The sequence below is a fragment of the Capricornis sumatraensis genome, chromosome 15 (assembly GCF_032405125.1).
Source record: "Capricornis sumatraensis isolate serow.1 chromosome 15, serow.2, whole genome shotgun sequence".
NCBI lineage: Eukaryota > Metazoa > Chordata > Mammalia > Artiodactyla > Bovidae > Capricornis > Capricornis sumatraensis.
The window spans coordinates 48104139-48246693 of record NC_091083.1 but is presented as its reverse complement, the minus strand read 5'-3'; the positions used below and the strand labels follow the sequence as shown (position 1 = coordinate 48246693).

At 50.1% G+C, this 142555-nt stretch overlaps 2 protein-coding genes across 6 annotated transcripts; one reads left to right on the top strand and one right to left on the bottom strand.

The window, feature by feature from the left end:
• The first annotated feature begins 36725 nt into the window (after window positions 1-36725).
• On the top strand, window positions 36726-88644 carry PFKP (phosphofructokinase, platelet). Of its 4 annotated transcripts, XM_068987200.1 has the most exons (23): window positions 36726-36870; window positions 46383-46456; window positions 55884-55961; window positions 64161-64350; window positions 65536-65701; window positions 66637-66681; window positions 66838-66946; window positions 68485-68580; window positions 69831-69923; window positions 70495-70620; window positions 72682-72746; window positions 73181-73250; window positions 73502-73648; window positions 74008-74078; window positions 75630-75717; window positions 76224-76376; window positions 80960-81112; window positions 82539-82703; window positions 83736-83797; window positions 84041-84152; window positions 85664-85763; window positions 88168-88270; window positions 88348-88644. In XM_068987200.1, the coding sequence occupies exons 1-23, from the start codon at window positions 36756-36758 to the stop codon at window positions 88493-88495; spliced, it is 2529 nt and encodes an 842-aa protein (XP_068843301.1). In that variant the 5' UTR covers window positions 36726-36755; the 3' UTR covers window positions 88496-88644. The 4 variants fall into 4 exon arrangements, with proteins under 4 accessions (XP_068843301.1, XP_068843302.1, XP_068843303.1 ...); XM_068987201.1 differs by lacking the exon at window positions 80960-81112; XM_068987202.1 differs by lacking the exon at window positions 80960-81112 and having other exon boundaries at window positions 88331-88504.
• Window positions 87240-114505, bottom strand: PITRM1 (pitrilysin metallopeptidase 1). 2 transcript variants are annotated; one of them, XM_068987198.1, is made up of 27 exons: window positions 114453-114505; window positions 112437-112539; window positions 108805-108911; window positions 108483-108634; window positions 107931-108045; window positions 107756-107852; window positions 106994-107154; window positions 105023-105149; window positions 104695-104783; window positions 104065-104193; window positions 103381-103494; window positions 103128-103224; window positions 102201-102335; window positions 100776-100914; window positions 95808-95924; window positions 94727-94859; window positions 93883-94003; window positions 93707-93783; window positions 93333-93498; window positions 93003-93103; window positions 92365-92485; window positions 92125-92181; window positions 91577-91689; window positions 90863-90988; window positions 90045-90190; window positions 89731-89833; window positions 87240-89651 (listed from the first exon to the last, which is right to left on the bottom strand). In XM_068987198.1, the coding sequence occupies exons 1-27, from the start codon at window positions 114503-114505 to the stop codon at window positions 89552-89554; spliced, it is 3099 nt and encodes a 1032-aa protein (XP_068843299.1). In that variant the 3' UTR covers window positions 87240-89551. The 2 variants fall into 2 exon arrangements, with proteins under 2 accessions (XP_068843299.1, XP_068843300.1); XM_068987199.1 differs by lacking the exons at window positions 95808-95924; window positions 112437-112539; window positions 114453-114505 and having other exon boundaries at window positions 108805-108898.
• Between the last annotated feature and the right edge of the window lie 28050 nt (window positions 114506-142555).

Genomic DNA, 142555 nt, shown 5'->3' with positions numbered 1-142555 from the left:
GGAGCGGACCTCGTAACATGAATTACCCCCAGACCCCCTTGCGTCTGTCTCCAGCCCTCAGACGTGAAGCAGACACCTCCTCTCTGTCTGCCCAAGGGGAGTGTCAGCCATTCCTAGAAGCCTTGTGTTCCTGCGTCTTCTGGTCACAGTGTTGATTTTCCTCTATTTTCCTTGCCGGTTCTCACTCTCCTGTGATTTTATTTTCTCCTTCCTTGTCCGGTGTCCCTCATCCTCTCCTATAAAGTTCACCTTCGCTTTCAAGGGTAAATCCCCTTGTATCAGAAAGACACACGGCTGGTTAAATGGAGCTTAGGTTTTCTCTCTGCAGGAAGACTCCCAGCACCACTGACTAACTTCAGATAATTCCACACCACATCGGGACACAAAGCAGGGGGCTGCCATCCCAGGCCCCATCGTTCTGAGACGTGCACAAGCTGAGGATAGTTGTTTCCTTTTGGGATCACTACCTGTCCTGTCCCCTGTCTTTCCCACCAAGTGAAGCCCACCTACCAAAGGATGAGGCAGAACCCAGAGACGGAAGGGGCGGGAGCTCTGATAGCATCAGCCCAGATCAGCTGCGCTGCACCGGAGCCACCCTGGGCTTCTGGGTGGGAGTCAAAAAAAATAAACAATCAACCACTACCATGTGTTCATCGACCTAGTTCATGTTGCGTTTCTGTGATGCTCAATAGAGAGCCTTTCCTAGTACAGTGACACAGCCTCCTCATCCTTCCTAATTTCCTTCCTGCCACATTTCAGATGGGAATAGGCTCTGTCTGTTTTATGCAACCAAGAAATCAATCGATTGCACACAAAACTAAGTTAGTACACAAAAACACTTCTCATCATGATACTTTAAAATAAAATACTGATAAAGATTTCAACCTGTATTACAGAGGAAAGCAGATGCTGTATTAAAATATCTTACATATGTTTACATATTGAATTAGCTTGCTGACTCTAAATGCTATGTACATAACCTAAGGAATAGACTATGTGTAATGTATTATTTAAAAACTATGTGATTTCAAGTCATTAAGAATATATTTTTAAAAAAGAAAATGTCTAAACTTATCATCAATATCAGAGGTTTTTTAGACAGAGTATCATATTTCTTTAGAATTCCACTGCCAAATTGTCTCATCTTAACATGTGCATGTGAGCTCAACCACTCAGTTATGTCTGACTCTTGGTGACCCCACGGACTTAGCCCACCAGACTTCTCTGTCCATGGAATTCTCCAGGGAAGAATACTGGAGTGGTTGCCATGCCCTTCTCCAGGCGATCTTACCAACCCAGAGATCGAACCCCCATCTCCTGCACCTCCTGCATTGGTAGGCAGGTTCTTTACCGCTGAGCCAGGAAACCTTAATATGCCTTGATATACATCTGAGGGAGACAGAGAGAAAGAGAGAAATGTATATCTGTACAGAGGGTAAGTATTTTAATAGTTTTCATTACAGTGAACATATATGGGACATATGGACTGTGAGGAAAACATAATATGTACTGAACAACAATATCAAACTTAGAAATGAAACTCTCAATATAATTTTCAATTAGCCCATCTGTATACAGGCCACCAAAACACATCTCTGTTTGGAAGAATAGCCCTCTATCACTTTCCTATGGGCTAAGAGAATGTGGTCAGATGCTCCTTTCCACTAGCCTGCTGATTTCCCAGAAGAAATCAGACGCAGTCTGGGGAGTGTGATCTCATTCTAGAAATTACATTTAAGAAAACACTCAGGTTTGCCTGGGACCACCAGCCTTGCAGCTGCCAGGATGAGTGCTTACACAGAATGAGTCCTCGAGTGCCATCTGAAGCACGCAGGCCTCGGAGTCAAACACGCTGCCTTGTGGGGTCGTGGGGGACTATTTCCTACATCCAGCAGGTGCCTTTCAGAGAGTGGAGGGCGCCATTCTTGAATTTTCTGCATGTGCGTGAGGCTCTCCAGGGTCCAGTGTGGCTTGCAAATGTTGATTCCAGCACAGAACAGAGCTATTTCTACCCCAAAACAGGTTTCCATTCCTGAAATGCATCAAAAATCATGAGAAGCTCTTTAGAGTCTGTTCTGATAGACGTGTCATTTTATCATTTGCCAAAGAGAGGCTCCTTTGTATGCTGTGAGTTTTATTTGTTAAATCTTTTGAGTGATCCTGCCCTCTCTGCTCTGTTCTGTTAAAATAAAAACAGTGGTACAGAACACTCTTCTGAAAGCTTACAGTTTGTTTAATCTACTTATCAGTTAAATGTTGCCTAGAGATTTCACATTTTAAAAAAATTTTTATTGGAGAATAGTTGTTTTGCCACATGTTTTAAAATTCCAGTTTCTCATGAAAACTGGAAGTGGTCAGACTGGAACCCTGGTCGTCTGGACTTGAATCTCTCCCCACCTCTCTCCCTGTGTTCACTGCAGACCCCAATAGCTCTGTTTTCCCAAGCTGCAGAACTCAGTCAGTGTCACGTTTACAAAAATCAGCTCACTGTGTATGTGAAAATCCACTTAGAGACCCTCAGTTCTATTCCACTGATCAAGCCTCGTGTCAGCACTACAGTGTTTGGTCACCATCGCTTTTAAGTATGTTTTAAAATCGGGAAATGTGAATCCCCTAAATTTGTTCTTCTTCAGGATTCTTTTGGCTATTCTGGGTCCTTTGCAATTTTCATATAAACTTTAGAATCAGCCTGTCGATTTCTACAGGGCAGAGAGCTGGGGTTCTGATAGGGATTGCATTGTATCTGTAGATCATTTGGGAGTGTACTGCAGTTTCATAAAAATATGAAAATTATATTTCCATCCATTGACTGTCTCTTGAAAACATGATGAAAGTCAAAGTGTTAGCTGCTTGGTCTTATCTGACTCTTTTCAGCCCCATAGACTATAGCCCACCAGACTTTTCGGTCTATGAAGTCCTCCAGGCAATACTGGATTGTTGCCATGCCCTTCTCCAGGGGATCTTCCTGACCCAGGGACTGAACCCAGGTCTCATGCATTATAAGTAGTTTCCTTACCATCTGAGTCATCAGGGAAGCCCAATAAAGTAAATCATAAAAAATTTGGGGCTTCCTAGTGCATATTTTTTGGGCTCCAAAATCACTGCAGATGGTGATTGCAGCCATGAAATTAAAAGACACTTACTCCTTGGAAGGAAAGTTATGACCAACCTAGATAGCATATTCAAAAGCAGAGACATTACTTTGTCGACTAAGGTCCATCTAGTCAAGGCTATGGTTTTTCCAGTAGTCATGTATGGATGTGACAGTTGGACTGTGAAGAAGGCTGAGCGCCGAAGAATTGATGCTTTTGAACTGTGGTGTTGGAGAAGACTCTTGAGAGTTCTTTGGACTGCAAGGAGATCCAACCAGTCCATTCTGAAGGAGATCAGCCCTGGGATTTCTTTGGAAGGAATGATGCTAAAGCTGAAGCTCCAGTACTTTGGCCACCTCATGCGAAGAGCTGACTCATTGGAAAAGACTCTGATGCTGGGAGGGATTAGGGGCAGGAGGAGAAGGGGATGACAGAGAATGAGATGGCTGGGTGGCATCACTGACTCAATAGACGTGAATCTGAGTGAACTCCGGGAGCTGGTCATGGACAGGGAAGCCTGGTGTGCTGGGATTCATGGGGTTGCAGAGTTGGACACGACTGAGCGACTGAACTAAACTGAACTGAGTGCATATAAAAGTCTAGTTTATACTGTAGTCTATTAAGTGTACAATAGCATTATGTAAAAAAAAATAACATACATGCCTTAAATAATATGCTATTACTCAAAAAATGCTAACCATCATCTGAGACTTCAAAATGTCATAGGAGTAACATCAAAGACCACAGATCATAGATCCCGTAGCAAATACAAAAACAGTTGAAACATTGTGAAAACCACCAAAATGTGACACAAAAACATGAAGAGAGCAAATGCGGTTGGGAAAACGTGCCGTTAGACTTGCTGGATGCAGAGCTGACACAAACCTTCAGTTTGTGAAAAACACAATGAAGCAAAGCTGGATAAAATGAGGTGTGTCTGTACTTAGATTTTCTGGAGTTTCTTTCAACACTGGTAGTTTTCAAAGCACCTGCCTTGTACATCTTTTGTTAAATTTATTCCTAGTATTTTATTCTTTTTCAGGCTATTGTGAGTGGAGTCGTTTTCTTAATTTCATTTTCAGGATGTTCATTACAAGTTCATAGAAACACAATTGATTTTTAAATATTGATCTTCTATCCTGCAACCTGGCTGAACTCATTTATTACTTCTCACAATTTTTAGAGGATTCTTTGGGATTTTCAATATACAGGTCATTGATTTTCATTATTTTCTACATTGAGTAAACCTTTCTATTGTGTGTACTGCTTGCCAGCCACCGTTTTAAGCCCTCTGCAAATATGAACTCACCTAATCCTCGGAACAGCTTCTGAGGTGGGATGATTTCTAGCCCCCTTGGCAGACGCAATCCCCGGGCGATCTGAAATCAGGCCGGGGACCGTGACGGTCATTCCTAGCTCATCCTGCCCTCCATCCTGTGCTCACCGGGCAGCACACAGACTCCACTCCCCGCGGTCATGATGCCAAAAGCTTGGCTTGTCTGTGCACTGATGCCAAATCAAATCTCAGGGACAGAGTTTTGGGTGAAGTAGGAAAGGATAGCTTTACTGCTTTGCCAGGCACAGGGAGACACCATGGGCTCAGGCCTTCCAAACCAAATATCCCAACTTGGGGAGATAGCAAGAAGTTTTATAGTAATTGTTTAAAGAGGGCATGACCAGTCTATGGACATTCTTCTGATGGGTGGGTGGTGAGGTAAGTAGGGGTCAGCATCGTCAACCTTCAGGTCAGCTGGTCTGGGGTCTCCGTGCTTGTGGGCAGCCATACCATCATTAATCGTTAACTTCTCCCACCTAGAGGGTTTTCAGTCTTGAGCAAAAGAGCTCAAAGACATGGTTGTATGTATCCATTGATGGGAAACCAGGACCCTTCCCCGAGGCTGCTCTTGACTGCTTCTACCTGGTCTCACCTCCCCTCTTTTCCCTAGTTAACAACTGCTTGAATCTCCCCACTGGGACTCAGGGAAGGTCATGGAGGCTGAATGAAGGCTGTTCCCTGTAATCACAGAAAGGGGGGACACAGAGGCCTTGTGCCAGGAGCTCCTCAGGGCCCGGCTTGGTGTCAGTCACTCATCCAGGCTTTGCTCCCCCCACCCTGCCCTCCCATGGGTGACGCTCCTGCTCTCTGGCACCACAGGGTTCTTACTCCTCCAGTTTTCTGGGAGTCGCCTGGGCGCTACAGCATCTCTCTGAGGGTCAGCATCAGGCGGCGCCCCACCGTCTGTCGGGCACAGAAGGGCACAGGCAATCCCAGGAAACCAGTGCTGCCAACCACGTGGGTTTGAGTCCCCAGCCTGGCCTGGAGTCCCTGTGTCCCTCAGGAAAGGCTCGATGCTTTCCGAAGGAGATGCCAGGAGAACCCACATGGGCAAGGAAAGAGCCACCCTCCTGCTAGACGGTCCTGGAGAAGACCCAAGCATGTCCTCCAGAGTCCAGGAGTCCACCAGATCCCAGCCCCTTGTTTGTATAGGTTTTCTGATGCATGATATCCTTATTTTTTATTCTTCTCTTTTTTAAGCAGATAATCACCTTTCAGAGAGTGTGGTTTAGCCTGTGGGATCTAAAAAAAAATAGAAAATTAAACTCCAAGATTAGAGAGTGGAGGTGTGGTCTCCAGGGGCCAGGGGCAGGGGTCGGGGGGGTTGGTCAAAGGGCACACACTTCCATCATCGGGTGCACAAGCCCTGGGGTTGAACCACAGTTGAGACTCTAGTTAACACACTACTGACCGGAGACATATTAGCTCACAGATTTTGGTTTCTGCAAAAATCCCATGGTCAATAGTATGTTAGCAGTGGTGCATTGTATACTTGAAATTTTCTAAAAGAGTGGAAGAGTGGATCTTAAGTGTCCTCACCACAAAAAGAAAATAAAAACGTATTTATGGAAGGTGGTGGATGTGTTTAATGTGTGTTAATTAGCTCGATTGTGGCGGTCATTTCACAATGTACGTGTATCAAACCACCACATCAGACCCCTTAAATAGGCACAATTTTTATCAAAAATAAATAAGTAAAATTTGGAAGACAAATAATTACACTTGGACCAAGAGAGCAAGTGGTTGTGAGCGAGAGGCAGTTGGAAAGATGCCGTTTAGGGTTATGAAGACAGGGCAGGTCCAGGGCTGCCCGGCTCAGCATCCTGCCTGTGGAAGGGGGTTTCTTCCTAACTGATAACTAAGCTGAGTCCTAGACTGAGTAAGGAACTTGGGAGGGTGACCCAGCCAGGGTTTCGGTCCCGTGGCACTCTCAGCCCAGCTCTGTGCCCCGCTCCTGGCGAGGCCCTGATCTGCTCAGTCTGGGCTCTGTCTGCGCCCTCTGTGTGGCTGTGTGAGGCCCGTGGGCCGAGGGAGCCAAGCCTGGGAACCCTGCTGGCATGTGGGAGGGGATGGCCTGCCCACTCAGATCTCAGCACAACACACATGTCCTGCGTGTCACCCTGCCGGGGTGGGGGGACCCTCAGGGCCATGATGGACCCAACCAGCTGAGACCAGGCCAGACCCAGGTACCCAGGCTTGGGATGAGGGGAGCCACGGTCTCACTGGACCAGGTCAAGGGGTGGTAACAAGTCAGAGGAGGTCTGGTGACCCAGCGATTCCCAGCGATCCCCTGGGTGAATCCTGCGATTCCCAGCAGTGGGCAGTGGGTATGCAGTTCTCCACCCGGGGCAGCATCAACACTGCTCCCAGGTGGGAAAAGTTTGCATTTCTATGACAATTCATGGTGTTGGTGTTGGTCTCTTTTGCTTCCTTGGAGAAAACAACAATCTGTTGCTGGTGCTCGTGATTTGTGCCGGCCCGAGGGATGCTGTCAGCCCAGGAACCTGCCCGCTTCTGTCCCTCGTTCATTTGCATTTTCCTGATTAGCCCTTCATGCTGGACACAGCTGGTGGGGTCAGAGGCTGAGCCGTGGGCATCCTCCTGTGGAGGACGGGATGAATGAGACCAGGCTGTGTGTGCCTGCGTGTCTGGTCCAGCGTCATGCTCCCTCTGGTGGTCTCCTGCAAGTCTGCGCATCAAAGAAATGTCAGGGTGACCCAAGCAAGTGTCCAAGATGCATTATTTATCCAACGACGCTGGACATGAGGAGGCCTTCACCACAGCACGTGATTCTTTGCGCTACAGGAGTGACTTGAAATAAAAGGATTCAAGGAGTCATAGTTTGCCTCCAGAGCTGACTGCCCTCTAGCCGAAAGGGCAAGGTTTACATTCAGCTCAATTCAGTTTCGGTGGCTCAGTCAGGTCCGACTCTTTGCAACCCCATGGACTGCAACATGCCAGGCTTCCCTGTCCAACTCCCAGAGCTTACTCAAACTCATGTCCACCGAGTCAGTGATGCCACCCAACCATCTCATCCTCTGTCGTCCCCTTCTCCTGCCTTCTATCTTTCCCAGCATCAGAGTCTTTTCTAATGAGTCAGTTCTTCGTATCAGGTGGCCAGAGTATTGGAGTTTCAGCTTCAGCATCAGTCCTTCCAATGGATATTCAGGATTGATTTCCTTTCGGATGGACTCCTTGCAGTCCAAGGGACACTCAAGAGTTTTCTCCAACACCACAGTTCAAAAGCATCGATTTTTCAGCTCAGCTTTCTTTATGGTCCAACTCTCACATCCATACGTGACTACTGGTTTGCATTAGTGTGAGACTTTCAAAAGTCAGCGTGGATCATATGAACCAGTTATATCATCTACATCGGTACAAGAGGTCACGGTGCACGGAGCTCGGTACCCAGAAGGAGCTCGGGTGTGTCCAGGGCTGCACAGGGCAGGTGCTGCTGGAAATCACCTCATTTGATGGAGCGAGAGGCTCCCGAAGGAGCAGACTCTAGTGTTCGTCCCTCTTACCGAGAGGCTGAGGGAGGCTGGGCTGTGGAAAACGTGGCAGTGCCTGGGTTCCATGCAGCCTGCTGTGACAGAACACAGACTGGGACGCTTACAAACTACCGACATAGACTTCTCCAGCTCTGGAGGCCGGACTCCAAGATCAAGGCTCCACCTGGAGTCTCGAGGGCTAAGCTGCCAGCCCTCTGGGGTAAGGCTGGAGTCACCAGGTCCCAGCATACAGCCCATAATTGTATCAAAACACAGATTCAGTATCTGAACACGGATATCAGCGAGGACCCAGAACATGGATTCAGTATCCGAAAGAAAGAATTTAACATCTCCAAGATTAATCTACCCAGAAATGAAGTGGAAAAGACATTCAATAACTTAGTCACCAAAAATTGATTTTAGGCTTCCGAGGGTACATGAGAGTAAATAAGAGAGCCTTGTGCCCTCATGTCTAGGGTCATGTGGGCAGCGTAGCAGCCAGGGCTCACTGTTCGAAACCCTAAAGCCATGCACACAGGGCTAAACGCTCAGTGCTACCTCCCTGAAACTTTGAACAAGGCCATTGTTTCTCAGGGACCATAAAACACAACTCTGATCTAGGATTCCTAGACTTCCTGGAAAACATTCCCAGTGCACAGCTGTATTTTTAGCAGAGATGATTAATACATTGGGAAATTGTCCTGTATAGTCAATTTATGAAGAAGCTGCTTTCAGAAACTGAAAGTATGACGTTGTCAGAGTCTAAAAAAAAAAATACAATATCAGGACAAGGAGGTTAAGATTGAAGGAAATAATGTCTTTTTATCTTGGTAAAATATACGTAACATAAAGTTTACCATTTTAATCAATTTTAAGTGTGCACTCAATGGCACTAATTCACATTGTTGTAAACCATCACCACCGTCATCACCAGAACTTTCTCAGCTTCCCAAACTGAAAGTCTGTCCCTATTACTCAACAACTCCCTGTTTCCCCTTATCCCCAGACCCTGGCCCCCACCATCCTACTTTCTGTCTCTATTACTTGATTCTCTAGGGACCTCATGCAATGACTCCTCATGGATTCATACAGCATTTGTCTTTTTGTGACTGGCTTGTTGCACTTAACATAAAGCCTTCATCCGTGTTGTAACATGTGTCAGAACTTCCTTCCTTTTCAAAGCCAAATGATATTCCACTGTGTGCTTCTACCCAGTTTGCTTCTCCGTTCGTCTGCCAGTGGACACTGGGTGGGCTCCAGGTTTCAGCGGGCTTCCTGGTGGCTCTGTCAGCAAAGGGTCTGCCTGCAATGCAGGAGACACAAGAGACCCGAGTCCAGTCCCTGGGTTGGGAAGATCCCCTGGAGAAGGGCATGGCAACCCACCGCAGTGTTCTTGTCTGGGAAACCCCGTGGGCAGAGGAGCCTGGTGGGTTACAGTCCATGGGATTGGGGGAGTTGGACACCGCTTCACCTCTAAACCACCTTGAACACCTGCTTGAGTCTCTGCTTAACATCATTTTGGATAAATACCCATAAGTGGACTTGCTGGATCATATAGTAATTGTATATTTAACTTTTGAGAAGCTATCATTCTGTTTTTATGGTGGCTGTACTGTTTTCATGCCCACCAGAAGAGTACAACTGTTCCAATCTCCACATCTTCACAACACTTGTTATTTTCTGTTTTAAGTTTTGGGGTTTTTTTTGTTTGTTTTTGGTAATAGCCATTCTGACATGCGTAAGTGGTATCTCACTGTGGGTTTGATTTGCATTTCCCTGGTGATTAGCGACGTCCAGCATCTCCTCATGGCCTTTTTGGCCACTTGTGTATCTTTTTTAGAGAAATGCTGTCAGCTCCTTCTCCTATTTTTTATTTGGATTTATTTTTTGTGTTGAGTCAGTAATGTTAATCTCTTAACATACATTGACACCCTATGGTAACATTCCAAATATTCACTCATGAAAGATTTTTATTTAAAGACGTCTCTAAGGGGATTCTCTGGGAGTCCAGTGGTTAGGACTCTGCGCTCCCACTGCAGGGGGCATGGATTGGATTTCCTGGTTGGAAAGCCAAGATCCCACATGCCACATAGCATGGCCCAAAATTCAATAAATAAAATTTTAATAAAATAAAAATTTCTCCAAAAAAAATCTCAGCTGTGAATTATGAAAGCTTACCTTTATCCAGGAAGAATTATGAAACCTCAAGCAAGTTCACACGAGGTAATGTAACATTCAGTCCATTAAATGCTTAATTCCCTGTGTATAAGGTCAAACCTATTAAACAAGTTTTTGGTGACCAGAAATGCTCCTTTTCGCAATACAGTCAAGACAAGGACATTTCTACAGTGGTCTCTCCTGATTCCTCACAAAGGAATTGTGAGGAAGGAATTCACAATTCACAAAGGAGCTCACAAAGGAATTCCAGCACACTTTCTTTCCAGCAAAACCTGGCTGACTTTTTCCTAATTATCCTCATCATGGTGCATCTACCCAGCCATACCTATAGTACCATGCTGGAAACAGCTCACGCCTCTTCACGGAGTCTGTCACACGAGCCACACACGCCCACCCAGGTGGGAAGTGGGAAGTGACAGGGTGGACACTGAGCCTGGCCACCAGGGAGGAGGTTCTGTGCCCCACCCCAACTTCATCACAGCTCAGAGCCCAGTACTGGCTCTGTGCTTGTCATTCCTGCCCCTCCCAGCTCAGAAAGGGCCACCCCATCCTGTCTTCAAAAGCAGGTTAAATGTTTGAGAAAAAGGCCAGGGTTCTCCAGAGAAACAGAACCAAAAAAAAACAGAATCAAAAAAAGAAAAAAAAATTTAAAAAAAAAAATATATAGAGAGAGAAATTTATTTCAAGAAATTGGCTCATGTGATTGTGGAGACTTGGTAAACTCCCTCAGGATATGGGAGGCCAGTGGGCTGGAGGCCAGGGCAGCTGGAGCTCAAGGATGTCTGCTGGACAATTCCCTCTTGGTCCAGGGAGCTCAGTCACTGCTTTATCCAGGCCTTCAACTGATTGGACAAACCCCACCACATTTGGGGGGTGGGACCTGCTTTACTCAGGGCCTGACCATTTCAGCATTGCTGCTGCTAAGTCGCTTCAGTCGTGTCCGACTCTGTGCAACCCCATAGACAGCAGCCCATGAGGCTCCCCGCTCCCTGGGATTCTCCAGGCAAGAACACTGGAGTGGGTTGCCATTTCCTTCTCCAATGCATGAAAGTGAAAAGTGAAAGTGAAGTCGCTCAGTCATGTCTGACTCTTAGTGACCCCATGGACTGCGGCCCACCAGGCTCCTCCGTCCATGGGATTTTCCAGGCAAGAGTGCTGGAGTGGGGTGCCATTTCAACATTACCCTCACCCATAAACAGTTTCATAGAAACATCAAGAACAGTGTTTGAGCATGTTTCTGGGCCCATTTATTCCATCTGTCACAGAAAATGTGACACATGGAATAAACCATCATAGCCGGCTAGGAGAACAGTTCCATCAGAGGAATCACCTGCAAGAAGGGGAAAATGGAACGTAAAAGCAATAGCCATACAAACATGGACACACTGAGTTGTCTTTACTTATTCACCTATTTCTGTGGCCTCTGGTTTTCTTAGCTGGACTGAATGACCACAAGGAAACAAGCAGGCAGGCGTTTGAAAGGAAAGAAAGACTCGGGGTTGAGAGCCACCCATAGCCACATCCTCCAAAGTGTGAACCAAGTTGTTTTTCCATCTCGGAAATGTCTCTTTCCCCTCCCCCACACTTCTAATGTAATTTTCCATAGACTCGGGAAGGCGGAATGAGGAAGAGAAGACAGCGCTGGCCCCTCATTCCAGCTATGTGGGAGGAGACAGGAGAGAAACTCAGTTCTGTTCCTGAGTGCAGTGAGAGTCTGTGTGAGGACAGGAGGAACTGAGGGGTCCAGGACTGAAGGAGAGGCTTCCCCAGCACAGGGCGAGGATGCCCATCTGACTTAGCGCTCGTTCTCTATCCAGCATCACTGACGGAGCAGGTGGGGTGCAGGCAGGGCAGGGAGCGAGGGCGCTCTGCTCACATGACTCACCTCAGCCACAGAATCCACACAGTAAACCTGCATCTCACCTGTGTGAAACTTGGAAATGAGAGAAAGTCATATTCTGCCCCTCTATGGGGTGGGGCTGCCCAGAGCTGGCCAGGCTATTCCTCTGAGTGCATATCTTGGGGGCAAAGACACCCAAGCTCAGCTTTTAATATATCTCACTTGAATATTTACTTTTTAAATTTCTTTCATTCTCCATCAGCTGCTCTAGCAGGAGAGGAAAATAAGAACTTAAAAACGTAAAGCAAAAAAAAAAAAAGGGAAATTGGGTATGAACCAACCTTGCAGAGCATTGTAGATTGTGGACCAGACTGGTTCCAAATAGGCAAAGGAGTACGTCAAAGCTGTATATTGTCACTCTGCTTATTTAACTTATATGCAGAGTACATCATGAGAACCCTGGGATGGAAGAAGCACAAGCTGGAATCAAGATTGCCAGGAGAAATATCAATAACCTCAGATATGCAGATGACACCACTCTTATGGCAGAAAGTGAAGAGGAGCTAAAGAGCCTCTTGGTAAAAGTGAAAGAGGAGAGTGAAAAAGTTGGCTTAAAGCTCAACATTCAGAAAATGAAGATCATGGCATCTGGTCCCATCACTTCATGGGAAGTAGATGGGGAAACAGTGGAAACAGTGTCAGATTTTATTTTTTAGGCTCCAAAATCACTGCAGATGGTGATTGCAGCCATGAAATTAAAAAGACGCTTACTCCTTGAAAGGAAAGTTATGACCAACCTAGATAGCATATTGAAAAGCAGAGACATTACTTTGCCAACAAAGGTCGATCTAGTCCAGGCTATGGTTTTTCCAGTGGTCATGTATGGATGTGAGAGTTGGACTGTGAAGAAAGCTGAAAGCTAAAGAATTGGTGCTTTTGAACTGTGGTGTTGGAGAAGACTCTTGAGAGTCCCTTGGACTGCAAGGAGATCCAACCAGTTCATTCTAAAAGAGATCAGTCTTGGGTGTTCATTGGAAGGACTGATTCTGAAGCTGAAATTCCAATACTTTGGCCACCTCATGGGAAGAGTTGACTCACTGGAAAAGACTCTGATGCTGGGAGGGATTGGGGGCAGGAGGAGAAGGGGACGACAGAGGATGAGATGGCTGGATGGCATCACCAACTCGATACACATGAGTTTGAGTGAACTCCGGGAGTTGGTGATGGACAGGGAGGCCTGGCGTGCTGTGATTCATGGGGTCTCAGAGTCAGACACGACTGAGCGACTGAACTGAACTGAAGTTACCTACATGGGCTTCCCAGGTGGTGCTGTGGTAAAGAATATGCCTGCCAGTGCAGAAGTCGTAAGAGATGAAGGTTCGATTCCAAGGTTGAGAGGATCCCCTGGAGGAAGGCATGGCAGCCCACTCCAGGATTCTTGCCTGGAGAATCCCACGGACTGAGGAGCCTGGTGGGCTACAGTCCATGGGGTCACACAGAGTCAGATATGACTGAAGCGACTCAGCACGATCACTCCTACACATGTTACAATGAGCTGAGTCAAGCCCTGGCCCAGATCCCTGGAGCCTGTGAGTGTGAACCTAATGGCAGAAATAACTGCATCAGCATAATTGTATTAAGGGTGGTGAGATGGCAAGGCTGTCCTGAGAAGCAGTATGACCACAGGGGCCCTCGTGGGAGAGAAATCAGAGAGAAGGGGCTACATCTCGGCTTTGGAGAGAGAGGGGCCCGGAGTGGAGGGGAATGGGAAGGACCAGGTTCTCCAGGACCCTCAGCAGGAACCAGCCCTGGCAAGCCCTTGGTTTTAGCCCCATGAACCCACTCTGGACGTCTAATCGCAGAACTGCAAGACTGAAATGTGTGCTGTTTGGGTTTTTTAATATCTGTTTATTTTTATTTATTTGGCTATGCCGGGTCTTAGTTGTGGCATGTGGGTTCTAGTTCCCTGACCAGAGATCAGGCCCCCTGCATTGGAAGTGCAGAGTTTTAGCCACTGGACCACCAGGAAGTCCTTGTGTGCTGTTTTGAGCCACTGAGTTTGTGGTCATTTGTTACACTAGCAAATAGGAAACTGAGGCTCCTCTGTCCATGGGGTTCTCCAGGCAAGAATCCTGGAGTGGGTGGTCATGCCCTCCTCAGAGACAGCATGCTCACTCACTCAATCACTCACCTGAGACCAAGGAGGAGTTAAACAGCTTCCCACAATCACCTGGGCAAAAAACTAGACCAGAGCGAGGACTGTGAGCACCTTGGAGTGAACCTGGTGAGGCCCTCCAACCACAGCAAGTGCTGGAGGTGACCTCGGGCTGGGAGTAGACTGGACACAGTCCTAGCTCCATCAGCTGCAATGTCACAGTACCTGTAATACCTGTGCTTACCTGCCTCACTTCTGCCTGAGAGGCAATATTGTACTGCAGTTGACAAGACCAATCCAGGGCCAGATCTAAACCCCAGGTGCAGCTCTTCTAGCTGTGCAACCTAGGGGCTTGTTACATAACCTCTCTGTGCCATGATTTCACCTTCTGCAAAACGAGGAAATCAGTGTGATCTGTTGTAGGGTCCAGCTCTTAGCCAAGCACCTGCACAAGACACAAGACCCGTGGGAGCTGGGTTTTATGATGACTGAGATGATGACAGAAATGTTTCAAGGAAAAGCAGTGCTTTATTGATTTAGGATCTGCTGTGAACATTGACTGAAATCAATGGACAACTTCTCTATTTTCAAAACCAAAGTTCACTCTTTTTTGTGATTAGAGCCTAACATTCTGGTTTTGTTTCTGATAAAGAGCATGATTTACTGCATGACCTATTTTTGTGTATGTGTGTGAATCAGTTAAACATCTCAAGAAGAAACTTACCAGGCACCCGGTCGCTTCCAAGTCACTCTTCCCAGGAACAGATTTACTGAAGACACAAATACAAGTTCAGTCCTCCAGGACTGGGGATGTGGCCAAAGGCATCCTGGAAGTTTCCACCTCCCAGGCACTGGAAACAAAATGCAGAGCGAATGTGACACTCCTCAGAGCAGTGGCTTCTCTCGAAGGAGCGTTTATGACCCCAGTTACTAGCTCCCCGTGTCCAAACTACACCATCCCACCATCCCACCCCCAACAAGGACCCAGGAGGGGCCAGGGTCAAAAATAATTGTAATAAAGGAAACAAAGATTTTGTTCTTGCTATCAGATCTTAGTTGGCTGCACACTGCCACTGTATTACATTTAAAGTGTAAAAACGGTCAATTGTTAAGAGTCGATCCAAAAAGAACTCCCTTCACATGCTTGCCATTAAGCCAGACATGTAAGGTTTAACAGGCTTCACTGTCACATTAGAACATCAGATAAGACCAGTGAACAACAATGACTCAGAACACCAACATTTAAATAATTTAAAACCTAAGGGATTGTTTACAGAAGGGATAATGGTATTGATTCTTTATAGACATGAAAGAACTGCTTCTTGACTTAAAACATAACCTACTGCTTTGACTCCCTTGGCATCTTAACCATCAATTTTAAGTTTAAGAAGAAACAAGGACACTTACCTTACTGATTAGTTTAGAGTGACAATTCAAATTACTGAGTGCACATCTTGTGGTTTGTACCAAAAAGCTAAAGACACAACTGATAAACCATTAGTACCTAAAACTCTGTGCTGGGTGATGGTAGAAAATCAAGTTTGCAATGGCCCCGACCTTGGAAAGCAACTTACAAACTAGTATCGAATATGACATGTACATTTTACAGAGTAGAATATAAAATATAACACTGAAAATGCTGCATAGATGTGAATGTAGTTCAGGAAGGGAAAAAAAGGTTAAGGGGGGAGTTATTAGACTTATGTTAACTTCTAGGACTCAAGATGCAGTGTTCTTTCCTTTGAACCTGTCAGAGAGTGAAAAAGATAAAACTTCTGCATCAATACTGTATTATTCCACAAATACCTTGGAATGTACTTTGAACCTGATCAAGAATATGGGACTTCCCTGATGGTACAATGGGTGAACATCTACCTGCCAGTGCAGAGGACACGGGTTCAATCCCTAGTCCAGGAAGATCCATGGGCTGCGGAGCAACAAAGCCTGTGCACCACAGCTGCTAGGCCCATGTGCTGCAGCTACTGAAGCCTGCACACTTAGACACGTGCTCCACAAGGGAAGACTCCACAAGGAGAAGCCCGCACACTGCAACTAGAGAGGAGACCCTGTTCTCTGCAACTAGATAAAACCCATGTGGAGCAACAAAGACCCAGTGCAACCAGAAATAAATAAATATATACATAAATAAAAAAGTATAGGGACTAAACTTAAAAAAAAATAAAGATGTATCTGGGGAGGAAGAGGAGCCCATCAATATGGTACCACTCCGGCTCACCCACACCCGAGAGGCCTGGTGCCCAGAGATGCTGCCTCTGTAATACACAAAGGCTTGTGGACTGGAAGAATAGAGATTTTGTGGCTTGATTATTTGTGTGCACAAAGATGGTTTCCAAAATTCTTTGTTCAGTTCATTTCAGTTGCTCAGTCGTCTCCAACTCTTTGTGATCCCATGAATTGCAGTACGCCAGGCCTCCCTGTCCATCACCAACTCCCGGAGTTCACTCAGACTCACGTCCATCGAGTCAATGATGCCATCCAGCCATCTCATCCTCTGTCATCCCCTTCTCCTCCTGCCCCCAATCCCTCCCAGCATCAGAGTCTTTTCCAATGAGTCAACACTTTGTATGAGGTGGCCAAAGTACTGGAGTTTCAGCTTTAGCATCATTCCTTCCAAAGAAATCCCAGGGCTGATCTCCTTCAGAATGGACTGGTTGGATCTCTTTGCAGTCCAAGGGACCTCAAGTGTCTTCTCCAACACCACAATTCAAACGCATCAATTCTTTGGCCCTCAGCCTTCTTCACAGTACAACTCTCACATCCATACATGACCACAGGAAAAACCATAGCCTTGACTAGACGGACCTTTGTTGGCAAAGTAATGTCTCTGCTTTTCAATATGCTATCTAGGTTGGTCATAACTTTCCTTCCAAGGAGTAAGCGTCTTTTTAATTTCATGGCTGCAATCACCATCTGCAGTGATTTTGGAGCTCAAAAAAATAAAGTCTGACACTGTTTCCCCATCTACTTCCCATGAAGTGATGGGACCAGATGCCATGATCTTCATTTTCTGAATGTTGAGCTTTAAGCCAACTTTTTCACTCTCTTCTTTCACTTTCATCAAGAGGCTTTTTAGTTCCTCTTCACTTTCTGCCATAAGGGTTAGCTGTACTTTTTTCTATGCTTTTATGCCTTGTTGTTAATATTTAATCAATTGTTACTAACAGTTCCTTCTAAAGGGCCCAAGTGCCAGGCTGGCTGGTTAGTGCCCTGTCTCTAATTAAGTCAGTACCCTGACAGGTTGGCTTATTCTTGCTTCATAGATAAGAAGACACAGAGCGAAAGCTCACCTTGCTAGCAAGTGGCTCAGCTAGATGCCAAGCAAAGTCTAACTCCAAAGCCTAAGCTCGTTATCTGTGAATTATTGTTATATTTAAAGGTGTGTCACTATTGTGTGAGGAGGGCCTTGAGAGCAGTGGCAGAACACGTGGGTGGCACTCGGGCCACACTGCCCGCACCCGTTTGTCCCGGCGGTGGTCATGAGCAAGGTCACGGATGTCAGTCACTCAGCACCCTTGCCCGGTTAACTGGAACGAACAGGACTTTGCTCGCAAGGTTATGAGGATGGTCACAGGAATCAGACATGCCTAAAGGGCTTGGCTAGCACTTGGCCCTGAGCCCCAGGATCACTGAGAAACTGTTCCGCTTGATGTGCCCATTGCCAAAGACACACTCAAGTTGACAGCCTGTGACTGAAACCCAGCCCTGCTGTGCTGAGCTTCTTCAACAGAAGCTCCCCAATGGGGGCAATGCTAATCTGACTTGTATCATATTAGTATCTGCACAGTATTTGTTGGCTGTGATTTATAATCATAACCAACACGGGAGGGGGAAGAAAGTTTGCAAAAGACTAAACCCATGAGTTTGTTGTCTACCCTCAATGATGGATACAGCCTGTGTCTCCCAGGATTGCAGCGAAAAAGAAAAAAGAGGAAAGAGTCTTTCTTTCCTGAAAACAAAGAAAATAAAGAGGACAGTCAGCAGGCCTGATCACTCCTACGTTTTACTTTAACTGATCCTCATCTGTAGTCTGTAACTAAGCTTGCTACAGTCCTTTAGCTCTATGTTAATTACATCCTGTATCTGGTGCTCACCTTTACAGCTCTCTTCAAAGACCACCGCTCATAGTTCTTCTCTTTTTGCATTACAGAAAGAGGAAAGCAGTACCACACACAAAAGTCAGTGGACCCAGTTACTGGGCTACCTGACATCAGCCCATGACCATTTTTTCTGAAACAACACAAGAGAAGAATATAAGGTCCTTACACTTTTCTTCCTCATCACCTCCCCCTGACTGTAAGCCCTCATCTTATATAATCCCCCAGACTCCTCATGGTAAGGGGGGAGGGGTGAGGAGGGGTGGGGAGGGGGGAGGGAGTAGGGGGGAGGGGGGAGGGGGGAAGGAGGGGCAGTTGAGGCGAGCTTGCTGTATGTCCCACCTCTGCTGGCTGAGTATTAAAACCACCTTTTTCTTTCCTCCAAACTCTGTTTCCCTAATTTTTTTATTCAGCTTCAGTGGGCAAAGAAAGCCAAGATAGGGCACAGCAACACCAGCACAACGTGGAGCCCTTGTCAAATGTATGAGGCATTAATTCTTGTTCCACAGAGTAGAAAAAAATAAGACACAATAAAGAGTTGTAGTTGTAAGTTCCTCTTTGTTACTGGGCAATTTTAAAATAGCTTTATTTGTTTTGATAAGAGAATTTGAGGAACCCGGAAGCATCAGGTGAGTCAAAATGACCCTTTCCTCCAAGGATTAGGAAAACCAGTCCTTTGTGTATAACTCGAAATTCCATTTGGTCCCTGTGACTAAGAGAGGTGAAGCTGCGAATGAGACTTTTCAGTGTGGACATTCTTAGCTTCCCATTCTAAAAAAGTTAAAAAACTTGAAATTAATAAATCACAAAATTCCCAGTGTTTTCAATGATCACATCAGAACCCAATCACTCCTGTAACCATTAGATTAATTGTTCCTAAGCCTTGGGGTGTTCTTTCTGTGTAGTAAAGTCAAGTCTTTCTTTTAGGAATCTTTCCCCTCTTCCCATTTTAATATTTAATGAATCAATTTTTCTATAAACATGGGAATTTCTGGTCCAGAAGGAGAGCTCAACTCCAAGAGGTATTCATCATGACTCAGCATCATCTTAAAAGAAACTCCTCAGAGGACTCAGAGCCATAATTAATTCATGTCTCTCCAAGGCAAATACTGCCTTCATTAGGCCCAGAGAAACAGGGCTAAGTAACAGTGCAGCATGTACACACAGCTGTATTTTAAATGGGTAACCAACACGGACCTGCCGTGTACCACAGGGAAACCTGCTTGGTGTTATGTGGCAGCCTGGATGGGAGGGGAGTTGGGGAAAGAACAGATACATGTGTATGTGTGGCTGAGTCTCTTCCCTGTTCACCTGGAATTATTACAACATTGTTAATTGGCTATACCCCAGTACAAAATAGAAAGTTCTCTTTAAAAAAAAAGAAGAACACAGTATACTTACATAACACAACAGTCCCAGTCTGAAACCATCTTCCTAAACCCCAGGTTCTGTGCAGGGGGATATTAGCACGATGTTCTACATTCCTTAGCACCAGATTCTTCATTGCCAACAGCCAGTGTCAACCCAGGACATCTAGAGCAGTTTATTCAAGCGGAAGTCCCTGAAAACAAAAAGCAGCAAATCATTCATGTACTCAGTGGAATATCAACCATAGAGATATGAAAGGGACTTTGGTTCTAGTCACTCACAACTTCTCAATAATTGATGATCACCTTTATCTTCCATTATTCAGGAACATTCTCTCCTGGTCAAGGACCTGGATCCCACTTAATTCTCAGACCCCATCACACTGAGATGTCTGCTTCTCCTTCCAAGGCTTCTATTCCAAAATGTAGTCTGTGCCTATAAACTTGTCCAAAGTACAGTTTGTCTGTCCAGTTGATTTATGCTAAACTGTGCTTCTCTCTGGCACGTTCTGGAAGACTCGGCTCATGCCTTATAGGAATGATGCGGCTCTCATCTGAGTGTGTCTTCGCTTCCCACAGGAGGATTTGTTTTCCTCTTTCCACTATGGCAACAGGGGTGGGGTTTTAAACTCATTTTATTAGGAAACCACTTTTTACTTAGAAGAGGGATTGAGAGTGAGTCCTTTGTTTTATTAGCACTGTGACATATTCTGGCTTCCCAAGTGGTACAGTGATTAATAACTGCCTGCCAATGCAGGAAATGTCAAGAGATGTGGGTTCAGTCCCTGGGTTGCGAAGATCCCCTGGAGAAGGACATGGCAACCACTCCAGTATTCTTGCCTGGGAAATCCATGGACAGAGGAGCCTGGCAGGCTACAGTCCACGGGGTCGCCAAGAGTCGGGCATGACTAAGCATCAGAACACACTCACATGACGAGTCCTACATGTAGGACTAACACTAGACTCTCCTTCTCTCTCACACACACACTCACACCAGTACTATTCAAAAACATTGCTGTTTATTCCGAGCTCAATGTCGTGTGGGTTAAACACAATTATAAAGCATCTGAGACTTGATGATTATATTTACATTTTGGCTGACCAGATGTATAATGAGACCCATTCTCTAGAGGACCCCATGCAACATTATTGCTTCAGCATTACAAAAGAGAGCTGCAACCTAACTATGATGAATAACTACTTTTTAAAAACAGGACAACACCATCTGTGCTGAAAAGCAGTTGACTTCTGAGTCAGGGAGATTTTTCAGCAAATTTGAAATTTAAGAATCTGAAATAAAATAGTTTGTCTACATTTACAAGTGACTCATGCGCTGCATTTACTATAATAAATGCATGGCTGTGTGCATTATATGCTGCTAAGGGAAAATATTTTGTACAGATAGATTATCCTATAAACATTGAAGCAATAATGAGCCATTTCATCCTCAAAGCAAATCTGTTGGAGCGTAAGATACAGAATTCCATAGCTTCAGCCTAAACTGTTTCTGTTTGAATATAACACAGAATCCATATTTTCACATCGTACAGAATATATCCCTCACCTTTCTAGGCTCGTTTGCACATATTTCCCTTCGGGAGAAAGATAATTTCTGTAAAAGTGTTTTAAAATGCAGGTTTTATTATTATTCAGGGATGGTGGGGCCAACAGGTCAGGAGACATTGTCCTTGACAAGACGGTTTGCTCCTCTTGGCTCCAAGAGGAGGGGGCCCCTGCCACACCATGCAGGGCTCTGAGGGTGTGGCCACAGCGGGGCCAGGAGCAGGGACTGGGGAGGCAGAGGGAGAAGGGGTACATGAGCAAGAGCCCGCATTGGAAGGGCAAGTAGGTTTAGGATTGGCACTTTGAATAGTTTCTGTGGGTTCAGGGGAGAAGAGGCTGGTTGTCAGATGCCTGGCCCCGTAATTAAGGCAGAGGGAGAGAGACCAGGCATATACAAGCTCAAGAAAGAGGCAGTTTGCAGGGTGGGCTCTGAGTTGATTGGTTTGCATACAAAAAGGCATACCCTCAGACAAGGCCCTCAAAGAGTCTAAGAACAGCTACCCCTGGCTGGGCCCAGGGAAGTGGTCAGTTCCTACAGGACCCTAAGGCCCCAGATGTCAACAGATCAGGAAAAAAAGGCTTGTTTAACACACTAAGAAAGCATGAGTGTCTGAACCAATGCCTGTAAGGACTGCATGATTTCATAGCCTTGGGGAATACGACTTCCAGGGATTTTAGTGAAAAGCAAATGGAAATAGAATACAGGCCCACAGCCAGGGAGGTACTGGAGAAGGAACACAGAACAAACTGACAATTCAGGACAGTATGCATGCATGCTTAGTCCCTGCAGGCGTGTCTGACTCTTTGCAACCCCAAAGACTATAGCCCAGGCTCCTCTGTCCATGGGATTTCCCAGGCAAGAATACTGGAGTGGGTTGCCATTAAGTGTTTCTATAATGGGACAGACTAGAATCTCTTAGACTCAAGAATATTCATGTAGATTCATACCAAAGGTCAGTGCATCAGAAGCCACAAAAATATCAAATACTGGGGACTAAAAAGTTTCATTTTCTATCACTGTCTCATAACAGTAAAAGAAGTAAAGACGGGTCATGAATAAAAGATGGTAATCCAAGTTGCTGTTGTCATTGTTCAGTTGCAAAGACGTGTCCAACTCTTTGCAACCACATGGACTGCAGCCCACTGGGGTCTTTTGTCCATGGTATTCTCCAGGCAAGAATACAGGAGTGGGCTGCCATTTCCTTCTCCAGGGGAAATTCCTAACCCAAGGATTGAACCCACGTCTCCTGCTTGGCAGGAGGATTCTTTACCACTGAGCCATGAGGGAAAAACTGGTGATCAAATACCATCTGTTCAAATACAGATAACTCTGAAATTAATTTTAAGGCTTTCTTCATCAGAAATTAAATAGTGGGGAAGGACTTTTCTAGAATTGCAGCTAGACTTATGTGGCCCAGTAACCAGCGTCAGGAGGAGGGGCCTGGGTGGGATGGAGGGTGGAGGACGCCTGGCAGATGAGGCCCAGCTCTGCTGTCAGGCTGTGTAGACTCTAGTTCTGGTTCCTGAACCGCTGTGTGGCCACCTGAAAGTTGGGAGCAGCTCTGACCGTCAGCTTCCACAGCAATGAAATATGGGTCCTGAGAGCCCTGCTTTATAAGATGGTGAAAAGTGAAGTCGCTCAGTCGTGTCCGACTCTTTGCGACCCCATCAACTGCAGCCTATCAGGGTCCTCTGTCCATGGGATTTTCCAGGCAAGAATACTGGAGTGGGTTGCCATTTCCTTCTCCAGGGTATCTTCCCAACCCAGGGGTCGAACTCTGGGTCTCCCGCATTGCGGTCAGACGCTTTACCATCTGAACCACCAGGGAAGCCCTTAGAGATTTATTTATCCCAGGAGCACGTGATCAGCATAAAACCAAATCTCTTGAAGTGGCTTCCGTTGTTCAGGGACAGGCTGACTTCTGCTAACCTCCTCACACACCAGGAGTCCGACTTAGGGACTTCTTGCACCAGCGGTATGATGTGGCCACAGAGTCCGTACCGGGCGATGATGTACTGCAGGTGCCCATTCCGCAGGGTGACTCTGGTCTGCCCTCCGATGGGCCCTCCAGGGACTGTGCTCTTGAAGTCAGCACCGATGAAGATGGGCTCTGCGCCTGCGATGGTGATGACGGTTAAATACAATCACACACATGCATTGCTGAAAGCAGTGTCTCGCACACATCAGATGCTAAATAAGCTTCAGCTCCCTTTATACGACAATAACATAATTCTAAAACCCTGAGGAGATTGCCTGTGTCTCTCTAGCTGTTCATCTGGTGATTCTGTCCTGTGGTGAGCAGATTAACTAATGAGGAAGGGGCCACGGTGAAGGTTAGTGAACTGTCCCAATGTCAAAGGGAAGAGTGCTACAGGACCTGAACCAGAAAGAGGGGAGAGCCCAGCAAGTCTGTGCCCACCGGCCCAGCAGAGCACGTGGGATCTCCTCCAATGGTTCCTTCCTGCTGAGAGAAGCTGAGTATCTCCAAGAACAAGGAAGGAAAAAAAACAATGAAACCTGGTCCCAGAGGCCATCTATGGATCTGGCATGTAAAGGCGCATTTCGTAGTTTTCATAGAGAAGCAGAAGCAGTAAGTTTCGGGGGAAGAAATTCTGCTTGTTCATGGGGTCGAGACAACTTCTGCCATCCTGGGGCCTGTGCTGCCGCCGTGAACCATCCCTCTTTGTTATCTTTCTAACCATTAGTCTTTTCCCTTAGTACCGTGAAGTTATTTAACTTTTACTATCTCCAAGTAGGATCTGTAGTACAACTTAAGGTTTTTCTGTTTGTTTCTGTCAGTATACAAAACGGTGCCTCATTATAGAGCAGGTGAAATGTAACTTTCAGTGAAATGTAATTTGACTGGTGTGACCCATAAACGAACAAAACCAGTTTACGAAACTAGGAAGCTGGAACTTCATCCAAATGTCCCCTGAAAACTTGTATCATGATGAGTTCACAACATGCTATCTATCAAGGCTTCTCTAGTGGGTCAGTGGTTAAAGATCTGCCTGCCAATGCAGGGGACACAGGTTCAAACCCTGCTCCAGGAAGATTCAACATACGTTGGAGCAACAAAGCCTGGATACCACAACTACTGAAGCCCTCACGCCTTGGAGTCTGGCTCTGCAACGAGAGAAGCCTGAGCCTCTAAGCTGGAGAGTAGCCACTGCTAGCGGCAACTAGAGAAAGTCTGTGTCAGCAACAGAGACCCAAGGGAGGCAAAAAAATATATTCTTCTAATTAAAAAAAAAAGTCAACAGCTTTGATCTTCAAAGTAAAGGTTGGAAGAAATTATGTGTGAAACACATATCTGACAAAGGACTTATACCTACAGTTGACAAACAATTCTCACAATGCAATAATAATAAGAAAAAACCAACCCAATTGAAAAGTGGGCAAAACGTTTGAACAGACCCTTCGCTAGAAATGATACACAGATGGCAGATAAACAAATGAAAAGGTCCTGAAGATTATTGGTGGTTAGGGAGATGCAGTTCAATACCAGTATGGGATTCCTCCACATACCCCCAAAAGGGTGACAATGTAAAAGGCTGACTCTGTCAAGTGTTGGCAAGGATATGGAGCAACTGACACGTCCCACGCTGCTGGCAGAGATGTAAAATGGTAAAATGCGGCCAGTTTGGCAAATAATTTGGTAGTCTATTTTAAAATTAAACATACATGTCCATATCACCCGGTCATTCCCCCTCCCTGGTAATGACCCAAAAGAAATGAAAGCAGACTCTTACACAAAGGCTTGTACACCAGTGCCTATGGTAGCTTTATTTGTACTAACCAAAACCTGGAAACAACCCAACACCCATCAACAAGTGATGCTCATACAAGGGAAAATTGCTCAGTAATAAAAAGGAGAATTTTCAATACATGCTAAGATGTGGTTGAATCTCAAAATCAGAATGCTCAGTAAGAAAAGCCAGCAAAAATAGTGTACATAGCACATTATTTCATTTGTATAAAATTCTAGAAAATGTAAACAAGAGAAGGCCACACTTTCTGTTGAGTAGGTGGGAGGAGGAGGGTAGGAGAGAGGGCTCAGGAAAAGTCTTGGGGTGATGGACACCCCACTGAGTTCTTGCTGCACACAGATCAGAATTCATCAGTACACAGTATCAATAAGTGTAGTTTGCTGTGCTTTAATTACACCTTAATAAGGCTTAAGAAAGAGAAAAAAAGAGAGTGCTAACAGAATGGCAAAAAAATCAAACATACTTTGTCCTATTTAAGCTTTAAATATTTATGATAAAGTATTACGACATTCAAATTTGAAGGTAGAGTCATTTGAAATACTGAGCTCAGAGGTACTTCTGTAAATTTTGGTGTCCTAAAAGAAAAGAATAAATTTATTTCAAATCTACCCTACGTCTAAGAAAGCCTTTTTATGAAATGGAGAAAGGCCATGTGATCTAACTGGAATCTATTAATCCCTGACTACATGGGGAAAAAAATCCTGGGAAATATACTGATTTCAAGTCTATTCTTTAGGGAAATTATTCATTCTCTTCTAACCTTTTATCGAGGTATAACTGACACACAGGAGTAAGAAGAATGCATTCTGGGGACCTAGTGTAGGGCATGGTGGGTGCAGGTAATACTGCACTGTGCGCTCGAAATTTATTGAGTAGAATTGATGTGTTCTCCTAACATTTTAAGCAGGGAATCAGTATGAGGTAGGAAGGGTGGCTTAGGTCTCTGCATCCGGGGCTCTGGGGCCATCATGTGGCGAGGAAGGTGAGGAGATGTCAGAGGCTCATGTATCTGTTCCAGGAAGAGCACGATAAAGACAGAGAATGCTGTGGGGAATGGCGGGCATCCAAAGCTTGGGGGTCTTCTGTAAGACTGGGGGGCTTCCCAGGTGGTGCAGCGGCAAAGAACCCGCCTGCAGGTGCAGCAGACCAAAGAGATGCGGGTCCAATCCTTGGGTCGGGGAGCTTCTCTGCAGGACTGCATGACAACCCACTTCAGCATCCTTGCCTGGAGAATCCCATGGATAGAGGAGCCTGGTGGGCAACAGTCCATGGGATTGCAAAGAGTCGGACACGACTGAGCACGCACACACAAAAAATACATAAATAAAAGCTTAGTGATGATGCATAAAATCATTTGGAGAATGAGGTCTTAGAACCTGCATCTCTATCAGGCCCCGGGGTGTGGATTCCTGGGGCACAGACAGTGCTTTGAGCAGGGGTGCAGAGGCAGTGAAGAGAGATGGAAACAAATCCCAAAGGGTTGTTTTTAATATCTTGAGACAAATCCAGAGAAGAATGTAGTATTGCATTACATCACGTGCGCACACACAGACACACGCACACACACACACACACACACACACACACTCACACACACACAGAGTTTCTCTGACTTCAGTGAACAGCTTTGGCTAAGTTTAGATCTCAGGCTTCCCAGACAGGCTGAGCTGGAGGAGGGGAAGGACTCTTGCCAATGAAATCCCATCTGCTTGGTCAGGATTTTCTCTTCTTAATATTCCAGCATGGTAACACTTAACACAAAGCTTGTTTGAAACCGCTTTTCAGGTACATATATATTCTCTAAATTCCAACCTAAGCTAGGGGACGGAGCAAAGATGGCGTGTCTAGATTCCCATTATTCCCAACAGTAAGGATGGAAATGCACACGGAGGTCATCTCATACTCAGGAAGGATGGTCCAAGTCCAGCACACGCGGGGACCAGGTCCCTGGGACACTGAGCACTTAGGTCCCCGTCCTCAAACTCCCTGTCCCCAGGCTGGGTGGAGGCTGTGAAGATGAAGGGGCATTTCCCCTGTGGACATGGATGTCCTGTCGTCCTGCTCCTTGTCCTACTAAGTGGCCCTTTGGGGCCTGGCCCCAGCCTTCAGGGAGGAGCAAGAAGACCCCGAGCGGGAGAGAAGGGCGGAAGGGGAGGGAGAAAGACCCAGATTAGCGCGCGGCTTTCAAATTATTAACAGATCCACTGACCCAGAACGCACACAAACCACGACCGCCAAAATCTTGGCTTTATCTGCCCACCGTTGCCGAATAAAACATACAGAGACAGGGTCTGGAGGAAGTAGAAAGATGGCTTTAATTCTAGGCTGGAAGAGGGGCAGGCTAGCACCTCAAGAACTGTGCCCTCCCCCCAACTAGGGGAACTGGGGTTTCACAATCTTAGGGTAAATGATAAGGCCCAAAGTAAAGAAGGTCTTGCATTTTTCATGGCGTCAGGCAGCTGGTAATTGGGCCCATTTGTCTCTGCGGGGTTATCTTCTTTCTGCAATGCAGACAGCTACTAGGGGTGATTTGCTGGGAGAGTGCAGGAGAGCAAATACCCGGACAAGATGTAATTTACATAGTATTAGGGAGTGCTAGGTTGGCTCCTCCTAACTGACACTGCAAATCAGCAACAGTTAAAGCAAAAGTAGGAGTGATTAACTCTTTCAGGCCTGCTCACCTTTCTTCTCTGTCCTGTTCACTGTTCCCTTTACTTTCCTTGTTCTCAGGAGAGGAAAACTGCATTTCTGCTTGTACTACAACAAAGCCACGTTTGCAAACCATGAGTCATGCCAAGAAAGGAGCCTCATTTGACCAACACACCTCTGGAAGGGTTTCACAAAGCAGCAGCTACTCTTACTAAAGGCAGAGCATTCGCATATGTCTGTCCTCCTTTGCATTAAAGGAAATACTCTGGTCACCACCACCCTCCCTCCCGCTGCCCGCCTCAAGCTGGTTCCACCGTCCCCCCTCACCCCTGACGCTGGGCCCTGCCACCTGCAGCCCCTCCCCACTGCCTAACAAGAGGCCTGAGTGACCCGGCCTCAGGACTGCCACTCAGGCCTGCAGAGACTGCAGCCCCACCTGTCTAAGCGTTCTCCTCCGCCCACCCTCCCTCTGGAATCTGCCAACCCCACCCCAGATAAACTCCTCTGAAGGGGTCCAGGTTGCGGGCTCACAGCTCAGGGTTTGGCCCTGGTACAAGGCAGGCAGGGTTCCCTGGGAAGGGGGGCTGGGAGGAAGCAGCAGACACAGCCTCCTTGGCAGCACTCCACATTTCGCTCTGATGTGTCTTTTGGTGGAAAGTCACAGGCCCTCACTGAGTGACAGCCCCTATCTGCCCTGAAAAGAGTACAGGAATCCCAAGGTCTGGGAGGAGGACAGGGTGTATTAACTTCAGCATCTCACACCCAGTACTTGCAGACCTGACAGCCCAGGTCTGTCCTGGCCCCGAGGGCAAACAGCAGGGGTGTGTGGGGACAGTTCCAGTCTTGCCAAGAAGCCCTGACTTCACGGCACCCAGCCTAGCACAAGGACAGTCCCTCCTGTCTCCAAGGGAACCCCAGCGGCAGCTCCCTGCAGTCTAGATGCTCAGAGTCCCTCCAGGGCCAGCACCTGCCCAGCTGCCAGCCACTCTCCTTGCCTGCCCCCTCCATTTGCCCTCCCTCATCTGCTCCCCCCACCTGCTGGCTGCCTTTCTCTCCAGCTCCCCGACACCCCCCCGGGCCTTCCCCCAGCACAGCACCCGCACAAACCTCACTTGCTTTGTCCGCACTCACATCCTTCCTTCCCATGGCCTCCGTCTGGCTAGAGCGTCCCCAGCCCTTACCTGTCCCCTAGTCACAGGTCACATCACCCTCCTGGGAGCCAGCTTGAAGCCCCAGGGCCCCAGCTGGACCCCCAAACTCACTACCGCTCAGCATGGTCCTCTTCCTGAGCTGCAGACCCAGAGACGGCGGCAGAGACTGGGCAACACCTGCAGCCAGCAGGCTGCAAGTACTGCAGGCTGGCAGGAGGCGGAGGAGGCCAAGGCCCAGGTAGAGACCTGAGGCCAAGGCCTTGAACAAGGTCCCACGATCCCAGAAAACAGGCTGGCATGTGGCTGGGAGCAGAACAAGGGGCGACAGCTCCCCCCGCTTCAGCCCCTGAAAGCCGGGGACACAGGAAGCTTGTTGAGCCCCCTGGCGGGGGTGGGGGGTGTGCATGCATGTGTACGTGTGTCTGCACACCCTTACACAGTACTGAAGAGACAGGAGTCAGGGAACAGTGAACCTGAAGGCACTCTCAGGAATTCATAAACACAGCCTAGAACCAGCCTCCTCCAGGGAAGATTCCGGGAGCCTGTCTCAGGGAAAGAGATCTGAGTACCACTTGCTAATAAGACTGGAGTCATTCCTGGAACGTCACCAGGACATAGCTAACAAGATACGAAAACAAGCTCCCATCACAGGGCCTCGCTTTCAAAATGGAGAGCGAAGAGAGGATTAATTACAGCCCAAGGGTGGAATGTTCTAGAAAAAGAGCTTCAGCACCAGCCTCTCCCCAGAATGCTGGAGGTGGGGAGGGAGTGGGGTGCAGGGGCTTCCGGTCAACCAGTCAGGGTCTCTGGAGGGGAGTGATAAATTGCTGTGTCTCTCTCTCCCTACCCCACCTGCCCCTTTTCCATTTCATATTTCAGTAGAAAACTCTGCTCAGATAATCCATCATTCTTCCTACTCATTTCATTTATACCAAACGGGCTTCTAATTCTCCTGCCCACGTGGGAAAGCCCACACTGCTCACAAGAGGTCTTGTTGTCTTACTTCCATGACCCCCAGTCTCTAGAAGAAAGTCTATACACTGTTGTATGGCAGAAACCAACACAACATTGTAAAGCAATTATCCTTCAATTAAAAATAAAAATGAATAAAAAATAAAAAGAAAGTCTGTAAAATGCATTTATCAAAAAGTAGGAGCTGACAGAGAATCCTAGCATTTCCTTGCTGTTTACATTTATTTTGTTCACGTGGTTCTCGGTGAGCGGGGAAGCTCACTGCTCAACACGCCCCGAGCATGGTGTGTTTGTCCACGTGCATATTTCATCACCTGAAATTCCCACTTGCATCTGACTCACCTTACTTTAGATATGTCCTTTTTTTTTTTTTCTAGTTGCCTGATTTAAAAAGAAAAAAATCTGAGGATAAGTTTTAAAAAGCAAGTTTCTTAACCCTACACTGAGGTCAGACTCTTGGAGGCAGAGTGGGAGACAGAAGCGGGGCACCTCCTGCCCCAGAAGTGACAGCTGTGGGAACAAAGGTTTCTGTGTGTGGCTCAGGGGCAGGAACCTCGGGAAGTGAGTATGTTCCAGCCTGGGAGGCCAGGTAAGGTGAGGCTCACTGCCTGCCCGCTGGGGACTAGGCGTGGGGCCCTCAGGCCCAGAAGCGAGCGCTGGGATCCTCAGGATCACCTTCCTGGGCAGATCTGAGGCTCTGACACACAGAGCAGGGGGGACCCTGCCCTTCACCTCTGTTCCGTGAGTGCTGGCTTATTGAAGACGCTGTTTTGGGGTTATTTTAACTTTTTATTTTGTGCTGGGGTACAGCCAATTAATAAAGACTGTTGTGATAGTTTTAAGTGAACAGCAAGGGGACTCAGCCATACATATAGACACATCCATTCTCCACGCTCCCACCAGGCTGCCACCTGACATTGAGCAGAGTTCCCTGTGCTACACAGTAGGCCCTTGTTAGTTATCTGTTTTAAATATGGCAGGGTGTACGTGCTCTCCCCAGATGCCCTGTCTAACTGTCCCTTCCTCCCAGAAGATGCTATTTTGAATATTGGTACTTAACCAAGTCCTCAGCAACCTGCAATTCAGAAGACCCCAGTTCGATTCCTAGGTCGGGAAGATCCGCTGAAGAAGGGATAGTCTACGAACTCCAGTATTCTTGGGCTTCCCTTGTGGCTCAGCTGGTAAAGAATCCGCCCACAATGTAGGAGACCTGGGTGCGATCCCTGGGAAGGGAAGATCCCCTGGAGAAAAGAAAGGTACCCACTGCAGTATTCTGGCCTGGAGAATGCCATGGACTGTATAGTCCCTGGGGCTGCAGAGTCGGACACAACTGAGTGACTTAAAAAAAAATTAAAACCGAGTCCTCAGCAACCCCCCATGGCTAGACGAACTATCTTCATGTTTCTAGTGACTAGAAAAGTTTTGCCTTCTTTGCTAAGGGACTCCACCTTCAGGCTGTTTTCTGCCCTTCCTACTGGGTCTAAACTGTGAGCTGGCAGGTATTCTCAGCCCCTCAGAACTTGGCAGGGCAAGGAGCATCCTTGAGGGGCTTCAAGTCCTGTGAGTCAATAATTCTGAGTCAGAGTATGCTAAAGGGCATGGAACAGATTGCATGGGACTAACCAGAGTTCCCGAAGTTTCTTCCTTCCAGAATCTCTGTGACAGAGGACATAGAAAGCACCAAACCAGTGTAATAAAAATTTGAAAAATGGACCATCTGGATCCAAGGAGAAACCTTGAAATACATGCTTATTATCTGGCATTTTATCTGCCACAAAGAAAGTCTAAATGCTAAGGTCCTCATTGTAACTGTGAGGAAGGGAGCCCCAACACGCTCCAAAAGGAGGAGCCCGGAGGATAGAAAGTTCTACGAACAAAACATTCCTGAAGGGCTTCATCTTCTCTTCATTTACGTTCACCATCGTTATCTGCGTTCTCTGTTCGCAACCAAGAAAATCCAATTTACAAAGGGCATTAGGAGGCGGTGTTAGGAAATACCACCATAGAGTTCAGAAAAATATCAAGAAAAAGTCGAGTAATTGGTTTCACAAGCTGTTTTATTCGTTGGTTGTTTGGACCGACCCTTGATGACATTCAGAAGTTTCAGAGGCAGACTTGGGGAACCTGAGGGAACGGCGACTATTTTAAACATTTTTGGTGGTTGTCACAAGCAAACATAAGGAATGTTGCGTTTTTGCTTTCTCTCTCTGCCTTTCTGTATGTCTCTCCTTCTTTGTGTGTCTCTGTCTCTCTGCCCGCATCTCTCAGCTCCCTTTGTCTTCACAGCTCAAACTCTCTCCCCCTGATGAATCAATGACTCCAGAAACGATCCTTCCAATGGGCTCCGGGGTTAAAGGCTGGAGTGGGGTAGTCTTGAGGGCTGGGCTGTGTCCTCTGCCCCTGGTGACCTGGACAGAGGGAAGGTCCCTACAAGACCTGGAATGCAGCTCCTGTGACCAGCTCCCCACCAGGGCCTGGGGAGGAAGGAGGAACAGAGAAGCGGACTGCAGGGCAGAAGGGACTCAGAACAAGCCAGGTGAGAAATGATCAGCCCTGTCTGCTGCAGAGGTGCCTCATTTGCCGAAATATGGCTCTAAATGGATGGACCATTCTGTAATAAGGTTTTATAGACTCAATAATAGTCTGCCCCAGGCAGGATCACAGGACCACATCATTAATGGAAGGAGAGCTGGCGCTCTGAATGATGCTTTCCAAATAGCATCACAGGGTGGGGGGTTCAGGGAGACTCCCCCAGACGCAGGACTGAAACCCCAGGAACTGGCGCTCAGTCCTCATCTGGCCTGGGTCTGGCTTAGGCTCTGAGCTCAGATGGGGCCCCAGGGCTGAACAAGGAGCAGCCAGAGGGAGGCCACTCAGGAGGACTCAACTTTCTGCCCCTGGGACCTGGGGCCAGACTCCATCCTCTGCCCTCTGTCCGCCCGAGTCACCAGGCTCAGGAGTTCCCTAAACTATGCAACATGCAGGGGTTGTGTGCGTACCTGTGTATGTCTGGGTGGAGGAAGAGGTGTGTAGTTTATATAGGAATCTCAGATATTTTATTCACCAAAAAAGCTCAAAACCCCTGCTACAAGCCAGCATTGCCACTGACACACGCATGGTCCTTGTGGGTCTGTCTGCAAACTGAAAAAGCACTATAGTTCATGGCTGTGGTTTTGGGTTTTTCGGCATGTTTGCCCTTGACTGCTGGCCATGAACCACTTCAGTTCTGATGTGGGAGGACGGGTGCTTTCAGATCCATCATTACAAACTTGAACATGTAAAATGCCACTGGGGACACAGGCCTGTGTGTGGACAACAGCATTTCACAACTAAAACACAGAACGAATTCATTTAAGCTGACTGACTTGCCAGGATTCTCCAGTGAAGCAGAACCAGCGGGACTTGTATATTGATACATTTGATAACATCTAGGGAGAGAGAAAGACCACAAGCTCACCTTTACTCAGATCCTCGACGGGCTGGCTGAGGCCCCCCCCCCCCAACCCCCACAGGGAGAGGGGATCAGCTTCACTCAGTTCACTGATTCAAATGTTAATCTCATTGGAAAGATCTTCACAGTCACATCCAGACACAATGCTTTGCCAAATATCTGGGCACCGATGATCCGGCCAAGTTAACTCATAAGATTAACCATCACATGGCAAGACTGCCAAAATCATAATTTCCTTTCCTAACTGGGAAATCCCTATGTAACTCATTTTTCAAAAGAACCATCCATCTCTCCTTTCCTCTGTTTCCTGAAGTAGCTTGGCAATTACGAAGCTCAGTTTATTCCACCTTATCACAACCTGTGCTCTCCTGTTGCAGGAAAAGTGTTGGAAGTATGAGGAAGTCTCCGTGAACCAGCTTTCAACACCACTCGGAGAAGGAAATAGTTGTTCTCTAAGACGGTCCAGTTCACATCAGCAGTGACATTTCCTGGAGCGGTTAAACTCTTAATGGCCACATACTCTGCAGAAATAAATGAGTCTGGCTTTCTTTCCATTTTTTTCCCCCAGTGTCTGGATACTGACTCTAATTGGTCCAGGACAACATGATTCTGCGTCAAGGTCTTGGAAAGCATCCAACTGTTTTATATATAATTTAAAGTTTATCTGCTGGACATAAAGCAGAATTATTTTTAAGTTTGGACAAGGACACTGAAAGACAACTGTACAGCGGGGGAGGGACAGGGGTTGAAGGCAGCATTTCCTTGTTTAGCAAGCCGTTTCATTTAATCTTCGACATTCCCAAGTCTAGGGGAGAAGGGGCAAGAAGATGAGGCACCAGGAAAACGGCAGATGGTGGTGGAGCTGTGGCTGTAGATTAGCTCGAAATAGGCTCTGGGGCGGGGACAGAAGGGAGTTGCTAAGATGAGGGATCAGAGGAGAATTGGGACCCCAGCAACACCTCTGCAGCCTCTGAGACCCCAAGCAGAAGGCCCAGCAAAACCCTCCTGCACGCCCTCTCTGGGATGATAAACGTGTGATATAAGTGGTCATATAAGCCACAGAAGCTCAGGGTAATTTTTTAGGCAGCAGTGGAGAACCAGCACATTGGAGGTAAGCTGTGACCTCAACATGGCATGTGATTCTCCCTCTTGTATCAGAGAAGCCTCTTCTAAGGCCAAACAACCAAAAAAAAAAAAAAAAAACACAAAAAAACCACCACCAGCTGAAGAAATACTAAAATAAACACTGCAAAAGAAAAAGAAGGGAGAGATGGCTGTGTCTTTCCATAGACTGTGTGCATGCTAAGTCACGTCCGACTCTTTGCAACCCTATGGACTATAGCCCACCAGACTTCTGTCTGTGGGATTCTCCAGGTAAAAATACTGGAGAGGGTGCCATGCCCTTTTCCAGGGGATCTTCCCAACCCAGGGATGGAACTAGAGTCTTTTATATCTCCTGCATTGGCAGAGGGGTTCTTTACCACTGCATAGTGTGGGAAGTCCCATAATAAGCAGAAGGAAAATAAAATATCTAAATTTACATGTGTGCGCGTGCATACACACAGTTTAATGGTATTTCTGATCTCCTTCTTCATTTATTAACATATCCTAAATACACCTCCATGTAAATGGATTTGTCTTCATAATCATACCAGCAATAGAAGGCCATGTGTATATTTGCATTAAAATGTACTTAACCCATTGATTGGACTCTTAGTTTGCATCTATTATTTTTTACTGGGTTGGCCAAAAAGTTCATTCAGGTTTTTCCATACCATCTTACAAACTGTTTGGCCAACTCAATACATTACAGACAACTCAGTGACAAATGGCCAATCCTCTAAATTACAAAAATGTCAATTTTATAAGAATATAAAGACTTTGGGGCTAAAATTCAAAGTGCAGAATGCTCCAGAAAGGGGTGGATGATTCTGGAGCACAAATCCTGGAGAGGGAAAACCTTTGGCTGGAGAAACATGAACCTGGCTCCCGGGCCAGGACAGTTAAGGGCAGCCTCCCGATGCCCAATATCTTCTCAGTATCGCTGCTCAGTTTCACTCTGCGGAGCAGGTGCCCTCAGATTCTGCAGTCATCAGAATGTGCTGTGACTTGTTGAAAATACATCTTTTCAAGCAGCATTCCCAGAAACTGGGCTTCTGCGGTTCTGGTGGAGCGGGAAAAACCAGGCCAGGTGATTCCAATGACCACGGGGGGTTTAGAAGTTGCTCCATCGCTTCTGGTCCAGGGTAGAGATCAGAAGTCTGGCCTTGTTCATGGCAGGTATTTGTATCTTTTCTGCAAAAAAACTGTGATGCTCAGAGCGAGGACAGGAGGATAAGGCAAGCGCCAGATAGAAGTGCATAGCGCACACACCGCTCTGTCCAGGGCAGCCAGGAGTAAACCACTGTCAGGCTGCTCCGGGTGGACGGGACGGCCTTGACTTAACCTCTTTTCCCTGTGTCCACTCAACGCACATCTGCTGCGCAAGTAGTAAGAGGATACCGTGCGGTCCCCACAAGGGACTGATGATGCGGCCGCTTATGAAACTCTTTTCTGGGGGTGATCATACCCCAAGCTCAGCGCTGTGCGCTCCGAAAGACTGCGCATCCGTCTGCAGGAACCGACCGGGACCAAGCTCCCTGTTCATCCATCACCCAGCGGACCAGACACTAGCGCATCGGTCCGGGAGTGCCCGGCGGGGCAGCGAACATCCGGCCGGCGACCCCGGACACCGCGGCTTGGGTCTTATCGCCTCGCCAGGACCTTCCTGCCCTTCCCCCGCCCCTTCCCTTCCAGCGCCCAGCCCGGCGCCAGCGGTGGCCAGAGTCCCCGCGCGTCCTCCACGACCCCAGCCCGCCTCCTCGTCTTGCGGCCAGAGCCACTGTGGGGACGGAGCCCGCGCTTCTTCCTCGCCAGCAGGCGACGCCCACCGACTCGACGATCCGGAGGCCGGAGGAAAGGCTGGGGAGCCCGGGCCCCGAGAGCCACCCGGGCAGGAACCCTGTGGGAACGGGCGCGCGCCTCGGCGATGGTTCGGGCCCCACAACCGCCAGTGACCCGGTGCCCCACGTGCGGCGCCCCGCACCCCCACCCGGCCTCCTGGGCTTCCCCTGCGGGATGCTCTAGCCCACCTGCCGCGTTCCCGCGACCACGGTGACCCCGCCCACCTATAGTTCCTCCTTGACCCCCGCACCCTCCCGTCGCCGGGACTCCCCCTCCCATTCCGCCCACCTCGTGGCCAACACTCCCGCGGTGCTCTCCCTGCACCAGGGATGCTCCGCCCACCTGTGGGCTGTCCCCTCCCACCTGCGGGCTGCCCCTCCCTCCGAGGCGCTTCCGGCTCGTAAAACTCCTCCCATCTGCGATGCACACCGCACCCCCCAACCATGTGGCTCGCCCTGGAGTGGTCCTTCCTGCCGACCAGGCTCCCCTGCCCCCGGAGCTCCCCTTAATCAGGCGCCCGCAGCCCCGCCCGCGCCACCGCCCCCGCGGCCCCGCGCCCGCCCCAGGCCGCCCATTGGCGCGCGCCGCGCGGGCGTGGCCGGAGGTTCCCGTGGCGGCGGCGCGGGCGGGGCGCAGTGCCTACTGAGCGCCCTCCAGAGCGCGGTCTCCGGCCTGTTCACGATGGACGGCCACGACAGCCCTCAGACCCCCAAGGGCTCCTTCCGAAAGTTCCTGGAGCAACTCTCCGGGGCCGGCAAGGCCATCGGCGTGCTGACCAGCGGCGGGGATGCCCAAGGTGCGCCACCGGGTCCCCGGTCCCGGGCTGGAGGCTCAGGGAGGGGACCAGTGAGAAGGGAGGTGGGGGTGCCGGGGAGAAAGGATGGGGGTGCCGGGGAGAAGGGACGCCAGAGAAAGGATGAGGTGTCAGGGAGAAGGGATGGGGGGCCCGAGAGGAGCAAGGAGGAGAGGGGCACCAGGAGTAAGTGACGGTGGGGAGAAGCCCGGCGCCCGGGAACCTCGGAGGTGCTTTCCCAAGGCCGGAGCCAGTGCGGCCTCGGAAGGAGTCACTGCGCGACCCGCGTGGAGAGTGCGGGGGTCCCTTACCCGGAAGGTCAGTTTTCCACCTCCACGTTTATTTCCTAAATTACGAGTGGCGACAGGATCGCCTGGACTCCGTTCGGAGGTCCCTCCGCTTCCGCGAGGCGGGATGAAGCCGGACTCTCCTCCAAGGCTTGGCTACAGCGCGGCCACTTCTGATGCCGCTGCGGCCGCCCTGGCTCCATCCCAGACTCCCCACACCTGGGGTCGCGAGGAAGACCGCTGCGTCCCCGCGACGCGTCTGCAGCCCCACTACCCCAGCCCCACTACCCCCGCGCGGCGCGGGCGGGGTCCCCGCTGCTGTCCCGCGGCGCGCGGCGGCGAACGCACGGGATCCCTGCCCAGGTAGCCGGGCCAACCGGCACCGCCTCGCGTTTCCGCTGGGAGATTTTAAAAACGGTTTTCCGCCGCTCTCATCTCCTGTCTCCTTCCGGCTCGTCACCAAACCGAAAACCGAAGCGGGTCACTAGGCCCTCCCCGCCAGCCTCCCCTGGATGGGAAGGACCAGGAAGCGGGGACTCCGGGGTGTTGCCAGCGCCGGGAGAGCGGTCTCGGGCGCCGCCCTCTACCCGCGAGCCTGGAAGCTGGTCTCGGAGGAAATGGGGCCCCAAGGTTGGGGCCCGCGGACAACCGAAGCAGAGATGACACGACCGCGCCCCTAGCGCCGGGCGCACGTGGGGGCCCGGGGATCCCTGATCCTCGTAGATTCCCGGGTGGGGCGAGCCAACCGCTAGAAAGGAGCGGGGTACTGCCCATGTGCTCGGAACCTGGAGGACCGCAGGCCAGAGACGCCTCCCGTGCCAGCTTCTGGCGTTTCTTTTACCCCCTTCCTACTGTCTAGATGAGCTGAAAGGCCCCGATGCCTCGTTCTCACCTCATCTCACCACGCGCGGTGCAGGGATGCTTAAGTGGCTGGCCGGCGCCCTAGCCTCCGCCCACGCTGCTGGTGACCTTCTCTTCGCCCTTGAGAGGGGCGGGCCGGGAGGGGGGCGCTGCAGGTGGGGAGCTGTGGCCGCAGCCCCGCCTGCCCCGCGCGCGTACGTGATGCCGGGCCCGTCGCCGCCCGTGCGCCCCGCGCCCCCGACCCCGGACACCCGGCGCCGTGCGCCGGCAGGAGCCCAGGGGACCCCGGGTCCCTGGAGAGCCCCTCCCTGTCCTGTTGAAGGTGGTGCGCGCCGCATCTGTCGCCGCCCCCGCCCCACAAGCCGGCTGAGCCCGAGCAGGCTGGTCTAATTTGGTATTCTAGTAAAGTGGCCCCAGTGAAGAGAGAAAACGTGATACAGCAAAGACTGGGGGCGGGGAAATGGCAGAGTGAAACTGATGACATAGCCCACGTTACTTACCTGCTGTGCTGGATTGGGTCCCAGCCGAGTCGCTACTGGGCTAAGAGGGGCTTCCCGGTCAATGCGCTTCAAAAAGCACCTGCGTCCGGAGACGTGGGCTACCCAAGTTAGGAAGCATCCTGAGTGACTCTTACCATGGGCTTGGAAAAAGAATAAAATGCTGGCACAGAAAAAGGAACTGGTCTCTTAATCCTCCAGCTTTCAAGGTCAGAGTTGCAAAGTCATTTAGAATTAAGGTGCTGTGTCTGTTCAAAAAAAAATGTAGGTCATTCACTTGAATCCTTTTCCATAAATTTGCTCAGCTACCTGGTAGCTGGTGTAAAGGCAATTGAGGTGATGATGCAATAGACAGAATCAGCATTTTCTCTGCTACATACCTGCTACTTATCTCTGTCAGTTGTGAGCAGTTATGAATAATAGAGGTCAGTAAGTCCACACCTCTTCTCAGTGGAAAAGCATACTTTGAGAATCAGAATTATATGACAAGGTCAGACGGCTTGGTCGGTGTATGGTCAGGTTGATGGGAGATGTCCTGATGCCCTGAACTGGCTCCTCTGGGTGGTCTCTGCTGGAGAGCCCCCAGTGTCCTGACGTTTGGGCATCTTCCTTGGGGCAGAGCTGAGACTGTTGTCTGTTTCTTCTTGGACTTCATGCCAAGTGCCACCTCCTGTTCGATCCTATCTGGGACCTAAGTGAACAGGGGCATGCATTTCTTTCTGAGAAAGCTCGCCTCGCTATGTGCACCAGGGGGCTGGTCTCCGAGGTAGCGGACTTAAGCTCCTTGAGGAGGTGATTTCTAGAGATGATGTCACTCCCCCGTGCTCTGCTGTTTTGTCTTGACTCTGTATGATATCCATGCTTGATTTTCCCTAAGATAAGAGAGGTTTGCTCGAAGCTAAAGACCAAGGAGAATAACCGCAAGTCTTAATTTCAGGATAGTTTTCTACTAAGATTGAAACAAAGATAAAATTTCATGTGGAGAAGGCTATAGCTGCTGGTTCCTGGGCACAGTTCATGTCCTAGGAGCTTTGTGGTTTTCATCTCCAGGCCTGATTACCGTCTTGGTTTTGGAGGTAGGGAGAGAAGTAACCTTTTTAAGGTTACAGGCTCTTAGGTGGCCCTTGGAAGGATTTAAACCAAGTTCCGTCTCAATCCCAAATGTTTTCCAGTAAGCCCTGCTCTTAAGACTGTAACATCTAATTAATACTCAGAAGCCAAGTTTGCTCAAAATTATACAGGTGATTTTTTTTTCATAACACCAGACTTTTCATTAGTAAGGCAAGTGGCAGTTTTCTTTCTATTTTGCAGATTATGAAGAAGTAATTAATTTGCCACAAGTAAAAATATTTTCCCTCAAATTAGAAAGAAGTATTTTTTAAAAAATTTCCCTCAGATTAGAAACAAAAGAAGTTAAAAATTTTAAAAGACTCAAATGGAGTTTAAGACTGCGCTTTAACAAAGTACATTGGAAGACAGTATCACTGTGTGAAATTTCTCTTACTAAAAATATATAAACTACTTAATTGGTATAAAATGTTTTAATGATTTCCTGATGAAATTAATGAAGAGGTAAACTGTAGTCATCTAAAGGAAATAACCTAAAATTTCAGATAGATACTTAAACATGAGACTAACTGCCCTGCTTACCAGTCAAAAGAGAAGGATATTACATAGATGATACACATGATTTTTAAGCAGCTTTGCAAGTAGAACATAAAATCCGTTTGTCCAATGAGAGCATCAGGGTGGCTAAATTGACATCACAACTGAGACTAAAGTGTTGAAGCGCTTATTTCCAATGGAATTTATATTATATGATTGTTGAACAAAACGAAAATCCTCCAGTTATATTCCTGACTCCCCCAGCCCTGGCCACAGAGGAAGACTATTTCTAAGGCTAATTATTATTATTTTCATTCTTTGGATTGCTTTTATTGTCACAAGGAATGTCTGCAAATTTCAGCTGATTTTCACTTTAACCTACAATAAGTTTCAGGTCAGTGCACAGACTTACCCTAACAAGGTACCCACTGCCGAAGCAAGACTGTGTCATATGCCGAAAATGACTCCTTGCCTTAGACTCAAATTGAGGGCTTCCGGAGGGCCCAGTATAGATGAAAGTGCAGAGGAATGGACCTACAGGGTAGACTGAACAGGAAGACTGAGTCCTTTTTGACCTATAGCAAAGTAAGCCAGTGTTTACAGAAAGCTGATGGAAATCAACCCTGAATATTTATTGGAAGGACTGATGCTGAAGCTGAGGCTCCAATACTTTGGCCACCTGATGCAAAGAGCTGACTCACTGGAAAAGAACCTGATGCTGGGAAAAATTGAGGGCAGGAGAAGAGAGCGGCAGGATGAGATGGTTGGATGGCATCACCGACTCAGTGGACATGAGTGTGAGCAAACTCTGAGATAGTGAAGGACAGGGAAGCCTGTGTGCTGCAGTCCATGGGGTGGAAAAGAGTTGGAAAGGACTTAGCAACTGAACAACAGCAACATGTAGATGGAGTCTGTATAAGCCTTCATACTAACAGGAAGGGTTAGCCATAAAAAAAAAAAGAACAAAATAATGCCATTTGCAGCACAACAGATGGACCTGGAGATTATCATACGAAGCATGGCTTTGTGACCGAACAAGTCAGACAGAGAAAGACAAATAAACAATATTACTCGTGTGGAATCTAATTTTTAAAAAAAATACAGAAATGAACTTATTTACAAAACAGAAACAGACCCACAGATTTTAAAAACAAATTTATGGTGCCCAAAGGGGAAACGAGGGGGGTGGGTAATAAATTAGGAGTTTGGGATTAACATACACACACTGCTGCTGCTGCGTCGCTTCAGTTGTGTCCGACTCTGTGCGACCACATAGACGGCAGCCCACGAGGCTCCCCCGTCCCTGGGATTCTCCAGGCAAGAACACTGGAGTGGGTTGCCGTTTCCTTCTCCAATGAATGAAAATGAAAAGTGAAAGTGAAGTTGTGTCCGACTCTTTGCGACCCCATGGACTGCAGCCTACCAGGCTCCTCCATCCATGGGATTTTCCAGGCAAGAGTACTGGAGTGGGGTGCCATCGCCTTCTCTGATACACTCACTGCTATATATAAAATAGATGACCAACAAGAACCTGCTGTATAGCTCAGGGAACTTTACTCAATATTCTGTAATAATCTGTAAAGAAAGAGAGTCTGAAAAGGAGTGGAGATATGTATATGTGTAACTGAATCACTTTGCTGTGCACCTGAAACAAAACACTATAAATCAACTATACTCCAATAAGATTTTAAAAAAAGAGAGAGTAACTAACATTCAGTGATCATTTGCTTAGCAGTAGCCACCAGTGCTTCCATGCAGTAACTCATATGTTTCACACACAAGCAAGTGAGCTCTGAGATGAGCTGGCTGGGCCAAGTGGCTACAGTGGGAAGTGGTGGCCCAGGACGTGTGTCCATTCACCAGGGTGTTTCTGGTGCCCAGGGCAGTACTGGGGGCACCTGGCAGGTACCCAGATGTTTGTTGAATCTCCCTCCTGGAACCTCACCTAGAATGGACTGCTTCCTTCTGCAAGATGGAGGTGACTAGTCTGTCTGTCTTTTCTCATGAAGTCATTTTGATGAATTAAGCCTTCAGTAATCAAATGCACTCATTTTTTTTTTTTTTTGTACCTTGCCACGTGGCTTGCAGGATTTTAGTTCAACCGGGGATTGAACCCAGGTCCTGCACAGTGAAAGCCTGGGATCCTAACCACTAGGCTACCACATGTGTCCTAAGTCACTTCAGTCGTGTCTGACTCTTTGTGACTCCGTGGACTGTAGCCCGCCAGGCTCCTTTGTCCATGGGATTCTCCAGTCAAGTACTGGAGTGGGTTGCCATGCCCTCCTCCAGGGGATCTTCCTGACCCAGGGATTGAACCGGTGTCTCCTGCCGCTCCTGCACTGTAGGCAGATTCTTACTGCTGAGCCATGGGGGAAGCCCACTAGGCTAGCAGGTCCACCGTCGTGTCAGTGGATTGCCCAGCAGTGCCGGCAGAGAGAAGACACCCATCCGTGTGTCCTGGATGGACAGACAGTCGACACCCCTCAGGGATTTGTATCACTGGTGTCTGACACAGGGCTCGATGATTGGACACGGCAGGGTGCTGAGAAGGCGAGGTTGGTAATTGGTCACAGGGACACTTTCTCCTGTGGACTGTTTTGTCCCTCCCACACCTGATGTACTAAAACAGGGGAGCTTTGTAGAGGGCTGCAGTAGCAAGTGGAGAAGGCAATGGCACCCGACTCCAGTACTATTGCCTGGAAAATCCCATGGACGGAGGAGCCTGGTAGGCTGCAGTCCATGGGGTCACTAAGAGTCAGATACGACTGAGCGACTTCACTTTCACTTTTCACTTTCATGCATTGGAGAAGGAAATGGCAACCCACTCCAGTGTTCTTGCCTGGAGAATCCCAGGGACGGGGGAGCCTGGTGGGCTGCCGTCTATGGGGTCACACAGAGTCAGACACGACTGAAGTGACTTCAGCAGCAGCAGCAGTAGCAAGAGCAAGATAAACTGTTTTGTTTTCCGATCTGTGCTGGCGTCCTCCCTTTGGTACAAAGGTGAAAACCGCATGGTATCAGGGAGAAGCCAGTAAGATTAAGCACTGGATCTTATTTTTCAAAAGAGAATTTAAATGTTGAAGTTAGTCAGGGAGTGGTTGTAGGCCCTGAGAAATATGCAGGGGAAATGGCTCAACATGGACCAAAAGGGCCGAGCAAGGATGTTTATTAGGTTTTTCAGACCATGGGGAAATAAAACAGCTCCAATTATTTTATTAGAAGCAACACAATCCTCATTTCTTACAAATTGCTCGAAGTTTAAATTTTATCAGAACAGAATCTTAAAAGCCTCCCTTAGAGGTTGCTGGCCTCCCCAATCAGAAGGAAGAAGTTATCTTAATGACTGTCTTATATACACCATGCTTTTAGTAAGAAGCTACTTGAGGATCTGTCACAGCAGGAAGACAGTCTAACAATCCCTTCTTTCTGTCACACCTAATTTGCTCACATTTCCCTCTTAGCTGCTCCCTGGGTTTGTCAAGGTTTATTTTTGGTTTCTGTAACAAGTCCAGTCATTCCCTGAGGACGAGGGTTCTAATTTTTGCAAGGGATGAAGAGGTTACTCTCCAAAGACTAAGGCACTTTCTTGGTAGCAGGATGATGGTTCCCATGGAAACAGTTATGGAGGTTGTTTGAATTATGGGGCCTGGCTGCCAAAACAAAACCAAAAGGAAAAGGAAGGAAACTGACTGTGTCTGAAGGTTTACTAAAAACAGCTGTTGGAGTGCCCTGGAACCTGGGGCTGCTCACCCAGGAGGCCTCAGACAGCAAACCCAGCCTGGACCCCACTCGTGTGTCACAGAGACGGCCGGTGGAAACTGGCCTTTCCTGTTGCCCTCTGCTTCTGTCCTCTGGACACTTTCTGGAAGGCACCCACCTGTGGGCCCAGTGCCAGGCAGCAGCTCTGCCCTGTGGGCCCCAAGTTCAAGCAGACAGCCGGCCTTTCCACAAACATTTACACAAGAAACTGGGCCTAGTGGGCGTTTTTTCCTCTAAGTTTCCTTCCTTCTAGAGGCAGTTATTAGTACAATGGGTTTTAAGTTACAATAAGGGGGAGAGTAGGGCTTACACCCCAGCTTTGCCTTTTACTCGCCTTGTTCCCTCCGCTATCAATATATTCACTCAGGGGCTGACTCCCTGGGCTCCCAGGAGGACCAGGTCCCCAGGGCTTTGTGGGCTCACCCGCCCAGGTGTGCAGAGCACTCAGCCCTGGTCATCATTGAGCTCTAAGCAGGATGGCTCCGCTCAGGGCCCAGTCAGAAGGGGCCACGGGGGCTGCTGCGAAAAGCCTGCCTTGCAGCAGATTAACTGCCCTTGAATAAAAGCCCTGGGGGCCAGGCACTGAGCCTCTTAGACGCCAGGGCTTCCTCTCCCAGGAGCTTGCTAGAAATGGGTGCTCAGGACCCTCCCAGACCCTGCCTCACGGGGCCTGCTGCAGGCTGAGGGGACAGGTCGGGTTCCCAGGTGAATCCGGGTCAGCTCCTCTGGGCGGGGGAGGAACTCAGGCCGTTAGCATGAAGGTGGTCAGGCCTCTCAGGCAGGGGTCACCCCAGCTTGTTTTTATTTCACTTGGGGGTCCCCAGGGTCACCTCTGACAGTCTCCTGCTCGCCACTTCTCCTGCCCTGTCTTTCCCACTGGCATGTTTTAAAATCTCCCATGTCCTCTTTATTCCTGCCTTTAGAAAACCCGCCACCAGCCTCAGGAGGTCTTCAGAAGCCACGGCAGTTGGGGGGTGGGCAGGAGTCAGTGTCATTCGTGCTGGCGTCCCGGTGAAGGGCTGCCGGGGCCCCAGCGTTTGGCGGTCAGGCTCTCAATTCCAAGGCCACAGAATGAAGTTCTGGAATCACAGGGTCTGTGGGGAGGGCACAAGGAGGCGCGCTTGTCCATGGGGTCGAGGCCCGAGGCTGTGGTGAGATGGGCGAGTGTGAGCGCCCAGCTGGGAGCAGTGGGGCAGCCACATTTAGCGTGCATTTATTTATTTAACATGCATTTATTTGTTTAACGTGGATTTAGTTCCAGCTTTTTCAGCTCCATGAACCTAGTAACCTTTCAAAATGGTCACCTTTCAGAGGCAGCAGTCTTATTCCACATTTCCAGACCTGGTTCAAAGAAATTTGAAAATTTGTAATCGTCTTCTGAGCCAGTTTACCCTCCAAATACATACAAATTTAGTCTCCTTGTCTGTGGAGTGTATTCCTGGGAACACGGCTGCCTTCATTTGTTGCTTTATCGCTTACTTTATTGTCCACTTTCTCCAACACTTTTAGTCCTGATTTTGACCCTGAAATTTAAATTTATGAAGGATTCAGATTGAAACCTATGGGGGCCCAGAGGCTATGAGTTTTCTGAGACTCAAGGCTCCTTCCTTTCAGAGAGGAATGGTCCTCCCTTCTCACTGTCCTCCTGATGGCTTCACTCATCACCTGGGGTGAGAGACACGAAATCCTGACCTGTTCACGGAGGTCTAGATTATGGTCCATTTCACAGATGGCTGCCCAGAAGTGGGGCTTCAGTGGAAAGCAGAATGTGGTTTGGTTGTTCAGTTGCTAAGTCATGTCTGACTCTTGGTGACCCCATGGACTGCAGCACACCAGGCTTCCCTGTCCTGCACTATCTCCCGTAGTTTGCTCAAACTCATGTCCGTTGAGTCGATGATGCCATCCAAATGGGGTGTAGCAGTTTTATACAAGGATACTTTGTACTTTTAATTTCCTTTCAGGCTCTGGGGAAATATGGAAAATGGCCTAGATTTTATCTTGGTTAGGTATTACTTATAGTATGTTTGTTTAACTTGAGCTTTGTTTTAATAGGATTGTGTGATTTGTTTTGTGTTTAAAGCCACTGATTAAAATTTTACTCTTTAACACTGGCAGCGGATGATAGTGTTCTCCTCCCCAGACCAGTGGGCCTCTTCAGTCCTGTTTTCTTTGATTACCTATAAAAAAGCATCTCTCCTCTCTGTTGTTCTGCAATTGGATGGAATCACCTGCAGATTCACACCAGATTGAGGTCGCCCATGTCCTGAGTGTGTTTGCAGCAAAATTTAAAACAAACATCCTGGCTCCCTTGTGATGCTCCCTGTGGTCCAGCCTGCGACACATTGGTCTCTGTACTCCTGTCCCCGGCTCCCTGCTCTAGTCCTGGGGGTTCACGTCGGGACTGTTGTTCACAAGAGGAGCCTTCCGAGGGGGTGCATGGTTTTCCCACTGTCACAGTTAGTTAACTAGGGCCTCATCAGTAATGACTGTCTTCCTTCCTCTGCAGGCATGAATGCTGCTGTCCGGGCCGTCGTGCGCATGGGGATATACGTGGGCGCCAAGGTGTACTTCATCTATGAGGTCAGTGTCACATCTCTTCCCACTTTCTCTGCGGGCCTCATGCCTGCCCAGGGCTGCCGACCACAGGCAAGGGGTGACGGGCACACAGGGTAGCAGGTAGCAGGTACCAGGAGAGCCTCCTGGGGATGTTGGGGTCACACCCCCTGGTCTAGATGCACGTCTGTGAGATTTGTCTTAGGGAGCAGGGCTCCTAATAAATAAATGAAACAGGGCTCAAAATGCCATTTTGACATCAACGTAGTAGAATAAGGATCTCAAGCTGGTCGTATTGATTTGTAGTTCCCATCCCTATAGATACATTCACTGAAAATGCAGCCTGAATGTGAACAGACATTAAGGTAAATGGGAGAAAGCCTCCTCTTTGAACTTTTCATCATAAATGTAAAACCCAGGCTACCTCCCTAGTGTCTGTTTATGCCTTAACTTCAGAATGGAGCTTCTGAAAGCAAACAGCAGGGATGGTTGATTATCTCGCTTTTGAGGTCCTGGCAGCTTAGAAGTGAGTTGTGTTTGTTGGGAAGGCGCCCCTGTAGCTTCGACCACATGGTTGATTTCAGCAACTATTAGAAAAAGTAGCTTATCATTAGTTTTTGAATTCTAAAAATGGAAATTAGAGAATGGTTTCTTAAGATTGCTGAATTCTTCCCGAATCACTGTTAGCATTTTGTTCTGATTCCTCCTAGTATCATGTATGGTAAAGACTGGGAGGAAGCATTCACGTTATTAACGTCATAGCAAACATATTTTGTGTACCATACGTTTTATCTGCCACTACGTTGTAACAGTTTTCTATGTCTGTAAAATTCCATCAACCTGATGTCTCATCATTTACCTCGTGTTCTCGCGGCACTGAAATATATGTAGATCACCACCCATTTTTCAGCTCTCCTGACACAGCAAGCCCTAGATTAATCTTTGAAGCCGCTCTATACTTTGCATCATTGTTGTGATCCCAAGATACAGCATCCGGCCAAGTTAAAAGGGATGGTTCTCTTAGGGGTCCTGCCAGTGTTCCTTTGTTTCCGCTCACACCCACTGCCCTTTTGTTTTATTTCACTTTGAGGTGGGGTTGTGTGCCTTAGAACTTGAGTGTGGGCCCCGCAGCCTGGGCTGATAGGAGTTCCTGATACGTGAACACCATGGTTAAACGTGTCCTGGAGGCGGAGCCCCCTCAGATCTGGCTTTTCTGTTACGTGTAATAATGTTGTTTCAGACTCACTGGAGGTGAACAGTCCTCCAGCTTCTGGTTTCCAGCATGTTCCCCAGGAAGCCTTTGATTGCCTGGCCAGCTGCCCTGCTTGCTTCCTCCCTTGGTGGGGGTGGTGGGGGGTGCAGTTCCGTCCCTCCTGGGATCTTTAGGACTGCCTTGCCGGTAGGTGAGGGAAGTCAGCTGAGTTACTTCACTGAAGAACCTGAGGGGTTGTGGGCAGCACACTTCCTCTGTGTCACTTCTCAGTCACTGGCGGGGCTGGGACAGGAGCTGGCATGCACAGCAAGGCAGTGGTGGGGGCGTGTCTCACCCCCAGGCTTTGTTTCCTTGGAGATGGTTTTGGGTCCTCCTAGGTTGAGGGGCATCTCGTGAGCCAGGGACGCTGCTCAACATCCCGCGTCCACAGAGCTTGATGCTGAGGGCCGGTGTGGATACTGGAACGCACACTGTAACTGGTCAACTTGAAGTCGCCCCTCTCAGGCTGAGGGTTTTCGTTGTGTGTTTGTTTCTAATTGGCACCATGTCCTGTGGCTGTGTCTGTATTCAGGGGATATTTTGGTGTATCAGGGCCTGTTCTTTCCACCCCTTGGAAGGGAGTCCTTGGGGTCAGCCTCCCCTCAGGGCCCACTTGAGACCAGAGTACTCAGTTGGCCTTGATCCAGGGCCTGGGCACAAATGGTATCAGTACCATTCCCCTGAATCCAGTCATCCCTCACTGCAGGTGTGAGGACCCTGCACCTGTAATTCTGAATCCAAAAATCTCTCAAGTTTGCCTGAGTTCATTTGGGCAGCACTCCTTGATGGGGCTGCCTGTGACAGTGCCTGCCACCTAGCATGACTGTCCCAGGATGCAGGTGAGGCCTCTTCATGCTGCCGACGGCACCAGGTGACTGGGATATTTGTGCTGCTGCTGAAAACCCCAGCTTCTAAGACCCACACATCTTTGACCTGCAGGCTAGGGGGAGCGGTTGAGGGCCCACGTCCGTAGCCAAGTGACGGGAGATCCACATGCTCACCTTCTGGGCCTGTTTCCTTGCCCATCACCTTCTGCACTTGGAAGGACTTTCTGCACAAACCAGGCAGGGGTCATCATGTTCCAGGTGCCGCTGACTCTGCTGCTTGTGGCCAGATGCAGAATCGGGGGCTCGGGGGACTCACCTCCCTGTGGACCATCTCAGGACTGTGGACATCCACCGTCTGGGTCATGTCCCGATAGACATGGCTTCCTTCCTGGCTGTAGCACTCTTGGCACCTGCAGGATCCAGGCGTGGGGAGCATGGCTGGGCTGTGTATGGTGGTTAGAGCATCCCTGCCTTAGCCCCCCGGAAGCCAGGATCACCCCTAGTCCACAGCAGTGACAGCCAGAAATGTCTCCGGAAGTCAGCAGTAGTCCCCTGGTTGGGGACCACCGCCCCATACCCAGTGGGGCTCAAGTTTAGAGAATGAGCTTGTTTTTTTAAAGCATCATTTGGTAACTTATCCAACATATTTTTCCATCCCTGGTTGAATTTCTAAGTTTAGCTGGAACTTTGGCGGTTGCCAACATCAAAACAGTTAAACAGGTCCACATCAATTATTGAAATGAGGGTGCTTTGGCTTTTTCTTGGGCAGAAAGCATGTGGGAAGCATATTGACCAGAAAACACTGGTATTTCTGCTGAGGGTCTGGCACGGACGCGTTCTGTCTAGCTGCCGCCAAGCTTGCTGTAAGTCTGGAACGCGTCTACGTGTGGTGCATGCCAGCCCTTGGGCGCCTTCTGGGAGGGATGGGGCGGGGTGTGGATTAACTCATTCTCTCCACCTAGCCTGCTGTAGATTTGTCTGTGTTTTTTCCTTCTTAAGATAGGACTTTCCCTTAGAAACATACAGGTGCCTTCAGCTTCTTGGAGGAAGTGAGGTGCTCAGGGTGGACCGTCCCAGGTCTAGGTGGATAAGAAGTGGAGCAGGGAGAGTCCGTATGTTGGCTGCTGCGCTGGTTTTGGCTGTGGAAATGGCCTAGTTGTTTTTCATTTAATATATGAGCTCAAAATGAGATGCTCGTTTTCTCGAAGGTGGCTTCCCTGATAGCTCAGTTGGTAAAGAATTCGCCTGCAATGCAGGAGACCGTGGTTCGATTCCTGGGTCAGGAAGACCTGCTGGAGAAGGGATAGGCTACCCACTACAGTATTCTTGGGCTTCCCTTGTGGCTCAGCTGGTAAAGAATCCACCTGCAATGCGAGAGACCTAGGTGTGATCCTTGGGTTGGGAATATCCCGTGGAGAAGGGAACCCACTGCAGTATTCTGGCCTGGAGAATTCCATGGACTGTATAGTCCATGGTGTCGCAAAGAGTCAGACAGGACTGAGTGACTTTCACTTTTCCCAAAGATTTCCTGGTGGCTCAGATGGTAAAAAATCAGCCTACAATTCAGGAGACCTGGGTTCGATCGGGTTGGGAAGATCCCCTGAAGAAGGGAATGCCTGTCCCCTCATGTTTTCTTGCCTGAAGAGTCCCAGAAGAGATGGACAGAGGAGCCTGGAGGGCTATAATCCACAAGGTCACAAGGAGTCAGACAGGACTGAGGGACTAACATTTTACCGAAGATTAAAAAAAGTCACCATTCTGGTTATAGCTCTTTAACTATGACTAACGCAAGAGTCTTCCTCTTTAAAGGAACTCTTAGCAGCTTGCCCTGCTCAAGCCCAGCATTTGTGAATATCAGGGTTCACCCATCATCCTCCACATATTGAAGACAAGCTGAAAGTGGAGCTTCACTTTAAGAGGCTGATCTTATTATTATAGACAATACATTCTAAGTGCATTAGGTGAGTCAGGAGTTTGAACTAGAAAAGAACAGTGACATCGGAGCAAGACCAGGAGTTAATGTTCTCGTCTCGCCAGCTGTCAGAGGAGGTCCAGTTGAATGACTTTCTCACCAGAGCTCGGGGCCCCTCAGACCAGCATGGAGTCTGAACTGCACTCACCTGGGGCCTGAGCTTCCCAGCCGGATATTGTAGGAGCATGAACAAGCTTTAGAGGAGCCCTGTCTCCCTTCCTTGCCTCCCTTGGACACTTTATTTTCTTCTTGGATATGAGAAACTGTCCACTTTCACAGTTTTTCAAGTGAGAATTGTCATGTTGTGACCAAACAGCAACAAAGCTCACTTTCCCAGGGGGGACAGAGCGGGCCGACCTGCCCAGAAGCCCAGGCTGTGCTCTGTAGCGGGGGGCTCACCCCGAAGGGGATTCGAAGCTGGAGGGAGGGGGACGCAGGTGGCTGTGATGGTGTCCTGTGGCCCCGGGGCATGTGGGCACGGTGGATGGTGACGCCACCACTCACACCGAGAGCAGGTTAGAAGGTCAGCTTTGGGGACACGCCTGTCCTTTTCTCTCACCCGTGGTCACTGCCTCTGCCTGCCCCCTCAACAGTTCCCTGAAGGCCAAGGAGGTGACCAGAGTCCCATTGTCTCCTCTCCTTGAGGTTTTTACACTTCCGCTTTCTGCATTTTAACTTCCTTAAAGACAGAACTCCTTAACCACTAACTAAAAACAGCCACAGTGGTGCTGGGAGGTAGGCAGAAGCTTCTCCGGGTGGCTGAGAGGGAGGCAGTACTGCCTGGGCCTTTGGCCAACGTGCCCCGTGCCAGGTCAGTCCAGCTCCTTAATTTAATTCACAGCAGGCTGGTGACCTGGGGGACATAGCGGGAAACCCACCTTTTTGGCAGGAGGCTGACTTGTGCCCACCTGGAGTAGTGACCCCTCACAGCCCTGAGCATGAAAGGGTTAGTCGCTCGGTCGTGTCCGACTCTTTGTGACCCCATGGACTGTAGCCCGCCAGGCTCCTCTGTCCATGGGATTCTCCAGGCAAGAATACTGGAGTGGGTAGCCATGCCCTCCTCCAGGGGAACCCCCCAACCCAGGGATCGAACTTGAGTGTCCTGCATCAGCAGGCAGATTCTTCACCATCTGAGCCACGAGGGGCACCTCCGTAACCACAGGCTGCTCCCCGCTGGGCTCGAGCAGAATCCTTCGTGTGTGACCTGGCTTGACCCTCACGCTGTCGGCATCACTCCCGCGGCCTCGGACCGTCGAGGGCCAGCTCTCATTTTAGTGCTCAAGTTGCAAAAATGATCGTCTGCCCCACCCACTGATATCACTAATTGAGCACGTAAGTCACAGAGATAAGAGGGCTGGCTTTATCCTGCTATGACTTTTGGTTTACCAGGAACTGTGTATTATGAGCTTTGGCTTAGAAATCTAATAACGCCAGAGGGCTCAATAAATCACGTTGGTTTGTTATCGGGTTTCAAAAGCACAAAGTTCAGGGCTGTGCCGTGACTGTTCCAAGCTGCTGAGAATTTTGGAGTCGACCACATCTCACCGAGGAAAAAGCCAAGGGCGTTTTCCCTGAAGCCATGAAGTCAGCAAGCAGGGGTTACGGCTGGTCCTCTGGACAGGAGTATCCGTGCCTTTAGAACCTGGTGGGGCCTCTCAGGCCCTGGGCTTGGGTGTGGGGACTGTGTGGTCTCAGGTTCCGCACTGACTCTCCTGTGGATGATTAGAACCATCGTTCCTGCATCCCTAAAGCCGTCCGCATGGAGAGCTGTCCCCGCCCGCCTCTTCGGCACCCACAGCTGGTCCGGCACGACGGACTTGCTGGCCCTTGAGCAGTTCAGAGCGAACCTGTGTGCTGGCTCTCAAATGCTGTACACGAGAAGCTTTATTAACGACGAACTGACTTGGGAAATCTTCATTCTGTGGGAAACAAACGTGGGTGTTTGCTTGGGACCCCTGGAGAAGCCTCTGAATGTAGGTGGTTACAGTATCTAGGAGATACTTTGAAGCTCGGTAAGCTTTTTAGCAGTTGTTTCCTCTGGTCCTTGAAAGGCTTGCCATTCAAACCGTGCTGCTCCCCAAAGAATCTAGGATTTAGGAAAAGCACTGCCAAGTTGGGAAGACATGAGGACCCATGTGACACTTTTATTTTTAGAAAAGAAACAGCCTAGCCTGAACGGAGCAGAGCATCTTACCTGGCTTCAGTGCAGAACTGGTCTCAAATCTTCTGTATAAAAGATGCCAGCTAATTCAGTGGACTACAAGTAGAAGGGACTATTAAACATCTTCTCTTTTAAGAGTAGTCAGAAAAATGAAGGCCAAGTTGCCACCAGGTAGAGTTAAAATCCCAGTAACTTTCCTTCACTTTCATCTTTGTCTTCAACTTGTATAATTATTGCAAATATCTTTTCTCTTTTTAAAGTTTTATTAAGGTGCAATTGATACACAAAGGACTCTAGATAGTGAATATCTAAAATTTGAGTCTGGGCTTATGCAAACACAAGTGATACCATCCCCACGCCACAAAGAAATTATACCTCCCAGAAAATAAGATAAATTAAAAATACATTTTTAGGGACTTCCCTAGCAGTCCAGCGGTTAGGACTCTGCTTTTCCATTGCAGGGGGCACAGGTTCAAGCCCTGGTCAGAGAACCAAAATCTGGCACGCATATAGCCATGACCCCAAAATAATTTTTTTAAAAGCCAACTTTGTCATAGCCCAAGATCGGAATTTCGCTCTGGGTCTTTAAACAGCACTCGTGAGATTTCTTTTAAGAGAAAACCACCCAGGTGACCAACTCTTACACTATTAGAACAGATTTAACAGATGCTGAAAAATACCCATGTGGCACCATCTCCTCCATAACCAGCTGGGAGACTGTGCCTGTTTTGTTCAAACTGATCTGATAGTGAGTTAAGGTGGCTTCAGAGCCTCAGGCATGATTGGTGTTGGGCTGGATCAGACAGCGGAGGGTCTCCTGGGTCATCTTATGACCAGCACCAATGAGATGGTATTGCTTTTGGTCCAAAACTAAGCGAGCTTCAAAGGTTTTACAGTTTGTTTTTCTTGTGTGAGTCATAGAACTGGCTCAGAAAGGAGGATTCCAAAAGAGAATTTTAGAAAATATTTTGGGCTCTGGCTACATTGGAATAAGTATTCAGCGTTGTAAGGAGACTTGAAAAAGCTCATCAGAACTGATAAATTATAGTAACATCTGTATAAAACTAGTCTTCCTGTCTCAGGAACATCTTCCATGTTAGCAAAAGACAATTTAAAACCACAGTAGGTAGTTCTTCTTCAGATGTTCCACGGGCCTAACAAGTTTGCAGTTAACAGGGTGAGTCACTTCCTATGGCCCAGCCCATGGGAGCAATGAGAGGTTTGGAGAGCAACACTGGCAAGCTCATCCCCTATTCCTTAGTCACTTTCTTTATTGTGTGTATCTAGGCTGCACAAAGTAACCAAACTCTTTCTGGAGAGTCTCAGGATAAGTGTTATGGTCTGTAGAACAGTTTTCCATGTTCTTACTCTAGGAGCAGAAGGATTTGCAGGGTTGTTTTTTTTTAATTAAATCCATATTTAAATTCTCAGAAATCATCAACTCCCAACAGAGTAGTTTTCAGCAGCATACCACCAAAGTGCTGGAGCTTCAGCTTTAGCATCTGTCCTTCCAATGAATGTTCAGGACTGATATCCTTTGGAATTGACTGGTTAGATCTCCTTGCAGTCCAAGGGACTCTCAAGAGTCTTCTCCAGCACCACAGTTAGAAAGCATCAGTTCTTCAGTGCTAAGCCTTCTTTGTGGTCTAGCTCTAACATCTGTACATGACTACTGGAAAAACCAAACCATAGCCTTTTACTGATCTCTCCCATCTATCACCTATCAATTACCTCCTACCTAGCTCGCCCATCACCTGCCATCTATGATCTATTCACCGTCTGCTAGCTGCCTGTCTGTCCTCTGTTTTTAATATTCTGTGGAAACAAGCTCCCTGGAGTCCCTCAGAAGGGGAGAGGGCCTGGTTTTTCATCCGCTCCTGGAGTAGCAGGGTGCCCTGCAGGATAGCGCCTGCCTCAGGTAGCTGACATACCAGGACAAAACTGAAATAGCACCTCTGATAAGCGCTCCCTCTCCTTGAGGAGGCCTGGATCATATCACACTCAGGCTTATCACCCTCGCCTTCCAGGGTGACAGCCGCACTGGGCTCAGGGCTTTCAATGGAGCAGGCTAAAAACGTACACCCTCTGTGGTTTCCAGAAAGAAAGAAGGGAGATGGGGACAAAAAGATAGAAGTGATCCTTGGAGTTGGCCCGAGATGTGTGTGGAGCAAATGCCACTTCTTCAGCGTGAAGGCAGGGCTGTGGGTACCCCTGACCCAGCCTGTCCTGAGGTCATGTGTGTAACCCTAGACTAGACACATACGTGCAGGTGTATATGTGTTTATGTACCATATTGATGTATAATGTGCTATATATAATGTGTGTAATTATACTGTCTATAATGAAATGAAAGTGTTAGTCGCTCAGTCGTGTCCGACTCTTTGTGACCCCATGGACTGTGGCCCACAGGCTCCTCTGTCCATGGAATTCTCCAAGCACAGATACTGGAGTGGGTTGCCATTCCTTTCTCCAGGGGATAGAAATCCACAACAATAATTATTATAAACTTTTCTAAACAGCGAATACCTTTTCCTTTTCAGGGATAAAATGCCCTGGAAAGTGAGTCACGTAGACAGAGACCCAAGTGAACAATTCCATCGTCGTTGACCTTACATATTCTGTGGGGAAAATGGGCTGCATTTAGAGTTGAAAGGTCACTGTCTCTGGGCTTCCGGCCAAGCGTTCATGGCTGTCCAGACCTGCTTGCAGCCTCGCTCGGGGTCATGAGCTGGCACCAGCCCCAAGGTGAGGAGGATGGGGGTGCGTGGCATCAGCTGTGCCTTCAGACCCTGTTCCTGTGCCTGGAGAGTTTCGGGTCACCCGGCGGCTGGAGGCCCTCCCAGGTTACCAAGCGGATGTGTTCCTGTACTCCGTGTGGTTGACACCACTGTTCTCAGCAAGTTTGTGTGGAATCACCAATGGTGTTGGGGTCATTCTGTCCCTTTTCAATCTCTCGGGAGCCAGAGGACAGCAGGCAGAATGCGTCTGTCTCTAGCACCCTGGGTTATTCTGGGCAGACATTCTCATTACTGGAGATGGCATCTGAGGGGCTCTCTCACAGTTCTGCCCCTGGGAAGAGCACTAGCATCTCCCCTATAACTCGCATCACGCTGTCTCCTGAGCTCCGGGCTCCTGGAAACTCGGCTCCATCGTCGCTGGCGTTTCTGTTTTGCGACACTCATGGATCGGTTAATGTGTCAACTCAGTTGAACCTGGTCTTAATGCTGTCCTTCCCTCCTCAGGGCTACCAGGGCATGGTGGACGGCGGCAGCAACATTGTGGAAGCTGACTGGGAGAGCGTCTCCAGCATCCTGCAAGTGGTACGTGCTGTGCTCATCTTGCTCCATTCTCTGAGTTCTCCCTGGTCTGAAGCTTTTCCTGCTTGTGTTCCAGGAGCACTTAAAACAGGTGAATGTGCTGCCTGGCATCATGAAAAGAATAGGTTCTTAATTTTCCATTTAATTTTTTTTGAAAAAAGCTCTGCATACTGAGGAATTATCCTTGCAAGAACAAGTTGTGTTTGATGGTGAGTGGTACTGTGGGGGATCTTTTTTTTTTAAGAGCAGATCAGTGTTGAGACAGTTTTGGTTTGTTGGTCATGAGTGTTTAGTGGTGCATCTCTTTGCCTGTTGGGTTTGGGGTGCCATTTGGCATCAGTGACCGTGGCCTGGCAAGGCCCCTGACCAGCAGCCTCCGAGGGCTGTGGCTTTAGTGGGGACACAGCATCTCCCCTGACTCAGGGCTGACTTCCTTGGCATGTGCAGCGATGAGGTAATTACGACTGCAGGCGAAACAGCTCTTACACGGAATTGTAAAGAAGCCTGCCCAAATATGTCATGCCCAATAAATTCCAGGAACAATGCAGCTCAGTGAAGGCTCCAAGTTGATTAAGAAATAAAGAGATTACGTGGAAAGAATGGACTTCATGACAAGTGTTTTACTTGCGGTTTGATCTTTTGAAATGTATGTGTTAATATTAATCTGTGACTTGTCTTGAGTTTTTTAGAATTTTTATTGGCATACAGTTGTTCTACAATGTTGTGTTTTTGCTGTGCAAAGTGAATTAGTTATAATATGTTTACAAGGACCCCCCTCTTTTTGGGGTTTCCTTCCCATTCGGGTCACCAAGAGCACTGAGTAGAGTTCTCTGTGTTATATAGTAGGTTCTCAATAGTTATTTTAAACATGGTATCAGTAGCTTATATGGGTCAATCCCAGTCTCCCAGTTCATCTCCCCCTCCTTCACCGTAATCATAAGTTTGTTCACCACACCTCTTACTATTTCTGCCTTGCAGATAAGTTCATCTGTATCATTTTTCTAGATTCCTTGTATAAGCAATACTGTATTTGTTTTTCTTTTCTGACCTCACTCTGTAATACAATCTCTAGGTCCATCCACTTGTCTGCAAATCACATTATTTCACTGCTTCTTATGGCTGACTAGACTCCATTGTGTATACGTGCCACATCTTTATCCATCCCTCTGTAGATGGGCATTTAGGTTGCTGCAGTGAAAATCGAGCGTGTGTTTCTTCGTGAATTATTGTTTTTTCCCCAAGTTCGCCTAGGTGTGGGATTGCCCTATCACACGGGAACTCTGATTTTCATTTCTTCAGAAACATCCACAATGCTCTCCCTAGTGGCTGCACCTGCTTACACCCCACTGAGAGTGTAGGCAGACCCCCATCCCCCAGGCCCTCTGCAGCACTTATTCTCTGTAGATCTTTTTGGTGCTGGCAGTCCTGAAAGGTGTGAATGGCACCTCATTGTAGTTTCCATTTGCATTTCTCTAATAATCAGTGATGTGGAGTATCTTACCATGCTCTTTTTATTTGGTGAGTATCATTGGCTTCCTTCTCCTTTTCCAGGAGAAGGAAATGGCAACCCACTCCAGTGTTCTTGCCTGGAGAATCCCAGGGACGGGAGAGCCTGGTGGGCTGCTGTCTATGGAGGTGCACAGAGTCGGACATGACCGAAGTGACTTAACAGCAGCAGCATTGGCTTATTGGAAGTCGGCCCTGTTGTGATCTTTTCTGATGATTTTCTCCAGGAAATATATTGAGCACAGGTCTCATTTCCAGCCCCAGTGACTCTTGAACATGAAGACCCCAGCAGTGCCTATTTTCAACGTGTTGTTACAAAAGGCAGCAGCTTTTCTCCACACCCAACTCTGGTTTCTCTGGAAGCTGACTTTAGGGAAAGTCCTGTTCCTGGTCATCCCTTAGAGTGAATATGTCAGAGGAAACACCCAAGGCTGCGTCTCCTGACTTCTCTCCCTTACCCTTTGTCCCCCGAACACCTCCCCATTCCTGCAACAGCCGTCTGGGGAGGGTGCTGTCATCCGTGGGTTGAGGGGGTCCTCAGGAAGGAGGCTGGAGGTGGGAACCCCAGCAGCAGAGCTATGAACCCCAGGGGACTGTCCAGAGCTCCTGCAGCCCTGAAGCCGCCCCTTCCTGTGGGGGCAGGAGGCCTGGACTCTGCAGGAGGGACTGCCCCCTGCATCTGAGACCACAGCTCGTGCAGAGGGTCCATCGGGGAGGGCTCGTGGGCCAGCACGTCGTCCCACTCCCTCAGCCCAGGACTGTCCAGCCTGGGGACCCAGGTGCTTGGGTTCCAGGGGTGTGACCCCAGCCCAGGTCACCAAGGCCTGAGGGGGACAGAGCCCACGTTTCTCTTTCTTTTTTCCTTTTTTCACGTAATGTTTGTTTTGAATGGGAGTATATAGGTGATCTGTAATGTTGTATGGCTTTTTTTAAAGGTGTACAGTAACTTGATTCACTTGTACATAGTTGTGCATGTGTTATTCTGGGTCTCTTCCCATGTCTGTTATTACAAAGTGTTGAGTAGGGTTACTTGTACTGATCAGCTGGTTTGCTGAGTAAACACACTAGTATTTATAAAATGATCTCAGCCTAATTTCTTCCTGCCCAGCACCTTTCCCTTTTAGCAGCCATAGGTTGCTTTTGTAAGTCTGTGAGGCTGTTTCTGTTTTGTGAAGAAGTCACTTGTATCTGCGTTTTGATGTAACCTGGGAGTGATACATGGCGTATGACTTTCCCTGTCTCTATGATTTCGCTTAGTATGGTCAGCCCTGCTTCCTTTCTCGTGGCTGGACGTGGCCATATTTCATCTCTTCCTGTGGCTGAGTACATTGCATTCTGTGTTTGGACCCCATCTGTGTGTCCGTGCGTCCGTCCGTCGGCACTTGGGTTGCTTCCCTTACTTGGCTGGTGTGCAGAGTGCTGCCATGATCACTGGGGCTCAGGTGTCTTTGTCTGGATCGCGCCCCGGCCTGGGAAAGCTGAATCACAAAGGACTTCGGTGCTCAGCTTTCTAAAGACCTTCCCTGTGGTTCCTGTAGTGCCAGTACTGATTTACCTTCCCACCAACAGTGTAGAAGGGTTTCCCTAAGCCACACCCTCTTTTACTCCTGCAGATTTTTTGTGCTAGCCATTCTGACAGGTGTGAGGTGATACCTCATTGGCCTTTTGACTTGCATTTCTCGAATAATCAGTGATGCTGACCATCTTTTCCCCACCTTTATGGCCATCTGTATGCCTTCTTGGCAGAAATATCCCTTTAGTTCTTTGGCCCATTTGTCTTTGCATTGTGTTTGTTGTTACTGAGTTGCATCAAGTGTCTGTATGTGCTGGAGATGAATTCTTTGGGGGTAATATCCTTTTGCAAATTTTTTTTCCCATTTTGATGGTTGTCTTTTTATGGTTTCCTTCCTGTGCAAACTCGTTGAAGGGTAATTAGGTTCTGTATGTTGAATTTTGTTTTGTTTTCATGATTCTGAGTTGTGGACCCATAAAGAACTTGCTGCCATAAATTTCAAAGTGTGTGCTGCCTGTATTTTTCTCAGGAGTTTTTCTAGGATCCTTACGTTTAGATCTTGCATCTATTCCAAGTTAATTATTGTATGCAGTGTTGTGGAATCCTCTCATTTCATCCTGTTTGTAATTGTTTAAGGACCTGCACACTGTCCGCCCTTTGACTCTTCCCAGTTTAGGTTCCCAGCTTCCTCGTAGATGGGCTCTGTTTCCTCCACACCTTCTGCAGCAGTTCTTCTTGGCAGGCTTTTTGCCAGTGGCCATTCTGACCCATGTGAGGTGATGCTTTGTTGTAATTTTGATGTGCATTTCTCAAAAAATTTAAACGATGTTGAAATCTTTTCTTGTGATTTTTTTGAACAGTGTGAGTGACCCTTACCTCTTGGAATTGGCTTCTTGAAGGTTTGCCCTGTGTGAATTCTATTTCAGTGACCACCCTCAGGACATTTGTGGAGGGCAGGTGGTATTTTTTTTAACTAACAGCCCCTTGAGGTCAAAGTAACTCAGTGGTGTCTGACTGTTTGCGAGCCCATGGACCGTAGCCTGCCAGGTTCCTCTGTCCATGGAATTCTAAAGCCAAGAATACTGACTGGGTTGCCATTTGCTTCTCCAGGGGATCTTCCCAACCCAGGGATCCAACGTGGATCTCCTGCTTTGCAGGCAGATTCTTCACCTTCTGAGCTATCAGGGAAGACATTTCTAAGTATAGAGACAGGTCAACTTAAAAAGTATCAGCAGATACATGCTTGACTTTATCTTATCATCAATAGTACCTTAGAATATGTAATGAATCCATGCACCATTTCCAAAGGAATGCCCGAGACAGAAGTAGCAATAAAGTTATAAGTGACAGTCATTAATCAGGTGAAGTAATTTAGATGAAGCATATCTCTCCCTGAGAGATGGGGACTGGGCAAGCCCCTTAGGCCTGTGTCACTAAGAGCCCGTCTGCACAGGTTTTGAGGTTGTTGTTGCCAGGCGGCAGCATCTCTTCATGCCCAACACTCTTTTCTTTTTCCCTGATAAGTTCATTTTTATATTCTGTTAGAGTAGGGTTGATGTGGTGTTGCTTTTAGGTGGTATAGGACCTTCTTTTAGTAATACACAGACCTGTGTCCAGTATTCTTGCCTGGAAAATCCCATGGATGGAGGAGCCTGGTGGGCTGCAGTCCATGGGGTCGCTAAGAGTTGGATGCGACTGAGCAACTTCACTTTCACTTTTCACTTTCATGCATTGGAGAAGGCAGTGGAAACCCACTCCAGTGTTCTTGCCTGGAGAATCCCAGGGACGGGGGAGCCTGGTGGCCTGCCATCTATGGGGTCACACAGAGTCGGACACGACTGAAGCGCCTTAGCAGCAGCAGCAGCAGCAGACCTGTGTCTGTTCTCTGTGGGGTTCTTCTCCCATGTGGGTTGTACTGTGTTCAGAACAGTTCCCTGTGCTCTGCAATAGGTCGTCTTTGATCATCTGTTTGATACATAGTATGTGTATGTGTGAGTCTTAACCTCCTAGTTTATCCCTCCACCTAGGTTTTTATTAACCGTAAGTCTGTTTTCTAATGCTGTCTTTCTGTGTAAGTTAGTGCTGTTGCATGGATTTATTCATTTCCCCTGTAAAAGACAGGATGCTTGTCCTGCTCTGGGTTACATCAGTTCACATGTACATATGTACATGTGAATAGAATTCACACAGGGCAAACCTGCTCTGGGTTACATCAACTCATCCCTCAGCTGATTCTCGCTTCTGCAAATGGCATTGTCCTCACTAATATGACTAAGCGTCCTCTATGGTACGGAGGTGGCACTTAGACGTCATTTTTCTGTCGCTGGACATGTTGGTGGATTCAGTGTCTTGGCTCTTGTAAAGAGTGCTGCCCTGAAGACAGGGTGCGCGTGTCAGTTTGCATGGCGATTTCTTGTATCTAAGCCCAGGGGTGGGATTACTGGCTCCTGTAGGTTTTTGTAAGGAACCTACATGCTGTTCTCATAAAGGCTGCAGGTGTTTACACCCCACGAAGAGTGGAGGTGGATTCTCGGTTCCCCCAGGCCCGCTGCAGCATTTGTTCTTTGTAGATCTTTGTAATGATGGCCCTTCTGACGGATGTGAGGTGAATCCTCATTGTAGTTTTCATTTGCATTTCTGTGTTGATAACTGATGTGGGATATCTTGCCATGCTCTTTTTATTTGTGTGAGTACAGGTTGCCTCTTGACATTGGCTTCTTGAAAACCAGCCCTGTTGTGAAATCTTTTCTGATGATTTACCCCAGGGCATTTGTTGAGGGCAGGTGTCCTTTCCAGCCCCAAGCCCTCTAGAACATTAAGAGCCCAGCAGGGCCTATTTTCCGGAGAAGGCAATGGCAACCACTGCAGTACTCTTGCCTGGGAAATCCCATGGATGGAGGAGCCCGGTAGGCTGCAGTCCGTGGGGTCACCAAGAGTCGGACATGACTGAGCAACTTCACTTTCACTTTTCACTTTCATGCATTGGAGAAGGAAATGGCAGCCCACTCCACTGTTCTTGCCTTGAGAATCCCAGGGATGGGGGAGCCTGGTGGGCTGCTGTCTATGGGGTCGCACAGGGTCGGACACGACTGAAGCGACTTAGCGGCAGCAGCGGCAGGGCCTATTTTCAAGGTGTTGTTACAAAAAGGGTCACAAGGCGGCAGCATTTCTCCATGCCCAACTCTGGTTTCTCTGGAAGCTGACCTGGTCAGCTTAGAGTGAATGTGTCAGAGGAAACACCCAAGGCTGCGTCTCCTGACTTCTCTCCCTTACCCTTTGTCCCCCGAATACCTCCCCATTCCTGCAACAGCAGTCTGGGGAGGGTGCTGTCATCCGTGGGTTGGGGGGCCCTCAGGAAGGAGGCTGGAGGTGGGAACCCCAGCAGCAGAGCCATGAAGCCCAGGGGACTGCCCAGAGCTCCTGTAGCCCTGAGGCCGCCCCTTCCTGTGGGGGCAGGAGGCCTGGACTCTGCAGGAGGGACCACCCCCCTGCATCTGAGACCGCAGCTCGTGCAGAGGGTCCATCGGGGAGGGCTCGTGGACCGGCACGTCCTCCCAGTCCCTCAGCCCAGGACGGTCCAGCCTGGGGACTCAAGTGCTCAGGCTCCAGGGGTGTGACCCCAGCCTGGGTCACCAAGGCCTGAGGGGGACAGAGCCCGCGTTTCTTTCTTCTTTGACTGTTTGTTTTGAATGGGAGTATATAGGTGATTTACCATGTTATGTGGTTTTTTTTAGGTGTACAGCCACTTGATTCACTTGTACTTCAGTTCAGTTCAGTTCAGTCGTTCAGTCGTGTCCGACTCTTTGCAACCCCATGAATCGCAGCACGCCAGGCCTCCCTGTCCATCACCAACTCCCAGAGTTCATCCAAACTCACTTGTACTTAGTCATATGTATATATGTTTTTCTGGTTCTCTTCCCATATCAGTTACTACTGAGTGTTTTATAGGGTTCCTGCGCTATACAGTTGGGTTTTTTTTGATTAATATATACACACCATTATTTATCAAATAACCTCAACCTGCTGGTTTCTCCCTGCCAACCACCTTTCCCTCTTGCTAACCATACGTTTCTAAGTCTGTGAGGCTGGTTCTGCTTTCTGAAGGAGTTCATTTGTCACCATTTTTAGATTCTGCTTGCTCGTGGCACCTTGGAGTTTTGTCTCTCTGATTCTTACTTCACTTAGTATGATTATCCTGAGATTGCACGTGCTCCTGAAAATGGCATGCTTTCGTTCTTTTTCACGGCTGAGTCGTACTCCATTGTGTACGTGTATCACTTGTTTTTATCCGCTTATCTGGGCACAGTCTGTTTCCTTCCTCGTCTTCGCTGTGGTAAAGCTGCTGCCCTGCCTGCCTGGGTGCATGGTTTTCTCCAAGTCCGCTACGTCCACCAGAATCATTAAAGGGTCCGCCGTTCTTACCCCGACAGTGTACTTCTGTGGATTTTTCAGTGTCCTTTTCCGTTTCTCTGAGGTGACACCTCATTGTTGTTTTGATCTTCTCATCTCTGATAATTTCCCATATTGAGCCATTCCTCATGTGCTTTAACATTGTGAACTGTACGTAGCTGATATTTTTTTCTGGACAGTTTGCCCTGTTTTTAATTATTTTTGATCAGTTACCCCTGGATTTTTTGAGGGCAGGTATTATTTAATGCCCAGAAATCCTTCCTTGTGGCTATTAAGTGTCCCTAAGCAGTAATTTTCTGGTTGCTCCTGTGGGGAGTGGCCAGAACTCAGATTTCTGTTTCGCTGGTGCTTGTGGTGAGCCCGACTGAGAAGGGCAGCCGTGTTGCCTGGGGCTGCTGGACATGGGGTTTCTCTGGCCATGGCTTGTGAGCGGCCCTGGCCCGCCTTGGGCTCAGAGAGCGTGCGGGGTACCCCCCTCCCCATGGGATGGCCGTCATCCTCTTATGGACTTCTCTCTGCTCCGTGCGTTTAGCTGATGGCTGCATCCTTGTTTTCCTGCCCTACTCTGTCCCCCATGGGAGTGGTCCTGCGTCTTTAGCCATTGAATTCCAGTTCGGAGCTAAAAATGGAAAGACTCCAAACTTCTACGGTTGATCAACTGAAAAGACGAAAGGCGGGAGATCACCAAGTCCTGTGTTTATACCCAGCACGCACGTGTTCAGGGGTCTGTGCAGTTGGGAGGAGACAGATAAACAGGTTTCTTTCTCTTCCAGGGAGGGACCATCATCGGCAGTGCCCGGTGCCAGGACTTCCGTACTCGGGAAGGCCACCTGAAGGCCGCATGTAACTTGGTTCAGCTGGGCATCACCAGCCTGTGTGTGATCGGCGGGGACGGCAGCCTCACCGGGGCCCACATCTTCCAGACGGAGTGGAGTGGGCTGCTGGAAGAGCTGGCCCGCGACGGTGTGTCTCTGCCGCCCACCCCTCCCCGTCAGCGCTCCCACTGCTGACATCCTGCCCCATGAACTGTTCCACAGGTGTTTGTTGCTGGTGGTGCTACAGACCTCAAAGCTGCCATCTCAGGACTCAGATTTGTGGCTCAGATAATAACAAAAGTGATTATAAGAATAACATTTATTCCAATATCCTATGTGCCAGGCATGGCTCCCCTTTGACCCTGGTGGTTTTGTGCCCACTCAGGATAACCATCTGGAGCTTCTGTGCCGATCCCCGCTTTACAGAGGAGGGTCAGGGACTCACGCTGAAGCCACCTGGCCACGAGGGTGGCCCCGCTCACACCAGCCCTCAGACACCTGCGGCTGCCCCTGCCAGCTCCCCTGGGGTCCCTCCAGCCACTGGTACAAGACTTGGTCCTTTATCACCTCCGAAGCTGTGTAGGAAAGGATGTTCAAGAATCCTATATATCCTGTGATTTTTATCTTTTAAATGTGGCTTTATGTAATTCCATTTTAATTTAAAATATGACCAGTGGAAACAAACTGAAGTAATATTAATAGCAACTTGTGAAAGGCGTAAGCTTGAACTAAAGCGACGACCCACATGTTCTGTGAAGTCTGTCTGGGGAATGGAGGGTGCTCTCACGCCAGCACCAGGGGCCTCGTGATGCTTCTGCACCACGTCTGGTGTGAGGCAGGTGGCCATGGTGGTGACTTGGGTGGGGGGAGCATCGCTGCCCCGACCTTGACCTTGACCTTTGTGGTCCATTTAAGCAGCTCTGCCAACCCTGGTGGTTTGTCCTGAGAATGCCAAGTACATCTATGAAATAATGGGGCCCCACAGGCCTGTCAGGAGTCAGGGTACCAGTTGTACCGCATCCTTGAGGACGGGCTTCTGGCATGGTGACCCGCCACAGTCAGAGCCAGGCTGCTGTCAGACAGAAGTCACATCTTTCCCCCCCGTCTCTGTGTGCACTCCTTCCCTGCTCCAGCTTCTGTTCCTGGGCTGGTGCTCCTGTCTGGGTGTCAGGTGACTGCTCCCCTCTGTGTGCTTGCCTCCACCTCCATCTGGCTCTTACGTCTGTCAGTGTGCAGGGTTAGGTCCCATGGGCATGACACGGTGGGTAGGAGATGCGTGTAGGAGCACGCACTCCCCCACATCATCCCGGGCGTGCGGCTTGTCCCCACACAGGCAAAATCAGCACGGAGCAGGTGCAGAAGCACGGGCACCTCAATGTGGTGGGAATGGTGGGCTCCATCGACAACGACTTCTGCGGCACCGACATGACCATCGGCACAGACTCGGCCCTACACCGCATCATCGAGGTGGTGGACGCCATCATGACAACTGCCCAGAGGTGGGGGACGCGGGGACCAGCGGGAGGGGCTGTGTAGACCTCAGAGCCAGCTCCGGAAATTTCCACAAGCCTTGTCGCTTGATATTAGAAACAATTTTGTATTGGTGCAATCAGCGGTTTTCCTCGTTTACTCTTTATTTTCAACTGTTAAGAATCACTGCTTTCTAATTGTAAAAGAAACGCATTTATTGCAGAGAATTTAGAAAAATGAAAAAAATAAGTCATGATTACGTCAAGTCCTACACAAACCTCCCCTGCAGGAGTGGCGGACCGTAGAGCCCCAGGTTTGCACAGCTCTGGTCAGAGCTGGGCAAGCCCCCACCCTGCACCCTCCTCACCTGGGGTTCCCGCGATGGATGAGGAGTGACCCCATGTTCTAGGTTGCAGGCTCAGGGCTGAACCTTTCCCATTACGCCTTCCCTGGCTCCCTCAGGCTTCCAAAGCACCTTCACGAAAGTCAAGTGAGAGATACAGTGGAACACGTGCCTCTGTCTTGGACGAGCCACTTGCCGCCTTCTCAGGGCCACGCCTGGGGAACCGTGGCTGGGGACAAACCTCAGCCCCCATTTGGGTTCCCAAGGTTACTGGCGGCAGTTAGTTTCCTCTTTGTGGAAAGGCCGTGGTCCCGGGGTGCAGACCTGACTCCTTTGCTCTCGTCTCCTGAGCTGATGCGGGGACATCCGGCCTCTGGTTCTGGCCAGAGAAGCCTGACTCTGCCCAGTGGAGCCCTCGACGCATGTCCTGGTGGCATGAGCGTGCCTGGCACGAGAACACAACCAGGGGCGCTCACTGCTGCAGCCCCTTCACTCAGGAGAGCTTGAAACACACTCCCCATGGTGTGTGTTTGTGTGCAGTGTGGGTCGTAGGAGGGGGACAGCTGGGGCCCTGCCGTCTGCCCGGCCGTGCTAAGTGGATGCTCCTCTGTCTCTCTCCAGCCACCAGCGGACCTTCGTCCTGGAGGTGATGGGGAGACATTGCGGGTATGGACACATGGACGCAGTCAGGGTGGGAGGTCCCCAGGGAGCCCCACACCCCAGCTCAAGCATCCCAGGAGGGGCATGTCCCGTCTGTGGGGCTGTCCTGGGCAGGGGCGCCCAGCCCCGATGCCTCGTGAAACCCTCGCTCTCTGCCTGCAGGTACCTGGCCCTGGTGAGCGCTCTGGCCTGCGGGGCCGACTGGGTCTTCCTTCCCGAGTCCCCACCGGAGGAAGGCTGGCAGGAAAACATGTGCGTCAAGCTCTCAGAGGTAACTCGCCTTCTGCCCCTGTGGCTGCCGGCCTCTGGTCGCACTGCCCGGCCTGCAGCGTGGTGGCCGTGGGCATGTTCCACGTCAAGGAGCTTTCGGCCCGTGGAGGCTCTCTGCTCAGAGTGGCTTCGGGCTTGTGGCTGTGACCTGGGGGCGTCCCATCCATCCACCTCCTGCTGCGGCAGAGACAGGCGAGGGAGAAGCAGCTGAGCTTTTGAGCCACTTGTGCAAAGCGGGCGCTCAGCCATCCCTGGAAGAGGCCATGTGAGAGCCGGGGTCTGGGGAACACAGCGCCGCCATCCCCTTGGAAAAGGGGCAGGAGGCCTGGGATTCGGCTCCCCTCCGAGGCCTGCAGCTCTCAGCGGGCCGGGCCCCAACAGCTAGCTCCCCGGAGAGGGTCCCCCTCCCAGCGCTGGCCTCGCTGTGGGTTTGGCTCAGGCCTTCCTTTTCTCTGTGGACTGTGCTCGTCTCACACTGTGGGTCACTGGTGTCAGGCAGATTTCCTTTGTGAGGCCTCACAGAAAACAAGGGTGGCTTTCAGGACAGAAACCCCACCCCAGTGTGTGGACTTTCTCTTCTCTTATTTTCATGACCATCTCATCCTGTTCTGTAGGCAAAAAATGGAAACCTATGGCAAAGGCCAGTTATCATATTCAGCAAGCACATAAACACTGCATGCGACCAGGACCCACGATCCATGAGACATTGCCGTCACCTTCAAGGTGTTGGTTTCCAAGAGAAGATTTCCAGCAACTAATGAAATACGCTTTGACTCAAAAACTGTATAAGAGACTTGGTAAAGCCATCCCTTGGCTGGGAAGTTGATCCCTAGGTCGGGAAGATCCCTGGAAAAGGGAAGACTACAATCCTAAGATATATTTTTTGCAATACTCTAAAGTCTGCACTGGCTCTTGAATTATAGCACTGATTGGGAAGATCCCCTGGAGGAGGGATGAGCTACCCATTCCAGGATTCTTGCCTGGAGAATCCCATGGACAGAGGAGCCTGGCCGGCTGCAGTCCATGGGGTGGCAGAGTTGAATACGACTGAGCAACTTGGCGTGCATGCACGTAGAACTGGGACAACTCACCCCTTTGAGGCTGGAGTCAGCTGCACAGGTCCAGGGGTGACCGTGAGCACTGAAGTAACCCGTGAGCCCACTGTCCCTTGCTTCTGGCCTTGGAATGTGGGCAGTTCTCTGCTTTGTGAAGGCCAGGCTGGGGCCGGGTTCCCAGGGAGATGACAGGAAGCTGTCTTCTAGGGGAGCCGGCAGGCCTCGTCTGTAGGAGAGACCCGGGAGTCCAGCCTCAGGACTCATCACTATCTGAGGGTCCGGGTCAGAGGCACTGGGGGCTTTTGACCTCCTGCCAACCTGTCCCACCTTCTCACCCCAGGCGCCTGGACCTGCTCGTGTCCTTTGGAAGCACTGATGATGAAACTGGGTGACCGTGTGTCCCTGGAGAGAGCCCAATCAGTTGGGCAGAGGCCCCCGTTCACAGTGGTTTAGGCATCTGAGGGTTTCTTCTTCCATCTCCTAGAACCGTGCCCGGAAGAAAAGGTTGAACATCATCATTGTGGCCGAAGGGGCCATTGACACCCAGAACAAGCCCATCACCTCAGAGCAGATCAAGGAGGTGAGTGTGCTTTACGCCGTACCTGCCTGACAGTGGGCGGTTCCAGCACTTGGGTGTGGTGAGGTTTGGAGCGGGGTGCTGTTAGGTAAGTATTCCTGTTCTTCTTAATGGTTGAAAATACTTTCATGATGACTGTGGCTTCACTCGCAGGATCTCGCAGCTCCTGACTTCTAGGGAGCCCATGCCTCTGGAATACTGTCAGGAGTATTCCCGAAGGCTCCAGGCTCTCCCAACAGAGACAGAGGACATGAGATTGGGCGGGGTTAGAAGGTTCCAGGAGCCAGGGGGTCAGCACAGTCATCCTCTCTCCTGCTGGAGCATCAGCTGAGCCTTACTCACGGAGGAAGTGCTCTGCTAGCCTTAGTGACCGCCCCTCCACCCCATGGGGGGCCGGCCCCATGCTCCTGTGGCTGCAGGGCTGCTTGTCTGCCACTGGCTTGTCCAGCCTGGGAGGGACTGACTGGGCTCCCGGTCACCCAGGTAACCCAGCAAGTTCTGGCCGCAGCGCTGGGAAATGCCCATGGGCTCTGGTGGAAGCTGCTCATTAGGGGAGACACGTTCTCAGCGTGGCTTTGCAAGCTGGCATCTCCGCCTTTTCTGTGCCCCCAACCAGCTGTTTACCTGGTGATTAAAATATCAAGAGATCTGTGACAGTTGTCTGCTGGTATTTACAGAAGAAATGAGTACGATCAGAGCAAAGATTTTCTTACCCACTTAACTTGAGATTGGACTGTGGAGGATGAGAGCCAGGGGTGACCATGGGATTCCCACGCCCCAGCCCTGATGTTTTCATAGAGTAAATGAGGGCCACTGGGGACACGGGACCTGGCCTGGCCACCCGGCTGGGTTCTCGTGGCCCTGGCCTGAGGGGATGCCTGGAGTTACTGTGCTGTGCTTTTCAAATACAACCTTACAAATGTAAGGCGATTCATGGAAAAGTTGACATTTTTATAAAGTATCCATGCTTTTAAATACGAGCTATAGAAATAGTATTTTTAAAAACCTGTTTTAGTTACGTTCACTGGCAAAGTAGGAGAGACAATGGTTTTACCTGCAGTTAAAGCATTCTCTCTCTCTCTTTTTTTTTTAAAGTGATTTTGGCAAGCTGTTAACATTCTTTCAGGAAGTAAAATTTAGAAACTAGGACATTCTTGCATGTAGATGTGCATAAAGGGTATAGACCTTCTCCAGTTACCAGCCCCCTGTCCTGGACAAGATGATATGCCTGGGTATGTCTTGTTTCCCTTCAGCTCGTGGTCACGCAGCTGGGCTACGACACGCGAGTGACCATCCTTGGACACGTGCAAAGAGGCGGGACGCCGTCAGCTTTTGACAGGATTCTGGTGAGTGAGGCTGGAGCTGGCTAGGCATGTCCCAAGGCAAGGAAAGCTTCTGGGATTGCAAAGGGACCAGGTTGCTATGAAGACTGGTTGACATGGTGGAGCCATCAGTGAAGGACATCTCTGCCTACAGTGCTGGATGGCTTTTCCCTGAAGTCCTTGGGAGACCTACTCACCAATGGGGTTCCTTGGCCCCCAGCCACCCACTGGGAGACCCCACCAAACATGGGGGACAACACCCAGAAGGTGGAAAGGCAGTGTTCATGTGCAGGTTCTAGAAATGGACCCAGGGACCACAGAGACCCAGAGTGCAGTCTCCGTTTCCTGCTTTGCACGCCTCTGAGCCCCCAGCCCCAGTGGCTGGTTCTTACTGGAGTTGAGCTCTGTTTTGGAGTGGGGTTAGAAGTAAGCGGGAAGGACTGAGTGACTAACAGAGACTCGGGGCAGGAGAAGCTAGGGGGAAGCTGAGGATGCAGCTGGTCTTGTCTACACCAGGCAGGCCTCTGCCTAGGACAGCATGCTGGGCTCCAGGCAGGCGGAGGGCCAGCTCTGACCATTGTGACATTGTTTCAAGGCCAGCCGCATGGGGGTGGAGGCTGTGGTCGCCCTCCTGCAGGCCACTCCCGAGACTCCGGCCTGCGTGGTGTCGCTGAGCGGGAACCAGGCAGTGCGGCTGCCGCTGATGGAGTGTGTACAGATGGTGAGTGCGGGCACAGGCCTGGTTTACTGCACAAGTGAATGAACTTCCCCAGGAGTCCCCATCCCAGGGGGGTGGACAGCAGGATGGGGGTGTCAGCTCCCGTCTCGGTCCTGTGACACAAGCAAGCCGCCTCCACGGTGAGTCTAGCCTATCCTATGGGGGGGCATCCTCTGGGCACCTGTGCACTTCCCATGAGGCTGGAGACAGCCCTGCAGGGACCAGGGTCTTCACAGGGCAGGAGGGGACACTGTCTAGCCTCTCCAGGGTCAGCCTCTCCCGCCCTCCTGTCCCTGAGACCCTCACATATGTGATGTGACATGGGTTGGGGGGGCCTCTCTCAGGTGACACCTCGACATGCAGTACCTCCTCAGGCCCATTTCCCAGTGGACTGTCCACTAGGTGAGGCGGCCATGGAGTTGCATTAGAAATTGTTACCATTTACTTTTCAAAGTCTCTTCATGACTATGGATTTATTTCATCTTCTCAGTGGCTCTGAGGTGTGTGTATTTTATAATGTGTACAGAGAGGTGATTAAGTCAAGGGACTTGTTGAAAGAAACCTTAGAAACGTACTTTCCAAAAGCCTGTGACAGTAAATGAATCCTGTGTGTGTGCACGTGTGTGCTTCTGTGTCTGAGTGTGTACATGTATCATTCATGTGAGTCGGTGTGTGCATGTGTGTCTGAGTGTGAACATGTGCATGTGTGTGCACGTGTCATGCATGTTTATGAATGTGCACGTGTCATGTGCTTATGAGTGTGCACATGTCCTGCATGTGTGTGCACACAAGGATGTTTGTGCACGTTTGTGTCTGTGCACACGTGTCATGCATGTGTATGAGTATGCATGTGTTGTATGTGTGCACATGTGCGTGCATGTGGCATGTATGTGTGCATGCTTGTGTACATGTGTCCTGCGTGTCTGTGTACACGTGCTATGCTTTTGTGTATGAGTGTGCACGTGTCATGTGTGTGCACGTGTGCATGTGTGCGTGCATGTGGCATGTATGTGTGCATGCTTGTGTACGTGTCCTGCGTGTGTCTGTGTACACGTGCTATGCTTTTGTGTATGAGTGTACATGTGTCGTGTGTGCACGTGTGCATGTGGGAATGTGTATGCACATGTGTCTGTGTACATCATGCATATGTATGAGTGTGCACATCATGCGTGTGTATGAGTGCACGTGTTGTGTGTGTGCACGTCATGCATGTGTCTGTGTACACATCATGCCTGTGTGTGTGAGTGTGCACGTCATGTGTGCATGTATGAGTGTGTGCACGTGTTGTGCGTGTGTGTGCGTGTGTCGTGTGTGGAGTGTGAGGCTGTGGCTCAGAAGAACAGAACATGGAATGATGTGCAGTGGTTTACTGTGAGCACATTTCTTCTGTCCAGTCTCTGTCTGTTTAGAGAAAAAGGCGGCCGGTACCACTGGCTTGTCCTCCAAAGACTGTGCGTCATGGTGTCTCAGCCTGACGGTTGCAAGGCCACAGCCTGGCCCTCCCTGACCAGCTGCTGCTCGCTGGGTCTCTTCCCAAGGGCTGGGCGTGTGGTCATCATGACAGACGACAGCAGAACTAGGGGGCATTTTTCTTACCGCACAGCTGAGGAAACTGAAGTTCAGAGAGAGGGGTGACTCGCCTGGGATCCTGGGGCTGAAAGGGGGAGTCGGTGCTGGACCCCAAGTGCTGTGGCTCCAGGACAGCCTGCCCCCAGCCCCGTCCCTCTGCCCCTGCTCCCGGGGAGCCAGCTGGTTTCTGTTTGCTCTTTCCTCACCAGAGTCAAAGGGGATCGTTTAGAGCCTGGCCTGGGAGACTCACCTCCTGGCCTTGCTCTCAGGGGCAGGATCCCTGAGATCTCAGGACCCACTTACCCGGGCGGTGCCTCTAGTCGTTCTCTACAAAGCAGGCTGGGTGGTGGCCAGATGGTGTGGGCTCGCTGATCCCAGCTGCCAGCTGCAAGGTCAAACCTGAACGAACCTGGGATGGAAGGGCCCAGCTGGTCTGTGTCCCCGGGCCAGATCCGGGGACACATTGAGTCCTGACACGTTCTTTCTTCCTTACAGACCCAGGAGGTACAAAAGGCGATGGATGAGAGGAGATTTAAGGATGCCGTGCAACTCCGAGGAAGGTGACTGTTCTGAAAGCTGTTTCCCCAAAGCCTCTATTTGCCAGCGTGTGCCCAGGTCGCGCTGCTTCTCTCTCAACATGAGAAGCCAGAAATGAGACAGGAGGCACTGCTTCTGCCGGTGGATGGTCTGGGCGGCTAATTTAGAGGGAAATGTGTTTGTTTTTGTTGAGGTGGGGGGTCGTTCAGAAGCTGAGATGAGAGAGAGCATTCCAGGAAAGAAACTAGCTGCATCCTGGACGCAGCCTGCTCAGCCCCCTCACACAGCATCCATCCCAGTCTCTGGGACCGCCCAAGGCTTCTCTCTGGTCATGAAGCCCGCACTGCAGCCACCCACACCCCGTGCAGGCATCATCTGGGGCCCCTTCTCCCCGGGAAAGCCCATCTGCCCTGTCCTGCTCTCTAGCCTGTGGTCCGACTCTGGCCTTTTCTTCCAGGAGCTTCGAGAACAACCTCAACACCTACAAGCAGCTGGCCATCAAGCTGCCAGACTCTGAAATCCCAAAGGTAGGAGACCCTGCCTCCATCCTCTCCCCTGCTTCTGGCCATGCCTGCGTCCTGCCCGGCTCGGTCCCTGCTTCGTGGAGGCCACCCCGGGCCCCTCCAGTGCATCCCTCCCACCCCAGCCCAGCCAGACCTTGCGGCCTGGAGCCCCCGCGCCAGCCTCTCACTTGTGGATGTGCTCGGGGTGGAGCAGTGCCAGGGGGTTTGGGGGTGCACCTAGCCGGTGACCCCCACCCCCACCCCCTGACTTGCAGAGCAACTGCAATGTGGGCGTCGTGAACGTGGGTGCGCCCGCGGCCGGCATGAATGCGGCTGTGCGCGCCGCTGTGCGCGTGGGCATCTCTGAAGGACACAAGATGTTTGCTGTGTATGACGGCTTCGAGGGCTTCGCCAAAGGCCAGGTGGGTCCTGGGGGCGCCCACGGGGAAGGGCTTCGGTGAAAGGCAGGTTCTGGATCTCTGAGGGGGTGGCGACTGCATCTCTGGGATCCCAGAACTGGGACATTAGGTGGGAAGGGGAGCAGATGCATGCGAGGTAGTGGGGAGGTGAGCTCGGGATGCTGCGCCCCTGACTATGGGCCCTTGGGGTCCAGCTCAGGCCCCGGCTCCTCCCGCCTCTCAGGGAAAGGTGTTTCTTCATGTTAGGCAAATCCTTACAGACACGCTGCCTGTCAGAGGCGCAGACTCTGAGCTGTTTGTAAAACCTTCTCCTTCCCTTTACTTGTTCACTTCAGCTGTTTCTCTCTGTGTTTGCACCTTAGATAAAGGAAATCGGCTGGGGGGACGTTGGAGGCTGGACGGGCCAAGGTGGCTCCATCCTTGGGACAAAACGGTAATTCTCTCATCGACCTGCTCTCTGGGAGCAGGGTGCCACCCCACAGGGAGAGGAACTGTGTGGCATTCGTGTCCCGTCTGGGATCCAGGAGGGAAGGGATTGGCACCAGCTCACGTCCGGGCCACACTCTGGGGGGGCACCCAGGCCAGGTGTGGGGAGCCGGTGAGATGCGGCCTCAAAGGGACACCAAGCGGAGGGTCTGGGAGGGCTTCCCCGCTGGTTCCTTGTTTCCCTCGTCAGAACAAGCCCGTGGTGGCAGAAAGCCCTCATCCCTTGTGGGGCCATGCAGACACAGGCACGTGAGCTGCAGTGACTGCGCCCTGCAGAGGGGCTAGATGTGGCTCACCGTCCAGGGAGCCCAGCCACCAGATCCCCACCGCCCAAGGGAGGACCCAAGGGGCTCCGCACAAAACCGCAGGTTTCTGAACTGTGGCTGTTCCTGTTGCGGATACAGCGGGGCCCGGATGTGTTCCCGCCAAGGCGCTGATTTAACACAAGGCTGTTTGCTCTCTCATCTCTGGGCGCAGCCATCACTGCATGTCTCATGTTATATGGAAGGACAGTGTGGGTACCTGGGCTCAAAGGGGCGTTGGATTCCGCACGAGTGGTAGCCTATCATCCAAGGGAATCTTCCCAGCTTCGGCCTTGCCCTGAAGCTGGGCACCCTGCCACCAGCACTCCGCGGAGCTGACCTAGGTGTCCAGAGCTCTTGTGGTCCTGTCCTCCCAGTGCCCTTGGGGATGGTATTGTGATGGTGGAGCTCCACGCAGGGGACAGTACCCCCTGGCTGCCTCCTGGGCCTCTTCAGACCGACTGTGACTCCCCAACTCGTCTGTTTCATGAGCGCCACACCCCGGGGGCTGCTCTGGGGGCGGTGGGGCTGGAGGGGTGGCTGGCAGCACGTTCTCACGATGCTTAGATGCTGGGGAACCCTCTAGTCAACTCCACATGCACTCATGTGCCCTGAGCACCCAGCCCTACAACTTCTTTACACCTTCCCTGAGCGGAGTCCATCCCACGTGAATCCTTGATGCCCAGGGGATACAGCAGAAAGGTTGGGGTGGGCGCTGGGTGGGCTCTCTCGACAGCCGAGTAGCCTTTGTCTCCTCTGCTTGCAGCCATGTGTGGACAGAGGGTGAAACGGGTTAAGGTGAGCAGGTGTGTGTGAAGGTGACTTTGAGTCAGATTACTCCAGGTGAGGAGTGTGTAGTCTGTACATGACTCAAAAACTGGACATTTCCATCCAGACGATTACCACTGTGAACGTTTAATAGCTTCCGTGGTTCACCATGTCCCTAACCCAGGCGCTGGGATTTTCTGAGGTCCAGCTGTGAGGCAGCCGCCAAGTTTCTTCCCATTTTCTTTTGAAAAGACCCTCTTTTGAGACCTGACTCCTGGCTGCGCCCACTGTGGGTGGCTCCCCAGCCGTGCTGTCCCCCAGCCACGTGGCCCAGGGCGCCTCCTGCCCCTGAGTGTCATGCCACTTGGCCTCAGAGGGTGGGGTGCAGAGGGGCCCCTGCCTGAGCTCACCCCCTTGAACCTCCCCAGCATCCTCCCTGGGAAATACCTGGAGGACATCGCGGTGCAGATGCGAACCCATGGCATCAGCGCTCTCTTGATTATCGGTGGATTTGAGGTATGTCTGCTCCCCTGCTGGCCAGCACTGCGGGTTTGAGAGGGGACCCCGCGTCGGCTCCCATGAGCACCCTGCCATCTGCTCCTCATCGGGAGCACGGGCCCAGCTGCCACTGAGCACCGGCGATGCAGGACTCGGGGCCACTTGTACCCCCGACCCCATGGCTGGGCTGTCTGCTCAGTGAGTCCTCATGTCCGCTGGGTTTGTGGAGATGACCCTCTCTCGAGTTGGAAGCCCATTGGTTACTCAGAGAGGAGGGAAGTTACGGGGCCAGATTATTATCTTTTAACTACCTGTTGGATTGTCCACCTTCGTTTTTAATATTAGCCTCATGAGGACCTTGACGTTTCCTTTAAAGAAAACGTGAGAACCTCAAACAGTCAGACTCAAAGTCTGGGTCAGACGCTCGCCCGTGAGCAGCTTAGTCTTGCCCTGGGCCGACGCCCAGGTGGCAATGCATAGCCACCCACCACCCTACCGCCCCCCACTCACACACTCACCCACAGGCCTACCTGGGGCTGCTGGAGCTGTTGGCCGCCCGGCAGAAGCATGAGGAGTTCTGTGTCCCCATGGTTATGGTCCCCGCCACCGTCTCCAACAACGTGCCCGGCTCCGACTTCAGCATCGGGGCGGACACCGCCCTCAACACCATCACCGACGTGAGTGTGGGCAGCAGGGCAGGGGCTGCGGAACTAACCTGGGGCGCCGGCCCGCTTTTATGTACCGTGTGCTGGAGACAGACTGGGCTGGGGGTCTGCTGAAAAGTTTATCTTTTTTGAAAGAAAGGGACTTTCCTGGTGGCCCAGTGGCTAAGACTGCACGCTCCCAAGGCAGTGGGTGTAGGTTTGATCCCTCACTGGGGGGAATTACGGTCCTGCATGCTGACACGGCCGAAAAAGAGAGAGAAAAAAAAAAAGCCTGACGATCTACAATTTGGCCCCAAAGATTTTTCACCTCCGTTTCCCTTTGTTGCAGCCAGGGTGACATCATCTGTACTTCAGCTAGTTTTGAGTCACAGTGATGTGGATATTCAATTAAACCCACCCCTGTTGTTTTTTGGCTAAATTTTCCCCAAGCATATAACACATTATTGTGTTATTGTGATGAAACCTGGGTCCAGGGCCCTGTGCTGTGGTGTCTGAAGGTAGAAGCTGGACTGAAGATTTTGTGAGTTCATTCACTGACCTGGATCCTTTTAAACAATTGTCCTCCTCCTCCTGTTTGTGGACTGGGGACAATAAACCATATATAAAAGAATACTGATGGTACTTGAATGTTTTTTTATCCCCCTAAAGTCCATACATGGAGAAGGCAGTGGCAACCCACTCCAGTACTCTGGCCTGGAAAATCCCATGGACAGAGGAGCCTGGTAGGCTGCAGTCCATGGGGTCGCTAAGAGTCGGACGCTCAGTCTTCACTTTCACTTTTCACTTTCCTGCATTGGAGAAGGAAATGGCAACCCACTCCAGTGTTCTTGCCTGGAGAATCCCAGGGACGGGGGATCCTGGTGGGCTGCTGTCTGTGGGGTCGCATAGAGTCAGACATGACTGAAGCAACTTAGCAGCAGCAGCAGCAAAGTCCATACAAAGCATAGAAATACATTTTAATTATCAAAAATTTAAATCACACTTGGGAAATTGCTTGGGCATTTGAAGATCAGTGAGGATCAGAATGCATAACTCCTTTTTTTTTTTTTTTCAATTCAGTGCCTAGAATTTTCTGGTAAATTCTTACATTTTATTTTCCTTGGGAGACACAGGCCTCGTGGCTGTATTTCTAGCTTTTTTCCCCTTAAACTAATGGGCATCAAATCTGTCTCCAGTGCCGGTAAATAAAAGAAAAGCTTTTAAAGCAGGATGTATGTGATAAGCAGTGCTTGGTGCTGGTTCTTTGCTTTCCTGAACCTCTTCAACTTTCTGCAGTTTCTGTACTAAAAAGCCTTCCGGCGTGGCTTTGGCCGGTGTCCGCGTGCTGGACCTCCTCACCCCCATGCCCACCCCTTGTGGCCCCGGGGATGCCGTCTGTGCTTCTGCTGCCGTGGGACTAACTCAACCTCTGACCCCTCGCTGCTCAAGGTCTGAGTTGAAAGGTCGTGTGTCACTTCTGCTCCCATGTAGCTGGGTCTGAGTTGCTCTCGCTACGCTTGCAGTAGAAGCATCTGAAGTTCGTGTCCTGATTGTCGCCTAACGAGACCCTGGGGGTGGCAGGAACTCTGGGGGCGGTCGTCGGTGGGTCCTGACCAGGGTCGGTGTGTGTCCCCTGTGGCCTTTCACACACTCTCAGCAGGACAGGATGCTCCCACTTCTTAATCCCAGGCTCCTCTGCTACGAAGAATTACTTTTCCAAGTGATAGAGATTCTCTACACATGGGTTGTTGAAAATCTGAAAACCAGGACAGGTCTGGGGAAATTCCACGTGGTCCATCCTGCTTCCCTTCAAGAGGTTTTGAGATTTATTACATGGCCCTTGACATGCAGGCTTTTCTTTACTGGAGCTTCTTGGAGCCAGGGTCACCGTTGGTGATGGGCCAGGGCTGCCCCACAAATTGGGGGTGTTGCTCTGCTGCTAAGTTCGTGCCCAGTGGTCAGGCGGTGGTTGAGATGACCCTGCGCTGGACCTGCTCAGTGGGTCCTGGAGCTGGGGGATGGGAGGCCAACTGGTTCCCCAGCTTGTGTGTGTTGAGCCGCAGTGCAGTTGAGTCTCTCAGAAGGCCTGGGTTTGGTTGGCCCTCGGCTGGGCCGGGCACATTCAAGAAGGGGGCGGCAGGCAGGACCGTGCTCGGGGAGGGCCCGAGGGTCATCGTTCCCAAGCCTCCCAGGGAGGCAGGAGGCTCTCCGGCTTTCAGAGGCAGCTCAGCGTCTGTTTGTCTGTCCGGTCAGCTGTGCTCTCAGGACAGGCCTCTGTGGCCTGCGATCTGGGGTCTGGATGTCCTGATGGTGGCAGTGCCACCTCCCGGCCTCGGGGACAGCCCCGGGCACCTCTTGCCCCAGCCGCTCTCTTCCGCTCAGAGGCCAGGGTGGTCTGGAGGTGACTTTGTCCCCAGGGGAGGTCTGCGACGTTGGGGGACACTCTGGCTGTCAGAACTGGGCGGCCGGGGGTGGGGAGGTGGGGCATGGTGTCTGGTGAGTATTGGCCTGGATGCTGCTGACTGCATGATGTCAGGATGACCCCGCAGCCCAGGGTCCTCAGCCGGAATATCCCAGGGGGCTGAGGGGGTGAACCGAGGTGGCCTGGTATCGTCAGGTGGCACATCCTCTGGACACTTAACCCTTGTCCTCACGTGCCCTCCTCATCAGTCTGGATGCTGAGCTTACGGATGCGTTCCTGGAAACAGATCCCAGGGAACTTACTCCATCATGAGGTCCTGGGGTCCCAGGGAGGCGCTGGTCCTCAGGGCTCGGGTTGAGTCTGAAGCCAAAGAGGGGGCTGCGTCTCCTCCTCTGGGCCGCATGCTGGTCCCCTTCGGAACCTCAGCTGACGTGAGCTCAGTGCTGCCCAGGTGGCTGGCTCGCTCAGCATTGCCCCCAGGGCCCCAGGCTCATGTCCTGGGCAGGGTTCTCCTGGCTCTGAGTGTCTGTCTCATTTTCCAGAGATCAGAGGAAAAGCAGGGAGTGATGGAGGTCAGAGAGAGGGTGGGAAGAATGTACAGGTGTCGAACTGCCATCAGATTTCAAGGTGCCGGCGCCCTGCCCGCCCCCTATGCCAGGTGACCCCACCCAGAGCATCCTGGGGGGTGCAGACAGCCTGGGAGCCCGTCTAACCATGGGGCTTACGACCCCTCCATCCAGCAGGCATCCGGGCAGCCCCACGGTGGCCCTGAGCTGCATCGGGGCTGGGGAGGTACCCCGTGGGGATCCAGGCTGTACTGGGTAGGGTGGTGATTGATGGTGGTGGGGCACGCGGCAGGTGAGCCACCCCCTGACCTTCCTCACAGCTGCTCCCTGGACTCACCCAGCGTGGGCTCACCATCCACACGTCCTAGGGCCATAGACCCAGAACCCGGCCTGTCTGGGAGTCTGGGGATGGAAGAGGCAGGGCAGGCAGAGAGCCACGCTCTCTGGAAAGCCCGGGTTGTCCTGCCGGGAATTTCCCCGCACGAGGCGTGGGAAGTGGCTCCAAGTGGGAGGAATAAAGACGGGGCAGAACCCAGGTTCTGCGAGCGTCTGGCTATGGGGCGCTGTGGCCTTAGGGGTGGGTGGTGGACTGGGACACTAACAAGTTACTTGCACTAATGCAGAGAAGGGAGGTCTGGGCCCTGGTCGTGTGCTTGAGAGCAGCCCGCTTTTCTGACATCAGAGCCCAACTGTTTCCCGGGGATCCCGAACCCCTTAGGGCTCTCTGTGAGGGTCACATGGCCTGGGCAAAGGGGACTCCGCGGGCGTCTGCCTCCCCAGCCATCCGGCATTACCTCTCCGAGGGGTCCCAGCAGCCTGGCCCCTAAGGTCCCACCAAGTGGCTGCCCACATCTCCTCCTGATGCCAGAAAGCCCTGGCTGCTCGTCCACCACTAACCCCGTGCCGCCTTGGCCTTGCTCTGCTGCCCGCCTGCCCTGGTCTGTATCCTCTGGGCCTGCACCAGAGTCCCCCTGCTGGTCTCCCCCTGCACCCCGAGTCCCCCCCTGCTGGTCTCCCCTGCACCCCGAGCCCCCTGCTGGTCTCCCCTGCACCCCGAGTCTCCATTACTGGTCTCCCCTGCACCCCGAGTCCCCCTGCTGGTCTCCCCTGCTGGTCTCCCCTGCACCCTGAGTCCCCATTACTGGTCTCCCCTGCACCCCGAGTCCCCATTACTGGTCTCCCCTGCATCCCGAGTCTCCATTACTGGTCTCCCCCTGCACCCTGAGTTCCCCACTGCTGGTCTCCCCTGCGCCCTGAGTCCCCATCACTGGTCTCCCCTGCGCCCTGAGTCCCCATTACTGGTCTCCCCTGCACCCCAAGCCCCCCTGCTGGTCTCCCCCTGCACCCGGAGTGCTCACTACTGGTCTCCCCTTGCACCCCGAGCCCCCTGCTGGTCTCCCCGGCACCCCGAATCCCCACTGCTGGTCACCCCCTGCATCCAAAGCACCCCACTGCTGGTCTTCCCCTTGTACCCCAAGCCCCCTGCTCATCTCCCCCTTTACCCCTAAGCCGCCCACTTCTGGTCTCCCCTGCACTCTGAGCCCCCCCCAGGTCTGTCCCCTGCAGCTTCCTCCCCATTGCCCGTCATGGATGTAGGTTCCCTGCTGACCCGCCCCCGCTCTGCTCAGGCTTTCCAGAGCTTGCGGGAGCTGTCGAAGAACCGCGACAGCCACCCTGAGTTTTGCATCCCCGTTTGTATGGTGCCCGCCACCATTAGCAACAATGTCCCAGGCACAGACCTGAGCATAGGCTGTGACACGAGCCTGAACGTGATCGTGGAGGTAAGGTCCTTGCGTTTGCTCAAGGAGACGGCCCGTCAGGGGTCCCGTAGGGTCTGTCTTTCCCACTCAAGGAGAACCGGAACGGGGACCTGTTGAATCTTCCAGGGCAAAGGAGCCCTGCTTCTCATCAGCTGGGTTAGCACAGTTTCCCCCCAGCCTGTCTTGAGGAGCCCACCTGTGCTGACTCTCGGTGGCCTGTTCCCTCGGGGGCTCTGAGTGAGCCTGCTCCTGCCTACCAGGACAAAGCCCCGAGCTGCCCCCAGGCGACCAGTGGCAGTGTGGTGTTGGAGGAGACAGCACGCAGAGCAAGGGGGTGGGCAGAGGGACGCAGTGCCAGGGGTGTGAGGGTCCAGTGGAGCCCGGGTCACAGGGAGGCGGGGAGGAGACGCCCTTCCTGGGGGGCTTCACCCACAGTCCCTCCCAGCCCCATCTGAGTGGGGCTCCAGCAGGCCGCTGTCACCCAGGCTCTGAGGGACCAGTGTCTCTGAGCCCTGCCCACCTGGCATCCATCGGCACTGACCCTCACCCATCAGCACCCTGGCTCCCTGGCCTGTGCCGTGGGCATTGGGACCCGTGTCCTCCCCCACTGGGGACCCCCAGAGGTGCAGAGCCCCCTGTGCTGGAGGGTTCCCGTCTCAGCTGGGCAAAGAGCCCTGGTAAATGGCAGTTGAGCACAGGTTAGACAAGGAGGCTGTCACCGGGACCTCTGCCGTCGAGGCCAACGGGCACATCTGGGTGGGGGTGAGACTTGGGTGCTTGGGCCTCACAGGAGAGGGGCTTTTCCGGCTGGTGGTGATAGCTGCTGTTCTGGGTCAGGAGGGGAGCCCACGAGACCTGCAGCCCAGGGGGGTCTGTGCATCCCCCACCCTGAATTCCTGAGACAGAGGCCAGGCAGGCAGGTTTTAGTGCTCCAGTGCCAAGTGAAGGACCCGTGGACACCACAGTCCTGTGTGTCTCCCCACCTGGCCAGGCACCCCCAGGCCTGAGCACCGGGAGGAGGAGACAGGCGCATTGACGTGGTTTCTTTTCCTGTCTGGGCTCCTGGAGAACATGGAGCTTCCCAGTTGCTGAAGTGCACCCTGGGTTTGGATGAGATCAGTCTGTTTCGGGGGAGGGTGGTGATCCATCACAGATGCTGGAGGGGTCATCATGGGTGACAGAATGGGGCCTGTCTAGTGATCACAGTGCTTGTTCATGTTTAATCCAAAGTCTTGGAACGAAGGTTTCCCTGCTGGTGGTGGCACACTTTGGTGCACAAAGTCTTCCTCCCCCCACGTGTCCCTGGAGTGTTTCAGGAGAGAACAGACCAGGGACATGCCTGCTGACGAGCCCAGAGAGGCCACGGCCTAGGGCACAGCACACCGCCTGAGGTCAGGGCCAGCCATGGGGCAGTGTCCGCGTCTCCTGACCGTGTCCCCTCGTGCAGACGTGCGACCGCATCAAGCAGTCGGCCAGCGGGACCAAGCGGCGCGTGTTCATCATCGAGACCATGGGGGGCTTCTGTGGCTACCTGGCCAACATGGGGGGACTGGCAGCTGGCGCAGACGCTGCCTACATCTTCGAGGAGCCTTTCGACATCCGGGACCTGCAGGTGCGTGGACACGGGGCCCCAGGGGTCGCTGACCGACAGGTCCAGGGTCTCAGGAACCACCCCACCCCCCTGCCACATCAGACACCAGTGAGGCACTAGAGCTCCATGTGTAGGGACAGGGTGACCCCTGGAACAGGTTCCAGGGCACCTGCTGCTCGTACCCCGAGTTTGAAACTGTGTCTCTTACATGCTTACCTGGGAAGCAGTTAACGCCCTCCCTGGAGGCCCTACACTTGCAGGGACATGGATGTGCTAGGCGCCTGGGGCCTTGCCGGCTCATGGCCACCATGTCCAGGCCTCGGGTGCGCAGGCAGCCAGAGCTTGGGGTCCCTGTGGGTCTGAGCCAGGGGAACTGTGCAGCAGTGGAGGACAGACCCCCGCCTGGAGGAGCCCCTGGTCCCCTGTGGCCCAGGACATGGGGAGGATGACATGGGAGGGCTGCCCAGTGCCCCTGGGGAGGCTTGCCCTGGCCAGGATGCAGCCCAGGGGAGTGTCACCCCCAAAATCAGGACAGGAAACTCACAGTCTGCCTGCTCTTCTGCAGCCGGCTTCCTTTGGAACCTGTGCTCGTGTGTCCTCGCTCCCTTTTTCTCGCACACGTCCTCTCTCAAGCCATCTCCTTCCTTAGAAAATCCTCCTGCTTGAACGTGCCTGTTAGGCAGGGTCAGGAGTCTCTGTGTAAAGCCAGGTGACAGCTGTGTTCCTCCGAGACAGCAGGCGCGGGCGTTGGCCGGGGGCCTGGGGAGCTGCCTTAGGCGAGCGCACGGAGCACACAGTGAAGTGACCAGGGGCCCGCTCACCTCTCAGGCATCGCCTGCGGACACCGAGCGGCACACTGACGCCATGACCCCCTCCCCCCGCCCCAGCTGTGGTCTCCACATGCCGCTGTCCGCAGTGGGTGTCACTAGCCGACACGTCACTGTCCACTGTCCCCTCTGCCACAAGGTCAGCTGAGAGCAGCCATGCCGGCCTCCCTTGGGGCAGTGCCCGGCACACAGCAGGCGCCTAATCACAGTGTCCTGGCTTTCCTAGTCCAACGTGGAGCACCTGACGGAGAAGATGAAGACCAGCATCCAGAGGGGGCTCGTGCTCAGGTAACAGCCCATGGTCCCCGAGCGCGGCTGCTCCTCCTCTGCATGGTCTCGCTCGCTCCGTGTTCAGACCAGCAGGCATTTAAATGACTCAAGGGCCATTTTTAGAGATCCAGTTTTGCTTGGTCGTCAGTTTCCGTTCTTAAGATTCTTTCAGTGGTTTCTGTCACAGTGACGCCGTGGTGATAAAGCAGCGAAGGTGGCATGGTTGTCGGGGCGGGACGACCCTGGGCTTGTGTGTTGCAGGAACGAGAGCTGCAGCGAGAACTACACCACCGATTTCATCTACCAGCTCTACTCCGAGGAGGGCAAGGGCGTGTTCGACTGCAGGAAGAACGTGCTGGGCCACATGCAGCAGGTGGGCCGCGGGCGGGGCATGGCCTCACGCCTTATCTCACTTGGATGGCCTGTGTTAGCCGTTTTGCAAAAAGGAAATGTATTCCTAAGTCAATTCCACAGTGATTAAAATCGGCATCTGAACTATGTTATGAACTATGTTTAACTATGCTGTTAAACCAGTTATCAGCCGCCTCAGGAACACTTTCTGTTCTGACAGTTGAGCAGATAGGCTTTGTCAGAAAACGGTCCACCTCCATATACATAGTGACACCAGTTAAGTGGAAAGACGCATTCAAATTAAGTACTTGATTCAGTCAGTCAATTCAGTCACTCAGTCCTGTCTGACTCTTTGTCACCCCCATGGACTGCAGCACGCCAGGCCTCCCTGTCCATCACCACCTTCTGGAGCCTACTCAGACTCAGGTTCATCGAGTCAGTGATGCCATCCAACTATCTCATCCTCTGTTGTCCCCTTCTCCTGCCTTCAATCTTTCCCAGCATCAGGGTCTTTTCTAATGAATTGGTTCTTCACATTAGGTGGCCAAAGTATTGGAGCGTCAGCTTCAGTATCAGTCCTTCCAATGAACATTCAGGACTGATTTCCTTTAGGATGGACTGGTTCGATCTCCTTGCAGTCCAAGGGACTCTCGAGAGTCTTCTCCAACACCACAATTCAAAAGCATCAATTCTTTGGTGCTCAGCTTTCTTTAGAGTTCAACTCTCACATCCATACATGACAACTGGAAAAACCATAGCTTTGTCTACGATGGACCTTTGTTGGCAAAGTGATGTCTGTGCTTTTTAATATGCTGTCTAGTTTGGTCATAACTTTTCTTCAGTATACTTTGATTCAGTATCAGGCTTTCATACCCATTTAAACTGGAGTGTCAGACAAATGACAGTTCTTTGAGATCTGCGTGAAATCAGAGCGATTTGGACAGAATCTTGGGGTATGCACGTCAGCGCACCCCAGACAGGGCAGGCAGTTGGGGTGGAGTCGCGGGACCCGGTCCCCTGACAGCAGGCCTGCCCATCACCACCTTTCAGTCCTTGTCTCAGGAGCTTGTAGTGCAGAGTCCACAAACCCACTGACTGCCCTCAAGTTACACGATGGCATGTATGGTAGGCGTGTGTAGGTCTTTCTGAAAGCAAGCCCACAGAGTGGGCCAGCTCCTTAAGAGAACTGTGACCCTTCCCCACGGCCTCCCCAAACAAGCTGAAGAGGTCCTGATGAAGATGCTGATGTGAGGAGGATGCTCAGGGTCTGGCTGATTAAAAGCCACCTCCTCAGGAAGCAGCGACACCTGACCGGGGGGGTTTTGGCTGCAGGAGTGACAGGGTTTCTTGTGGTTTGTTTGGTCCCAGTCACGTACAAGGAGATAGACCCCCAAACTCGTATTTACAAACTATAGAGTTTCTTAGAAATAGGACGTGAATTTTGTTAGTCATTGTAACTTCCGTTCCATTTTAAAAGCTAACAGCCAGGAAGGTGCTGGTGTCTAACTCTCGTGTAACTCTGACCAACCACAGGGTGGGGCACCTTCTCCGTTTGACAGAAACTTTGGAACCAAAATTTCCGCCAGAGCCATGCAGTGGATCAGCTCGAAGCTGAGGGAGTCTGCGGGGAAAGGTACCAACTGGTGGCAGGCGGCGTGGGTTGGGAGGGCTGTGCTCTGCGCAGGCGCGTTTCTGCCCCATGTCCATCTGGCTTTGGGCTGCACGTGACTTCTGCAGCTGCCGTCTGTGACTTAGGTTATAACTAGGAATAAATGTACTTAAGGAAACAATGCTAATTACTGCAGGAGGCACTCCGCTCATGTAGGAAGAAACTGCCCGCTCTGAGGGCCCCAGACCTACTGTGACCTTCCCTGTTTCTCTGCTGTGCTGACGATGAGTTGGCTTTTACCTGACGCTTGGCACCTACCATTATTCCTATATGGCCTCTCTTTTTGGGGAGGACAGCAAGGGACGGAGAGGCACCTGGACAGCTTCCTCCCCGGCAGGTCCTCTCTCCACCTCTGAGCCCCTCCCCAGGGCAGCAGCCCTGCGATCCTTCCTTCAGGGTCTGACTTTGCAGGATTAAACCTTCAAAGGCTCTGGTTTTGTGGTTTACCTGAGGGGAGCTGGTCTCTGCTATGGCCTGGAACCCACCTGGCCCTGAGCAAGTGGTTCCAGGGTCACAGCCGCTGCCCAGGCCCAGCGAGGCCAGTTCCCCAAACCAGTTTTGCCCACCACACGCTCACTGGTGGGACCCCACCCTCCCTGGGGCTCACCTATCCGTGTCACCTCTGAGCTGTTGCTGTGATGGTGGGTATCCTGTCCCCCTGTGGCTGCCAGAGGCTGACCCTCCAGGTCAGCAGGGAGACGGCCAGGCCCCTCCTGCTGGTCCAGCACTCATTTATTGTGTTAATTCTTCCTGTTATCTGATTGATTGGGCTGTGTTATTTCCTAGAATTTAAAAGCATTTTAAGAATGTTTGATATTGTATGTTGGAGAAGGTCCATGTTTTATATTCTGTGAGTCACAGGTTGCAGATATGTATCTCCCATTTGGCAAACCCTGTCGTTTTCTGTTATCTTTTTATGAAGAACTCTTAATTTAGTAATGTAGTCGGTTTTTTTTAACTTTGTCCTTGAAGGTTTGAGCTTTTTGTTACTAAAATATTCACCTTTTCCATTTGGTTTTTAGCCCACTTGAACTGGTGTAACATTTAAGGTCTAATTTTTTTCCATGTGAATAATTACTTGGGTGCCAGCCACTGAAAAATCCATTCCCCCCAATCTGCAGTACAATTAATCTCCATCCAAGAACAGGAACCCAGAAACCTAAGGGATTGTTTCTGGATTGTTCGGTTCTTTTTTTGGCAGTTAGCAATCTTGCCAATATTCCAGCTTGGCGAACAATTACTGTCATCAGGTAGTCCTACCTGGGCTTTCTCCCATTTCAGCTATTCCTGACTCTTTGTGTCCATCAGTTCTGTTGGATTTTTGGAGGTGGGGATTACATGTAAATAACAAATTACATAAATAACAAGTAATTTGGAAGAATTGACATTTTAAAAATATTTATCTTTAATTCATGAACAATTTAACCTCCATATATTAGACCCTTTGCTACTAAAGCATTGTTTTCCATAAAGCTATTGACTATAAGTTTATTCCTGACTTAGTGATTTTAAAAATATATCAGTGTAAAGGTTATTACAATTTCTTAACTGCTGGAGTACAGAAATACAACTTATTTTTATACACTGATGTAAATTGTAGTGATTATGTGTAAATGCATCTTTTCTTGGTTTTCTCACACACAGCATTTGCATGGATGCGACTTTTCTTGGTTTTCTCACACACAGCATCTGCATGCAAATCTTTTTCTTCTTTGACTTTTGGTGGATGAGTTTCCTCCAGAGAAACCCCAACAGACGTAGTGACAGAACTCCTGTCTTGTCTCCTGGATAACACAGGGAACACCTCAGTGCCTCATGACTCAGAATTCTCCCTAATATTTAAGTGAAGTCTTTCTGCAACTTATTTGCTGATGGTCTTTGGTGGATACTGGATGCTCTGATGTTCGCTAAGAATTGTTTCAGTCATGAAGGCTAGGACACACTTTTGCACTAAATGAGATGGATGGTCCCTTGAATTTTCTTTAGCTGACTTGCTCATGTTACACTCACCTTGTCTGTTCCCCTCTGTGTAGAGGGCTGACTTGCTCTAGCATCCTAGAGGCCTGGGGGTTCCCTGGGGAAAGCGTCTCTAAGAGCCCTGATCTTGGATGTTTGATAAACCTCGGCCTGTGTCCTGGCTGTGCTTCTGCTGTAGGGAGAGTGGACGGCTGCACGTCTTCCATGTTTACAGACCTGCTTTTGTCTGAATCTGTGAAGTTTGGCATGAAAATACACAATTTACCCTCTCCTCTGCAGTTCCTACAGCTCTCTGTGCCCCCTGCTCTCCTGCTCTCCAAACCCTGGTAATTTGTGCCAATATCTAGACCTCACCTCTTGTTTTCTTACATCATCTTTCTACCTTTCATAGGAAAAAAATTTTTAAGTGAGGACTCTGTGTGTGTGCTGGGAATCAGCAAGAGAACACTGCTGTTCCAGCCTGTGGCGGAGCTGAAGAAGGAGACAGACTTCGAGTAAGCGCCTGAGGCCAGGGGCGGGGGGAGGCCCCCCGGGTGGGCCCTACCCTTGCTCAGTCTGGTCCCCCCTGCAGGCACCGGATCCCCAAGGAGCAGTGGTGGTTGAAGCTGCGGCCCCTCATGAAGATCCTGGCTAAGTACAAGGTCAGCTTCGAGGTGTCGGATGCCAGCCAGCTGGAGCCTGTGCAGCCCCGTGGCGCTGAGGAGCCGGCCGCCATCTAGTGCCGCCCGCCAGCTGTCGTGGTCCAGTTATTTATGAGCACTTTACGCGAGCATCGTCCACGTGATGCCTGACCCCAGGCCCTGGCGCACGGGCCGCCTGTGCTGTCCTGTCTCCTGCTTCACACCTGCGGGTCCCGCAGAATTAAACGTTTGCTACAACTCCCAACCACTGTGCCCAGTGTCTTTATTTTACGTGGGAGTTGAAGACATCGGGGTGTGCGGGTGGCTGTCAGGGTTCTGTTGGCAGAAACAGACAGGTGTTTTCTAGGGAATTGGAGCTGGCCACAGGCAAGGGCAAAGTCACCGGAGGAAATAGGCAGTGCTCTGACCTGCAACGCGTGGGTGGTGCCCAGCGCACAGATGGCCCTGGACCAGGGAAGGTGATGCTGCCAAGGGGGAATGGAGGCATGCACCCCAAAGTCTGCAGAGAAGGGGCCCCCACCCCCACCCTGTGTGCCTGGAGGAGGAGGGGGCTGGGGGAGAGTCAGTGCCCCTAGGAGCAGAGCCTGACTGGACACAGTTGCCCCGCAGCCAGTGAGTGGAGGCCAGCGTCAGCAGCGTCAGGACACCTCGTGCATTTCTCCATAAAGTCCCTAAAAACTACTTCAGCAAACAGTCATTTAAAATAATGCCTAAAGCGCAGGTAGGTCAGAGTCACCTTTTAGGTTTAAAAGGCATGCGCTAGGACAGTAAAGTACAACAGCACTTAAAGCTTTAGAAAGTCTCAAGACTCTATACTCTGTGCGTCTCCGGCATGTCGTGAGTGATGGTTTCAGTTAATTTCTTTGTGATCACTATTTCCTTCTTCAAGATGGAAGAGTTTTCATCTGACTTGCCAGGCAAGACCTTATGCAAAATTTTAAGAATGATATCAAATGATATCATGTATATACGATCATATATATTTGATATATAAATAATATATACACATGATCAAGAGTCTTGCTAAAAAAAATAACTTAAAAGGTGAGGAAAGCAAGGCACTCGGAGTCAGGAGGCAGGGTCACCGCTGTCTTATGACCACGACAGGGCCTTGGCGATGCTCGCATCATCTAGTCACCGCTGTCTTATGACCCACGACGGGTCCTTAGCGATGCTCGCGTTGTCTGGTCCGAGCAGAGCCATGCCGTGTGTGTTTCTCCTGGCGCCCAAGTACCTGGAGGCAGGGGGGCAGTGGTCACTCAAGCACCATGGGGTCACAGGGACTGGACACTAAGCACCCAGCTCCCACTCACCTGTTGCTCACGTCGACCAGGTCTTCGTGGCAGACGGCAAAGAGCTGCTCACGGTGTACCTGCTTCATCTCATCTGAGAGGCCATACAGAAAGTGGTCCAGGCCTGAGAGTGAGTACAGGGGATGGGATGGGGTGGTTGTCAGGACACACAGCCACCCCCAGGCTTCACGCCCCGCTTCCACCACAGGTCTCAGCACTGACCCTCAGGCCCGCTCCTCCCGACTCGGCTGAGACGCTGGGCAAAGGAGGAAGCAGAGTCTCGGGAGGACGAGCTCAGGCACCAGGGCTCCAGGTGTGTCTGCTACACCACGCACCTTTATCTGAAGGTGCCACCGGAGCATCCACGGCAGAGAAGACCGAGAGCTTTGCCTCGTCAATGTCCTGCTGGGTGAACCTCCCGGCCTTGGCCCAGTCGATGGCCTTCATGAAGGACTGCAGTGTTTCCGTGGAACGTGGATCCCTGGAGACCCGAGGGGTCAGACACTGACGTTTATCAACAAGGAACAACCAAGAATGACGCAGTTTGTCCACACTTTGGGGTCATCAGCGGCTGTTTTCTCATGGTACAGACACCCCAGTGCTCTGGACACTGACGAGTGGCCACAAAAGCCACCAACACTATCCCTGGAGACCCAGCCTGTCACCCTGCAAACTACACCTCTGCCACCAGGACAGGGACTGGCCAGAGGGAACAGAAGACACACGTGAGACGCCCCAGACGCAGCAATGGCCCCTGCGGAGGCCAATCTCCTGCATCCTCCCTGAGCACGGACTCCTCCAAGGTCCTCACACAGGCGCGTGGCCCCCAGGCACCTGTGAAAAACGCCTGGTTTCTGTCCCTCTGGAGACCCACGGCCCCCGCACAACCACAACCACGTCCAGCCCGTGAGGAGGGAAGCCTCTCCTTCCCTGGGGTGTCAGTCCTGCCCTCAGGCAGCGGGGCCGCAGGACGGAGACGTGAGCGGGCAGGAGAGTCTGTGGCTCCGAGGACCCAGCCCGGCCCCAAGAGTTTCCAGGTTGTCTCCCAAGCACCCTGGTCACCAACCCCAGAGCTGTTTCAGGCCCAGGGTTCCCAGGATTATCTGAGAACAGGGGAACGTCTTTCTGAAGTGTGCAGTGCGCTCAGACCCACCTGTAAGAGTAAAGTGTGAACATCCCGCCGTAGCTGAGCCGGGCGCCTCCGCCGTAAGCACCACCTTTTTCTCGAATTTCCGTGTGTAAGAATTTAGCAGTCATCAACCGTGCCAGGATCTTGAGGCTGAAAAGATAAAAAGATGCACATTAACAACAGCACAGCTGGCAGGGCAAGACTGAACATAACACAGAGTGATCCATGAGGGCAAGAAAGACGCGAGCAAGGTGAGGCCTGGGTGACGGGAGGGATGGGGGCGGGCCTACTCCCTCCTGCCCCGCCACAGCATTTGGGTGTCTTAGGTGAGTGGCCTCCACCGTGAGTGCGTCCCTCCCTTAGAAAACACGCTCCAACAGGGAAAATCTACCAGGCCTCCGCATCCCCATGACGTCCACCATGAGCAATGACAGCGCGCCGCCCTGCCCTGGGTCTCCTCTATGGCGGGGCGGGGGGCATGTGGAGGGTGAGCCTGAGCTCCTGGGAGAGGTGGCGGGCCGCGCATGGCTCTGCTCCCTGGCAGGGACAGGGGGTGTGGAGGAGGGCAGGAATCCACCCGTCTACACGTCTTTTTTCAGGAACTTCTCTTTCAGTGATATACAGGAAAGTTAAGTCCTCACACCCAGGGAAGGTGGTCCCTCTCTGTTTCTAAAACCACATCTTGCTACTCATCAGAGCCCTACATAGTGCCGCTCCTGAGGGCCCAGCCCCATGCACCTGGCGTGGTCCGGGGCTGTATACGGGGCGGTCCTGATGCACTCGGCAACGTAGTTCACGGGGAACGGAAGCAAGAAGTGCGTCTTCATCTGGCAGGGCTCGAAGGTGGGGTCCTGGGGCAGAGGCCAGGCGGTGTCAGCGCCACATGGCCAGGACCCTCGAGGACCCAGAGCCCTGACTGTGATGCCCTGGGCAGCAGCAGCAACCCCGTCCACACATAACAGCACTGGCAAGCTCACCCCACACAACCTCCGCAGGGTGGAGGTGGCACATCCCAGCCCGCCCAGAGACCTTGGCTCACCTTACCCACTCCCTCCCAGGGCCCTGAGCATGTGGCCTCGTCTGGTCACTTTCCCGGAATAAGCGCCTTTGTCTTTCCTAGGGTCATCGGGAGGTGGGTGGGAGGCGAAGTGATCCCAATACAGCAGTGATGTTTGAACAGAGGTGGACTGAACATGAGGCATCCACACAGCACCTGGTGGCCTCAGATACAGGCTGGCCATGGAAGGGACGGCGAAGTGGGCAGGGCGCGAGAGGAAGGGACTCACCGTCACCAGCCTCCTTATGACTGGGCAGCTTCCGCTGGATGCCTTAGGTGCAGGTTTCTGGAAGTGAAACGTTTCCCAGAGAAATGAGTAAACCCTGAAACGCACGTGAGCGGGTCAGGTACATTCCGGAAACAGCCTGGATGCTTAGGGTTCAGGCAGTATAGGCTCTGTGGCCTGAGTATTCTTCCAGGGGAAGAAGTCCCCTCGTCCTTGGGCCCCAGGGCGGGCCCCGAGCCTCACCTCCACCACGTGCAGGTACACGGGCCTCTGCTCCTTCTCACTCCGGCTGAGGCTCCTCAAGAAGGTCTCCACTGCGCCCTCCACCTGCAACATCTGTTGGGCAGTCGCGTTCACAGAACATCTGTTTAAAACAGTGTATGCACAGAACCATTACTGTGAAAAGATTACCGAAGTGTAAAGACACGTACATGTAAATGTACAAACAAAAGCTGAGTAAACCAAAAGCCACATGCTTTTCTTCACATGCTTTCTGGGTACGAAAAAGCCTGACTCTGCTCTTGGCCAGCTCAGAGCTCTGTTTCCCTGAGGAGGAGGAGGTGCAGAGAACAACCCACCCCCCGTGCTTTCGGGGCCAAGGTCTCAGCACACACACTGTTGAGAGGAAGATAAACCTTCATTCAAGTAGCACTGTTAAGTAGTCAGAGGGTGGTGGTAGTTCTCCACCCTCTCAGAAGACGTTTCTCTGTGGTTCCTCCAACCTCCACTATCATAAAAAAGCATCTGACAAACACTGAGAAGACCTGGGCTCTTCTCTGCATGCTGTGGCCGCCCCCGAGCACTCCCTCTGAAAAGCCCTCTCCACACCACACTCAGCAACAAGGAGGTTAAGTGCAGCCTGGAGGCCAGCGCGGCCCTACCTCAGGCTGTCACAGCTCAGCAGGTGTTTCCAGATGCGCAGGAGATTCCCCAGGATGGGCTGCAGGTCAGGCATCTCCGCAATTCTCTTCATCAGCAGCACCTGAGTCAGAGAGCCCATAGGGAGAGCCTGGACCAGACATCCTGACACAGGGACACGGGTGTGTGTACGCGTGGGATTTGCACTTGCCCAGCTCGAGGGAAGGGAGCTGTGGGCTTGAGAAAATAAGATGAGAGAGAACACTTCCCGCACCCCCGCCCCGAAACCTGGCCAGTTCATGTTGGCCAATCTGTTAAGAGCCCCAGAGAGGCGGCCAGCCTCAGCACCTCACCTGGTCCATCCCTGCGAAGGTCTCCTGCAGGTCCCCCGCAGGTGCCAGCGTTCTGCCCGCCCTGATGGACGCATAGAGGTGGCCCGAGTCGGGGACACCATTAGACAGCTCCTGGGCGGCCATCCTCACCAGCACACGGAAATGCTCCTCCTCCTCAAGGCGGGGGCTGCAGCGGAGAAAGCCGTGATGAGCCCCAGGGACACAGCCACGCCCCCGTCCCCAGTGGGAAACCTGCCGAGGGCAAGTTCTCAGGGGAGGGAAATGTTGAGACTCCAGCAGGGACCAAGGACCAGGCCTGCGACCAATCACAACAGGGCACGGTGCTCACAGGACTGGGTCCCTGTGTCTGGGGTCACGTCTTGGCAAATACTTACTCATTCAGTATCTCACTCCACAGATGCATCATGTCTGCTAGGTTTCTATCGAGGCAGAAGGAGGAGAACAGCACACCCTAAACCAGGAGGGAAGAAAGAATTCTGATCTTCTGAAAAAGAAAAAAAGACATGGGGAAAACCAACCCCCACCAGCCTGCACCCGAGGAAATGGTCACCTGCTCGTAGGTGTTGAGGTGTGAGTCGTCGGGGAGCACCTGGGGGGCGGCAGCCAGGCCACCCGTCTTCAGCTCCACCTGCTGGGCCAGCTCTCGGTAGTCGAGGCTGCCGCAGCCCAGCCTGTGCAGAGAGAGCACAGAGTCACAGGGCAGAGGGTCTTCTGGGCAGGGAGTCCCCCGACTGGGCCCCCGCCCAGCAGCTGGGCTCCCCCACCCCAAGCTTTGTAGCCCCCAGGTACAGGCAGCCTCGGGGGTGGGGGACCTGCAAAACAAGCTTCTCTGCACTCTCAAGAAGTCACTTCAACACGGATGACGCCTTGGGAGGGAATACCCTCACTGCTGCCCCGAGTGCAATATTAACTAACTGTCCCAAATAAATGAATAACTGAAGCCAAGGTGACGACCGGGCTATCCCGGAACCCTCTGCCATGGAAGGCAGGCAGCAGGAGCTGTACTAATGAGGACGGGGAGCAGTGGACAGGTTCTGCGGGTGACCCCAGGCCTACATGTCACATTTAAAGCTTAAAGCTTCTGATGAGAAGAATTATCCTCTTCATCATTTTAAAAAGAATCTAGTTGAGATAGCTGTGTATTACGTTCACAGTTTATAAATGTATTTTAATGTACTACATTACAGTAAGAAAGTATGATGTCCAGGAGGAAAATTCTCAACAAATACACCATCCACCTTTCTGTAACAACACTAAGAGATTTGAAAAATAAAACCGTTCACTGACAAGTGACACTGGTGCACTGAAACAGGACACACAGTGAACAGCCCCGAGTAACCAGGGAAGACGTGCTGGGCTCTAGAGGCGCGCGTCCGCCCCATGCAGCCCCTTACTTGGTGAGGACGCTGCAGAAGAGCGGCACGTAGGGCCGCAGCTCCTCAGGCAGGGCGTTGAGGCTGGAGAAGGCTCTGAAGTAGACCACGCCATTGGTGGGCTGTGCGCAGTACTGGACTGGCGTGTCCCCAGCTGCAGGAACAACGGTACTTCTTCATATTCTTACCAGCAAAGTTTTAACAATGTAACTATCACGTAATATTTGTAAAACACTTAAGTTTTTCAAGGATGGAGTTTTAAATTTTATATTATATTAGCAAAAAAACGCGATTCATTCGCCACACATCATCAGACAACTTTCCCTGCTGTACTTTTGTTACGGCAGAACCTGGAAGTCTTGAGTTTCTCTGTGAGGAACCAGAGCAGAGCAGGGACCCTCGTGGGGTGTCTGACCACCTACGGTCCAGCACTGCCACCTGCACTCAAATCCTGGGCATGGGGGGACACTGGCAGCCCCTCCCACAACACACCCCACACGCCACTCACCGCCAGGCCCCTCAGGCACTACCCTGTGTTCTCATTTTCACATCCCGAGCGCAGTGTCTGACCTGCAGCGGAGCTGAGCACTACTCATGATGAATTACAACACTGACTCAATGAACTTCACTGATAAACCAGACCTGAAGGGGACGCTGACCTGGCTTCCCAGAAGCCTGGGCCAGAGAAGGGGCTTTGCCGACACTCACACACGAGTAACAGACACATCATGAGTCAGGGGTGCTCGCACACAGCCAGAACCCTGGCTAGACATGGGCACCATGAAGGCCAGCGCTGGGGTCAGACCTGCTCGGGCAGGAGGGGCTGTCACATCACGGCCACGGGGAGCAGCGTCAGCACCACAGGCAAGGGTCCAGTGTCCAGGGGAAGCGAGCAACGACCCCTCTGCATCCCACAAGGCAACACCCAGCGCTGTGGGCCTCCGGACCCCATGCCCTTGAGAGCCATGTGTACACACACAGGGGAACCCAGAAGCAGGGGCTCAGCATTGCTGGACCCAGGACTAGAAACAGGGGCGCAAACATCCTCTGTAGACATCCACCGGTGACTCTCCTCCCCGGGTCACTGGTACCCGCCACTGACCTGCCTGCACCACCTCCAGCTCCGTGAGCGGGATGCGAGGCTCAACGTCCGACACCCTGAGCGCTGGCAGACACGAAGCGTCCGGAGGTTGACTCTGCTGAGCCTGCAGTTCCAAACCTATGGTGGGGGGCGGGGCAGGGGCGTAGCAGCAGTGAGCATCCAAGCCAGCCCTTAGGAGCCCCTGCTCAGCCCCTCTCCTGTCCTTTAGTTTCTGTAGTCTCCCCTGGGTGCAGGGAGCCCCACAACGCTGGGGTCGGAGGTTGCCAGAACCAGAGAAAGCAGCACAGTAAGCAGCCAGCAGCAGTCGTCTCCCCAGCTCACCCTCAGTGATTTCAGAGGACAGGTTTGCTGGGGGAGGGGAGTTTGTGCAAGCAGTTCCCACCCGCATTTTATATCACAGACTGAGCTTGTGGGTGGAAGTGCACTAACTCTGTACTTGTTTACTTGTATTTCATTTTCACTCATCTTGGCAATATGCTGTGTGATCACATAAAGTTCACAAATAAAGAAATGGGTGAACACTGTCAGGGCCTGATCTTACACTGATGTGAGGGAGGGGTGACGGAGGATGGACGGACACCCTCTCCTTGAGTTCCTGCTCAGACCAGGCAACCCGTGGGGTGGGGGTGTCACAGGGTGCAGTCCTGTCAGCCTGATTCACCTCACCCCCACCCTGAGTCTCTAGCACCGGGTTCCCCACCTGGCCTCACGCAGGCTCAGGGAGCCAGCTCCACATACTTCTTGGAGCTCCGACACCTTCAAGGCCCCCACCCGCCGCTTTTCCCCAGTCAAGTGGAGCACCCCAATCGCTGCGCCTCAGATATGTCCTTGCATCCTGAGAAAGCCCCCTCGCGCCCTCTGTCCTGGTGAGCATGGGGCAGAGGCCGCAGGCACCTGCTCCACCACTGGCCCCGGCAGCCCAGCCACGCCCCTGCACACGGCACACACAGTACAGGCCCCAAACTGGAAGACTGACTTTCCCAACAAACTAACGCCCATTCCCACTTCTCACTGGTGCTTATCTGCAGACTAGACCCCGATTCACAGACTCTTTGCACTGAGTCCACACTCAAGACTTACTGACCTGACACAATGGTAAATGCACTAGGTTGTATCCTACGTCTCCAGACCACTCTGCCATGATCTTGTAACCAGGGCCGCCATCCCTCCACAGGCAGGCGTGGGCTGGAACATACGAGTTCTCTTAATGCAAGACACCTCCACGGCCAGGCCAGGCACCTGATAACTCAGGGAACACACGTCTCTGTGCTTGGTTGTGGAATTACCTTCTGTGCTACAAACAGCTTGGAAAATGGATGGACCACATCAAACTAAAAACCTGACAGCAAGGGCCACTGTCAACATGAAGAGGCTGCCTACACAGCAGGCAAGTATTTGCAAATCTAATGTTACTGGTAAGATATCCAAAATATCCAAAGAACCCAGTAGCAAAAACCATCCAATTAAAAAATAGGCTGAGGACTGAACAGGCATTTTTCCAAAGACAAAGATGGCCAATGGGTATAGGAAAAGGTGCCCCAAACCACTCACCAGGTATGATGATAGTGTGTGTCTATTACTGTGCCCACAATAAAAGACAGAAATGGTAAAGAACTAGTAGAAGCAGAAGAGATCAAGAAGAGATGGCAACAAAACACAGAAGAACTGTACAAAAAAAGATCTTCATGACCCAGATAACCATAATGGTGTGATCACTCACCCAGAGCCAGACCTCCTGGAGTGTGAAGTCAAGTGGGCCTTAGGAGGCATTACTACGAACAAAGCTAGTGGAGGTGATGGAATTCCAGCTGAGCTATTTCAAATCCTAAAAGATGATGCTTATGAAAGTGCTGCACTCAATATGCCAGCAAATTTGGAAAACCCAGCAGTGGCCACAGGACTGGAAAAGGTCAATCTTCAACCCAGTTACCAAGAAGGGTAGTACTGAAGAATGTTCCAACTACTGGACAATTGCACTCACTTGCCATGCTAGTAAAGTTATGTTCAAAATCCTTCAAGCTAGGCTTTAGCACTACACGAACTGAGAACTTTCAGATGTTCAAGCTGGTTTAGAAAAGGCAGAGCAACAAGAGATCCAATTGCCAACATCCGCTGGATCACAGAGAAACCAAGGGAATTCCAGAAAAATATCTACTTCTGTTCCACTGAGAGGTAGCTTTGACTCCTTTTATCCATCTCTCCCACCATCCACCCAACTACAGCCTTTGACTGTGTGTATTGTAACAAACTGGAAAACTCTTAAAGAGATATGAATACTAGACCACCTCACCTGTCTCCTAAGAAACCTGTATGCAGGTCAAGAAGCAACAGTTAGAATCTTATATGAAACAAATTTCTGATTCAAAATTGAGAAATAAGCATGACAAGGGTGTATATTGTCACCCTGTTTATTTAACTTCTTTGTAGAATACATCATGCAAAAAGCCAGACTGGATGAGGCACAAGCTGGAATCAAGATTGCTTGGAGAAATGTCAACAATCTCAGATATGCAGATGATACCACTCTAATGGCAGAAAGGGAAGATGAGCTAAAGAGCCTCTTGATTGAGGGTACAAGAGGAGAGTGAAAAAGCTGCCTTAAAACTCAGTATAAAAAAAAGCTAAGATCATGGCATCTGGTCCCATCACTTCATAGCAAATAGAAGGGGAAAAGGTGGAAACAGTGACAGATTTCCTCTTCTTGGGCTCCAAAATCACTGTGGATGGTGACTGCAGCCAAGGAATTAGAATAAGACTGCTTCTTGGAAAGAAAGCTATGATAAACCTAGACAGTGTATTAAAAAGCAAAAACATCACTATGCCAACAAAGGTCCATAGAGTCAAAGCTATGGTCTTTCCAGTAGTCACATATGGATGTGAGAGTTGAACCATAAAGAAGCCTGAGCACCAAAGAATTGATGCTTTTGAACTGTGGTGTTACAGAAGACTCTTGAGAGTCCCTTGGACTGCAAGGAGATCCAACCAGTCAATCCTAAAGGAAATCAGTCCTGAATATTCATTGGAAAGACTGATGCTGAAGCTGAAGCTCCAATAGTTTGGCCTCCTGATGTGAAGAGCCAACTCACTGGAAAAGAGCCCGATGCTGGGAAACACTGAAGGCAGAAGAGGGCGGCAGAAGATGAGATGGTTGGATGGCATCACCAATTCAACAAACATGCACTTGGCAAACTCCGGGAGATGGTGAGGGACAGGGAAGCCTGGTGTGCTGCAGTTTATGGGCTCGCAAAGAGCTGGAGACGACTGAGCGACTGAACAACAACAACAGAGATTAACTGGACAAACTGTGGTAACCATCTTACCACATATAAATACATCAAATCATTATGTTATACATCTGGAACTAATATGATGTTATGTCAGCTACTCCTCAATTAAAAAAAAAAATAAATTTAGGAGGGTTTCCTGGTGGCTCAGTGGTAAAGAATCCACCTGCCAATGCAGAAGACACAGGTTTGATCCCTGATGAGGGAAGATCCCACTTCAAGCCTCTGCTCCAGTGCCTGAGGGCCGCAACAACTAAGTCCATGCGCCCTAGAGCCCGTGCTCTGCAACAGAAGACGCCACCGCAATGAGAAGTCTGAGCACAATGCGAGAGCAGCCGCTGCTCGCTGCAACTGGAGAAAAGCCCTTGCGGCAACAAAGACCCAGCACAGTCAAAAATAAATAAGATTATTTTAGAAAATTATAAACTTATGGTAACCAAAGGGCAAAAGGAGGTGGGGAGGGATAAATTAGGAGATTGGAATGAACATATACACACTACTAAAGTACATAACCAACAAGGACCTACTGTAATAGCACAGAGAACTATATTCAATAGTCTGTGATAAACTACAGTGGAAAAGAATCTGAAAAAGGAACGCAACCACTCTGCTGTACACCAGAAACTAATACAACACTGTAAATCAATTATACTTCATTTATACTTTAGTTAACAAATTTATGGAAGACCTTAAAGTAACTCTCTGCATATGTAAAGAATTCAGAGATTAAACAGGTTACACATTGACATTAACTCTGTCTTTACAAAGTCAAATCACCTCAAAACTCAGCATGATCAAGTCACGCCAGTCAACTCCACCTGATGACATGCCTGATAAATTCTTTGTGTAATCCCAGCCAACTTTCCAGGGGTCGGGAGGTGGGTGGATGTATATGTATTCCTGTGTACTGTGTACATATGTAAACGTCATATGCTGCAACCTGCAAGTGCTGTGTAGAACCCAGTGGCTCTGATAAAAGCACAGCGTGAGCAGCACACCACCATCGAAGGCAGGTGCCTCCGCCCCAGAAGGCAGCCCCACCCGCTCTGGCCTCACGGCCTGTGAGACTAACAGACCCCACGTGTCCCAGTGTTCTGGCCCTCGTTATGGCTGAGCAGAATCCCCCCATGTGGACACCTCAGTTCCCTCTCTGTGTGGACACATGCGGGGCATGTCAAGTCCCGTGTGGACACTTTCACTTCTCTTGGGTGAACACTCAGGAGTAGAACCGCTGGGCTTTATAGGCGGTGCAGGTTTACCACATAAGAAACCACAGACCCGTTTCTGTGTTCACAGTGCCTGCACCAGAGGCACCCGTGGGGGGCTCCGTGAAGAATGGAGACCTGCCACCCGAGCCCACAGCGCACTCTGTCCCCAGGACCCGTCTGCAGTCAGCCGCAGACTGCCACGCAGCATGCACCCAGTGGCCTATACAGCCTCGGTAAGGAGAAGGCATCTATGAAGTGTGTAAATGCATAAACCCCATGAAGCCACCTCTCTCCCAGAACACCTGCCTCTCCTGCTGAATCACAGGGTATAGTTTCTGAGGGGAAGGTCAGTCTTGTTGGGGTTAATACAGAACTCTGCAGGCAGCTGGCAGAGACCTATTGGCTGAAAGCAGCCGCCTCCTTACGCTGGAAGCTCGGTGGGGCTGGGTGAGGGTGGGGCAGCTGCTAGACCTGACCTTTCTCATAGATCTGCTGCTTGTCTTCCGGGGAAAGAGAAGTGACCTTTTGCTGCAGTTTTTCTGTTTCCATCTGTGCTTGCTTCTCGGAATACTTTTCATCTGGTTTCATGGATAAAGTCAGCTTGTGCCGATTATTCTGCAACAACCAGAGCAAGAGAAAAGTCAATTAAAAACACGGTCTTATGGAATCCAGCATTGAGCCGGCCTCCAGCAGGGTGCGCTTAGCCCCACAGTTCTGTTTTCCCATTTCTCACGGTGATGACAACAGAACTTGCCCCACGAGGTTGTGCATGCAGAGCCCGGGAGCCACAAGCAATCCTTGAGGCCACCTGCTCTGCAGGGACCATGTGGTCCACACGCCAAGCTGCTACCATCTGAGGCATAGTCACTGTAGTTCCTATGTCTTAACCACAAACGCATCGACATTCAACAGTGCCTTTACACCTTGGTTGTACAAAGAAACCACCTGCACCTTTTGATACCATAATAAACCTTTGGCTTTAGTCTAAGTTGAAGATAACAAAATAAAATAATTTTTTACTGAGTCTTCATAGTACCACTAACTTCTCAAACCAAAACTAAAATCAGTATTTTATAAACCGTGAGGACAAAATAGATGCTGATCTAACATGACTCAGGTGACACTGGGCCCCTTGACTTACTGCAGCCACTAGACACACACGCCCACAGAAAGCTAAAGTGCGACACCACAGAGCGGGAGGACCACAGCACATCAAGCACCATGTGCAAAATGGCTTGTGATTAGAGATGAAGAACGAACGGCCAGAGCAGGTGCCCCACCCCAGCACGGGTGCCCAGGACCACGACCCCACTCACCACAGGACAGTCCTCCCCACTCCCACCCACCCAGGGCAACAGGGGAGATGACATTCCCCTCCATCAGTGACGGCCCACCAGGGAACACACACAAAGCACAAAAGCCCACAAGTCTGTGGAGACAAATGAGTACCAAAGAGACCTTGGTAAAAACAACCAGAACATTCACACACTTGGGCAACTCGTCTCGTGTTCAATACAATCTATTAGCAAAACAGAACAAAAATACAGGGCGACCCCCTGGGGTCCAGGTTCAATCCCTGGTCTGGGAGCCAAGAACCGGCAAGCCAAGAAGCGCCCTCCTCACCAAAGCAATACAGGCAGATGCTCCGTTAAACACCCACCCCCCTACCCACACACACAGACACACACACACTCATACACAAAAACCCACCTGCATGAATATCTGGAAAACAGAATTTTTAAAGCTAATATGACCATTTACATTTTTAATCAACAATTAAAAAATTAAATCTCATATTGTCAAAACTTGACTTATACAATGCAGAGTATATTCCTAATGTTCCCTTCATTATTATAAAATTCAACTTCAAAATTACAGACATAAATTCTCAACTTTCTTACCTTAAAATACCGTTTCACTTTTTCTTGCAAAAACCTTGGATTTTCCTTCAGGCACTTTCGGAACTGAGCCACCTGACTTCCCAGCTTCAGGAGGTCTACGGGGTCCCCGTCATGGTTCCAGCAGGAAGCAATGTACTATTAAGGAGGCAGGTAGGAGAGTCACAACAAGCCACAGTAACCTGCAAACCCTGTGTCTGCCCAGCAAACATCCAAGCCTGCCTTTTTATCAGGACTCAGCTTCTAGACTTAAAAATACCACAGACGACTGCTCATGAAGAAAATTAAATCCTTTTTTTTGGCTAGAAGAATAACTAAACTCATGATTTTTTTCCCCTAACAAACTAGAAAGCACAGATTTAAAGATTACTTTTTGGAAAATATAATTATGAAATCATGCTAAATCCCTAACCATTTAAAGTACTCTCTAAATCTATTAAAAAATAAGACATCGGAAAGCTAATGAAGTAAGCAAATAAAAACAGGAATGATGTATTATAAAACTAAATTAACAGTAATTTTATATCAGATCCAAACACCATAACTTCTCCAGTTCAAATGAAAGGTGCTGTGAATAACAATCTGTATTTTCAAGAACCACTAACTGGGCTTCCCTGGTGACTGAGGGGATAAGAATATGCCTGCCAATGCAGGAGACACAGGTTTGATCCCTGATTCAGGAGGATCCCACATGCCATGAAGCAACTAAGCCTGAGTCTCACAATTACTGAGCCACACGCTGCAGCTACAGAAGCGCAAGCGCCTAGAGCCTGTGCTCTGCAACAAGAGAAGACACCACAATGAGAAGCCTGCACAACACAACTAGAGAAAAGTCCGCACGGCAATGAAGACCCAGCACAGCCAAAAATAAATTTCAAAAAACCACGAACTAACAAAAAAAAAGAGACTGAGGAGTTTAAAACTACGCACAGACGTCAGGGTGAGTCCAAAGCTGACGGATTGGTGCTTCATCTGTATTTCAATTTTATGAAGTAATGCTTCAATGCGATCCTCTTCAAATCCTTTCCTGCAAAAACATCAAGAACTCAGACACTGAAAAATCCGTATGTCTCAACAAGGCCACAAAGGTGACATTCAAACAGCTGCCATGAAGGACTGCGTGTGATGTGAGCCTGTGTTCGGGAACGAGGACCCAGCCCAGCCCTGCAGGCGCCACACGTACTCGATGACATCATCTAGCGTCCGGTCCACGATGTCCCGGACCGTCTGGACGTCCTTCTCTGCGATGCCCTGCAGGCCCACGCTGAAGTAGGCCTCCCGAGTGCAGCCATTGTACCTGGTATGAAAGCAGGTGACACGTCAGAATCTGCACGCCCCTCCATCGCTGGTTGAGAAGACTCTTCACTGAGATCAGAGCCTCTACAGGACTCAGCCAGGAGAAGCCAGGAGGGCAGCTCCTCAGGTACCCACTGCTCAGATACGATGGCTCATACTCATACCCTTTTAGTTTTTCCAAAAACCGCCACGATTAAAATTCCAGAGCAAAACAAATCTAGAGAGTTTTACCAAATGCTATGATTTCAAAGGACTTCTAATGGCCTGACTTTTCAAGCAGGCAGCAGCATGCCACTCTTGGAAGAGTTACCTTTTTGGGTTTTTTGTCAACTGTCCACTGCAGGGGACATCTACAGCTTGTGCTGGAAGCACAGCTGGGGCAGGAAGAGGCCCCTCCCTAACCACAAGGTATGGAGCCACCTATACCACTGATCCCCCCCAGCCCCACACCCTACAAGCGGCCAGTAACCCCTGCCCTGCAGTGACCAGCCCAAAATGTGTCCAGACACTATCAGGTGTTAGAAGTGCCCCTCACCACGGAGTAATGATCTGATCTGACAGTGACACACACCCAACATCAGGAGAGAAGTCGGTGCCAAGTCCGGATTCAATGAGGGCTTTGTAGAAGGGGGCGTTGGGGCCACTGATCAGGAGTGAAGACAGAAGGCTCAGCGTGAAGGCTTCAAACGTGTTGGTGATGCTTCATTTATGAAGAGGGGGGAAGAGAGGGAAATGGTTGGCCCATGGAAATGTTTTCAGAACTATTAAAACCACAATAAACACTTTTATTTTCCAAAGCAGCTGAAATTCTACTAGAAATTCTTCCATTTCAAACTCTATCTTAATAGTTACATGGGCAAAAGAGCATTTCTTGACTTGTAAAACTCTTACACTGTGGGACCTTGGGGGTCCCACACCATGAGCAGACAGTGACAGCACAGGAGGAGCCCTCCCTGCCCACACCCCTCATGTCAGGCCGCTTGGGGTCACTCTTGAGTGAACAAAGCTTCTCTAGGTCAGAGTTCACAGGGCTCTTTTCACGTGCAGAGGCACTGTGACCCCAATACTAAACCCAAACAGTTCCACCGCTGTTAAAGACACCCCACATCTAATAATACCACTGGAGGCCCAAATCCCGCCACCCATGTGCTCCCAGGGGCGCGTCCCCACAGGGTGGTCCGCGTGAGCCTCACACACTCACTCCGGCAGGAGAAAGCTGACACTGATGGTAGTCTGCCCCGAGGGGCCCTCAGCCAGCGAGTCCGGGGCACACGTGATCTGGAACTCCCTCTGCAAGGGCACAGGCGTGCGTCAACGGGCGCAGATGGGCAAGGGCACCTGACGTGCAGGACATTCCCTGTGCTTCTCGTCAGGGCAACTGTGCTTTTGCACAGACCACCGCTCTTCCGGCTGGAGAACCCTCACACTCAGGGCAGGCCCACAGCGCTGGAAACCCTAGGAACACACACCCCACCTGCATGTCACATGCTCACAGGTCTGCTGACGCGTGACTCAGACCCAGCTCTCACCGGCTCATCCCAGGGCTTCTGGGCTGGCACTGACGTCCGTGGCTCAATTCTCTGAAATTTACTCAGGGCCTCTTCGTGAATTTGCTTCAGATGCTGCTCCAGCGGAAAGTTACCGTAAGTGAAGAACCTGAAGTTTGAGAGAGCACCTTAGTCTACATCAGGCTCTGTATGAACCAGAGGGTGTCCAGGATCTAACGGCCAGAACACGCCAGTCCCCATGCCAATGTCAACTTCACACAGGAACCTTTGTTTCACTTAATTTAACCACAACACCGAATAGAGAGGCTTCTGCTCTTTTCTGAAGATGTGGTTCAAACAAAGCACAGATTGTACAAAAAGGATTAATTAAAATCTGGCAAAAACTGCTCTTCAGTTTGAATTTACTATAAATGTGTTAGAAAAACAAATAAACTACACATTAAAATATTTAAAACCTAAGCTACAGCACCACAATAATCCAAGACTAACAACAAAATTTAAAATGTCACAAACGTCAAATCTGGGTCACAAACCTCAGATCGCCCATGTTTTTAGGACAACACATTACTTACTGGGATAAAGAGCACAGTGCAGACCTCATATTTTTAGCACAATGCAGTTTGAGCTACAATTAAGGGCCTGGGAGCTAGTATCCTATAGATCCCGTCAGCCTCCCCCTCAGAGCTTAGACAGTGCAAAGCCAGCAGTGAGGAGCATCTGGCTGTGCACACTGGTCCCCACACGCCCGACTGGCTCAGCTCCAGGACCCCTGGAGGAACGGCCACGGGTCTAGAGCAGGAGGAGGCCTGCCTCTGGGGCCAGGGCAGATCTCAGAAGTCACCGAAGATGTCAAGGATGAGTGTCAAGGAACTTCCTCAGGCCACCGTGGGGACAATTTTGAGCACTAAAAAGTTTTTGAAATTCATTTGGTGATCACGTGGTCTTAAATATATACACATATGAAAATATTTCCATGAGGTCATTATGGGCCATGAGGGGGCAACGTCCCACCAAAAAGGGTGCTTAAGGGACACAGCAAGGAAAGGCTGCCTGTGGGCCTCGACTGATCAAACATCTCAGGGACAACTGGAAATCAATCTCGGTCAAGGCATAGGTGGTTTTATTCAATCATTTATTCTGTTAAATGTGAAAACAGTGTTATCTCACATAAGAGAGCATCCTTGTAAACATCTATGTGTATCCGTGTATGTCTGTGTGTATGTCTGTATGTATACATGTCTAGCTGCCTGTTACTACATGTGTCTACATGTGTCTACGTGTGTCTATGTACACACCCAGAGGACGGAGCTACAGGCTGAACACATGGGGTTCACTGATCTACTCCCTACACTCTCCCGGATGATTAGGAGTTTTCGTAATTAAAATTTTTAAATTTTACACTTAAAATAGTTTTGCAAATGACTTTACATGACTGCTTAAAGTATTTGTAAACTACTGTTGTTTAGTCATTAAGTCATATCTGACTCTTTGCAACCTCATGGACTGTAGCCTGTCAGGCTCCTCTATCCATGGGATTTCCCAAGAAAGCATACTGGAGTGGGTTGCCATTTCCTTGTTCAGGGGATCTTCCTGACCCAGGGAACAAACCCACATCTCCCGCACTGCAGGCAGATTCTTTACCACTGAGCCACCAGGGAAGTCCTTGCAAACTGTCAGCGTTTTATTATTAATCATACCTGAAACAGGCAATTGATCAGAGGTTGAATGACACAGCTACCTGTCTGGGGGCACCTCTCCAGGACTGTGTCCGCCCTGAGAGGAGGACCACAACTTCCTGTTATACCATTAGCCTGAGGCTGAGCTGCAGAGGCAGCAGGCAGGGGCCTCGCCTTGTGGGTCTGAGGGCGTGTCCACGCACAGCAGCTCCCGTCCACTGCCTGTGGTCGTGAAGGAAGCCTCCGAAGCCCAACTCAAGAGAAGCAGGACAATGGGGGAAAGCAACCCGGCACCAGGCTTCCCAGGCAGTGTCACCTGGCATTGCTGGGGTGGTAGTGCACGGCGTGGAACTGTCTGAGCTGTTCCCACGTGAGGTCGGGGATGCACAGGGGGTCCCCTCCGGAGACCACCGAGTACGTGTGGTCAGGAAGCAGGCGGTTCTGAAGGTGCTGTGAGAATATCCTCTCGTTATCTGTCTTCAAGTAAAAATACACATGTAAGTGAAAACCAGCACACACACTGTTCACATGTTCAACAAAGTAGCCGCGTCCTGGGAGTTCCCCTGCTGACATCCCCAAGTACCCACCCAGATGCTTTCAGCCATGAAATGCTAATTAAGATGTGTACATTTTTTTTTAGACATGGTGCTCCTGCACACCTGAACTCCAGAGTACAGTGTCAGGAAACAAAAACTCCTATGACCTGCCTTCCTGCAGCATTCACTGCATGTGGTTGTCTTTACCATAACTTGAGAGACACTGTGTCTGTGAACCCCACCCTACACCGGGCAGGAAAGAGCGGAAAACCAAGGTCTCAGGATCGTCAGGAACACAGTTTTCATCTGGCCAAGCCCCAAAGACCAGACGTCACTGTGGTCCCCACACCCTCGCTGAGAACTGAAGTCCAGCTCATCGCCCAGCGGTGCCAGCTCAGTGCACTGTCCACGCTGACGCAAGTTCTCACAGCGAGGATGTTAAGTGACATAACAAGATGCCAGCCATCTGCAAAGACTGTTTGTACTCCAACGTTTTATACAGTAGCATAATTTAACACAGCATGAGAGAGGGAAACACTCACAAATGCTCCCTTCATTTCATTGAAGACGACACCTTTAAAGACCAAAGGCGTCTGGGGGTCATTCGGGTCCTCATGTTCCAGTCGCCATCCTTCCTGCCTGAAGAGTGACAGATGATTACATGGTGACAGTGACTCTATCGCTGAACTGAAGCTCAATGAACCAATTGCTACATACCAGAAGTCCAGTTCCCGCAAGCACGGAAAAAAGGCTGCGTCCAAATACACGGACAGGAGGTTCTGGAAGTCCTTGGGGTTTTGTGTGGAAAATGGGTACAGGGTGTAATCACTAGCTAGACACAAAGAAGAGCAGGGTTTTAAACACAGCGGTTCCCCCAGGTTTATGCCAGCACTGTCTGTTTCAGCATCATAGCAGGTCCACAGTGTTGGGGCACAGAGCCAGCAGCAGCTGTTGGGGGCGGGGGGTGGGATTGCCCACAGGGTGCCTGCCACCAGCCCATACCCCCTGCTTCCTGCAGCCACAACCCAGACACCAGCCCTACTAACCAACCTCTTACAGCATTATTCCCCAAAGAAAACAGCCGTCACCTTTTCCAGAAAAAATTCAGATGCATTTTCCCTAAAATCCCAGGTTTTATAATTAACCCGGTGTTCCTAAGAGATTATGCATCAAACGGCCTCCAGACAGAGACTGGGAACTCGACCCCAGCCTCCAGGCTGCCACCCCCACATCTGAGACCAGGCAGCCCTGGCCGGGTCAGCGTCTCACCCGTGAAGGCATTCATGAATGTGGACAGCGACCTGTTCAGCATCTTGAAGAAGGGGTCTCGGCAGGGGTACCTCTGAGAGCCGCACAGGACCGTGTGCTCCAGGATGTGGGGGGCGCCACTGCTGTCGGTGGGGGTGGTACGGAACTGCACACTGGGGACACAGCCACACGTCAGAGCCCCTCAGGGTGCGGGCCAGCCACGTCCCCGCCTGACCTAAGGGAGCCGGGGCTGGGGGGAGACTCCCCTCCCCTCCATTCCTGCTGAACCACCGCAGGCACCCCTGCAGGGCATTCAGACAGTGAGCCCAGGATGCACACACACCTGAACAAGTTGTTTCCATCCTCGCGGGCCAGGTGCAAGTACTGTGCTCCCGTGCCATCATGGCTGAGCTTCACGGCTGTCAGCGACAGCTCGGGGACAGGCGTCACCTGAACCAACGAGGAAATGGGGGAGTTAGATTGGCTGGAAAGGCGTGCACCATGGGGACGCTGCGTCTGTGGGACCCGGCGGACCCAGCGGAAACCTCCGAGTCCAGAGTCCACGGACCAGGAAGGCCAGACCTGGGGCTGAGGACAGCACCACTGTCCCTCCTGAGCTCCCACTGTCTGCTACCATCTCCCGAGTGTGCCACAGGTGACCCTGGGAGGGAGGCATCCCACCCCACTTACAGATGAAAACTGAGCCTGTGGCTGACGGGACAATATGCCAAGATCACAGAGACTAGAGTCAGAGCCCTTGTGTCACACCGGGCTGCCCTGGAAGAGAGTGGACTTACCTGGAATGCGTACCAATGAAGAGGAGCCCCACTCAACACAAATAGAGAAAGCCCACACAAAGCAGACTCAGGACAGTCAAATAAATGAAAAGAACTATTCTATTATTTAAGAACAGCAATCTCTTCTTCACCCCCTGGGGGAGGTCTTGTCTGTGAGCGCTGAGTAACTTCCACTGTCCTTGGTACTGAAGCAACAGCGTCAAGGCCCCACCCTTAACCTCAGCACCTTGTCACCATGACCACCACCTGGTGTGACAGGGACCTGTTTTTACTGATACAACTTCCTGGCTGGGCAGAGGTCAAAGTTCTGCTGTCCTGAGCCTGCTCTGGGGGCCCTACTACAAAAACTATGTGCTTTAAGTGGCCTACTGATGCCCACATAAGTTACAGCAATGAAACTGTTTACACCTCGGAGTTCACAATTGTACTTCTGTCAGATGTGATCAGTGTTATTAGGTTGGTGCAAAAATAATCGCGGTTTTGCAATGTCGAACTTCGCCACTTGTTATTAGAACACATTCTTAAATGCGGTTATGTCATACATCATTTTAATGGGTATTTCTTGCTTTATGTTTTTTGCTAATGACTTATTACTTACTGTGTATTTTATATTTACACTATGGAAATGATGTTAGACAAAAAGCAAATCTGAGCGATTTTCTTTTGAGTTCAAAACGGGTGTAAAGCAGCCGAGACAACCCACAACATCAACAACGCATTTGGCCCAGGAACCGCTAGTGAATGTACACAGTGCAGTGGAGGCTCTGCAGTGGAGCCTTGAAGATGAGGACCATAGTGGCCGGTCACTGAAAGTTGGCAATGACCAACTGAGAGCAATCATCAAAGCTGATCCTTTTACAACTACACAAGAAGTTGCCAAAGAACTCAACACTGACCATTCTATAGTCATTAAGCATTTGAAGCAAATTGGAAAGGTGGAAAGCCTTGCTAAGTGGGTGCCTCATGAGCTGACTGCAAATAAAAGAAAAATCCTGGTTTTGAAGTGTCATCTTCTCTTAGTCTACACAACAACGACCAATCATTTCTCAATCAGATTGCGACATGTGATGAAAAGTGGATTTTATATGACAATCAGATCAGCGGTTGGATGGAGAAGAAACTCCAAAGCACTTCCCAAAGCCAAACTTGCACCAAAAAAAGGTCATGGTCATTGTTGGGTGGTCTGCTGCATGCCTGACCCACTACAGCTTTCTGAATCCCAGCAAAACCATCACATCTAAGAAGCAAGCTCAGCAAATCAATGAGATGCACTGAAAACTGCAAGCCTGCAGCAGGCAGTGGCCAACAGAAAGCCCAGTTCTTCTCCATGACTAGGCCCGACCACAAGCTGTACAATCAGTGCTTCAAAAGTTGAACGCACGGGGCTACAAAGTCCTGCCTCATCTGTCACACTCACCTGACCTCTCACCAACGGATAACCACTTCTTCAAGCATCTCGACAAATCTTTCGCAAGGAAAATGCTTCCACAACCAACAGGATGCAGAAAATGCTTCCCAAGAGTTCACTGAATCCTGAAGCACGGATTTTTATGTGACAGGAATAAACAAACTTATGTCTTGTTGGCAAAAATGTGTTTATTGTAATGATTCCTATTTTAATATATAAAGATATATTTGAGCCTACTTATAATGATTTAAATTTCATGGTCCAAAAACTCAATTAAGTTTGCACCAACCTAATATTTAAAACCAGCCTGCCTCTGGACTTCCCTAGTGGTCCTGTGGTTTAGAACCCGTGTGCCAAGAAAGGGGACATGGGTTTGATTCCTGGGTCGGGAAGATTCCATGGGGCAACTAAGGGCATGTGACACAACTACCGAAGCCTGTGCTCTAAAGCCTGGAAGCCACAACCACTGAGTCCGAGTGCTGCAGCTACTGAAGCCTTCGTGCCCTGAGCCCGTCCTCTGCAACAAGAGAAGCCACTGAAATAAGCCACCTGCGCGTTTCAACTAGAGTAGCCCATGCTCGTCACAACTAGAGAAAGCCCGTGCATGTGTGCTAAGTTGCTTCAGTCTTGTCCGACTCTCTGCAACTCCATGAACTGCAGCCTGCCAGGCTCCCTGTCCATGGGATTCTCCAGGCAAGAATACTGGAGTGGTTGCCATGCCCTCCTCCAGGGGATCTTACTGACCCAGGGATTGAACTGGCGCCTCTTAAGTCTAACCTGCGTTGGCAGACAGGTTCTTTATCACTAGCACAACCTGAGAAAGCCACAGAGCAAAAAAAATCCAGTGCAGCCAAAATAAGTTAATTAAAAGTAAAAATAAAATAAAATAAAACCAGTTTACCTCATAAACAGCTCTCACAGTAATTGTTTCTCAAAAAGGACCATGGTTTATTATAAACTAAGTTTCCACAAAACTTGAAATGTACAGGAAAAGAATCATGCCTCTGAAATAGGTATTATTAGCCAGAACTATACAGAAATCCCAAGTCTCTTGAGACTTCTTTAGGGGCCCCACAACCATGAACCCCTTTAAAGTGGTTCAGAGACCCTGCCCTGAATACCCCCTGCCCCTGTTCCTGGAGACAGATGGTGGCTCTCCTTTACTTCTCCACAAATCCATCCCCACCCTGCTTGTGCCCAGCAGACCCTCTTGCGTCTTCCTGTTGCACACCTGAGTCCTTCTGACTGTGAGCTGCCTGCCTCTGTTTTTATTAGTGTAAAGAACAGTGTGAAACCAACATCCAGTCGACTATGTCATGTACATCATTGTCAATTATAGCATTAAAATAAAAAAAGTTTAAGCCAAACAAAACAAGATATTTTAACATAAGCTAAGTACCTATAAGCCCACACAATCTCTCTTCTATAATCCTGAAACCTAAATGGCTCAAAACCAGAAAGATTTTGCCCAACTTTGGAGCAAACTTGCTTGATGGTAGAACTTCACCTGAGTAGATGTGGGGCCTTCAGTCTTCAACACAGGTTATCAGCAATGCAGAAACAAAAGAAGTAAGGCCTCAGGCACTCAGGGAAGGGATTAGGGGGTCTGCTTTCATCTGAGTCAGGAAACCCTTTCACTTGCAAACTCTGCTCCTTTGAGCATCTGCTGTGAAACTGAAGGAAGCGGGGCTGGGGCTGGGGACACAGATGAACAAGCCCACCCCCCACATCTCTGCTCTGAGCTGACACAGGAGGCGCCCCCAGGCCCACCTGGCTGACGGTGAAGCCGTGGATCCTCTCTCCAACGCGGTACTGCAGCGCTCGCTCACAGGCCTTGGTGCTCCCCCACCTCCAGGCTCCAAGGTGGGCACTGCTACATTTAAGGAAAGGAGTCAGATGATCTGCTGGAAGACTGGCTAACATAATTCAGCAAGGTAACAAAAAACACTGCCATGTGACAAAGAATTCTAAGAAAAATGAAAACCTGCATCTGCTAAACACATTTCAGAAAATCAGTTTCCATTAAAGTCCTTTCAATTGTATCTCAACTTACCTAAGCCTCGTAATACCAAACACTTAATGTTGAAAACCTTTTATTTCTACATGTCCATAAATAACTGTAATACAATCATGTCACCAATTTCCCTTGATTCTGGGGAAAAATACAATTCTCATGTCAAGATCATGGTATCCCAATGAACTCAGACTACAATAAAGTTTCATCCCACACCTGCCCAATTAGTGAGAATTAACAACCTAGTGCTGTCAGGGGCTCACATGGCCACTGAGTGCGCACTCTGAAGGGAGACTTCAGAACAGCCCTGTCCTTATTAGATGAGCAGTTCATTCCCCTCAACATATGTGCCCGTGACCTGCACTCACTCCCCGGTGCACAAACACACAACAACATGCACATCATTCCCAAGTGCCCCAAACTTAGCAGCCCAAATGTCCAGTAACAGAGAACAGATAAACTGAACTATTCAATTGACAAACTTAGCCCTAAGAATGAATGGACAACAACTATATGTATCAAAGATGTGGGCACACGATGCTGAAGCAAAGAAAAAAAGGTGCCATCTAACCAGGTAACACCGTAACGTAAGACTACACAGGGATGGTAAAAATACAAGGGAAAGTAAGTTATTTCTGTAAACCAGAAGAGCAATTTCATTTAAGAGAGAGGGAGAGTTATCATGGGTAAAGGGTAAGCTTAACCTGGGTAACAGGGACACAATTTATAGTATTTTCTACATTAACATTAAATCTCACAAAAATATTCTTTATAGAAAGTATGGGCTGAAAACACTGACTCATTCAACATTATGCAATAGTATGGGTCTATTTTATAAACAACCAACAATTCCACTCTGGATTTAGCCAATTCTAGAATTATGGGATAGAAGATTTTAACCCAAATACCCAATAAAGACAGCCCAACGACAGACACTCCCGTTTCCTCCCCTGGGTCAACAGCAGCTAAACTCCACCATAAAATAATTCTCTGAATCAGCATGAAACTAAACAATTTATGTTTCTTTAGAGAGTAAAAAGTTACATTTTACAAAGTCAAAAGGAATGAAGCTGATTCAGTCTGAAACTAAATGCATTCTTTTCCCATAAATCCACTCATTAAACACGAAGTTGGAGGCTCAGACAGGGAAGAATTCACCTGCCAATGCCAAAGACCCGGGTTCGATCCCTGGGTCGGGAAGATCCCCTGGAGGAGGGCATGGCAACCCACCCCAGTGTTCTCGCCTGGAGAATCCCGTGGACAGAGGAACCCGGCGGGCTGCGGTTCAGGGGCCGCTAAGAGTCGGACACGCCCGAACGATCAGCCCTCCACCTCGAAGGCCCCATTCTCCAGGCCGCAGAGGCGCTTAAGCCCCCCGCCCACAACCTCGGGAAAAGAGCAAACGCCCAGCGAGAGCCCTGCCCGCCGCCCCCTAGTGTCGCTTTTGTCAGCTCACTTCAGGGGGCCTCCGCCTCGGAGGCCCGACCCCCGGTCCGCGCTGGGTCCTGGCCGGCTTCACCCCGCCTTCGCTGGCGGCAGCTCCCCAGCCTAGGTAACCGGACAAGGGCTCCCTCCCTTCCTCCGGGATGAAGGCCACCGCGGGGCCCGCTCTGCCGTCCTCGCACCGCGGCCTGCGAGGGCGCCCCGTTTGGGGGCCGGGCTCTCGCAGCCAGAGCCCCGCACGACGGGTCCCAGGTGGGGGAGCCACGCCGCCTCGTCCCCTCCCCGCGTCACCGTCCCGTCGCTCCCTGCCCCCAGCCCCGCCCCCTCACCCGCCGCTCAGCCTCCGGAGCGCGCCCTGCGCCCTCCAGCCGCCGCGCCACATGCCGCCAGACTAGCTCGCTGCCGGCGTGACCCCGTGCAACCCGACGCACGCCGCAGGGCGGGACCAGCCAGACGCCTCTCAATTGGCCAGCGCGGAGCTACGGTCTCTCCGATAGGCTGGCTTGAAGGGGGTGGGGCCTGTGCACGGGGGGTGGGGCCTGGGCGGGGAGAGGAAGGGCTGCGCGCGAGAGGGGCGGGCTTACCCCAAGCCTGGTGATTTTCCTGGTTCTCAGGCCAGATGTAACCCCGGTATCTGGGAAAGACGTTTGGGCGCCGGCACTCTGCCAGCTCAGGCGTCCATCAGCAGCTCTAGGGCAGTGGACCGAGTAGGGCTTCACCTGTCGGGTGCCTTAGCCCCGGGGCGTGGGGCTTCGTGGATGGGGTCTGAGGCTGGCATTGCCTGCTTTCCAGGGCCAGGATTCCATGATGTCACGCTATTTTAGGAATGGTCCCAACAAGCATGTCTCCAGCCAGAATGGATGCATGTATATGTATGGCTGAGTCCCTCTGCGGTCCACCTGAAACCTATCACAACATTGTTCAGTTCAGTTCAGTTCAGTCGCTCAGTCGTGTCCGACTCTTTGCGACCCCATGAATCGCAGCACGCCAGGCCTCCCTGTCCATCACCATCTCCCGGAGTTCACTCATTCACGTCTATCGAGTCAGTGATGCCATCCAGCCATCTCATCCTCTGTCGTCCCCTTCTCCTCCTGCCCCCAATCCCTCCCAGCATCAGAGTCTTTTCCAATGAGTCAACTCTTCGCATGAGGTGGCCAAAGAACTGGAGTTTCAGCTTTAGCATCATTCCTTCCAAAGAAATCCCAGGGCTGATCTCTTTCAGAATGGACTGGTTGGATCTCCTTGCAGTCCAAAGGACTCGGTACCAATATATAATTGTTGTTTTTCAGTCGCTCAGTCGTGTTCAACTGTTTGCAACGCCATGGACTGCAGCATGCCAGGCTTCCCTGTCTTTCACCATCTTCCAGAGCTTGCTCAAATTCACATCCATTGAGTTGGAGATGTCATCAAACCATCTTATCCTCTGTCATTCCCTTCTCTTCTTGCCCTCAATCTTTCCCAGCATCAGGGTCTTTTCCAGTGAGTTGGCTCTTTGCATCAGGAGGATGAACTATTGAAGCTTCAGCACCAGTCCTTCCAATGAATATTCAGGACTGATTTCCTTTAGGATTGACTGGTTGGATCTCCTTGCAGTCCATGGGACTCTCAAGAGTCTTCTCCAACACCACAGTTTAAAAGAATCAATTATTCAGCGCTCAACTTTCTTTATGATCCAGCTCTCGTATCCATACATAACTACTGGAAAGACCATAGCTTTAACTATATAGACCTTTTCAGCAAAGTGTTGTCTCTGCTTTTTAACATGCTATCCAGGTGTGTCATGCTATCCAGTATAAAATAAAAAGGTTTTTTTTTAAAAAAAAATCTACACACACAAAAAAAGTCCCAGCAAACTTCAGGACAGCTCCCTACCTGCATTTGTGCCTGGAGAGACTAGACAGGTGGCCTTCTGGAACCTCAGGGACTGGCCCCAAGAGGGCGGAGCATGAGTGGGTGGGCCAGGTAGGTGGCTGCAGGCTGGTGGGAACACTGGGGGCTGGGGTTGGGGGCACTTGGAAGAAGGCAGGACCCAAGTCTGGCCTCGGTTTCTCAAAGCTTTGGCTTCCTCCCTTGTCTCAACTTCCTCTTTCCTCCCAACCCCATCCCCTGCTCACCCACTACTTAAAAGGGACTCAAATCCCATGGCCCCTTTGTCCAGGCTCTAAAGAAAGAACGCAAAGTAGACAGGTGCAGCTGGTCTGAACACATGACACTTTTCCAGCATCCTAAAAGATAGTCAGCAAAGTCTACAGAAACCTCTCTGTAGCACAGAGGATTCTGCAGTTAACCACAGCACCTCTTTGTTCAGAAGGGGATACCCGTGGGTCCAGGACAAGCAAGGGTGATGGTGAGACACTGCAACATGCAACATGAACACTTTCTGTGCAAATACCTTTCCTCTGATGAGAATCTGGGTGATGAATGTCACTGAGTCACCACAACTTCTCTGTGATCTTGGGGGACACAGCTGGGCATGGTTAACCTTGTAGTGATTGTGCAGGAAACTGAGGCACTGAAAGTTCTAGTATTTTGATCTCTGAAGAATAAATGCTACATTTACCCAGTAATTGCCACTTAGTAGAATGTTCCCACAGGATAAACCTCACTGATAGCCGACCTACACATACACACTCAGTCAGTTCAGTTAGTCGCTCAGTCGGGTCCAACTCTTTGCGACCCCATGAATCGCAACACATCAGGCCTCCCTGTCCATCACCAACTCCCAGAGTTCACCCAAACTCATGTGCATCGAGTAGGAGATGCCATCCAGCCATCTCATCCTCTGTCGTCCCCTTCTCCTCCTGCCCTCAATCCCTCCTAGCATCAGGGTTCTTTTCCAATGAGTCAACTCTTCGCATGAGGTGGCCAAAGTATTGGAGTTTCAGCCTCAGCATCAGTCCTTCCAATGAACACCCAGGACTGGTCTCCTTTAGGATGGACTGGTTGGATCTCCTTGCAGTCCAAGGGACTCTCAAGAGTCTTCTCCAACACCACAGTTCAAAAGCATCAATTCTTTGGCGCTCAGCTTTCTTCACAGTCCAACTCTCACATCCATACATGGATGGAAAAACCATAGCCTTGACTAGATGGGCCTTTGTTGGCAAAGTAATATCTCTGCTTTTGAATGTGCTATCTAGGTTGGTCATAACTTTCCTTCCAAGGAGCAAGTGTCTTTTAATTTCATGGCTGCAATCATCATCTGCAGTGATTTTGGAAGCCCCAAAAATAAAGTCTGACACTGTTTCCACTGTTTCCCCATCTATTTGTCATGAAATGATGGGACCAGATGCCATGATCTTAGATTTTTGAATGTTGAGCATTAAGCAACTTTTTCACTCTCCTCTTTCACTTTCATCAAGAGGCTCTTTAGTTCCTCTTCACTTTCTGCCATAAGGGTGGTGTCATCTGCGTATCTGAGGTTATTAATATTTCTCCCAGCAATCTTGATTCCAGCTTGTGCTTCATCCAGCCCAGCGTTCTCATGATGTACTCTGCATATAAGTTAAATAAGCAGGGTGATAATATACAGCCTTGACATACTCCTTTTCCTATTTGGAGCCAGTCTGTTGTTCCATGTCCAGTTCTAACTGTTGCTTCCTGACCTGCATATGGGTTTCTTAAGAGGCAGGTCAGGTGGTCTGGTATTCCCATCTCTTTCAGAACTTTCCACTAAGAATTTATAAATTATTACTTTGAGATGCAAAGTATGTCATCTCAATTTACATTAACACAAATCACTGCCATGTAGAAAAGAAAGATCAAAAATTGTCTATGCAATATCCTTTGTTACAATGAAACATTGTGTTAGATTAGCAAGTGAGCATTCTCTGGAAAGTGTGACTGGGACTTAGAAAGACAATCAACTTAACACTGGAGTGTCAGGTGTAGAATTACATCTCCCCGTAAAGATATGCTGATGTCCTAAAGAAACCTCAGAATGTGACCTTATTCAGAAAAACTGTCTGTGCAGAGGTAACCAAGTTAAAATGATAATCCAGTATGACTGGTGTCCTTATCATGGGGGGACAGTTGGCCACACTGAGACAGACACAGAATATCACATGAAACTGAAGGCAAAGACAGGGGTGATGGATGAAGATGAAGGCAAAGATGCAGGTGATGATGATGAAGATGAAGACTGAGATTGGGGTGATGATGAAGATGATGGCAAAGACTGGGGTGATGATGAAGAAGATGAAGGCAGTGATGCTTCTACAAGCCAAGGTGCTCAAGGATTTTGACAACACCAGAAGGTGGGGGAGGAGCTAATAGAACAGATTGGCCCTCACAACCTCAGGATGAACCAATCTGCTGATACTGTGAGCCCTGAGTTCTGGCCTCTAGGACTACGAAACAATAAGTTTTTATTGTGCTAACTCACCCAGTTTGTGGTACTTTGTGACGAAGTCCTAGCAAATGAATACCAAGATGTCAAGGTTATTTTACCTCCAGAAGAAAAACAGGCAGTGGTTTAACTGACTATGTTGTTTTCCAGGATTGCATATCATTGACAAAATGCTGCTGCTGCTGCTGCTGCTGCTAAATCGCATCAGTTGTGTCCGACTCTGTGCGACCCCATAGACGGCAGCCCACCAGGCTCCCCCATCCCTGGGATTCTCCAGGCAAGAACACTAGAGTGGGTTGCCATCTCCTTCTCCAATGCATGAAAGTGAAAATTGAAAGTGAAGTCGCTCAGTCGTGTCCGACCCTCGGCAACCTCATGGACTGCAGCCTTCCAGGCGCCTCCATCCATGGGATTTTCCGGGCAAGAGTACTGGAGTGGGATGCCATTGCCTTCTCCGTGACAAAATGCATGCTTTTGCAAATCCTTTGTTTCTGAATCCATCATAAACAGCAGTCAAGTGAGACTGCAGGAAATGCAAAGTGCCTCTGAAGTTGTCATGACTGAAAGGGATAAAATGTCAACAGAACCCAGTGCTGATAACACGCAACCAGGGAAAGAGCCTCAGAGTTAAACCTGGACTACAATCCTAGCACTCTTTTTTGTAAAAGTGGGTCCATCTGTAGAGAAAGAGGCCCTGATTTCCTCCCACTTGACTTTCAACCCTAAGGTTCCATAGTTTTATCATTGTGGGTCTTAATTTTGACATTGGTCACACACTGACTTCAGCCGTGTTTTATTTTGTCTGTTTAAAATGACCCATTCAGAAATTCGGGTTAATTTGGCAGATTTTATTTCATTTCTGCTTCCAGGTACAATCCCTGACATTCATCCTGATGCATATCACCTCGTCATTGAGCTTGGTTTAACTCTGCATGTCTTAAGTAGTTGTTTTAGAAAACCTAAGATGTTGTTGAGATTCCTCTTGGCTAATGTCTTTAAGAATAATAATACTTATAAAAACTTTACAAATATAGATATAACTATGAAAAAGGACCAGAATTAATGATTTAGAAAAGGTATGTTAAAATAACAATGGGACATTATCAAATGTAACAGTTTGATAAAACTCAAGGCTAGTGAGGTCTGTGAATTTAAAGGATTTAAGTATTTTTATGCTCTGGGGGCTATGTGGTACTATATATATTTTTAACCTTTTGGAAAGCACTTTGGCATCATTTATAAAAATGTTAAATGCACATTACTTTGCCCACAAAGATCTATATAGTCAAAGCTATGGTTTTTCCAGTAGTCATCTATGGATGTGAGAATTGGACCATAAAGAAGGCTGAGCGCCAAAGAATTGCTTTGAACTGTCATGATGGAGAAGACTCTTGAGAGTCCCATTGACAGCAAAGAGATCAAACCAGTCAATCGTAAAGGAAATCAACCCTGGATATTCATTGGAAGAACTAAAGCTGAATCTCCAATACTCTGGCCACCTGATGCGAAGAGCTGACTCACTGGAAAAAGACCCTGATGCTAGGAAAGATTGAGGGCAGAAGAAAGGGGCAACAGAGGGCAGAAGACAACTCTTTTACCAGAAATTTCACTTCGTGAAAATTAACCTATAGCTATATTCTCTCAAGGGCACAATGACATATGAAGACAGATATTCCCTGCAGCCTTTTTAGACTACAACAAATACTAAACAACATACAAGTCTACCAAGAGGAGTTTTCTTAAATAAACTATAACACGTTTATATAATTAGACATTAGTTGTTGTTGTTCAGTTGCTAAGTTGGGTCTGACTCTTTGTGACCCCGTAGGCTGCAGCTCGCTAGGCTCCTCTGTCCTTCACTGTCTCCCTCAGTTTGCTCAGATTCATGTCCACTGAGTCAGAGACGCTATCTATCTCATTCTCTACTGCCCTATTCTCCTTTTGATAGTTAAAAATAGTGATATACATCATCTTTCACATATCTATATAAATATCTACATCTGTCTGTCTGTCTATCTACCTACCTACCTACCTATCACAGATTAATAAGAAAAAAAATTCATGGGACCCTCTGGTGGTCCAGATAGGACCCTGGGCTCCATAGGAAGGAGCATAGGTTTGATCCCTGGTTGAGGAACTGGTACAGCATGGCCCCCCTCTCCCCCCAAAAAAGGAATATTGAAGCTCTCACTTGAGTAGGAAAAATATATTTGCATTTGAGTGGAATGAGTCAAAAGGAAATTTTAGTTGTGAATCAAATATAACACTTTAATGAAAGGCATTTGATAAAGACCTAAGTAAAGGGCAAGATGTTCTATTTCTATAGATAGGAACTCAGTGGGATAAGAACGTCATTTCTCTGCAAAAATGCAGTGGGAATCTGGTAAAGACCCCAACATGTGAGGAGCACACAGCGATCCGAAGACACAGGTGAGGAGAAAAGACAAGAGGAGGCAAAGCAATTCTGAAGGACAGTTTGGGAAAGTTACTTTAGCAGGAATTTTTAAAAAAGTTTTTTATTAAGGACTTTTAGACTTAAGTCAACAAAGCTATAGCAAATAAGACAGTGTGCATTAAGCACATAGGGAGAGAAAGCAAACAGGCTGAAGGAATCTATAAAAAAGCCAGGAATAGACACCTAGAAGTAGGTCACTGGAGAACAAATTCAAAAAATCTCGTAATTTATATGGGGGGAGAAAACTGAATTGCTATTTCAACTCTGCACCTACCCCAATGCCATAGTGATATTATACTTTTTCTAAGGGTTTAAAAGTTTTACATTTCTCACTTATGCTTGTCTCTGCTTCCTGTAATAGAAAAATCCTGAAGATTAAAATGCCCTCAGAATAAGTCACTCACAGGGTGAAATTTTCAGAATTCAAGGAAGAGAAAGGACCTCCTCTACACATCACCCCCAGCGTTCACTCACTAATGCCTGAACTACTCCAGTGGGAGACAGAATTACACTTCCAAGTCAGGAAAAGGCTTAAAATGCAAATACTCATCTTCTCAAAATTTTTCTGTGAAAGTGAATGACTTGGAGAAACCAGCCCCACCGACAGACTGATCTTGAACTCCCAGCCTTCAGGACTGGGAGACAACAAATGTCTGTTGTTTAAGGCCTCAGGTGAGATGTGTGTCCCTTTTTGGCCCTAACAAACCAGCACAGAAGGCCACTGCTCAAGAGGGAAGAAACAGACTGACCTCAGAAACACAGTGTATCGTGTCCAGAAACAGACCCAGAACATATGGAATTTCATGTGCAATAAAAAGCATTTTGAATCATTGAGGAAAAGATTATTTAAGAAATGATGTTGAGATTAAATTAGCTTAATACTGATGCATTCTTTATACCAGAAGAGAGTCCAGATGGATCAATGAGTATAATGTAAAATGCCCTCATAAAAACATAAAAGATAAGCAAACGCAAAACATAACTTAGGAAATATTTATAAGTATGGTATAAAACGGGAACAAGCTAATGGAAACAAGATTTAGGGGGTCTTGGAGAAGGAAATGGCAACCCACTCTAGTATTCTTGCCTGGAGAATCCCATGGATGGAGGAGCTTGGTGGGCTACAGTCCACGGGTCGCAAACAGTCGGACACGACTGAGCGACTTCACTTCACTTCAGTGTGCTAGTGGGCTTCCCAGGTGGCTCAGTGGGTCAAGAACCCGCCTGCAATGTAGGAAATACTGGAGATATGGGTTCGACTCCTGGGTTGGGAGGATCCCCTGGAGGAGGGCACAGCAACCCACTCCAGTATTCTTGCCTGGAGAATCCCATGGACAGAAGAGCCTGGCAGGCTACAGTCCATAGGTCGCAAAGAGTTAGACACAACTCAAGCAGCTGAGCACACCACATAGTACAAAACCCCAGAATCTATAAAGGGAAAACCTGGCACATTTGTCAGTATAAAATTTTAAAGTATATGTGTGAACAAAAGTATCAATATAAAGTCAAAAGACCAACAAACCATAAAAATTTTTTTGCAAATATCATGACAGAAAGAGCCCTTCTTATATAGATCAGTCTTATAGGAAAATCTTATAGGAAAGTCTTATAGGAAAATCTTATAGGAAAATACCAATAATCAAAACCTTCGGGGGACTTCCTGGTGATCCCGTGGTTATGAATCTGCCTGGCAATGCAGGGGACACAGGTTCAGTCTCCAGTCCGAGAAGATGCCACATGGCACGGGGGCAACTGGAACCTGTGCTCTGCAGCAGGAGAAGCCACCGCAATTGGAGGCCCGGGCGCCACATCTAGAGAGCAGCCCCCACTTGCCGCAGCTAGAGAAAGCCAACGCACAGCAATGAAGACCCAGTGCAGCCAAAATTAAATAACTAACAATTCTTTAAAATTGGGCAAGTTGGCTCAAAAATAGAATTACAAATGACCAACAAAAAAGAAAGACCCTTAAACTGGCAACTAAGAAAATTAAAATTGAAGTGTCCATTTTTAGCCAATGCAGTTGGCAAAGACATAGTGTCTGAGAATGGTTGGGAGTCTCTGGGAACTCCTCCCACACAAACTGTGGGAGTATTAACCGCTGAGGACACTTTAGAGCAGCACTCAGCAACTGATAAAATGATAAAATAATTCACATGCCTGAGAGTGGGCGTTTTACCTTGCATGGCTTACCATGTGCATATATTCACGAATGAATAAAGTAGAATTTCCATCGCATTGCAGAGGATTATCCTTTACATGGAAAAGAACTGCTGTACTGAATAAAACTTTGTAGTTAGAAATGTCTGGGGCTTCCCTGGTGGTCCAGTGGTTAAGAACCTGCCTGGCAATGCAGGGGACAGGGGTTTGATCCCCACTCTGGGAAGATCCCACATGTCACAGGGCCACCAAGCACAGCTGCCACAGCTAGTGAGTCCAGTCTGGAGCCCGTGAGCTGCAACTACTGAGGTCCACGTCCTGCCTCACAGGGAGTCTGCGAGGCAGCGATGTGGAGGAGTGATTCTGGTCCAGGAGAGACACGTTTTCTGGGGTCCCTCGGCCCCTAGCAATGACTGTCACCTACAGGAAAGATAAAATGATTTCCTCTCCAACAGAGGTGTCTTCCCAAAGCCTTCAGTTTGATTTTCAGTAACAGCCACTAGATGGTGCCTTTTCCTTAAATTTCACCATTTCCATGGCAAGGATTCTGCTTTTGCACGGTTTATTTATTTTCATTGAAATTGCTTTCATGACAGTTATTCACACCTACGACCACTTCAGCCTGCTTGGCTGGCACTATAAAAAGGACGAGTGAGACAAAGCCGTGGTCGGTGTAAATAAATCAAAAGTAACAGGGAGTTTAGAACCGCTGAGATTTCTTTTCTTTTTTAAAGTTTTTTATTGCTTTGTTCTTTGATCATTTCTCCAAGCAATTCTGTCAACACAGGGACTTCCCTGGTTGTCCAGTGGCTAACAGTCCATGTACCCAGTGCAGGGGAACTGGATCCCACATGCTGCAACTAGAATTCAAATGTCACAACTAAGACCCAGCACAGCCTAAATAGAGCAACTTTAAAAAATAAAAAGCAAGGCCCAATTATAAAAAAAAAAAACTTCTGTAAATGTAAAAAAAGGACTTTTTTGGAGAAGGCAATGAATATAAAATCTATCATTGGAATGACTGTATTGTAACATATAACTTAAAACCTATTTCCCAACATTATTTATGTTTTTATTGCATCTCGGTTCTACGACAATTCTTGTTTCATAACATTAATTTCCTCCTCTTGTGTCCAACAGTGAGTCAGAAGTTGCTTATTCCCTGGATCCGTCCTCCTTTCTTGGTCCATCACTATGAAAGTATAAAGTGGGTCTCCATCATTATTCTTTTGGGGAATCTATCCTAAGAAAAAATCAAAAATTAAAAAACATTAAGACTCCTCAAGAAAAAATGGGGAGAGGATTCAAAGCAATAAGATAAAAACTGAAGGAGAAATTACAACTGACATCGCAGAAATACAAAGATCATAAGAAACTACTACAAGAGATTATTAATACTATGCCAATAAAATGAATAACTTGGAAGAAAAGGAAAAATTCTTAGAAAGGTACAACCTTTCAAGACTGAACCTGGAAGAAATAGAAAATATGAAGAAACCAATCACAAGAAATGAAACTGAAGGAGTGATTAAAAATCTTCCAACAGAAGTCTCAGACCAGATGGCTTTACAGGTGAATTTTATCAAACATTTAGAGAAGAGCTGATGCCTATCCCACACTCTTCTGAAAAACCACAGAGGAACACTCCTAACCTCATTCTACAAGGCCGCCATCCCCCTGATACCAAAAGGAGACAAAGACATCACCAAAAAGAAAATCACGGGCCAGTATCACTGACGAAAATGGACGCAAAATCCTCAACAAAGTACTATCGCACTTTTACAATAAACACACTGATAGCGGTGCTTTGTGGAGGAGAAGGGAGTCTGAGGTGGAAAAGGGAGCGGGAGGTGCACGAGGGCTGTCTGTCTCCACGGCGTCCAAGAACGTCCCTCCTGGTCCCAGTCCTGCACACACCCTCCAGCCCTCTCCATGTGAACGGTCCATCTCCTCACCCTGCGGGCCAGAGCGCTGGTGCCTCCACTGGAATTGGTTCCACCTTGTGCCTCCAGGGATTGGTTCCACCTTGTGCCTCCAGGAATTGGTTCCATCTTGTGCTCCAGGAATTGGTTCCACCTTGTGCCTCCAGGAATTGGTTCCACCTTGTGCCTCCAGGAATTGGTTCCACCTTGTGCCTCCAGGAATTGGTTCAGGAGCGGAGCAAAGATTCAAGCAACCAACTCCTTTCCGAGGATGTTCTTGGGCCCCACGGCAGCGCATCTCCACTCTTCAGCTGGGAAAGCTGGCAGACAGTTCCTCCAGGAAGCCAAGAGGCAGAGCAGACGCTCGGCCTTCGTGCCCAAGCTCTCTTCGCTCTTGGGTTTTGACCATTTCCCATGTCAAGCCATTTCCTTTTCCAGGCAGCCCAAAGTCCTGGGGCTACAAAGTCCAAAGTCATTGCTGATTTTCTGGCTGTGGGGGTGGAAACACCCCCTCCCATCCTTCACACACTCTGTGTTTCTGAGGTTCCTTGGCCAGTCCTGGGTGAGAGGACCCGGTGCCTTCCTGTTTGGCTGACAGCTTCTTGTCAGACATCGTGGACACAGCTCCACATGCATCTCAGGAATGAGCAGCCCCGTCTCTCAGACCCAAGGGTGTGAGGACTCAGGTTCCTTCTGGCAGCGCCCCTTCCCAGCACCCTGACAGCTCAACATTCCACGAGAAGCAGGGATTACAGAGGCTGAAATTCGTCCTCCACGCGTGGACGTGCGTCTCCTCGTGTCTTTACCTCACGAGCCCTTGGCTGTCAGCTGAGTGCCGCCCGAAAGCCACCCTCTGTGCCCGACTTCTTGGTGCCAGTCCAGGTCTCCAGAATGAGCTGACAAGGCGATCCGTGTTCCCGCCCGGTCCTCCCTGCGTCAGGGCCTGTATCTGCGGTGCCCTCACCCGGAACGGTCTTCTCCCAACGCCCACACTCCTCACCCATCTTTACGGGGCTCCCACGGCCGCTGGTGTGAAACAGCCCCTCAGCCTGACCCTTCTCCCGCTACCCGTATGTCCAGCGTTTCTCCACGTACATGTTTGTAGAGATACAGTCAGACTCACTACTTCCGTGCGCTTTCAGCTCCTGCGACTCCAGAAACTTGAATGGCTCTGCAGCCTGACTCCTATGACCAGACTCAGCCCTCCGCAGCCTGCCTGCCTTCCTGCCCCCACCGCGGCCACCACTCGCCTACATCAGGTGGCCTCTTAGCATAGCCTCATCCAGAGACTCAGACTTCAAATTGCAGTCATTTTGAGGAGAAACTATTTCAACAGGGAATCGCCAAGGGACTCAGGACTTTGGCAATGAGTTGACCACACCTGCAGACAGAAGCGGCTCCCACGCTCCCTCCCCTGTAGGCAGCTCCTCAGTCCAGAGCAGGAGGCTGGCAAGGCAGCTCCGTGGGTCAGAGGGCATTAATTCGTTTCTCGGTTCACCTCTCCATTTGTCATGGGTAATTCATGTGAAGCACTTACATTAATCTGAGATTGGATTTTGTCTTGACTATTTTGGTGAATTGTGAACAGTTTCACAGTATCATACTTGGGAAACCATTCCTGGGAGACTGGTTTGGAGAAAGATTATAACAAGGATTGAATATTAAGTGATTAAAATTCACGAATTAACCTTTTGGTACTTAAGAGTCCCAATTAATGAAAATACCATAGCGAGTTCTGTCTCCCAGAACTCTTATTACACTTATAAGTGTAGTAAGACTCTTATTACAGTAGAAAGCGGAGTCTGACAACACTTCTGTTTTTGTTAGCCCAGGATGACTGCTATCTCGTTTTTCCCTCAGTCATGTCTCTTTTTAAAAAACACACACCGGTCCCATTAACCCACGATGGAGCCTTCTTCTTGAATCCACATATTCCCACACTTGCCTGTACCCTCATTTCGAAGCTGAATTTTACCCCACAAGCAGGCAAAATATCCTAGCTCAGTCTCGGACAGTTTTAACAAACATTTCCCCAAATCACAATAAAGTGTCTCTTGAAGTGATTTTCTGAAAGCTTCCCACTTCTTCCACCTGTTCTCTCAAGCTGTTTTCCCTCCAGTCACTGACTTTTCCTGAATCAATCTACATTTCCTTCAAGAAGGCATGAAATATACAGGAAGGAGGTGACACTGAGTCCCTTCGATGTGATTGCTTTGAGAGGCAAACATAAAGCAATTAATAAATATTTATGAAACATGGGCCATTTGCCTGGGCCTACACAAAGGTACAGAGAAGGCAATGGCACCCCACTCCAGTACTCTTGCCTGGAAAATCCCATGGATGGAGGAGCCTGGAAGGCTGCAGTCCATGGGGTTGCCAAGAGTCAGACACGACTGAGCGACTTCACTTTCACTTTTCACTTTCATGCACTGGAAAAGGAAATGGCAATCCACTCCAGTGTTCTTGCCTGGAGAATCCCAGGGACAGGGGAGCCTGGTGGGCTGCCGTCTACGGGGTCGCACAGAATCGGACACGACTGAAGTGACTTAGCAGCAGCAGCACACAAAAGTATGACAGGATCTTCATGTAGAGGAAGTTCAGAAGAGGACGGTCAAGTTTACACAACCAAGTGCCAAACACGTTCGTATGTTTCATATAGGAAATATGTGGTTGTTGTGGACATAAAAATTTATAAAACTCTTAGAAGCCTAGTTGATTCTTGCTTTGGAAAATTAAAACCTGTGAACATGACACAGTTTTCTCTTCTGAGAAACAGGGCGAGAATCATGATCCTTAAGTCAAAGGTTGTGAAGGTCAGCGAGTAGATTCAGGCGGAGTCCCTGCACAGAGCAGGTGTGACTGGACACGTCTGCTCCTCCTGCTGCTGTCCTCTTCTCCACAGCTGCTCAGAGACCAACACATCCCTGAGGATCCGAGAGTGGTCCGTGCGTTCCTGTCTATCATCAGTACTTCCTGAGACTCTCCCCCAAGCACCCCGCCTGGACACCCCCATCGCAAGGGTGCTCCTCTGCTGCTCCTGGCAGTCATCCCTGTGAAATAATAATTCCAGTGGAACCAAGACCAGGCTCTGCTCACCTGGCCCCTGGCCATGAATCCAGAAATGGGCCAACCTACCAAAAATCCGTTCATGGCTGACCCATTCCTAGAATGTCCACTCTGCCAGACGTCCATTTGCTGAGTGTGGTTCCCATTCTAGCCTCTGTCACATTTCCACCATTCAGTGAACTGTGTGTGAGTGACTCCAATCTCAGCGTGGCTTGTGTCAACTTCTCTGACTTTCTGGGGTTTCCCAAGACCCAGGCCAGCAAGGGCAGGGAAACTTCTGTGCAGTGACCACAGCTACACCATGTCTGTGGTGATGGAGTCCCCGCCCACAGGGCCTGTGGCCTGTTATCCATCGAGAGCAGGTCCGAATCCCAGAGGCCTAGGGTGCAGGCATCCCCTGATCCCAGAAGCCTGGGGTGCAGGTGTCCCCTGATCCCTGACGCCCGGGGTGCAGGCGTCCCCTGGTGTTTCTCCTGGAAGGCCCTGCCCCCTCTCCAGGTTGGAGGGGAGCAGAAGAGCTGAGAACAAAGGGCTTCCAGGGCTTCCATTTGGAGCCTCCCTAGAGCCAGACATCTTAGAATGTGAAGTCAAGTGGGCCTTAGCAAGCATCACTACGAACAAAGCTAGTGGAGGTGATGGAATTCCAGTTGAGCTGTTTCAGATCCTGAAAGATGATGCTGTGAAAGTGTTGTACTCAATATGCAAGCAAATTTGGAAAACTCAGCAGGGGCCACAGGACTGGAAAAGGTCAGTTTTCATTCCTATCCTAAAGAAAGGCAATGCCAAAGAATGCTCAAACTACTGCACAATTGCACTCATCTCACATGCTAGTAAAGTAATGCTCAAAATTCTTCAAGCCAGGCTTCAGCAATATGTGAACTGTGAACTTCCTGATGTTCAAGCTGGTTTTAGAAAAGGAAGAAGAACCAGAGATCAAATTGCCAACATCCGCTGGATCATGGAAAAAGCAAGAGAGTTCCAGAAAAACATCTATTTCTGCTTTATTGACTATGCCAAAGCCTTTGACTGTGTGGATCACAATAAACTGTGGAAAATTCTGAAAGAGACGGGAATACCAGACCACCTAATCTGCCTCTTGAGAAATCTGTATGCTGGTCAAGAAGCAACAGTTAGAACTGGACATGGAACCACAAACTGGTTCCAAATAGGAAAAGGAGTACATCAAGGCTGTATATTGTCACCCTGCTTATTTAACTTCTATGCAGAGTACATCATGAGAAACGCTGGACTGGAAGAAACACAAGCTGGAATCAAGATTGCCAGGAGAAATATCAATAACCTCAGATATGCAGATGACACCACCCTTATGGCAGAAAGTGAAGAGGAACTAAAAAGCCACTTGATGAAAGTGAAAGAGGAAAGCGAAAAAGTTGGCTTAAAGCTCAACATTCAGAAAATGAAGATCATGGCATCTGGTCCCATCACTTCATGGGAAATAGATGGGGAAACAGTGGAAACAGTGTCAGACTTTATTTTTTTGGGCTCCAAAATCACTGCAGATGGTGATTGTAGCCATGAAATTAAAAGATGCTTACTCCTTGGAAGAAAAGTTATGACCAACCTAGATAGCATATTGAAAAGCAGAGACATTACTTTGCTGACTAAGGTCCATCTAGTCAAGGCTATGGTTTTTCCTGTGGTCATGTATGGATGTGAGAGTTGGACTGTGAAGAAAGCTGAGCGCCGAAGAATTGATGCTTTTGAGCTGTGGTGTTGGAGAAGACTCTTGAGAGTCCCTTGGACTGCAAGGAGATCCAACCAGTCCATTCTGAAGGAGATTAGCCCCGGGATTTCTTTGGAAGGAATGATGCTAAAGCTGAAACTCCAGTTCTTTGGCCACCTCATGCGAAGAGTTGACTCATTCGAAAAGACTCTGTTGTTGGGAGGGATTGGGGGCAGGAGGAGAAGGGGACGACCGAGAATGAGATGGCTGGATGGCATCATGGATTCAATGAACGTGAGTCTGGGTGAACTCCGGGAGATGGTGATGGACAGGGAGGCCTGGCGTGCTGCAATTCATGGGGTCGCAAAGAGTTGGACATGACTGAGCGACTGAACTGAACTGAACTGAACCTTGAAGGCTGACTTTTGGGTTCATTTCATCTGATTTCATCACAAAAGAAAAGCGCCTGGCAGAGGGAGGACCGGAGATGGAGGGTCAGTGGTTCCCGTGAACCGTCTTCATCCGAGGGTTGCAGGGCCCCCCACCCCCGAGCCCAGCAGCTCTGACCAGGCCCCGGGCCACCCTCTCCACCTGGCAGTGAGGGGCCCTGCATGGCCACAGAGGCCAAGGTGACCAGCAGGATGCATGGGAGGCGCTTGAGGGGGCCTCAGCTGCTCCAAGACCAGTTCCCCCGACACCCAGCAGTCAGCACGGCGTGAGATGGCTCAGCCCGCGAAGAAGCAGCAGAAAGGCTGTGCAGGGGGTGGAGGGCAGGGGACAGAGCCAGAGCCCCAGCCCCCCTGGGGAGCCCAGACACACTCCTGCCCGCTGGGTTTAGTTTTGTCAGAAACCAGAGTGACCCTCCCAGAGGCAGGCAGGTGACATAGGACAGAACAGGTAGTCACCTGTGTGTCATGAAGGCAAAGTGAGGCAGAGACAGGAAGGTCGGCCTGGGGTCCGCCCCTGCACTGCAGGCAAGAACGGAGACCCCTTCCTCACCTTGGCTCCCTCTCCGCGGACATGAGGCCCCCGCAGCCCACCTCTGCTCTGAGCTGAGCTCCAGAAGCAGCCCTCCAAGTGCAGGGACGCTCTGTCCAGCCCGGGGCCTCCCGCCGCTCCAGCCAGGACACCTTCTGAAACACATGGGTCCCCCACTGGGTCAGGCTCTGATTCCTCAGGAACCCAGAGTAAGGCATGAAGAAATGCTGTCACCTTGTGGCTATTTCCTATAACAACTTTAAAACTGGCTGTTAATAGTCACAAGGCCCGAGGGGCTGTAAATGACCCCTGCCTGCAAGCACTGTCCTGGGGTAGATAACCGAAAGAGAAAGGGCAGACTTTCAAGAAGCCAGTTTCAAGAGGTAAGTTTTACTCACAGTGTTTTAAACAAAAGCTCACATGAAAAGATGCTTGACGCTGCTTATTAGCAGAGAAATGCAAATCAAAAGTACAATGAGGTATCACCTTGCATTGGTCAGAATGACCCGCATAACAAGGCTACAAGCAATAAAGTCTGCATATGGTGGGAACATACATTGCTAACAGCCACTCTGAAGAACAGCACAGAGGCTCCTTAAGAAAGTGAAATCAGGGCTTCCCAGGTGGCTCAGTGGTAAAGAATCCCGCCAACGCAGGAGACATGGGTTCAATCCCAGGTCTGGGAGGATCTCACCAGCTGTAGAGCAGCTAAGCCTGAGCACCCCAAATAGAGTATACCCCCACTCCCCGCAACAAGAGACACTAGAAGGTAGCCCCACACCCACAACTAGAGCAAGCTGGTGCAGCAATGAAGACCCAGCATGACCACAAATGAGTAAATAAGATTATTTTTAAAAGAGAGTAGAATGAGAGCTCCCAAAGGTCCCCTGGTCGGCACGTGTCCCTGTGCCTCACTGAGGCCTCTCAGGATCAAGCAGCTGCCTGGGGCCCTGGGCCATGTGGCTGTGGACTGACAGACGCCTGCAGACCCTACAGACCTGCACCGCCCTGTGTCGGGGCTTGCTGGGGTTAGGAGGGGAACACAGGGGACACACTAACCCACAACTGCAGAGCTTTCCTCCCTTGCATGACAACCTCAACACAACTCTACTTAACCACAGACAACTCGACAGCACCCCTAAGTTCTGGAATGTGCCTGAACCCCACAGCCGCTCTTGGGGAGCACCCAGGTGGGGGCCCAGATGCCAGGGCCTACAGTCTCCTGAGGCCCCAAGCCCGCCTTCCATGTGAGCAGGACTGACCCAGAGAGGGCAGTTTGGAGGCCCAGGGTCCCAGGTGCTCTGCTCTGTTCCTGGTGAGGCCACCCACCCAGGAAGGGGCCCGTGTCAGCAGGGACCTTGCCTGTGGCTCCTGCTGCTTCCCATCTTCTCCCCGCTATGCCCTCCGCCGCCGTGGAGGTTCTCTCATCCTCACCACCTGCAGTGTCCGGCACCTCAGGACCCCTCAACACAAATTTGATAGAGAATGAAACAGACACGTCCAAGAATTTAGGTCCTGAGATCCAGAGTGGGGAGCACCTGGCCTAGGGCTGGGGCCTGGAGTCTAGTGTGGACCCAGCCCTGGGAAAACCTCGAGATCCAGACCTGTGAACACGCCACAAGGAGCCCTCACTTTCCCAGAGGCAGGCAGCTCCTTCCCCGCCTCAAGGGGAACCTTCCTAAGGGCAGGGGTGGGGGGAGCAGGCCAGGAAAGACTGACTCAGAGGTCAGGGTGGGATCTACAGGCAAATCTGGTCCCACCTCGCAGTGGTCTTCCGGGCAGGTGAACATGTGGAGCCTCGCGACCACGTGAAGCACATCTGGACCATCTGCTGCGAACATCAGGCCGGCAGGTGGCAGCTCAGAGTGGGCTGAGTGGGTGGTGACCTTAGGGCAGAGCTGGTGCCGGGGGCAGTGGAACTTGGCGGGGGGGTAGAGAGGTGGGGACAGGAGGACACGGGTCAGGGACCTGCAGCACCATGAATTGTTCAAATATGTGGATAAGTAAGGGCCCCAAACCCTTGGGATGGGGGTAGCGGCAAGTGTTCTTTCGGACTTCAGCCTGGCCAGGGCACAGGGCACAGCAAAAGGTGGAAGAGTAATAACTGCTGTGGGCTGCTCCCACCTCTAAACAACGGGCATGGGGTAGACACACTTCTGAACATAAGAAATCACTTACCTTTCCTTCAGAGATTCCATTACTCGTTCACTCAATGAACATATATGGGGTATGGAAATTCGTGTGTCAGGCCATGCCCGAAGCTCTGAAAATAGACATAAACAGGTTAGTCCCAGGTGGGGCAGCTGGTGCTCCAGCATCAGGGGTGAGGAGCCGTGAACCTGACCACTGCTCTGTGGGGGCATGGGCTCAGTGCACTGGCAGCTGGGAGGCTTGGGGTTAACCTGGAAAGAGCGCCCCACTCCAGACTCGTGCAAACAGCACCAGTGAGGACTTCCCTTGGGTCCAGGGGTTAAGACTTCGCACTTCCGCTGCAAGGCGTGCAGGTTCCACCCCTGGTGAGGGAACTAAGATCCCACTTGGCACTCACCACCACCAAAAAAAAAAAAGCACCCATGAGAGTCCTTCCTCCTTGTGCTGGTCACTGTAACTCAGTGAGGCATCAACAGGCTGCTCCGTCACAGACAGCCTAGTCCCTGTTCCTTACTCACCTGTAGAAAGGACCCCAGGTGTCCTTCCATTCAGAGCACTCGTGTCTGGGGCTCACCTGTCTCAGGTATCACTGCCCTTCTCTCCAGCCATCACACCCGCTCTCAGGTGAGAATAAAGCATCTTTTATGTAAGCCCAGGGGGGCCTGAACAATTATTTGGAGATGTTTGCCGCGACGTCTGAAATGCACTCACCATTCTCTGATCTTCAAAGGACTCCAGGCAAACAGCCCGAGTGTCTCCTAACCCTGCAGGTAACTGTGTCACCCGATGGGACACAGAGGACACACGGGCCCCAATGACACACATTCAGTTTCACTTTGGCCAAGCTCAGCTCTGTTTCCCAAAGACTCTCTTTACCTGTTTCTTGAAAAGTGCCCCCTCCCCTGTTTCAATTCCTGTCGCCTGGGTACACTCCATTTCCTGAAATGGCCACTAAGAAGTCTGTGAAATGAAAAGAAATCTCCCAGATTTCTTCCTCTTTGAAAAATGTTCATTGTTCTGTGTTCCGAGTTAGGCACAATAGTGAGAATGTTTCTTTGGGGCAATAACAATGGAATATCCGGAAACCTTTGACCACAGTACGGATGAAAAGACGAGGCGCCCACAGGGGTAATGCAGGAATCAGGCATTATTAAGGTGGCAGTCACTGAAGAAGACAAGCTCAACACAAAGCGTGCCCTCCTCCAAGGTCAGGCTGGGTCAGAGGACTTGACCTCCAGGAGTGAGGCAGATTATCTGTCCAATTTTCTCTCTGCTGACGAATGCTTTCTCCCATCCTCCCAGTCCACAGAAGAACCAAACTAGCAAAGTATCAAATACTGTCCCAGAGAGAAGCTGAGATACATGCATTTTATTGAGTTTTATTAAAAACAAATACATCACTAACTGAAGCTACAGTCTTGAAACACCTTTCTTAGAAACATAGAAAGTCCTGATCTCTGTCAGGATCCAGGCAAGTAAGAATTGTGCTAGGATGTAACTGACAGCTTCCTTCTTAGGGCAGAAGAACTCTTGCAGTCAGTGATCCGATTTTCCCCTTGGGATCTTTCTGTCTCCCAAACTGAAATGTCTTAAGGACATAAGTGAAGTGAAGAGAAAGTCACTCGGTTGTGTCTGACTCTGCGTCCCCGCGGACTATATGGTCCATGGACTTCTCCAGGCTAGAACACTGGAGTGGGTAGCCTTTCCCTTCTCCAGGGGATCTTCCCAACCCAGGGGTCGAACCCAGGTCTCTCACATTGCAGGCAAATTCTTTACCAGCTGAGCCACAAGGGAAGCCCATAAACAGGGCTTAAGGACACAAACAGAAGACCTGAAATTCAGTAGTGGTAAAGGTGTGGCGCAGCCAATACCGAACCCACAGGCCACTTTCAGTGTCCTTGTGTGATCAGACGGGCAGCGGCTGGTCACCTGCTGGGCACTGCCCGGGGATGCCAGCCTGATCTGACACACAGCAAATGCTCTGTCGTAATATAATAAATAACACCTGCTCCAGCACCCACGGTCAGCATTTCATTACTTCTCTACACAAACTGTACACTGCTTGTGGCTGTGATTCATGGTGGTGAGGTGGTTCTAATCCCTCCCAGGTAAATTGCTAGTAAAGGTACATGAGCGGGCAGAGCCAGCTATCGGTTTAAGAGAGTCTGCTGTTAGTCCACCAACATCTTCTTAACCAAAGTTTTCCTAATGTTTTCTTGGGATTTGGAGTGTATTTGTTCCCCTTGTTTCAAGCTGGAAATCTCAAGAATTATTTATGGACTTTGACCTCCTAAAATCAACTGTATATTTTTTTGCACATGACTACATCCAGACTTTTTGTAAGAAGAGGGTCAAGCAGCTTTGATCATATTCTCTGTCATGAAAAAAAAAAAAAAAACCAGTGCTCTAAGGACTCACTAGGGTATAGACAATATACAGGAAATTTAAGTGTGAATTCCACACAATAAAAGGAAAACTAAGTTTCCAACAAAGTAGGCTACAGGGCATCCCAGCCAGATGCCAGCAAGGGCAGGATGGCAGCAGCTGAGAGGCATGTTAGTGCTGGCCTCTGCCACCCTGGAGGGCATGAAGGGGTCCTGTTGGCACGATCCCACTGTCCTGGGAACCCCACTGCCTGGCTAGAGAGGGCAGTGCTAGGACCCAAGGGACTTCCGCAGTTGAGGGAGAGCATTTTCTCCTGAAAGTGAGAATGTCTAAGGGTCAGTTGCTCTGTTGTGTCCTCTTTTGCGACCCATGGACTGTAGCCCACCAGGCTGCTTGTCCATGGGAGTCTCCAGGCAAGAATACTGGAGTGGTAGCCATCCCCTTCTCCAGGGGATCTTCCAGACCTAGGTATTGAACCTGGGTCTCCTGCATTGCAGGTGGATTGTTTACTGTCTAAGCCACCAGGGAAGCCCATGGCATTTCCACAGCTGAAGAAAGTGATCATCTTTCTCCAAGTGGACCCCTTCACTGGAAAGCCCAGCACAGGGAGGGCCTCCGTCATCACCCATAAGACAGCCGTTGATGTCTTACTTCTCTCAGATCTGGGCTCACTCTACTGAAAATATGAAACCAGAAGAGGGGATACAGAACTCCTTTCAAAGAAAACAGGCCAAAGATAAATGAGGACACTGACATAACTTGGTGAAGAGGAAAAAAAATACATATGGAAAAGAAATATTGAATATATGCCAAATCAATCATGAACCCACGTTTGCATGACTGCCGTGAGAGAGGACTGGATGGGTTAGAAGCTTGTATATCACGTGGATCAGGCAGTTCCCGCACTGTGCCTGTGACGAGAGACACGGCAGCTTTGAACCCATCTGCTTCCTGCCATGGCTCTAAAGGAACAGAGGATCTTCGTGGCGATGGCTCAGCAGACGGTCCAACCCAGCATCTTTCCTCCTCTGTCCCCAAGCCCTCTGCCTCTGCACAGCAATCCACCTCCAAGCAGTCTTCCCTTGTCTTACACATTCAGGGTTATTTGTATGTTTAGCCTAGAGAAGGGAACGGAACCCTCTTCACTATTCTTGCCTGGAGAATCCCATGGACTGGCAGACTTCATCCCTGGCAGACTTCAGTCCACGGGGTCGCAAAGAGTCAGACACACCAAGCGACCACCACTTTCACCTGTGTTGTTCAGTTCAGTTCAGTTCAGTTCAGTCCAGTCACTCAAGTCATATCTGACTCTGCGACCCCATGGACAGCAGCAGGCCAGGCCTCCCTGTCCATCACCAACTCCTGGAGTTTACTCAAACTCATGTCCATAAAATCAGTGATGCCATTCAATCATCTCATCCTCTGTTGTCCCCGTCTCCTCTTGCCTTCCATCTTTCCCAGCATCAGGGTCTTTTCTAATGAGTCAGTTCTTTGCATCATGTCACCAAAGTATTGGAGTTACAGCTTTAGCATCAGTCCCTCCAGTGAATATTCAGGACTGATTTCCTTTAGTATTGACAAGTTTGATCTCCTTGCAGTCCAAGGGACTCTCAAGAGTCTTCTCCAACACCACAATTCAGAAGCATCCGGGATGATGAATTTCATCCTTTTCCTCCCACCGCCTGTGAAATCTGAGCTCCCTCCTTCCCCACACGTACACTCTGCTCAGTTCCAAGCTTTCACCTGGGGCTTTCCCGTTGGCTGGCTTTCCAGTCGGATGTAGTCTCTGGGGGTAGGCAGTCTTGCTCCCCAGGATGGCCTGGCTCTGCGGGTCGGCACTGCCTGTCCTGGGATGGGGTTGGGGGCGGTGGTTGGTGCTCGGGAATACCCGGGACCTCCCAGCAACACCACCTGGTGTCACAGGGGAGGAGGCACGTGCTTTGCTCCATCATGGTCACAGTGCTGACCTGGGGGTTTTCTGGAAGATGAAGCCCTCCATTTCCCACAGCAGCTTCAGGGTCAAGGGTGGGTACAGTTTCCAAAGCCAAGGGTCCCGCTCTGTTATGATTCTGTCCGAACCTTGCTCTTCCCACGAGCTGCCTCCACAGGACTGAGAAGCAGCGACATGGCAAGGTCCTTCAGGATGTCACCAGGCACCAACCCAAGCGGTACCCTGTGGGGCCTTTACGTGTTCCAGTATTTTCAGTGCAGAGGCGACACTGTGGGGCCAGCCATCACCTGCTCAGTGCTCACTGCCCCACGGAGCAGGACCCGGGTCTCAAGCAGAGGTCAGTCTCTGTGTGGACAAAACCTCTCGCGTCGCCCATCAGGGCAGGAGCGTCAGCACAACGTGGCCGCGGCTGTTGCCAGGGCTCTGACTGGTTGTTGAATATGAGGCCGGATCTAAAAGCTTCTGAGGGTTTTAAACTTTGCCTTTTGAAAATGAGCATGCTGTGTTGCTCAGTCTGCGTTTCTGTCCATGCCATCTGTCTTCTGAGACAGAAGAGGAGGCCTGGCTGTAGGGCCAGAGGCCTAGAGAACTGTTTTGACTGCTGTCGGGCCAGTGAGCGGCCGGGGCGAGCTTGGGGCCTCTGCCCCTACACTGGGGTCACTGTGAGCACCTCCTAGCCTGGTGCTCTGGACCCCGTGGCTTTTTGAGTCATCCCTCACCCTCAGCTGCTGCTGCTGCTGCTGCTGCTGCTGCTGCTGTTAAGTTGCTTCAGTCGTGTCCGACTCTGTGGGACTCCATAGACGGCAGCCCACGAGGCTCCCCCGTCCCTGGGATTCTCCAGGCAAGAACACTGGAGTGGGTTGCCATTTCCTTCTCCAATGCAGGAAAGTGAAAAGTGAAAGTGAAGTCATTCAGTTGTGTCCAACTCTTAGTGAACCCATGGACTGCAGCCTACCAGGCTCCTCCATCCGTGGGGTTTTCCAGGCAAGAGTACTGGAGTGGGGCTCCATCGCCTTCTCTGTTACTGTCAGAGTCTCTGTAAACTGAAAGGCAAGTAGCCGCCTCTCCGAGGTGGGGCCCCCAGGACTCCACACCGGACTCTGAGCTCCAGGCCTCCTCAGGTCATGGGATGGAGTCCTTTCACCTTCTCAGGCTGGCTTTCCTGCCCCGGGGGCTCAGATATGGAGGCAAGGCGGCTCTGGCCTGGGTTTCTGCAGGCACCTCGGTCCTTCAGAGGAGCATCGTTTGAAAAAGCTCCCAGGCTCTCTCTGGGAGTAGAGGTCTCAGGTTACGGAAGGATGTAGGAGGGCAGATGGCTGGGTGTCCAGGGCCCCAGAAGGGGCAGAACCATGTCCCCCAAATTCACACATTGAGCCCTGACCCCACGTTTGGAGTCGGGGTCTCTTGGCATTATTATGGTTAAACAAGGTGGTAAGGGTGGGCCCCTGATCTGAGAGGACCCTTAACACAACGGGAAAGGACCCACAACCCACTCCTCACTGTGACAGCTCAGCGAGAAGGTGCTGTCTGCAGGCCAGGAAGAGGGTGCCCACCCACCATAACCAACCCAAGGGCACCCTGATCGCACATGGCTGGCCCGCCCACATCTCGTGTGTGTTATCATGTTTTTTTTAGCCACGGTCTTCTCTGCATCTGCTGTACCTGAAAACATGAGATTGAGCGAGGCCAGCAGCTCAGGGGCACCGAAAGGTGCAGAGTGTATGCAGGGCCCCACAGGACCTTCCACGGGATGTGCAGAGTCCTTACCCCATGGGGGCCTGCGGGTCTTCAGAGCACAGGCAGACATATGCGTCCACACATCACACAGAGACACGTACTCATACACATAAAAGAATACACAAGTATACACACAACACACACAGAGAGACACATATACCAACACACAAAGACATGCACACAACACACATGTGCACACGCAGACACATACATACACACACAACAGAGAGACACATACACAAAGACATACACATGTACGCACACAACACACAGATACACAAAGAAACACACAACACACAGAGACACAGACACACACACCACACACACATACACAAAGATGCACATGAGCGTGCACACACACACACACACACACACACACACACACACACGAGCGTGTAGGTGTGGGAGCCATGGCCTTTTTGATTCTCCCACATGGAAGGGCAGCACCAGGAAGGAGTACAGGGCAGTGGGGGACAAGCTAAGCTCTGTTCTCATTGAAGTTGTTCCTAAGAAAATAATTGCAGGTCCAGGTATAATTCTAGTTAGCATTAAGAAAATGTACAGTTTACATAGTTTCCTCTCTGGATTACCAACAGTACAAACATTATAAAAGGAAATCCCCTGTCGCCTTATGATTTAAAAATCAGACTAAGTACTATACAAAGTAAATAGAGCCAAGAACCAAATTACCGCCATCTAGAAACTCTTATGATGCATGTTTTAAAAAGATAATCAAACACAATCACCAGGAAAAATCTTTGATCTAAGATATGCCACTTTTTTGGCCTCCAAAGTATATTATTTTCCCCTGATTATGTTAATTAAAGAAGATGACCTTTAATAACATGGAGATATTAACCTGTGGTTCCCGTTTGCCTTGAGCACTGAGGAGGAAAGCATCCTCCTCTTTGCTTGTGAAAAGTGACACACCCCCCAACCCTGCAGACCTGGGCAGCATGTACATCACGACTAAAATGCACTTCGCACCGTCCAGGCTCCAGGCAGGCGGATACACTGATTTAAGGAGACGGGAGTCTGGTGTATGAGAAGACAATGGAGAACACTGCTTTTTTGGATCAGGTGTAAAAATTAACGAACACTGAAGTTTTAAGATCTGTGGTAGGGAGCCATCAATGAATCTTGACTCTTAGCTGCCCTTGTTTGCAGAACTGTGTAAGCAGCCCTCAAAACTGCCTTGGCTCCAGTATTTCTTCTCATTTGGGGCCTCTTTATCCCCATGTGACCTTGTGTCCCAGCCCCTTGGGCAGCTTATACACAACAGGTGTGCATTTCCCCCAGTTCTGGAATCTTGGGGGTCCAAGATAAAATACCAGCAAACAGGGTGTCAGTGAGGACACATTTGCTGGTTCACAGACCCGGGCTGGGGTCTCTACCGCCTTGACATTTCACACCTGTAATCTGAAGCCCCAGGGTTTATGGAAAGGGCTCCCCAGAGCACCCATGGCACACTCAATGACACAGCAGCCAAGAGATGCTGAGCCAGGAATGTATTCTCTACTTTGCTTGCTTTCCAGATGGTTAACTATTTGCTCTAAATTTCAGTGAGGAACGGCCAACTGAAGCAGAACCAGACCCATGGGGCCACCTAACCTCTCTCCTCTCCTGTTTCTTCTCAAAAATGCTAGTAAAATTCTGTCTGCGATCAGAGAAAGGAGCCCTTGGGGAGGGGTGAGTGGAACAGAAATAAAGCCTAAAGGAAGAGCCAAGTGCACAGGCCAAAAAGTGACGTCAACCAGTCCGAGTTTGGTCATTGTGCGCCAGCTCCCAGCCTCATCCGTCATCCCAGCCCTCGCCGAGGGCCTGGCGTAAGAAAGCAGGCTTCCGTGGCGTCTCTCTGGCATATTTATGCCTCCTGCTGCACTGTCCTTCTCGGTATTTCAAAGCCCTGGTCAGCTGTCCTCGTAGTGAAGCCAAGGGCTGGATTCCTTTGAAAATGAAGCAACTCTGACTTGACCTTCACTGCTTGGGGTGAAAGCCTATCCAGAGCCAGCCGCATGACTGGGGACCCTGTGCTTCGTGAAGATGCTCAAGGTGGGGCCGGTGGGGCATGAGGCCCGGCAGGCTGGGTGCCTACCAACGTAAAGGCGAGGAAGCCAGCTCTGGTCACTGGGCACAGCAGGCACCTCTGGCCTGAACCCTGCACAGTTCTCCAAAACCCCATTTCTGTCCACCTTGGTTTGCACCTGTGTATACAGAGCTGTCCATAGCTGTGTGGAGAGCTGTGTGTGCAAAAGCGTGGGCCATGCGATAATAATCCTGGTAGATTAATGGTTTGTTTGGGGCAACATCAAGCAAGGCCATGACGTCAGAACCTCAGAGAACCTGGAGAGTCTGTCCCTTCGGGCTCAGACAGGGGCCTGATGCCTCCACACTGCAAGGGTCTGCAGGGGAGTGGCGTCTCTTGCCAACAAGCCTCATCCTTGGCCATTCCAGGGCTTTCCTGAAGGCTGCGATGGTGTTCTGCTTATTTTCCTCATTTTTAATTGTGATAAAATATATACACATAAAGCTTTCCATCTTTATCTTTCTTTAAGTGTACAGCTCAGGGAAATTAAGACAGTCACATTGTTGTGCGACCATCACCACCACCATCTCCAGAACTTTTGCACCATCTCACACGGAAGCTCCCTACCCAGTAAATCCTAGTTCCTCACCTCCTCTGCCCCAGGTCCCTGCCATTCCACTTACGAACATGAGTGCTCTGGGGCCCTCGTGTAACAGGAATCCTACAAGGTTTGTCCTTTTGCACCTGGTTTGCTTCAATCAGCATAATGTCCTCAGCATTCATGCCTGCTGTAGCCTGTGTCACAATTTTCTTCCTTTTTAAGGCTGAGTATCATTCCACTGCATTCGTACACCACATTCTGTGTATGGAGTTATCTGCTGATGGACTCCTGGGTTGTATGCACACTTGGCGGTGGTGAGTCACACTGTGTACATGGTTGTACAGACAGACCTTCAAGTCTCTCCTTCTATTTCCACTGGGTCTTGTTTATTTTTATATGCCTCACATGCACCAAAGTTAGCAATGTTAACAAAACCAACTTCTGTCGGATGATGAGTAAAGAAATGTCCTAGAGTAGATGGTCTTTTTATTGCTTATAAACAGAAACAAAACAACATACCGCCTCCACTTTAAGGCAGCGGAGCATAGACATCTCGATCATCTTCTCATCCAAAGTGATCCCCAGAGAATAAGAACAAATCCAGAGAGCAGGGGCTTCCTTGGTGGCTAAGAGGTAAAGAATCCACCTGCCAATGCAGGAGACCCGGGTTCAGTCCCTGGTCTGGGAAGATCCCGTGTGCCTCGGGTCAACTCAAGCCTGTGCAATGGCAGCTACTGAGCCTGTGCTTCTGGGAGCTGCAACTACTGAGCCACACCTGCCTTTGTTTCACAACAAGAGAAGGTACCACAATGAGAAGCCTGTATACCGCAACTAGACAGGAGCCCCCACTCGCCACAACTAGAGAAAAGCCTGTGCGGCAACCAAGACCCAGCATAGCCAAAAATAAAATAATGTTTAAAAATTTTTTAACAAACATTCATTTAGAAAAATCCAGACAGCAGATTCTCTTCCGT

What these genes read in the sequence shown, in the direction of transcription:
- PFKP (XM_068987200.1), top strand. Translation starts at nt 36,756, where the DNA reads ATGGACGGCCACGACAGCCCTCAGACCCCCAAGGGCTCCTTCCGAAAG. An exon ending in TGATGGAGTGTGTACAGATG is followed by an intron (nt 70,621 to 72,681) that starts GTGAGTGCGGGC and finishes TCTTCCTTACAG; the next exon opens with ACCCAGGAGGTACAAAAGGC. An exon ending in AAGAAGGAGACAGACTTCGA is followed by an intron (nt 88,271 to 88,347) that starts GTAAGCGCCTGA and finishes TCCCCCCTGCAG; the next exon opens with GCACCGGATCCCCAAGGAGC.
- PITRM1 (XM_068987198.1), bottom strand. Translation starts at nt 114,505, where the DNA reads ATGTGGCGCGGCGGCTGGAGGGCGCAGGGCGCGCTCCGGAGGCTGAGC. An exon ending in TGGAGTGAGATACTGAATGA is followed by an intron (nt 93,499 to 93,706) that starts GTAAGTATTTGC and finishes TCTCCGCTGCAG; the next exon opens with CCCCCGCCTTGAGGAGGAGG. An exon ending in CTGGTCGACGTGAGCAACAG is followed by an intron (nt 89,652 to 89,730) that starts GTGAGTGGGAGC and finishes CCCTGCCTCCAG; the next exon opens with GTACTTGGGCGCCAGGAGAA.